The 101,609-nt window shown below is 42.0% G+C and overlaps 2 protein-coding genes across 9 annotated transcripts; one reads left to right on the top strand and one right to left on the bottom strand.

Annotated features, from left to right (window-relative positions):
- Positions 1–22,866: 22,866 nt before the first annotated feature.
- Positions 22,867–72,974, top strand: Stambpl1 (STAM binding protein like 1). Of its 8 annotated transcripts, none has more exons than XM_052187070.1 (11): positions 22,867–22,963; positions 50,858–50,940; positions 56,220–56,437; positions 60,628–60,703; positions 61,932–62,027; positions 64,695–64,860; positions 66,381–66,505; positions 67,437–67,574; positions 71,405–71,517; positions 72,138–72,237; positions 72,645–72,974. In XM_052187070.1, exons 2-11 carry the CDS (start codon positions 50,911–50,913, stop codon positions 72,699–72,701), a joined length of 1,119 nt encoding a protein of 372 aa, XP_052043030.1. In that variant the 5' UTR covers positions 22,867–22,963; positions 50,858–50,910; the 3' UTR covers positions 72,702–72,974. The 8 variants fall into 8 exon arrangements, with proteins under 8 accessions (XP_052043030.1, XP_052042970.1, XP_052043022.1 ...); XM_052187010.1 differs by having other exon boundaries at positions 64,695–65,052; XM_052187062.1 differs by having other exon boundaries at positions 22,916–22,999; positions 64,695–65,052.
- Positions 72,975–74,110: 1,136 nt separating this feature from the next.
- Positions 74,111–88,040, bottom strand: Acta2 (actin alpha 2, smooth muscle). The gene is made up of 9 exons (XM_052187083.1): positions 87,935–88,040; positions 84,928–85,079; positions 84,276–84,404; positions 81,681–81,791; positions 79,219–79,303; positions 78,655–78,816; positions 77,462–77,653; positions 75,950–76,131; positions 74,111–74,397 (listed from the first exon to the last, which is right to left on the bottom strand). The coding sequence occupies exons 2-9, from the start codon at positions 85,054–85,056 to the stop codon at positions 74,254–74,256; spliced, it is 1,134 nt and encodes a 377-aa protein (XP_052043043.1). The 5' UTR covers positions 85,057–85,079; positions 87,935–88,040; the 3' UTR covers positions 74,111–74,253.
- Positions 88,041–101,609: the final 13,569 nt, after the last annotated feature.

The following is a 101,609-nucleotide window of genomic DNA, read 5'->3' as shown; positions in this document are numbered from 1 at the left end:
GTCATCATCTTGTAGGAGAGATTCTTCTGCCTTGCTGTAACTCCTGCCTCTTTGATGTATCCACCAGTGTAATTTTAAAAGCCTTGATTTATTGTTCTCTCTTTGTTCTGTTGCTATACAATGTGATGAAATTTCTTTCACATTAGAAATGTATTTTGAGGAGACCTAAATGTAAGTGACTGAGCCATAGCAACTCACACTGTTCCAGAATAAATCATATCTTTTATACCTTTAAGGAGACAGCTGTTTCTTTCCATGATGAGACATATACATGGAGGTCAGAGGACACCCCTCAGGAGGCGCTGAGAGAGTCTCTCCTATTGTTTCCAGTGTGTCGCTGTATACTCCTTGCTAGATTCCCTGTAGCCTCCGGGTGATGCCCCTGTATCATCGTAGAAATGCTGGACTTACAGATGCTTGCCACTGTATCACACTTGAATTGCTTGTTTTAAGCAGAAGTTTCAGCATTCAACAGAAAAACAAGCAAGCAAACAAACAAACAAAAATCCACTTACTGTTTCTTATACTGGAAAAATGCAAGAACTTTTAATCTCTGTACTCTCCACCACCATCAGCAGCAGCAGCAGTATCCTCGTCATTATACAATGTGCCTAAGAATAACCCTAGAACTTGTAAAATGAAAATCCTCCCACCCACAAATCAGAGGGGCTGCATCAGTCTGAGCTACAACATGGACCCCTGAAACTAGCTAGGACTGTGCAAACTTTAGGGTGGGATAATCTTTATTTTGCTTTCTCAGAGCAAGGCCTGGAAGAATGTAGCACAATGATAATCAATCCTAACAGTTTATCTGGCTTTAAAAGTAGTTTTAGACGCTGGAGTTTAAGATTCTGAAAATTGTTCAAATAAAACAGACAGAACTATACCATGAGTAACAGCCATGACCTTCTTGCCCGATTCTGAGTAGCCAGCCTTGGAGGAGCACTTCTGAGCCACAGCAGCCATCTCCTCTGGATCCAGGCATGAAGCCACACCATCCCTTATGATGCATAATCTGTGAACTCAGAACAGGTAGGTTATGGAGCATAGATTTTGACCTACTAAATTTCCTAGACACTACTGTCTTCTTCTTTAGATTTTATTTAAAATTTTGATTCATGCCTTCTCATTGTGAGTGCTATTGCTCACTTGAGAGAAAAATAGATCTGAAGAAAAAGAAGACCGTTAATGTACTGTGGGACAGAATGCATATGAGATCTCAGAGACTAGCAACCTGGGGATGGCTGGAATTGGAGACTTTAGAACATTTAAGGAGTAGGAGAGAAAGGAGCTAATGGATATTAATGGCTCTTTGGAAAGATAAGTGGGCTGTCAAGACAATAGATGGAATGTTCGTAAAATACGCGCTCTCTCTTTCCTGCCAATAATGCTCCTGTGGAGTTGAAGTTTGGGGTAGATGCCATTTACTGTCTGGAAGCAAATGGATCCCAAAGAACACACACAGCTGTTTCATTTTCCAGAAGCTGTCCCCTTTAGACAGAATAAGGGAGATTTACAAAGTTCTGCATGGCCACACCTTCTGAACCTGAGGACTCTTGAAGTTTTTTAGCTTAGAATAATCTTCATACAAATATGGCATGTTCTGAGTGATGTGTAATCTTTTTCATTTACCTAAATAGATAGAGAATATATCTGTACTTCTAAAAGCATTAGGAGGAAAGACAATTAGGAACAAGTTTCCTGTGTGTCTGGAGAGATAGCTCAGTTGGTAAAGTGCTCACTTAGAAGGCACAAGGACCTGAGTTGGATTCTCTGAATCCACATTAAAATCAAAGCAAACCAAACACTTGGTGAGCTTCAAGCCAATAAGAGACACTGTGTCAAAAATAAAAAATGAAAAAAGGTAGATAACATATTAGCAACAACTTCTTAGGAAATCCTTTGGGACACTTACACACACACAAACACACACACACACACACACACACACACACACACGCATAGCAGGATATCAGGCAGCTCACAAAGTCCCATTGAGCAGGGCAATAGTTATGCTTTACTTGTATTAGCCCCACTCACATTAGCAACAAGCCTATATATGAGGTATTTAACTATCCTTTTGAAAGATGAGGACTTTGAGATACAGAGACAGGACTCAGCTTGCCCAGGGATACACAATAAATAATAACACACACACCCAAAAGCTAGGAATTTTAGTGGCAGGATCTGTGATTTCAACCATCCCAGGATGTGGTCTTATTTATTCTGTCCATTAACATGTACATAATTAACTTATAGACAACTTCCTTGCTGTAAGTAACAACTTTCATTTACTTAGCATACAAGAACCTCCCACCAGGAACACAGACCATACATATGGTTCTATTTTCGATGGGACAATTCCTTAAGATGATAATGAAAACTGATACCATCCATGATGCAGTTTATGAACTTTATCCGCATGGCCCCATTTAGTTCTTTTTTACAGTAGCCCCGGGAGAGGGTTGCTATTATTATCCCCATCTTGCCAAGAAGGAAACAGAGCCTCTGAGAGGTAAAGTTATCTTCTCAAGATAACAGTCAGCACAAGGCTAAACTCAGACCCAAACTCCACTCCACCTCTGTACTTTGTAACTTCCAGCTATAGAAGAGAACACCATCAGTTGCATCTCAGTGAGCTTTATTTATTCCTTGGTGGCAAATAGACTACAATCTGCTGGGACAGCTTCATACTTTCTTGATCGTGTCTCACTATCTTCCCCTAAGCACTGCTAAACCACTAATGCTCCGTATTCACATCCCTGACTTACACCTTGCTTATCTTTAAATATAAGCCAATTGGACCAGCTTTCTGTCCTGTTATAACACAACACTGGCATTACTTTGGCCATCCATTTTGATAAATAAGCAATGCTTAAAATGCTTCTGTTTTGTGACACTATGCTTGGCGAGAAGAGAAAAGCAGTCTACTCACTCCAAATAGGGAACAGATGTCACAATGGACACCACTAAAATCCAAACTCAGTGAATCAATGGCTTATTGGGATTAATTTAAGTGGGTATCCCATTGCTGTGGTAATTACCATAACCAACAACAAATTGGTGGAGGAAAGGGTTTATTTTGTCTTACAACCCCCTGGTCACACTTCACTGAGGGAAGTAAGGGCAAGAATTCAAGGCAGGAACTGAAGCAGATACCATGGAGAAATATCGCTAACTGGCTCCTTTATCATGGCTTGCTTAGGTTGCTTTCTTAAATAACTCAAGGCTACTTGCCATCGTGTGATATTGCCCATAGTGATCTAGGCTTTCCCACAGTAATCATCTATGGAGAAAGCATTGCACAGACATACCCACAGGCCAATCAGACGAAGGCAATTCCTCAATTGAGGTTCCTTCCTCCCAGGAAACTCCAGGGAAGTGTCAAACTGACACCACCACCACCACCCCCAAAAAAACCCATAGTATTTCTTATAGGAATATGGGGAGGGGTTACTTAACAGGAATTGAAGTGACTCAAGACCAAGTGTGAATTCATGAAATCTGGAAACCTGGAGTGTGTCACACACCTGCAGACAACAGGTTTTTTTCCCAGGCACTTGACTGGTCTGGCAGGAAGCTCAGCGATCAGTCTGAGTGGCTTAAATATGCTTCCAAAGGGAATGGGCTACTGAATCTGTTCAGTTTTTGAAATTTCCAGACGCTATTGAGCTATTTCCTGAGCTTAAGATGCTCCCCTGCAGGATGAAAAGTTTCACCTCCTCCCAGAAGCACGGATCTCACCAGTGGGTTGCAACCTTGGGCGGTGGTTGCATATCAGCTACCCTGTATATTAGATATTTACATTACAACTCATAGCAGTAGCAACATTACAGTTATTCAGTAGCAACAAAATAACTTTATGATGCTAGGGTTTCTCGCCAGAAGGAAGGATACCCTGGTGGATTGGAGCCAAGGGATGCCACAAAGTCACAGCACGGAACCATGGAAGGGGGAAAAAAAGACTGTGGGCTGTGAAGCCGCTGCCTTTCTGTAAAGGTGTACAGCGCATGTGCACTGGAGGACGATGCCGACTCGTGGCTATAGTGGAAATATGTCTCAATTTGGCAGTTGGTGATGAAGATGTTGATTGTGGCTGGATTACTGAAGCTGGGCTTGGGGCGTGGAGTTTTCCATCAGTTGGGGGTCGTAGCGTTTGGAGGGCTGAGAACCACTGTCTGCGAACAAGTCTGCTATTTCACCTCCCCCTTAACATCCTGTATCTTAACAATCTTCCTGCCATGGCTTTCCTCTCAGAGGAAATAGCTGCACAGCTGCCTCTCAGCTGCAAAGCTTCCCTGATATCCTCAGACACAAACAGTTGAGTGGGAGGCAACATTTTTGCCAGTAGTCTAAGAAGGCCAGATAAGGTAGAATCTGACATCAGGTCTTCTATATGCTGTCCTGGCCCTTCCAGGAGGATTTTGCTCCGCCCCGCCCCGCCCCGCCCTGCCCCGCCCCGCCCCGCCCCTGGCCCCCATGGGTCCTGATTGCACAGAAGAGACAGAAACTCCGCAGTGGTACCCCTTGTCTACCAGCCAGTGGCAGAGCTCCTGAGGGAGTAGCGAGTCTTGCAGGCACAGCTGCAGGTGACGAGCAAAGGTCAGGTGAGCAATGGACCGAAGTGATGATGTAGGGAAGAGACCTTAGCTCGGTTATTTTAGGAAACGTTAGGTCACTGGATTTCAACGCCCTGATCTGGTTTCCTGTGTGAATTTCAATCTACATCAGCGTTACTTACAGTGAGTTTTGAACTGATAGGCCCATGATCTCACATCTGTTTAAACTGACATCACAATCATGTCTAGACCAGATATTACAGACAAAGCCAAAAAATGTTACAGCGTAACTGAAAATATGAGTCTTCGCCGACTGGTCGGTAATCTTCTTGTCTTTGTCCTTACAAACCTGCTATTCTCAGGCAAGATCTCTGACCAGGCTTTTCCTTTTTCTTGTTATTGTCTTTTGTTGCTTTGTTTGCTGCATTTTGAGATAGGATTTTTCTGTTATATCTCACTGATGAACAGAGCAGGATTCCAACAGCAGGAGGACTCAGCTGTACTTAATGCTTGTGGATTTAAGCTTTTAAAGTACAAGACAGTAGTTTTGCTATATTTGGCGCATACTAACAGTAATAGAACTGAAATTTTTACATTTTTAAAGATATTAAGTAGAAAAACTGGTAACAAGTGTCTCCCTATTCCTATAGTTAGTCTCATTCTATACTTCTGAGGAGATAATAAAACATTGTTTTTCCACTATGCCATGTCCTATGTAAATTTTGAGTAGCATTACCCATGAGCTTTTGAACATGGCTTGAATCTAATCTAATGTTGACCCTTGGTTCATAATTCTGATCGTTAAAGTGACAACAGTTGACTCACAGCAATAAAAGAACCATAATTTGCCAGGAAACTCCACACATCTTCAGAAGCTTGATTCCCCATCGGAGTTCTTCTCAGTGCAAACAGGAGTATAGACATGTAATCACACTGGAAAGTTACTTAGAAACATGCTATTCAAATCTTAGGTAAACCCCAAACACAAATGTTTGCATTATCATGTCCAGAATTATTCAGGCAGTGCTATTTGCTATTGACAAATATTATAACCAATTGCAGAATGAACGTAGTACTTAAGATGAAAATGTATACTGCAGAGCAGTAAGATTGAAAAGTCTATTCTAGCTACAGAAAAACAATATAGACAAGGTGTGCAAACAATCTATAGAGCAAAGAAGCTAGACACAAAACAATATATGCATATAATTCCACACCAAGTAGCATATGCATATAATTCTACTTGTTAACTGAATTAACTTCTCAATGCTAGCTGTCAAATCCAGGGCCTTGGGCATGGCAGGCAAGCTCTCAAACACTGAGCTATACCTTGTTTCCCGGTTTAAAAAGGTTACTCAATTTGAAAGCGATAAACTAATGATGTTGGACTTTGAGTAGTAAATCTGCAGGTCACCGGTAAAGATTAAAAGAAAAATACCTTCTTTTTAAAGGGGTGATTTTTTTTTAAGGGAATGTCTTAGGTGTTGGAAATATCCTCTTTCCTGACTGGATTATGTTTTCCATCATATTCATTCACTTTATGATAATTAATCGAATGTACAATCTGTATACATCTATGGTGTTTATAACACAAATATTCTCTTTCTTCCCTTCTTGCCCTTTTTTAGAACAAGGGGATTTAAACATGCAATCAGATCATGAGTGTTTTCTAGAAGTCACTTCCCTGAGTACTATTTCCCCCTTCCCACTACCACCCACTCACCCTCCTCCCCCTTCCCACTACCACGCACTCACCCTCCTCCCCCTTCCCACTACCACCCACTCACCCTCCTCCCCTTTCCTCTTCCACCCACCCACTCACCCTCCTCCCCTTTCCTCTTCTACCCACCCACTCACCCTCCTCCCCTTTCCTCTTCCACCCACCCACTCATCCTCCTCCCCTTTCCTCTTCTACCCACCCACTCACCCTCCTCCCCTTTCCTCTTCCACCCACCCACTCACCCTCCTCCCCTTTCCTCTTCCACCCACCCACTCACCCTTCTCCCCTTTTCCTCTTCCACCCACCCACTCACCCTCCTCCCCTTTCCTCCTCCACCCACCCACTCACCCTCCTCCCCTTTCCTCTTCCACCCACCCACTCACCCTCCTCCCCTTTCCTCCTCCACCCACCCACTCACCCTCCTCCCCTTTCCTCTTCTACCCACCCACTCACCTGCCTCATACAGAATTCCCTCCGTCAGTTTTGTCTTCCTTTTGCGTCTCCAGGTGGAGATGACTATTTCCACCTAAGGTTATGCAAGGCCTTGGCCACATCAGAGCACGCTTCTTCTCAGCCCTGAGTCATAATGCCATTGAGGCATCCATATTATTTGAGAAATGTAACAGGAAAAACCGGCATCTCTCTTTCAATCAATCATGTAGGAAAAAAACCACAATAATAATTAATAGTTAAGTGTGACTTCCAAGTGGCATGAAAAACTCTACTAAGAGCCTGGAATTGAAAGTCTGTTATTACAGATCTCTTTGACAGTGTCCTTACAATTCATGGTATCCATTTTAGAAATATAAAATGTTTACTAATGCAGTAGAGATTTTACCTGTTGTTTTGGCTGCAATGCTGAAAAATATGAATTTGGAGACTTCCCTCACTCTCAAACTGTCAAAAATAAATAAAAATTAAGAACCAGAGCAAAAGAACCAAAAAGAGAAAAGTTTCCTCAAATTCTTTTCTGACCCCAAAGTAGGCAATGGTGTAGAGGCTGTGCCCATTTCATTCCAGTGTCTACTTTCAGTTTCTAAAAGCAGTAGGCATTTTGTTTTTGTTTGTTTGTTTGTTTTAATGGTTCTAGGCTACTAAGTAGCCAGAGTTAGAAATGCTGGCAGACAATATAATAACACTTGTGGGTCAAAAGACTCTGCCACTCATGAATCTGAGCTTGTGTTCCTTTTCCCATCTTGGCCATAGCTCTCATGGGAGGTGTGTAGATGGACTTGTAGACCCCATCTGTAACACAGGCGGCTGTGTTACAGAGATGTCACAGGCCTACACACCCATCTCTGCCTTCTATCTCTGCATAAATATACTTGAAAGAAATAATCTTAGAACAAAGGCAACAGTGCTCCAGATCAAAAGAAATGAAAAACACCAAGAGAAAATTATTTTCAAAGGCAGGATTCAGTGTTGGAAATACTAATTGCAGTGGCTCAACTTGACAATGGTACAGGTAGTATCTCCCCCAAACCAGTTCTGTAGCACAGGCCCAGCTAGGGAATTTGGGAGCTCTAGCCATCATTTCTATCTCTCGCAGCTATTGATCTTGACTAATACTCTAAAGAACTGGTGACTCTTTACTTAAAAACGCCTATCCCAAACCACTTCCTGTTTTGTCTTCTGTTTTTCTTGGCTCATTTAGCCTCTTAGGCATCAGCTGCCTTCCAGCCCATTAAAGCCAGGTGTAAGACCTGCTGCCTTCAGTCTTAAGAAAGACTGAGTGTATATATCATCCACAGTCTGGACCTGTAGAAAAATGCCCTCATGAACAATTTCTGAAGGTATTAAATCCCTGGACTTTGGGTTTCTAGAACTCTGAGGAGAGTCTGTCATAATCTACATGAAGAAACTCAGCTTCCAAAGGACATAGAGGAGTCTGACCATTTGACGATTCATTTTTCTGCAGCAGCAATGCCTCCTATAAAACCAGTTTTCCGTACCTGAAACATAATTTTTGTTCACTGACTTGCACAAGAATGTACATTAATTGAATAGTTATCTGTACATTAATATTCTCTCTATACCCTTAAACTCACAAAAAATTTATTTGAAGGATTCTCTCTGAAGTTAATATTGGTTTAATAGTAATATTATTTTCACCTCTAAAATATTTCATAACATACTTACCATAGGTTTTTTCTCATTATTTTGCAAGATGACTTTCATATACTGTATCCTGGTAAGTCTAAGATGAGCTAATTTATCTTTCTATGTCTGTATTGCACATTAATGTTACACTTCCGTCTCCCTCAACTATTAGAATAAGGAGTTCTACCACCAGCTTCTAGTTTGAGGCCCAATTAAAAAAAGAGAGAAGGGGACAGGAGACAGATGGCTCGGTGGCTTAGAGCACTTGCTGGTTTTTGCAGAGGTGCTGGATCGATCCTCAGAACCCACACCGAGACTCACAATCTCCTGTAACTCCAGTTCCAGCGACTCTCATGCTCTTTCTGGTTTCTCCAGGCATCAAGTACACATGCACACATGCAGGAGAACTACAACATAAAACAAAGGAATCTTTTTAAAAATGAATGAGTAGAGTACTTTTCAATTTCCATGTGTATGTGGGCTTTCTGTTGTTTATACTGTTACTAAAGACCACTTTTACTCCATAGTGATCTGATAGGAGGCATGGGATTATTTCAATCTTCTTATATTTGTTGAGGTCTGTCTTGTGACCAACTATATGATCTATTTTGGAGAAGGTACCATGAGGTGCTGAGAAAAAGATATATTCTTTTGCTTTGGGATAAAAAGTTCTATATATATCTGTTAACTCCAATTGGTTCAAAGCTTCAATTAGTATCATTGTCTCCCGGTTTAGTTTCTGTTTTCCTGATCGGTCCATTGGTGAAAGTGGAGTATTGAAGTCACCCACAATTATTGTGTTAGGTGCAATGTGTACTTTGAGCTTTAGTAAAGTTTCTTTTATGAATGAGGGCGCCCTTGTATTTGGGGCATAGATGTTCAGGATTGAGAGTTCTTCTTGTTGGATTTTTCCTTTGACCAGCAAGTAGTGACCTTCCATGTCTCTTTTGATGACTTTAGGTTGAAAGTCAATTTTATCTGAAATTAGAATGGCAACTCCGGCTTGTTTCCTGGGACCATTTGCTTGTAGAATTGTCTTCCAGCCTTTTACTCTAAGGTAGTTTTTGTCTTTGACATTGAGGTGTGTTTCCTGTAAGCAGCAAAATGTAGGGTCCTGTTTACGTAACCAGTCTGTTAGTCTCTGTCTTTTTATTGGGGAATTGAGTCCATTGATGTTAAGAGATATCAATGAGTAGTGGTTATTGCTTCCTAACATTTTTGATTTTAATTTTATAAGTGTGTGGTTATCCTCTTTGGGTTTGATGAAAGAAGCTTAATATCCTGCTCTTGCCAGGGTATAGTTTCCCTCATTGTACTGGTGCTTTCCCCCTATTAACCTTTGTAGGGCTGGGTTTGTAGAAAGATATTGTGTAAATTTGGTTTTGTCAAGAAAGTAGAACCCAGAGATCCAAATAACCCCATTAAAAAGTGGGGTACGGAGCTAAACAAAGAATTTTCACATGAAGAACTTCGGAGAGCTGAGAAACACCTTAAGAAATGTTCATCATCATTAATTATTAGGGAAATGCAAATCAAAACAACCCTGAGATTTCGCCTCACACCAGTCAGAATGGCTAAGGTCAAAAATTCAGGAGACAGCAGGTGTTGGCTAGGATGTGGAGAAAGAGGAACATTCCTCCACTGCTGGTGGGATTGCAAGATGGTGCAACCACTTTGGAAATCAGTCTGGCGGTTCCTCAGAAAACTGGGCATGTCACTTCCTGAGGACCCTGTTATACCACTACTGGGCATATATCCAGAGGATTCTTCAGCATGCAATAAGGACACATGCTCCACTATGTTCATAGCAGCCCTATTTGTAATAGCCAGAAGCTGGAAAGAACCTAGATGTCCTTCAACGGAGGAATGGATACAAAAAATGTGGTATATTTATACAATGGAGTACTATTCAGCCATTAGAAACAATGAATTCATGAAATTCTTAGACAAATGGATGGAGCTGGAGAACATCATACTAAGTGAGGTAACCCAGTTTCAAAAGATCAATCATGGTATGCACTCACTGATAAGTGGATATTAGCCTAGAAACTTTGAATACCCAGGACATAATCCACAAATTAAATGATGTCCAAAAAGAATGGAGGAGTGGGCCCTGGTTCTGGAAAGACTCAGTGCAAGAGTATAGGGGAATTCCAGAACAGGGAAGTGGGAAGGGGTGGATGGAAGAATAGGGGAACGGAAGAGGGCTTATGGGACTTGCGGGGAGTGGGGACCCAGAAAAGGGGAAATCATTTGCAATGTAAATAAAAATAAATAAATAAATAAATAAATAAAAATGAATGAAAGGATGTTTGCATGCAGGCACTAACACTACTACTGTTTCTCCATAAAACATGCTGTCTGTAAGACTTTATTTTAAGCAAATGAATAGTACTGGTGTGTTTATTGAAGACTCATTTTATGCGTATGTGTCTGTAAGAAAATGTATAGGTAAGTGCAGTGCTTCCAGAGGACAAATAAAAAAAAGTTGGATCCCTTGGAACTGGAACTATAGGTGGTTGTGACCCAGTTAAGATGGGCACAAAGAACTAAACTCAGGTCCTGGGCCACAGAAGCAAGAACTCTTAACCACAGAACCATTTTTCCAGCCTCAATATTTACCATTTTAACTGGACAATAAAGCAACACTTTTTATCATAGAGAATTTATTGTTTATTGCCATGTGCTGTTTCTTGTTTGCTTGATTTCCTGTTTTATATTTTTAAAGTGTATTTCATTTACATATGATTTAGAGAATGTGGCAGATTCTAGATATAAGGTCCAGGCTGCTGGCTTTGAACTCAATCTTCCTGCTTCAGCCTCAGAGTGCTGGGGTTACAGAATCATGCTGACACATCTAGCTCTTCATTTATACATTGTCTGTTACCTCAATATGTAGCATGTAGCTACTTGTACGCATGTAAATACTTGTGCTGGGTTGGGAACATGACCCAACTGAAAGAATGCATGGTTAGTGTACACAAAACCTTGGGTTCCATTGGAAGTAACAGGTAAGCTAAGCTGGTAGTTCTTGCTTAAAAGCTTAGCGTTTTGGAGGAAAATCAAAAGTTCAAAATCATACCAGCCTTCAAAATGAGTAAGAGGCCAGTCTAGGATGCAGAAGACCCTGGTGTGTGTGTGTGTGTGTGTGTGTTACCTGTAAGTATATCTGCTCATCACCTGCATGCATGATGCCCAAGGAGGCCAGAAGGGGGTTCCAAATTACTTGGACTGGAGATGGGATGTGAACTACCATGTGCAAGCTTGGAATTAAACCTGCATCATCTGCAAGAACAGCTAGTGCTCTTAACTGCCGAACCATTTCTCCAACCCCAAATGAGATCCTGTCTTAAAACAAAAAACCAAAGGACAAAAACTTCAGATGCTAGGAACCCTAAATCAGTGTCCTCCTCCTCCTCCTCTTTCTTCTTCTTCTTCTTCTTCTTCTTCTTCTTCTTCTTCTTCTTCTTCTTCTTCTTCTTCTTCTTCTTCTTCTTCTTCTTCTTCTTCTTCTTCTTCTTCTTCTCTGTCTCTCTCTGTCTCTCTCTCTCTCTCTCTCTCTCTCTCTCTCTCTCATAGTGAACATAGTGAACCATTTCATAAAAAAGTATTATGAAATGGTTATTTTTCATTTTAATACTGGTAATCTATCATCTCTTCCTAAGATGTAGTTTTGAGTTAAGAGGATTTCTTAGGTTTGTATAAGACTGTGTCAAGTAGAGAATATTGGATTATAATAAAATACAAACCATGATTTCTGTGCCCTAATTGGTTGTGGTGAAGGTCAGGCCAGTTATTTAAAGACCAATAAGTTATTAATGAAAAAAGAGTATGGGAGTTTCTACTAGGAAACAGAATAGTCCTTCTGAGTCAAGATGACAATTGTCATCAGAATGCATGGTCCAGGGACAAAGAGGTGGCTCTGGGGATAAATGAGAGATGGTGATTTCCATGCAAGGATAAGTACCTACTTTATATCCATAGAAGCCAGGTTAAAGCCTGATGTGGTAATCAGTAATCCCAGCACACCCATGGTAAGATCAGACATGGAGATAAGAGAACAACTGAATCTCCTAGGCTAGCCAGCTTAGAGTATGCAGCAGAGAACAGCAGGCCCTGCTTCAAACAAATTGAAAGGTGAAGGTTGACACTGACGATCTTCTGACTTCAATCTATATGTCTATATGTACAACACACACACACACACACACACACACACACACACGTACACATAAATGAAAGTTCTTGGAAAGAGCTCCACCTTCAATTGAACTTTCTGCAAAGCTGATTGACTGAGAAGAACTCCAGTGACTGTGGAGGGTTACAGGAGCTTAATTACCATTTATCTTGGATTATCTTCACCCCACCCCTTACTAGTCATGCCTTGCCCTCCTCTGTGTCTGACTTAGCATCCTTGAGACTAACAAGCAAGATCTTTTGGAATACATTAACAAACCACTACTTTGCACCACATGAAGATACTATCAAGACAAGCTGAATGATATTATTAAAGGCCATACGTTTCCTTTACATGGTTTGTTACAGTTTATTACTTAACACATTAAATGCATTGTATCATTGAATCCTCACACAAACCAAAGGGGGAAAAATCACCCTTTTATATTAACTTATTCTTTGACAATTTCATACATGTCTATAATACTGTAATACATTCTAGTCATGCTTTTTTGCACTTTTCATATCTTCCTTCCATTCTCAAGACCTGCCTACCCCCCCACCACCACCACCACATTCCTCCTACTAAGTCTTTGTTGCGCTTAAGTCAGATTCCAGGAGGTACTGGGTATGTTTTTTAGTCCTGAGCCTTAGAGATGTCTGTGTTCTCAGTGTTGCCTCCTCATGCTGACTCTCAATTCCTATTTCCTGCTGGAGGGAAGCATCCTGATACCAATACTTAGACAGCAATATGCACAGACTGTGTTGCCCTAGAGGATTCAGAAATGGTCCTCTTATTTTCAAGAGCACAGGAAGGGACTTCAGAGAACTACCTAGAGACTGGGGCTGTTCTTCAGTGTGAGAATGACCTGCTTATATCTATAGTCGTACCCTGGAGAGCTCCTATGAAACTACCATAAAGCCCTTAAACCTTGTAGCTTCAAGAAGATGCAGTGTCAATGGAAAAGGCCCAAATCATCCTCCCAAACAGTATACACTCAATCATACACTGTCTAAACCTTTGCCTCCTAAAACCCTAAACATCTCAGGTCCTTTGGATGAACTGCAGGGTTATGTCAGGTTAGTTCTCACATTTGGCACAATGGCCACACCTCTTCGTAACCTTACTAGAGATCCTGAAGCTGGACTTTTAGAATGGATCCCTGAGATGTAAGGAGACTTTTAGTCTCTAAAATTAGCCCTAACTTAGACTCCAGCCTTGTTCATTCCAGACTTAACAAAATCTTTCACTCTCTACATTGCAGAATAACAAAATTGATACAGGTGTATTGACTAAATGGCTTGCCTCTAAGTTTCTGTTTCTTGATGTGTAAATATAATGTAATTGTTATGAAAAACAACTGAAATCACTTCTATAAAACATGTAGCACCCTGTCAGAGGACACCAAGGAGAACTTAAGTCTTGGCTGCAAAAGGAGTAGTGTTATCAGTGCTGGACTTGGAAAAAATGGAAGAAAAATAACAAGATGAAATGATGTGTTTCAGATGAACACAGGAGTATCACCGGCAGTCCTGAGAAATTAACATCATGATATAGATTTAGGAGAATATCATCCCAGTGTTAGCAGGTAAAACCCACACAATAAATGAGATCCCAAGGACCATGAGTCAGGTAGATTAAGACATCAAGGATCGAACCTTAAAATGTTTGATTGCGTCTGGCCATTCAAGGACAAGGTCAGGCTAGGGGACTCTTACCTAGAAAAGAGGCAGGGCCCATGGATATAGTCCATTTGGTAGAGTGCTTCCCTAGCTTGTACATTGTTCTGGGTTTGTTTCCTAGCAATACATAAAACTGTGTGTAATGCCATAGACTCCTAATACTAATCTAGCACTAAGGAAGTACAAGAAGGAGGGTCCAGAATCCAAGGTCACCTTCAGTTACATAACAAGTATATATACATATACACTAAATATATAACATAGTAAGTATGCTAAATATATCACATATGTATTTGTAGTAATATCCAATTAAATACTAAAACTGATCCTGGCAGTGGCAGCATTCCTCCCTACCTGTCCCAATATTCTAGGTTCCAATGATACAATGCACACACACACACACACACACACACTTTATATTTTGATATGCCTAAAACAGATCAATGGCCAGGCCACTTCCTAACCTCCACATGGCTAATCCATCTCCCTCCAACACCCCCGAGTTATTACTAAATTCTATAGTCCATCTTTGTTGCCCTGGACCCAGTCGGGCAGCCCTCTTGGGCCACTGTCCTCCGGCTCCTACACGGCAGCTATGCTCTCTGTCCCATTCCTTCCCAGGCATGGTGTCTTTCCTTTCCTTCTAACACTGCAGATTTCCTTCTCCTCCCTCTGCCACCCAGGAATCCTAAAAGTCCTGCCTCTGTCTGCCCTGTGCAGCCACTGGCTGCCAGCAACTTTATTTACCACCCAGAACCCCCTGGGGGCGGGGTTCCTCAGTGTCTTACATGTGGACTTGCAGGTTCTCATGCACCCAATTTTAGGGACCCATATTAATATAATACAAGCTTCCATATATATTAAAATGAGAACCAGGAGCTGGGGAGATACTTGGCTAAGTAGGTAAGGGCAGGCTACCTGGGCATTGAGGATGTGAGTTTGGATCCTTGACACTCACATACAAGCCAGGCATGTAACACCTCTGTAAGGCCTAGAAGTGCTGGGAGGTGGAGACAGTTGGCTCCTCAGAGCTTCTTGGCCAGTCATTTTAGTCATTTGGTGAGCTCTGGGACCAGTGAGAGAGCCTACCTCAAATTATAAGGTGGAGGTCCACAGTAGATCATGTCACACATCAACATTGTCCTCCAGAAGCACATGCCCATACACATAGGCATGCACATATATGTGTACACATATGCATAACAGACATACACATATACACTATACACAAACACGCACACACACACACACACACACACACACACACACTAGAAGAGCCAGGCCAAGTCAGTATAATATTTACTGTAGCTGTTAATCTCCAGCCACCATTATCTTTGCCAATGCTGAGTGTCTGGTTGTCTTAGGTCTCTGCTCTCTTAGATCACACCACCGTGGTCTGAGGTAGATCATACTGCCATGCTGGTGGACTTTACTGTCTGCTGTTTTATTCCAATGCAGGGTCTCTTACTTAACTTGGGGTTCACTATTTTAATTATTTTCCTTAAGATTATGACCTGCAAGCTCCAGCAATCCGATTTTAAGCACACACACACACACACACACACACACACACACACACACACACACCAGTTCTGAGGTACAGGTGACCACAGCTGTACCTGGCTTTTTACATAGGTGCTAGAGACTCAGACTCAAGTCTCTGTGCTCACACAGCAAGCGCTAATATGTACTGAGCCCTCGCCACAGCACACAATTTATATTCTGTGATTGTATTCTTCCCTCCAGTAACTTCTGCTAACAAATTTTAAATGTAGCTAGTATTTTCCCACCTTTTCTGTCTAACATGTTTTCTTTCAAAAGTTAAGATGCTCAAATCCATTGAATTGCTGAAATTCATTTGTTGCAGGATATTGGATCACACTGTGATCAAATTGTATTATTTACTGAAAAGGCCCATTACTAGTTGTAGTACCTTTAACCTCTCTGGCTGGAATATAGACTCACTCTTTAATACACACCTTTAATCTGAAACAATGAAGGTTAAAAATAGTTTGCAGCAGTTTGAAATGTAGTTAGTTTGTAGAATGTTCAAAAATGATTTCTAATTGAGTAGCAGACAAAGTGACAAATCAGAGCAAGATTTGACAGAATAGGATATGCCCAACTCACAGGAGAACAGAGAGGAAAGGGAGGCTACTTAAGAAAAAGAGGTAGGAGGCAGGCAGTTTTCCTGGGACAGTTACAGACACAAGTTGCAGACAGAGAACAAGCTTGACGGACGTGAAGATAAAATAAATGAGCCAGAGAATGAGAAGGAGCCAGAAGATTAGAACAGGGGGTGGTTGTAGACCAATTTAGAGTAATTCAGGGGAAGCTGAGAGAAGCCAGATTGAATCAGCCATTTTGGAGAAGCGTTTGACCCAGAACAGCTGAGTTGAATCATCCAGCCAGAACTCAGAAAGAACTAGAAAGGGTGAGCTTATTTCAGCAGTAAGCTCAGAGACTGAAAACATTCTAGACCTAGATTAGATTGTACGGAGGCAAGAAGCTTCCAGGACTAGGCCTAGGTTAGCAGACAGAAGCAGTAAGTTGATTCTGCTGTTATATTGCTTTATGTTGTTGGCAATGCTATATAACAATAAAGCTGATTTCATTGGAGCAGCCACAGCATTGAGAGAGCTAAAGGACATTTAGCTCTCTGTGAGGAATGAGGAAAAGCCTCTTATCTCTCTTTGGATGAGCTTTTGCTTCTTCTTCACACGTTTTTTGTATATGTAAGTCAGCCTACCTGAAGAGTTTGTATTTGAAAAACAACAACTCAAGCATGGTTAATATGTTAATATCATATGTACCTAAATCCAAGATGTTAATTAAAAATTAGCTGAAGAAAAAGGGTCTGTTGCATATTGAAATGTTTCCTAGAGCAAGCTTTCCTCTTCCTAGACTAAGTTTCAATAGTGAGTAGCTTCAGATTTAATTTCTAAGCTCTCTTCAGCTACAGTTCATGATTTGCAATAGAAAAACCTGAGCTCATGGGAACTCAGTCCAGGACACCTTGTAAATGGCAGTGGGAGAAGAAGGCTCCAGATATTTGTGAGTCTCATCTGGTACATAGGACACAGAATGTCACAGCTATAAAACGGTCTGAGTTTAAAGTAGCAGGGAAAGGACACCCAAGTAAAGCTCACATGTGGAAAAATGTCAAATGTGCCCACAGTTTCCTCTCTGAAAGTTTCTTCCTGTGTTGAGTGGCTCGGGCTAAACTCCCATAGCTATAACTGAAAATGGAAAGTGATTATTTTAGCATAGATCAGTGAATCTCTAAGTTGGTAATCTCAGAATTTCTTTTGATTTTTATTTTTCTTTACAATGCCAGGCTAGGAACAAGCCCAAGCCCTTACATGAACCAGGTCAGTAAACTACCAACAATCTGTAGTCCCAGCCCTGTTTTCTTTGTCTTCCCTGGCCCATCTTGAGAAATGGCTGGATGTTTCTATCTATATCTGCATTCAAGTTGGGTGTACACCCCACACACAGAGCTAGAACTCTCTACTGCAAACTCATGAGAGAACAAGAGTGAAACTGCTAATCACTGCCTTTGTGTCTTCATGAAAATCCTTTTGAGCTTGTTGACTGAAAGAATTCCATGAGCTCCCCAGACCCAGTAGAAAACACAACTGTAAGAACACGTCCTTTCTGGAGGATTCTTGCTACTTCCCAGCTACTGCTGGGTGTTTGGTGCTTGTGTTTCTTCTGAGATTTGACATTAAACATAAGCCAGAGCCAGGAAAGCCTAAATCTACAACCAAGTTCTAGGACTCCAGCCTGTCTGGAGCCAGAAGTAGGGTTGAGCCAAGAGACCATTGCTTTCCTTGCATTCGTCAAACTACTGGAGTAGTACATGGACAGCTTAGTATCCCGGGTGATGCAAATACAGTCCTGCATACTGTGTACTGCCAGTGCCAAGAAATATAATCTCAGAAACAAGGAAATGAGAGACCGAGCCGACTTGTTGGCCTGCAGGTTCTCTAACTAGAGTGCAGAACTCTGTGTTATAACCAGAAACAAGAAGAGACCTTTTAGGTTTGAGTACCAACACTCCCGAGCTGTTCAACATCTCGGGACAGAGCATCTCTGATGTTGTGGCACAAGAAAAATCCGCATCTAGCTGTTTTGCATGCCCAGTGGGACTTATTTGTCATTGGTTGGGAAATACTGAAATGCAGTGTTGCTCAACAAGGTGATTGAAGGTGCAATGCCTTGTTTCTGTAAGTGCCAGCAACTGAGCAGACAAGGGAGTCGCATCCCTTAATTCATGGCTCTTTGTGATGTCATGTATTTGTTTTCCTTCTTTCTTCCTAAATCCCATTTGTTGTTGTTTTTTGTGTGTGTTTTGTTTTTGGTTTTGTTTTTGCTTTTTTGAGACAGGGTTTCTCTATGTAGCTCTGGATGTCCTGGAACTCATTCTGTAGACCAGTCTGGCCTCGACATCAGAAATCCTCCTGCCTCTTCCTCCCAAGTGCTAAAATTAAAGGTGTGTGCCACTACTGCCTAGCAGTGATTCATCTCGTATGAACCAGTTACTAGGACAAGCATAATTTCACCATGCTCTGGATGCCAATTTCATTTACTCTTTACCTATTAAATTCTCCTTCCTAAATAAAAGAAAGTCATGAGCTTTATAGAAAAAGCAAAAATATGATTCAGTATAAAGCAGACAGTAGCTGTCCTAATGGATATCTGGAGGAAATTTTGATCAATTCTCCTTGAGTTTTTCTGCATTTTTACACATTTGATATTATGTGGATAGCAATTTTGTGTCCTTGTTCAATTAATATTGTGTCTTCAGCAGTGTCCTTAAAAGTCACCATAAACATTGTGATTCCCACAGTTGGTCATAAATAGCTCACTAGAAAAGTCCTCCTTCTCATTGCAGAATCCCCCTGGATACATTCCTTCTTAGAAATGGAATTACAGAGGAGAAGAACATGCACGTTTTATAGTTTTGTTAGCATACAGAAAAATTCCTTTCCTGTCAACGGTATCCAAAATGACACCGTGAGACAGGGGAGCTCATCGAAGTCTGTCCTAGCTGAAAAATCCAGAAATGGCTGTCCTCAAATAAGTAGTCCCTGTCGACATGTTGTTTGTTTGTTTTTTATTTTGATTATTTCAATGTACGTAGTAGTAGAGGCTGGATTTTAAGTGGCTACTTTAACTCTGAACTACCTCCCCCAGTCCTCTTTTTGTGGTTTATTGGAAGAAAAGATCTCTTAAACTTGCTCAGACGGGCTTTAAACCTACTATTCCCCAGCCTAACCTTCAGGGAGAGGCCATCCAGTCCCAGATTCCTGAGTAACTGGAGTTATAGGTCTATAGATTCCACACACCACACCTCATTCTCTTCATTTTTTTCTTCAAATTTCCCCTAGATTTCTGGATTTTGTTTAATCTCAAGATTAAATCTTTTAAAATGAAAGGAAATTATACCATAGATTAAAATTTGAAATCTAAGAATAAAATCTCTCAACTCTTATAGTATTTCTTCATAAAGTGCTTAAGTCACCCCCAAATTGTTGCAGACACTGAAACTGTTTCCACATAGCTTAATGGGAAAGGTACTAGAAAGGCCATCACACTGTGCATCAAATGGGCGTGGAAGCTGGCCAGTTGGTATCAGAATAGGTTTCACTACTCCAACAGCCTATTTAGACGTCACTGGCACTGTCTGTGTAGGACAGCATCATTGTCACCTCTGAAGTTACAGTCCCTAGGCACAACAGCCCCTCAAACAGTAATAGAACTATTTCTATACTTCTTTAATAATGAAATCTAGTTTCAAAGACAGATAGAAATCTCTGAGTGGCTGAATTTATCACATGTAGTATTCTGCCTGCCAATGAGCAGGACAGAACATATTGACTCATTTTGACACTTATGAAAAAAATAATTCAACAATTATTAGTTTATTCATGAATGTGTGTGTATGTGTCTTTGTGTGTGTGTGTGTGTGTGTGTGTGTGTGTGTGTGTGCGTCCGGGAGTTAGTTCTTTCTCTCTAACATGTGGAAGGGATAAAACTCAGGTTGTCAAACAGAACAGCAAGCATCTTTACCCTCTGAGCTATGTTGCCCCAAATGCGACTTTTGCTTTGAGATGGGATTTTTCTGTGCGGGCTACACTGACCAAGAACTCTCAAGTCTAGTCAGTTCTCCCAGCTCAGCCTCCAGGTAGATGGAACTACTGTCCTTTGAAGAGAAACTTTGGATGCTAGGTAATAAAATCTGTAATCAGCCGCTCTTATAAACACGTATATGGAATTAAGAATGTGATTATTTCTCACTAGTATCACCAGACTATAGATTGACTAGTACACAAGGAGACTATCCCATCTAGAATATCAAGCTTAGCTTAAATGTCCACCAAATCTTCAATTGTCACTGAAGTGTGTATACATACAGGAATGATGGTCCTAGGACTCAGGGGAACTGCAAAGTCTGACGGAGTCACCTCCTGCTTGACTGTTGTGGGTGGACCATCCTAAAACTTTTTCTGATAAATATTTTTTTAAAAAAATCTGAATTTTGAAGTGCTAGGGACGTTGCTCAAGGTTAAAACTCATCCTTGGCACACTTGAAACTCTGGGTTTGATCCCTCTGACTGCAAATGAATATAGTTTAAAGACTTGAATATCTTTGTTCCTGGTTTTGCTATTTATAAAATAAATAAATAAATAATAAAAAACAGAACAACCGCATTGCCTCTTGAAAAACCAAGACTGCAGACTGCCTTAGGCAATGGAAGCTTATTTTAATACCACAGTAGGATGGTGTCACCTTAGAAAGGACCAAGGGTCAGTGGTTAAGAGCACAGACTACTACTCTTCCAAAGGTCCTGAGTTCAATTCCCAGCAACCACATGGTGGCTCACAACCATATGTAATGAGATCTGATGCCCTCTTCTGGTGTGTCTGAAGAGAGCAATGATGTACACATATGCATAAAATAAATAAATCTAAAAAAAAAAAAAGAAAAAAAAAAGAAAGGAAAAGAAAAAAAGAAAATGGGACCAAGGGCGAATTAAACATCTCAGAAAGTGGCAGTCAGGGTTGCAAGTTTGGTTTCCAAAGGAAAAGCCACCCAAGACAGCCAGTGGGTCTCACCCCACCTGTGGTGCTTTCTTCGACCTGGATCTGTGTTTCCACAGAAGCTCATCAGTAACAGCAGTGTTCTTAAATGTTGGCCAGTTGGCACCATCTGCTCCCTCAAGGAAGCAGCTTTTGAGGTCGTCTTATTTAGAGTTTCAGTCACTGAGATAAAGCAGCAAGACAAAAATCAACTTAGGGAGGAAAGGATTTATTTCATGTCCACAGCATAGTCCATTCTTGCCGGATACCAAGGCAGGAACTCACACAGGATTGGAATCTGGAGGCAGGAAATTATGTGGCGGGGAGGGCACTGCTTACTGACTTGCTCCCCTTGTCACCTAGGATCACCTGTCCATGACTGGCACCACCCACAATGGGCTGGCACCCTCCTACACCAATTAGTAATTAAGAAAACGCCCTATAGGCTTGCCTAAGGCCCCTATCTTGTGAAGGCATTTTCTCAAATCAGTTTCTCTCTTCTCAGATGGCTCTATCTTGTGTCTAGTTTCCATAGAAAACTTGCCAGCACAGACATCAAATCAGAACGGATTCTCCCCCCTCCCTCCATCCTTTCTCCTCCTGCTTCACACTCAGCCACATTTACAGCATGCCTTCTACTGCTTTGCAGCTGAGTAAAACCCACAGATAAATAATTTTGCTCGTCTCTGTCTTATTCATGGAAAACGTATAAGTTGCAGCTTTTATACACGAGACTGTAGTAAATATGGATCCTTGTGCGTACTGTGTCTGGCTCAGGGCGAGGGCCATACTGAAGACCCTGCATATGCTGGTGACACTATAGTCACCGGAGCTATCCCTTTGTATTTTCCTAGTCCAAGAAGGTGGGGAGCGGGAGAGTGTTCCACGGAGGCAGGGCTTAGTCACGGTTAAATCTCAAAATGAGATTCCTACATAAAACCATAACCCTATATCTAAACCATTACATTGGCAAATCCAGTTTCATCACAGCTTGTGTGTTCTGCAGTTTTGGAGTCGCCCAGCCTTTTCCTCAGCTTCTAGGCGAAGCTGATGATTCACTGGGCTGTCCCGGTGGTCCAACTAGGGCAGCGAGCATGCAGGTAGCCCGCAGGTTAAATCACAGGCAACTATTTCCATCTGGCCCAAGGCCATCCGCAGGGACCCGCCACCCTAGACAAGTTCTGCAGCACGTGGGAGGCTGTGGCTACAGAGGGGGCGGAGGCAGAGGCGGAGGCCGCACCCTGGGGCCGGGGAAGGGGGAGGGGAACGGACCATCGCTGTGACAATTTCATTCCCTACAGTGCAGCGGCAGAGAGCACTGCCACGGATTCAGAGGCCATTGGCCGGTGCTTCGGTTTGCAAGGGCGCTGGGGCTGTTCCAGCCAGAAGAGAGAGCCCAAGACACGGAAGACATCAGAGCTCGTCCGACCAAGAGCAAAGAGAACCCAGTGGCCCGGACCAGACCAGCCTGCGAGCGCCTCCCAGCCTGGTGCCACCGTCGCCAAGCGCCGGTGCCTTGCGGAGCAGCCACCGCCACCCGGGCTGCAGAGGCCACACGGATGCCCGAACCACGCGGCCCGCGCGGGGGCAGCCGCCGCAGTCGCCATCCCACACTAGCTCCGGACGTGCACGACTGCTGGTGAGTGGCCGCGCACGTGTGCCCGCTGGCACCGAGGTGCGTGGAGATGACGGGTGGCTTCCTGTCGCCCTGCGGTCCCCGCCCCCACGCGCCCCTCTCCCGCTCCTGGGTTAGCTTCTTCTCGCTGGGGAAGGCGGAGACTGTGGTTCCTGATCTCTGGGCCCTCAGGGCGGTGACCTGGACCCGGCTGCGCGTGCTTTTCTGTTTCAGACTTGGGATGCATCCTTGCAAATGATGTCAGGATTCCGAGAGCCCACCTCACTGGTTTTGCGTGGGGCTCCACGTCTGCTGCGCCGGATGTCAAGGAGGGAGGGGCGAGAAACTGGTAAAGCACCTTCGTACTAGAGGGTGGGGTGGGGGAGGTAGGAGAGGACTTTCCAGATGCCTCGTGAGACATTCTCTTACTGGAATAACTTGAGTGTTCGCTGGAAGCCTCAAGGGAAATGCTCAAAAAGATGTAATGCTGTTAAAACATAATTTTCTCTGAACACTTCGAAACAACTGCTGACAGTCTAGAGGCCAAAGTGCTGTGGTTAATCGAAATGTAAAAGAAAAAAATCACAATGAAGTAGTAATTTGAAAAGCAGAATCTGATTTAGAGAATTGGGGTGTGTGGGGGGGAATCTCTAGGTTGGTGTGACGGGAGGGGCCTGTCTGCCTTCCCAAAATGAGTGTTTGGTCACTAGTAAGCCCTGGTGAGCACTCCGCTTTCCAGACATCCTGCTAGCCACGACAATTAAACGAAGTCTTGAGTTTCAAAAGTGTTTCCAGAAATAAGGTTAATCTGAGCTCTGTCAAGGTCAATACAGACTCGTAAGAGCAGACAGAAATTAACACTTGAATGTTTGACTTCCGGTTTCAATTTGTAAGCAGTATTTGTTTCCAGACCTGCTTCAAAGGGAAGTTGTTTTGTTTTTTTTTCTTATTCCTGGTAGATGCTAATTTGAATTTTATAAATGTACTCTGTAATAAGACTCTCCTGGGCATTTTCTAGATCCACTATAAATTTGTGTTCGTTTTAAACACATTAATGTCTGAGCAGTAGTCTTGAGTCTGTTAGACCAGTGGTTCTCAACCTTCCTAATGCTGTGAGCCTTGTGTTGTTGTGACCCTCCCCCAACCATAAAATTATTTTTGCTGCTACTTCACAATTTTAATTTTGCTATTTGTAATGCAAATATCAGTGTTTTCTAATGGTCTTAGGTGACTCTTATGAAAAGGTCAAAAGGTCATTAGACCTATCAAAGGGTCGCGACCCACAGGTTGAGAATCCCTGGGCAAAGCCACTGTATTCCAAAGCAGGGGTATGGTGTTGGGATCCAGGAAAATTAACTGAATTTAACTTGTCTGTTCCGCTCACAAACAGCAGAGTGTGTGGCTCGTGGAAACCCATTGTTGAGTACACCTCAGCTGTTTCTTGGGAATTTTAAGAAGAATTTTATTTTCTTGTTTGCTTAAGTAAAATATGCATCTATAAAGGCAGATTCGAAGTCCTTCACCTCTTTCTGAGGGGTCCTGTGGCTTTAAGAGAGCAGTTAAGGGGCCTGGTGTTCTGTGAGTATGCTCAGACACAGCATATATGCTAAATGGGGTCTTTGGGGTTGGTTGCTAAAAGGGTTGATAAAAAGTTAAAGAATTGTTATTAATAGCGAAACGCTTTCTCCTTTCAGTTGGTTGAGAAACCCTTAGTTTCAGGATTCTTCTCAGGTCTGCTTTTAAGACCAGAACAATCTAGGGAACAAAATAAGAAAAGACTGATCATCCTCAAATTAACTTTTTAATAGGCAAAGAAATAGGCTTCTTTGGTATATGTGCATCATTACACTGTCCTTATTGGCTCCCTACACCGCCCTTCCCCTCACCCCTGTGCCCCTCATCCCCAGAGTTCCCTTTCTGCCTCAGGCCATGTGGATCACCCTCCTGTCCCGCCTTCCCCTTCCTGTTAAAGAGACAAATAGACCTCTTTCTCCCTCTCAGGTCCCCTTCTCACGTTCATATCCCCTCTGCAACCCACCACCCACCTCTCTCTCTCTCTCTCTCTCTCTCTACACACACACACACACACACACACACACACACACACAAGTATAAACTGCACTCTGTCTTTCTGGGTCTGGCTCATTTCATTTAACACAGTGACCCCTTTTATTTTATCATTATAATTTCATGTTTACAGCTGAATAAAAATAACACTATAGATCCGCTACATTTTCTTTATATAATTATGCGTGGATGGACATCTAGGCTGACAATTTTTATTCAAAATTATGAGAGAAGGTCATGTCGGTGGCCCTGAATCTATGTCAAGTGTTCTCTTAGCCATTGTTAGGGACATTTTTTCATGTATTTATTTAGTGTGTGTGACCCCCCCCAACCATAAAATTGCTTCATTGCTACTTTAAAACTGAAATTTTGCTACTGTTATGACTTGAAATATAAACATTTGATATGCAGGATATCTGATATATGACCCTGGTAAGGGTTGTTTAATCCCAAAAGACTGCTGGTTTAGAACAACATAAACCACCATATTTGTATCTGCTGACATCTCCCAGCTCCCTGAATGTGTAAGCTCTCCTATTGGACTGTGTCCTGTTGAACTATGCCCTATTGGGGGCCATATTCAGAAATCCTGAGCTGACATCACAGAGTTCCATTCTTGAATAATCTGGATGGAACTACATCTGGATGTGGCTTTGTCAGAGATTATTTGCATTTCTAAGCAAATCCACTGAATGGCTAGAACAGTCCTTCCTCTCTTTAGACCCAGTAGAGAGGCCAGTTTAACATTTGGCCAGCTGCTCAGTTTCCAAAGCACGACATCTTTTTATTCTCTTTCTAATTTTTAAATGAAATCCATGTTACTTTTGACTATTGAAGCACTTGGCTTAGAGACATTAATTCAGATGGGTGGCCCTTTCATAACCCTTATTTATGGAAAACAGTCCTTTCATCCAAACACCAGTGCGTCCTATGATTTGTCCGAGGTACTCTTTTGGAATGTTAGTTTATTTTTCTTGTTGCTGCAGTTCTGACTTTCCATTAGTAATCACTAGCAATTCTCTCTGTGATTCTCTCCGGATCTAATTTCAGAATGGAAGTTAGAAAGCTACCAGAATTGACCTAGATAATAATAATGTATCATTTAACAATAATGCAAAAATTATTTTCTATGCTCTTCCCTTTATTTGTTTCTCAGAAGAGGCTTCTCTCATTTGGGATTAAAAAATGAACCACACCCCAAAATAAATATGCAAAAATAAAATTGCTTTTCATAGTTTTGAAGCAACGCTACACTGCTACTCTCTGTGTAAACGAAACATGTTTTTAAAATCATTAGCCCTTTGATATAAGTAGGCTTTTGAGAACTTACATGATTTCTCATGACCCCTGTAAACCAGGTGCTGGCATTTAAACTTATGGGTTAGACAGTGGCAGGTTCCTTGACAGAAATAAGTGGTGGAGGCATGTTTTCATGAGTGCATTTTGGCAACTGCAGGAGTGGTTTTGGAAAAGGAAAGAGGATGTGCTGATTGGTGTTTGGCAGCGACAACCTGGCCCAAGATCCTTGGGACACCAAGATAAAGACAACTTCAGGTGCCAGGATTCCTTAGTGAAGAGGCTTAAAAATAATCAGCAGCCTGGTCCACTTGTTCAGGCATCACCAGTCGATCTTAGCACTTTCTTCAGGCATCACCAGTCGATCTCAGCAACCTTTTCTGCAGAGCCCTCTAATTCTTCAGAACCTTGCAAGGTCTGGGAAGTATTTAACAGTAGATATTAGTTGCTGACCATGATATCTCAAGGATGGTGGATTGGTTCGAAACATGAGTTTATTATGCTATTTATTAGTTATGTCATTGGGCAAGTTATTGACTTCTTTTAGGCTTAGCTTCCTCATCTTTCAATTGGGTGTCTCCCATCTTTCAATTTCTGTCTCCTAAGAGTTGAATTGGAATACAAATGAACGGGGTCTGATACAACTGAGGAGCCATGTGTGCTTGTTATGTTTAGTATTCACAAAGCACCTATTTGCAGTAGACACCTTTGTTGCATATTTAAAAATTAAAGTACAAAGGAGCCAGGTACAGTGTTGAGTGCCATAAGTTAGTTGGTGACAGAGCTGGAATCAAACTGAGACTGTCTGCTTCCAGCCCCTACTTTCTTTCTGCGTGTGTTCCCTGTGCCCCATATTGAATACTGACTTAGAGATACTGTCAAATACAGTGTGTGTGACTTTCATCTTCAGGAGACATCACAGCTCCCAATTCAAACATAGACTCTGAATCTCCCATCTTCAATTGGTACCCAGGTTATTGTACTTTTTTGGAGGACAAATTTTCCTTGATGTTTAGTATGTGATAAATGTTTTCACAAAGCCATTAATGAAAACTTAATGGAATCTACAAGAGTAACCCTAGTAATGGGGGACACAGGGTCTGAAGTAGCCATCTTCTGTAACTAAGCAAGGCCTCAAGTGGAGGGGCTGGACCACTAATCCAGCCACAAAACCTTTGACCTACTGATCATCTGCCTGCAAAGTGTGCTGGAACCAGAGCCCGAACCATCATCATCAGAGAGCAGAGAAACTTCATTCAGCTGCTAATGGAAGCATATGTAGAGACCCACAGGCAAACATCAGGCAGAGCTGAGGGAGTCCTGTGGAGAGGGCAGGAGAAAGGAAGGATTGGAGGAGCCAGAGCAGTCAGGGACACAACATGGTCCACAGAATCAAATGACTGGGACTCTTGTGATCTTGCAGAGATGAGGAAGCCTGTAGGGGTCTGACCTAGTTCCTCTGCATCTATGTTAATGGCTGAGTGACTTAGTGTTCTTCTGGAAATCCCAGTGGGAGTGGGGTCTCTCCCTGACTCTTTTGCTTATTCATGGGACCCCTTTCCTCCTTCTGGGTTGCTTTTTCCAGCCTTAATGTGAGTATGTGCCTGGTCAGTAGCTAGTTATGCTGTTTGGTTGATGTCCCTGGGAGGCCTGCTCTTCTCTGGGAGGTGGGGAGAGAGGCGGTGCTGGGGGAGTCTTAGGTGAGGAGAGGAACCTATAGTAGTTTGGATATAATATATAAGAGAAGAATACAACAATTTCTTAAAGGGAATTATTAAATACACACAGACACACAAACACACACATATATATGTGTACACACACACACACATATGCATGTTGGCCTTGAGTCCATATGGAAATCAGAAAATAACTTTTAGGAGTTGGTTCTCTTTTTCCACCCTCTGAATTTTGGAGATCAAACGTAAGCCAGTAGATGTAGTGGCAAGTACTTTTACCACCTGAGCCCTCTCACTGGTGCTAATTTGTGTTTTTACGTTTGCTTTAAAATGAGTTCCTCTTTACTTTCCTGCACCGAGCAGTTGGCATACACAACACATACCTTCATTCTCAGTGGCCATGCCTGAGATAGAGAGGACACTCTTCCTCAAAAGCATAGCAGGTCCTGAGTCCAGCATGATTGGCTGTCAGTATTCCAAGGACCTCTGTGACATCTACCTCTCTCCATGGTCCAGAGTCTCGGAAGCTTCCATTCTCCAAGCACCATGCAGTGATGAATATATCTCCATTTTTTTTTGTTGTTGGTTTTTTGGGTTTTTTGTTTGTTTGTTTGTTTGTTTGTTTGTTTGTTTGTTTGTTTGTTTTTTGGAGACAGGGTTTCTCTGTATAGCCCTGGCTGTCCTAGAACTCACTCTGTAGACCAGGCTGGCCTCGAACTCAGAAATCTGCCTGCCTCTGCCTCCCAGAGTGCTGGGATTACAGGTGTGCGCCGCTGCCACCACCACCACCACCACCACCGCCTGGCTATATTTCCATTTTTAATTTAGCTCAGGCAGAATGTTCTGGAGAATATGGGCAAAGTAAATTCTAGCTGTTCTTTGGCTTCCTTAAGTAGCTGCATCTAGTTCTCGGAGTCCAGATTTTAATTGTTGGTGGGAGATCCTTGAGGTGGTGAGAAGTGACAGCTCCTTCAGGTCTTCTCTAGGTGGCTCTTGTCTGCCATCACTGACTTACGCACTTTCACAACATTGCATCAAACCTTGTAAATTTTGTTCTTGTAAGTTACTTTGAGAAGTCTTAGCTAATACCCAGTTTTCAGTTTGTTTTTGTTTTAGGGCTGGGTTTGAACTCAGGGACTCATGTATTAAGCACAGACTTGTTTGCCTGAGTTCTACATTTCCAGTCTTGATGTTGTGTCTCGCTAAAGCAGGTGTGAGTTTTTCCTGGTTTTCGATAAATCTCAATAAATGATGGATTATATCATTGAAGACATTTTAAAAATCACCTTTATCCTTTGATTTAGATATTTCTTCATTTAACCAAACTTTCATTCCTTCTTAAACTCTTCAATGTATTGAGTTTTAGCTGTACTACAGATGACAGAACTGGAGATTTGGTGAATCTTGGTGTTTGGGTTTTTAAACATTTGCCATAACTAGTGCTTTAATGGCGTCTCAGTTGAGTGAGAGATTTGGCAAAGGTTCCTATGAGAGGTAACTTTTAATGAGCCACTACCAATCGGTCACTTTGGTGATTTGACTTGGTGATTCATTGAGCTGATTTGGAAACAGAATGTCAGGATGTCTCATTTTGACCCTTTCTGGCTCCATGTGTGCTGACTTCCTGTTTGCATTTGCCTATGTTCACAAAGCAGCCCTGGTGCCAGTCCCCTTTACAACACTGTATCTCACGCTCAAATGGCTGAACAGTAATCAACCAGGCACCTGTAATTAAAATCAAAAGGAAAACTACATTTAGTAATAGGATTATGGTTGAATTGCTCTTATCTACTGAACCCATGATTTCATTTTTTTTCCTGGACAGGATATTGTTCCGTGTCCTACCACTAACATCTTGTCGTTTAACACCACGGCTGTGCATTTCTGTGAAACCTAAAGAACTACACCTTGTTCAGGGGTTCCTGCTTTGGAATAACGGTGGATTGATTCTAGTTCTTTTTTTTTTTTTTCTGTCTGTTTTGTCCTCATAGGGTTGTTTCTAAATTGTCCCATAAAATTTTTCTCTAGCTGTAAAAGATTTAAGCCAGGAGATGGAATGGGATAGGAAAGGCCTGGAAGGGCACTGCTTGTGCGGGCATTCTACACGGGGATACTACTCCCCAAATTGATGCAAGACTCAAGTATGTAAATAAAATTAAAGTTAACTTGGAATCAGGCTGATGCAGAACTTTGCTTTTCCAATTAGCAAAAAAAAGTCAATATGTAATTGTCAAAAGAAATATTCTAATGACACATATAGTCAAGTTTCTTTCATCAAGCATTGAATGACTTAGAAAGGTAAACCACAAATTAGTCCAAACAGTGCCTTCCATCCTGCCTACATAGTTTCTCTGTCAGAAAGTTGGGGTGGACTCTGGAAGCCTCTCTCGAAATTGCAGGTAGATAGTCAGATATACCTAGAGAAATATAACTAAAAACAAAGTCTAATTTTATATCCAGGTACTTAATTCTGTTTTTATTTTTGAGCATGCATTTCTTCTGATCTACAAATACATTTTCATGTAATCACAAACCGGAACAATACTCTGAGGGCTGCCTTCGTGTTCTTAGAATGGAATGATGTGATACCTTTTATGTTCTTGGTGTAATACCTGATTTGGGGGAGGATTATTGTTCTGTTGTTTTGTGCTCAGAACCCCTCAATGTTAGCAGGAGTTTGTAGGGATAATGGCAAGGGTCCGTCTGAATGCCCAGTGTTTGGAGATAAGTTTGATCGAAGAGAGGCTGCAGAAGATGTAGTAAGTACTACAGTCTAATAATGCATGAGAGAGAAGAGGGGCAGACCAAGATGGCCTTCAAGAGTTGGCCAAGGTGCTTGAATCTTCTCTAGTAGACACAACTGCGCCATTTTGAACAAGGGATGGTCTATGTGATGCAAATACATATATTTCTCAGCTTGAGCCATGTAGACTTCATCTAGAAACAGAAAAATCACTTGAGCCAAATATAGGTTTGTCATCATAAAAGGAAATGGGAGCATGGGTAAGGACTCCGGGATCTGAGTTCAGTAGCACTATCTGTAAAGGTCTTGCAGTAGGGTTCTCTCTCCATCTCTATGTTCACAAATGTCCGCAGCCAGGAAATTGCTCTTTCGGCCAACTGGGTGTCATAATGCTTGACGGGTAACACTAACATCTCCCTCCTTGCTCACCTTGCACATAGAGAAATGGACCAGTCAAGGAGTCAAGTCTTAGGTAACCCACTCCTATAGGCTTAGAAAATATATAACTTTTCAGTCATAAACGGATGCACACTTAGAGCAAATGACACAGAAACTGAACTGGAAGTCTCCTATGAACCAATCCTTGAGAAAACATTTAAGAAAAATTCAGCTCTGTACCAGATATTTTAACTCTCAATGACAATACAAGGTAAATACATATGCATCCATAAGACAAGCATGTCTTGCCTCAAGTGCTTTCTTGATGTTCTCACTGGATGCTCAAAGTTGGACAGTTCCATGGTCCAGGATGCAAGCATTTAAGTCTACTTAAGGGCTCCATCTGTCAAATTCTCTTAAATGATTCTCTTCTGATGACAATTTTTATTTCAAAATTTTAATATGTTCAAAACATGCGACTGCTGTGTGTGTGTGTGTGTTTAGGCAAGGTATCTAAAAATTTATTTGTTTTTGAATTAGAACTGCTTGATCAACAGGAACAGATGTTCTTCAGAATCATCACTACTAAGTCTGATCAGTTATGTGAATTTTATCAGCCAAGTAAATGAAATTACCTAGTTTAAATTCAAGACTTTGCTTTGGTGTGTTTTTGTGGTGCCAGATCATGTATTCCTTCTGAACCGCATATATATTTTCACATAAGCACAAACCAGAATACAATCCTCAGAGCGATCTTGGAGTTCTTAGAATGGAATAGTGTGGGGCCTTTTGTGGTCTTATTAAAAACTGATTTGGGGGAGTCTTATTGTTGTTGCATTGTGTTCAGAAACAAACCATCAGTGTTAGCAGGAGTTTGTAGAGATAATGTCAAATATCTTTCTGGCTAAACACTTAACTACCGCCCTGTATTGAAATTCAGTTGATTTTTTAATTTTGTTTTAATTACTAGCAAGATTAAACACTTTTTTTCACATCACACACAACTGTAAATATTTATAGAAAATTTGTTCCTGTTACTTGCTCATCTTTATCCAAGTTTGTCTCTTAACTACTGATTTACAAATGTTTCATCTGATGTAGTGGTGATGAATGATATAGGGGCTGCAACTGATGCAAATATTATTTTACTTTGTTATATTTCACTTGCTGGCATTCAAAGATGCTATTTGAACACTTTAAAAGTACTTCATTCTAGTACAAACTGAAACCAGGAGAGAAATGCCAGAATCATGGGGTATTGGTGGGCGTGGTGTCCCAGCATTGAAGAGCCATTGGCATTTGACAGCTCCTGGGAGAGGGAGGGGCAGCTTTCTCAAAAGAAGGGACTTCACCTGTTAAGTCAACCACACTCAGGGCAGCCCCACCCCTAAGAGTAATAAGTATGGTAACACATACCATGGAGGAGGGGGTAGTGACTTAAAGTTGTGTGGGGAAAGTGACAAGGTGGCTATGGCAGGGCTTTAAATGGTGAATCTGATCAAAGCATATTAGATGAAATTCTCAAAGGATTAATAGAAACATTTTAATATATTAATTTAGATACAAATAAAACATTTCTTTTAAAAATAATTGTAGGTTGCCAAATGATTGTAGAAGTAGCATACAAGATTTCTTCCCTTCCTTTACACGGATTCTCTAAATATTAACAGTTGCAGACGGTATGCTGCTGCTGTCTAATCTTTGACTTGTTTCAAATTTTACTTAAGTCCTTCTTCTGGTAGAGGAACCAGTCCAAGATTGCACACTACACTTAGTTGTCTTATCTCCTCAGGGTCTTCAAATCTTAAATCATTCCTCAGTCTTTCCGGTTTTCATGGTTGTTTTTTTTTTTTTTACGGTTTTTAGGAGCACTTGTGAAGTCTTTTTGGATTTTTGGTTTGTTTTGGGTTGGATTTTTGCTTGGGTTTGGTTTGTTGTTTTCGTGTTTTGTTTTGTTCTGTTCTGTTCTGTTTTGTTTTGTAGATAATCCCTTGATTATGGTTTATTTAGTGTTTATTCAGGTCTGTGTAATTAAGAGTGTACACTGGTAGTGGTCAACGCATCCTGCCTGCAGAAGAGATACTGAAGCCATCACTGGGACCATGGGTAGGAAGGAGACGTGTAGATAGGTTGGGGGTGGGGAGTACATGTGCATTGACTTTGCATGAGGCCTGTCAGTAACTGAAGATGCAGGTATGTGGGGTGAGGTGTGAATGGAGGCTCGGAAAGAGCCAGGGGCTCAGAATGACCTTTGCAGCACTACCTGCAGTGTGTCCCCTCTCATCCATGACACTGAGCCCTCTGGTTTCAGCTACCTGTGACCGAGAAGAGAGAATGTGGGTATAATACAATATTTTGAGTGAGCAATTCAACATTCATGAATCTCTTTTCAATTTTTTTTACAGTTCATTATTTGAGAATTTCATACAATGCATGTTAGTTATATTCACCCCTCCCCAACTCCTCCCAAAGGCACCATACCTTGCTCTACCCTACCTCATTAAATCTTTTATATATTATTATAATTGCTCTATTTTGTCATTAGTTAATATAAATCTTTTATGTGTCTAACTTATAAGTGATACTGTCTTATACATGCCTAGGGGAAAAAGAATGTTTGTAAAATTTTGTGCTATCTGTGGTTTTAGATATCCACTGGGGGGGGGGGGTCTTAAAACATAGTCTTAAGTCTTAAGTCTTATATAAATATAAGTAAGATATTATATTTATAACTATGATATTAAGAATGACAATCCATTTAAGAGCTTTAGGCAAAGAAATGGCAATGTCCAAGTCAGGTATTAACAGGCCACAATGTATGTCATATAAGAGTTAATCAGAGTGAAATGAGGTAGGAGTATATAGAGATAGTATGAAATCTCTTCCAGCAATATGGACAGATAAAGTGGCAGGTATGAATGGCCCTCTTGACCAGACAGAAGATGCAGGCTTGAAAGACATTTTGGAGAGCAAATTAAATCTACAGATGTAGTTGTTAGGTTGGTTGAGAGTTGGGATTGTGGGCTGTGTGATTGGTTGGATATTGGTAAGGACCATTTCCAATTTCCATCTCTGCTGTCACTTATGTTTTTGCATCCTGTTGTAATTGGGTTGATTCTGAATTCTGTGAGTATCCTTCAGAATTCCCCCCAAAACTATATTTCATTTCATTGTCTTTAGTCCAGACTTGGGTGCTACTTCCTTCCATAGTGATACACTTTGTCTCCTGTCTGAGTCACATCTTATCTTCTCCTAACTTTATCCATCACAGCCAGATAAGTTCAAGTTTGTAAATATGTACTAAATGCCTTATTTGGACAGATCACCTTATTACCAGGATTGAGAATTAAACAAAAAGTTAAATATACCTCAGGAAACTCATTGCTTATTTCCCAATTATAATTTGAGGCAAGGAGAAGGATATTTTGCTTAGGAAAACAAAATACAACCTGTATTTTAAGCCTTTCGTTACACTAATCTAGACATGGCCGAGAGCTATTTATCCAAAAGTGTCTAACAATTAAGTTGTCAGAATCTTAAACAAGAGGTAGACATACTTTTATGTTATCTTATAATTGGCGAATTTGAAGATCTACCTTTGTCAACTTTGCCTCTCGGAGTGAATAAAATACCCAAGATTAGGGTAAGGAGTTGGCTCCATTACCATGGAATCTGTGATAAAAGAGAGCCTCAAGATGGGAAGCTAATGGTGGAGAAGAGCTGCTCACTTCTTAGAGGCCAGGAAGAAGAAAGAGGGTACATGGGAAAGAGGAGGGTGAGAGAAAGAGAGTGATAGAGACAGAGACACTGACTCCTGTGTGGGATCCAGTACCCCCATCAAGGGATGGACATACCGACGTCATTTCTTTTCACCAGGATGCACCTCTTAGAGATTCCACAAGATCTCAGAAGTGCTATCCTCTATCTGGGAAGCAGCCCTTAACAAGGGAGACTTTGGCTACCACTGGAGATCTGGTCTATCTCATGGATGTACCAGCTGTCTAATGCTGGCAGCTGAGGGAAGGACTTGATGCTAAAGTACATGCCTAGAAGATGGGAGACTCTGTCCTTATCCTCAGTATATCTCCCACCATGGATAGATTCATTAGACAGCTTAACTTTTTCAAACATGATATAAAAACATAGCAACTTGCATCTGAGAAGTTCTGCTAAACTAATAAGTATGTAAGGAATGACGTCAACAGAAAAGTTAACCCTTTTCAAATACCACGATAATCGTTTCAGACAAAAGTCGTTTTTAGTTGCTAAAATTAGCCAGTAGCAAAATGTGTGCATACTCTTAAAACCACTGCTTACAAAATATGTCCTAATTTCATTGAGAAAGAAAGAAAGAAAGAAAGAAAGAAAGAAAGAAAGAAAGAAAGAAAGAAAGAAAGAAAGAAAGAAAGAAAGAAAGAAAGAAAGAGAAAGAAAGAATGGAAGGAGGGAGGGAGGGGGAAGAAGGAAGGTAGAAAGAAGGAAGGAAGAAAACAAAGAGGGGAAATTTTTACAGCACAGCTTAAATCTTCAAAATTCACTTCTCCAATAATCAGACAAACCAATGCCATGTTTCTGGTCACAGTGATATCACTCCTGCAATTATTTTTTTGCTTAAGAAATGCTAAACTCGCTGGGTGGTGGTGGCGCACACCTTTAATCCCAGCACTTGGGAGGCAAAGGCAGGTGGATTTCTGAGTTTGAGGCCAGCCTGTTCTACAGAGTGAGTTCCAGGACAGCCAGGGATACACAGAGAAACCCTGTCTCGAAACAAACAAACAAACAAACAAACAAACAAACAAAGACAAAAAACAAAAAAAGAAATGCTAAACTCTGCTTACTTCTTTGTGTCAACATTGCAGTAGGTGCCGCAATCTTCTAAGATGCAGCTGTTTAACATCTTTGCCTTTCTGCCATAGCCCTGGCCCCTGGCATATCAGGAGGCAGAAATTTCCCTTAGGTCTTTGTTCCTCATTGTTTCACCCCTTTCTTGTTCAGAGTCAGGGCTTAAGGAGTGAAGACGAATAAATGAAAGGAGAAATAAGTTTATTTGGAACAGCAGACAGCATTGTACGAAAGATAGATGTATCCTTGGCTGATATTGGTGAGAAGTCACAGTTGGACGCCTTCATGGAAATGAAGGGACACAGCTGCAGCTCCAGTTAAATGGCAGCTATGAGAAACCGCTGTATTCTGCAGGATAAAGACACATCCATCAAGTGCAAAGATGGAAAATCCATTTTGGGGATGCAGATTGAGGGCTGAGGAAGAGGAGAGATACCTCTTACTTCATAGAAACCTAAAGAGGTGCCAGCTGAGGGAAGGCTAGGCATATTTTAGATGGTTTTCTATTACTGTCATAGAGAATTTTTACTTGATGCAGTGTCTCAAGTTTTGATGTAAATAAAGATGTCTTGGACTGCTGCATTAAAAAAGAGAGACATTTGAGAGAGATGCCAAGGGCATCTTTCCCAGAAATTCTGACTCATTTGGGACCTAAGGATTTACTTCATTGTTGCCAGCATCTCCCACTTCATTCTTGCTGCTGTGGTCCAGGTGGTCCAGGAACTACACTCAGAAGAACATTACATCAGCATTAAAGAGTTGTTCCCGACAGGGAGGGAGAGATGGCAGCACTAGGAAATGATCACTTTTTAAGCACTCCATTGTCATAAGGACCTCTTGAAGAGTTGTGTATTACTAGAGAGTCCAAAGGGTGTGTGGGTAAACCCTGTGTTAATCCTCCCTACTCCAAACCCTGCCACCCTACAGTTAGAGTCATTAGACAGCCTTTTATAGCATTTCTCCATTGCACTGAAGAACTCATCTACTGTGACACCAAATGTAAATGCAGTTGCTCACAGGAGCAAGATGGACAGTGCAGAGCTCCAAGGCTGGAGAACCTTGGGGAATCAGGAATTTTGTTTGCTTGCCTGCTTTCAAATAGTAATGTCAGACTAACATCATTTGTTGGAGAGCTCTTCTTAGGAAATTTATGAAAATATAATTAATTAATCATGGCTAAGAACTGGTCCTCTAACTCAGAGCTTCAGTCAACCTGGCAAGCAGGAAAATTATGTCATTTAAAAATGGGTCTGTTGAACTAAGTACCTTTGAATATTATGTTTTGCAAAGATATTTGGTATAAAGGGAAGCATATTACAGGATATGGTAAAATGAGTGACTTATGTTTGAAGTGAATAATTTCTGGATTTTTTTTAAAGATTTGTCAACAGGAAAACAAAATTATCATCCTGTATTTATGAATAGAAAAAATGCATTTGAAATCTAAGTATCTTCTTGACACCTAAAATTTATTTACCAAGTATATTTTATATTGCATATTAATTGACTACTCACCATTTTTAAAAAGCTCAGAATTCTACCTATTCAAGATAGCAATGTTGCTTTAATCTGTTTATTGTTTATAAGTTTAGAAAATGTCCATTACATGCCACAACATTTAGAATTTTATCTTAAGAAGTACTGGATAGTTTGAACTGAGCTGGGTCCTTCTAGAATAACTAACTGTGTTTATGTGGCCAGGCACAGACACCGAATCATCCTGCCTAAGGGAAAAGATGTGAATGAATGTTTGTTTTATGTCTTGGGCACAGGGATACTGAGTCATATATTTGTGATGCTAGACTGAAGACCACTTCTACAGTCAATTCTGCCTTTCTCATCTGAGGGCCGGGGATCTGACCCTCCCCTGGGTTTCATTGGGGACTTTCAGAGGTTAAGGAATGACTGGAATCCCTGCAGGGCCATGGCTGAACCGAGGCTCCTTGCTTAGCTTCCTTTCTCTATCTTGGCTCAATTTTATTACCTGTTCTAGAAGCTTTCCTTTTCTCATGCACAGAATGGAGGGAAGGGCTGGGAGGGCTGTGCCGCGTGTTTGTCCAGCATTACCTCAGTCTAAGACAACTTGGAATTTGAACTCAAATGTTCTGGCTGTGGGTTACAAGTCTAGGGCTTAAACTCCTGTGTCTGTCATCTGAGAGGCTATCTTCACCGCAGTCTGAGGTCAAGAGTGTTGATGCACGATTCCATTAGAGAAGGAAGGTCTATACTAACAGTACCTGTTACCGCCATGGCAGCTGTCTTGCTGTCTTGCTGTTGTTTGATGTGATAAAGGAGACAGATAGTACTTTATTACCATCTCCCCTGTAAACTCCGCTGGCTCTTTCCCATGAGACGACAGTGTGTGGTTCTCAACCTGTGGATCACAACCCCCATGGGAGTTGCATGTCAGATATCCTGTAAACTTACATTGCAATTCATAACAGCAGTGAAATTACAGTTATGAAGTATCAGCAGAAATAATTTCATGATTGGAGTTACCACAACATAAGGACCTATATTAAAGGGTTGTGGCATTAGGAAGGTTGAGACTCACTATAATAGAGGGAAAGAAGAGCACACTATGTGTTTAAAATAAAAATGGAATTCATGGGCACATTCAGGCTAGTCTTGTAGCTCATTCATAGATGAATGCTTGCTACAAATCCATACCTAGGTATATTTTGTAATTTTTACATAATTCATTGAGTGGTATGAAATAGGTTAAAAGAGAGGAAGGACTGAAACTAGTACTTTCAGTGAGATATTAGAAGGTTTTTTGAAACCCACAACAGGTTAAAAGAGTCAAGTAAAAAAAGTAGCCTTGCTACTATCAGATATAGAAGTGAAATTGAAATATCAAAAATAATGGTTAAAGCCGGGTGGTGGTGGCACACGCCTTTAACCCCAGCACTTAGGAGGCAGAGGCAGGTAGATTTCTGAGTTCAAGGCCAGCCTAGTCTACAGAGTGGGTTCCAGGACAGCCAGGGCTACAGAGAAACACTGTCTCAAAAAGAAAAAAAAAAAAAAACAAAACAAAACAAAAAAAGGGTTAATGTTTGTGTTTTACATCAGGAGGAGTTAATATATATCAAAACTGTTTCCTTCAGAAATACTCGATCTTAGAAACTTATCATCATCATCACCATTGTCATCATCATCAGTGTTGTGTTAACTCAGTAGTTAAGGACACTTGCTGCTCTTGCAGAGGACCTGGGTTTGGTTTGTGTTTCCAACTGTCTGTAACTCCAGTTCCAGGTTATCTGACGTGCTCTAATGACCGCCACAGGCACTGGGCATGCATGTGGTACACATAACGCACGTGCAGACAAACCTTTATGCACATCAAAATATGTAGATCTATAAAATTCTCCCTAAGAGTGGTGTATTTAATACTCCCTATCGTAGTGCCTCCAGTCTCAATGGCTGGTTACCTTCAGACCTCTCTACATAGACTGTTCATTCAAGACAGCTTTCATAGTCTCTGGTGAGAAGTCTGGTGTGATTCTGATAGGTCTTCCTTTATATGTTACTTGGCCTCTTTCTCTTACTGCCTTTAATATTCTTTCTTTGTTTAGTACATTTGGGGTTTTGATTATTATGTGACGGGATGTATTTCTGTTCTGGTCCAGTCTGTTTGGAGTTCTGTAGGCTTCTTGTATAGTCATGGGCATCTCTCTCTTTAGATTAGGGAAGTTTTCTTCTATAATTTTTTGAAGATATTTGCTGGCCCTTTAAGTTGTAAATCTTCGCTCTCATCTATGCCTATAATCCTTAGGTTTGGCCTTCTCATTGTGTCCTGGATTTCCTGGATGTTTTGGGTTACAAGCTTTTTGCATTTTGCATTTTCTTTGACCTTTGAGTCCATGGTTTCTATGGTATCTTCGGCATCTGAGATTCTTTCTTCTAACTCTTATATTCTGTTGTTGATATTTGCATCTATGGTCCCTGATTTCTTCCCAAGGTTTTCTATCTCCAAAGTTGTCTCCCTTTGTGATTTCTTAGTTGTTTCTACTTCTGTTTTCAGATCCTGGATGTTTTTGCTCAGTTCCTTCACTTGCTTGTTTGTGTTTTCCTGTAATTCTTTGAGAGATTTTTGTGTTTCTTCTTTCATGACTTCTGCCTGTTGATCAAAGTTCTCCTGTATTTTTTTTTAAGTGATTTTTGCATTTCCTCCTTATTGGCTACTATTGTTTGACCCATATTCTCCTGAATTTCTTTAAGTGATTTTTGTGTTGCCCTTGTAAGGACTTCTAGCTGAAGGGGCTTAAAAAGGGGGAGTAAAAGGGGTTAGGGGAGTGTGGCTAGGCAGCGTGGGGGAAGGTGCCCAAAGGGACCACACACACAGGCATAGTATAGAATAGAGTTTATTCAGAGCAGGGGATGGGAGTTAGTGGTAGAAATAGGCAGAGAGAGAGAGAGAGAGAGAGAGAGAGAGAGAGTAGAGAAGTAGAGTGGTGGCAGGCCATGACCATGTGGAGAGGGGGAGGGAGGAGAGCCAGAGAAGTAAGAGAATGTAAGTAAGAGAGGCAGAGAAGTAAGAGAATGTGGGAGAGCAGAGAGCAAAGAGAGGGAGAGGAGGGGCAAGTAGCCCCTCTTATAGTGGGCCAGATCTCCGGGGCGGGGCATAACTGGCTATTGCCAGGTAGGTATGGGGTGGAGCGTAGACAGAACCCCAACACTAGCTTTCTTTAAGAGATTTATTTATGTCCTTCATGTGTTCTTGTAACAGCATCATGACCAGTGATTTTACATCCAAATCTTGCTTTTCTGGTGTGTTGGGGTATCCAGGACTTAGTGGTTATTAATTAGCCCTGAAGCTCTGAATACTGAAGATACAATTAGCATATCAAATGATTCCCATGAAGAAGGAAGAAGAGGGTCCTAATCCTGGAAAGGCTTGATCCAGCATTGTAGGGGAGTACCAGGACAGAGAAAAGGGAGGGGGAAAGATAGGAGAATGGGTGGAGAGAAGAGGACTTATGGGACATATGGGGGGGGGCTGGGAAAGGGGAAAGCTTTTAGAATATAAACAAAGAATATAGAAAATAAATTAAAAAAATCATATCAAAAAAAAAAAAAAAAGACAGACCTGCAGGGAGGAGACAGAACCTGACACCAGGTAGGTGTTCACACACGGGTAGGGTAGTGGTTAACAGGTATAGTTGGGGTGAGGGGGTAAAAAACAAAACAACCTTCAACAGAAATTGCTTCTCATGTTCTCACCTCTTTGCTTCATTCACATCCTTTTATTTCCCCAGAGATTCCTTTTAACTTTGGGAAATGTGTTCTTCAGTAATACTTTTGGAATTTCTAAGTCTTAGCAACTTTAAGGAATTTTAACATTCAATTATTAATTGGCAAATTCGAGTTGTGCATGCCTTTATTTTACGCATAGTTTGGCATAGATAAGATGCCATCTGGGCCATGGCACTTTTCTTCTAAGAACCATAGATGTGTACTTTAAGTAATCAGAGTATTCTGCTCTTAGACTCTTTCAAAATGAAGGGGGGTGCTGCATCTAACTGATATGCCCTCCTAAAACAGGCCTGCAGCTTTAAGAGGTCCTTCTTTGTGAGTCTTCCTTTGAAGGTGTGGGAGTGGCCCTCTCCCTTTATCTAAAGCAGATAAGATCTTTGCAGCTCAAGGCCTAGGAGACAATAATTTCCTTTCTGTGCCTCCAATTAAAGTAAGCTACACCCTGTTCTCCCTGGAAAATGAACTCTAACCCACTGGGGACAAGAAAGGTTGTTGGTTTGCCCAGCAAGAACCGAGGTGTGCAGATGGCATGAGCTGGTCTGTTCTCTCACCTGATAGCACCTTACCTGCTTATCCAGGTCACTGTGGCACAGGGATGCTGCTGGGTAGAGATGTCCCCAGCTCTTTCATAAGTGTAGAGCCTGTCAGGAGAGTGCTGTCTGTGGATTCTTTTACGTATTCTAGAAAACACTGCTTGCTGTTGTGGATGAAAGAGGGTCAGAATTCTGAGTACCTTTTCCTGAAGAAGAGCTAAGCGCTTTTTGCTATTTTTGTTTCTTTATTTGATTTTGATTGGTTGTTTCTTTTCTTTTCTTTTCTTTTCTTTTCTTTTCTTTTCTTTTCTTTTCTTTTCCTTTCCTTTCCTTTCCTTTCCTTTCCTTTTCTTTCTTTCTTTCTTTCTTTCTTTCTTTCTTTCTTTCTTTCTTTCTTTCTTTCTTTCTTTCTTTCTTTCTATTGTATTTTCTAGACAGGGTTTCTTTAGACAAGACAGTCCTGGCTGCCCTGGAACTCACTTTATAGACCAGGCTGACTTTGAACTCACAGAGATCTGCCTGCCTTTGCCTCCCAAGTGCTGGGATTAAAAGCATGAGCCAAAACTGTCCAGCTTAAAAAAAAAATCCACATTTTTAAGACAAAAAAATATAAATTGATTCTGAAGGGGGTAAAAAAGCCTACAAAATTGGTCTAAGTATGTTCTCAGTGGGGCATACTTGTCCAGCATGGGAAACCCTAGATTCTAACATCCCCTGCCCTTCAGAAAGCAGTGGGGAGACCAGGGGAGAGGGGGAGGGCAGAGAAAGAGGGAGAAGGGTAAAAAAACCCTGACACAAAGAAGTGACAAAATACTAGCCAGATATTTTCTTCTGTCCATTCTTGTCATTATTTGCTCCATATTTTAAGAGACTCACACTGTCCCCCAGCCCTTGAGGGCAATTGAGACCTGACAGTGAGTAGGGAATCAAATGGCAAGAGGCTACTGCTTTTATCTGGAAGGACAGTCAGCTGCTCCACTGTCATTTGGAGGAGATTCAAGGATGAGGCCCCTTTTGACACAGACCCTCTGAGTACTTCTTTCCTTCCCTGGGCTGCGGTCAACTGACTGACTCCCTGGGACAGGGCTGGCTTCTTTGTCCTCATTGTGAACGCGAGTACTTCTGGCACCCACATTCCCAAGCCCCTTAGGTCAGGACCAGCTGGAGGCCCGAGGCTCTCTACCCCTCTGTAAAAGGTCAGTTTAAGAGGAAAATAATTACCTTTTTCTAGAGGCTGTGTTAGGGAAGTGGTTAGGGGAAAGGCAGAACCTCCAGAAGGTCTTTCAGGTTAAGTGACTCGTGGTTGTCATTTAGATCTTATCAAATCTGAAGAATGTAGATGGTACTGAAAATGAGGTTAAGGAGCAGGCTGAGACTCACACATTTCTGATGGATGTTGTCAGACAGCTCTATGTGTGAGAGCAGTGCGGCCAGGCCATGTGTGAATGAGGGTGCCAGCCTGGAGGACCACTAAGGACCATTAACAAGATGTTAGAACCAAGTTTACCTCCACCGCGTGTGAGTACCGACTGTTCGCACTGAATGCTTGCTGGCACATGGGACCTTCACTTCAAACAGTTAATGATATTTTCTTCTTGCATGATGTGCAATACTTCTGTATGGCCTCTGATATTCTGCTTCAGTGTATTTCTGATTCTGCAAATTGCACCATTTTATCTGTAGCACTTGAAGTCCTGTCAACCTCTCTTCCCTGTTAGCTGATGAAATGTAAAGAGTTAGAACGGCCCACCTCAAGCTGGCTCTCCTCCTGAGTTAAGGTTACAGGGTTTGCTTCCTGCCAGGAAGTACCAATTGCTTATCCTCTTAGCTCTAAAGTTGTTTGCCTTCTCTCCTGTTGGGCAATAAATAAATAAAAATGGCTTTGATTTCTTTATCAGAACCTTGCTTCCATTTCTCTGATTCCAATCCACAGATAAAACAACTAAATATTGTAAGTACCTAAGTACAGGGCCTTAGGCTTCATGGTCCCGATCTCTGACAGCTGGCTGGCTGGGACTGGGGAGACAGCTTGGTTGGCAGAGTTTGCTACTAAATGTAAAGACATGCATGAGTGTCCCCAACACACAGGAGAAGGCCGAGATGGTGGTGCATGCTTGCTTGCAATTCTAGCAGTAGAGAGCAGAGACACAGTCCCGAGGCTGGCTGGCCAGCTGGCCTTACTAAGTCCATGAGCATCAGGTTCAGTGAAGGACCTTGTCAAAAATTAACTGGACAGCAGAAGAGGACAACCCTACACTGACCTCTGCTTTCTGTACACACACACACACACACACACAACTGAAAATACAATTTTCATCTGAAATCTTCCGAGTATTCAACGGTGACCATTGACTCAAAGGTTAAAGTTTACTGTAAACAACCAAATTAACTATTCGTGACAACCAAAGGTAGCTTTCCAGACTGCAGCTCACTGCAGAACTGAGAGACTGTGTGATATTGATTCTGGAGAAGCCAGTTTTAGGGGAGATAGAGGAAGGGTGGTGAGCAAGCAAACAGGTGCAGAGGCCAGGGAAAGACAGTACTGACAGGCTTGTGTCCTCATATTAGTACGGCCGTAGTCCTCAGTCTTTTCTTTGGCAGATGACGGGCCAGCTCCTAAACAGTCACTCAAAGCACTCAGCAAGAGAGAAATCTGCATCCATCTAAGTTGTATGAGTGTAAGCAAACTAAGGTGCTCTTTTCTTTTCCCTGGCTTGTCAAGGCTCATCCTTCTGACACATCTCACCTTCACGTGACGTCAGCTGGCTAGAGGGGGAGGGGCGGGTGAAGCACTGGCATATGCATCCCTCTGAGACGGAAGTTTCCTCACCATAGGTTAAGGACTCATGGTAAAACTACGTTATCACAAATGTGAGGATGAGAACAGACGTGCTGAGGTAAAACAGGTAAGGCGGGGACATTAGAGAGGAGAAACCGAAGGGCTTGTAGCTCTCCATCAGGTAACCAAGCTGGGCCAGAAAAGAGGAGGGGAGGCCTCTGAGCCAGCGTTAGCAGGCCGGCCACCTGCTTTACAGCACCCTTTCGTGAGGAACGTCAAGAGGAACGTGTTCTGGACACTGCTACATGACACTGATGCCGGCCACATAGATGTGAGAACAAAGGGCACAGACTGTCAACAGCCTGGAACACCTGCAAGGTCAGGTCAAAGGTAATAATACCAGCCAGATCTAACAGCTGCAGACGGTCAAGGTCAGCAGCTGACAAAGCAGAAGTCAGAGATAGATGTGTGTGTGTGTATGTGTGTGTGTGTGTGTGTGTGTGTGTGTGTGAGTGTTTGTGTGATCGCGTGAGTGTGAATATATGTGTGTGTGTAAGTATGTATATGTGAGTGTGTATATGTGTGTGTTTATGTGTGATTGTGTGTGTGTATGTATGTGTGTGAATGTGTTTGTGTGAATGTGTTTGTGGGAGTGTGTATGTGTGGGAGTGTGTATATATGTGTTTGTGTGTGTGAGTGTGAGAATGTGTGAGTGAGTGCGTGTGTGTGTGTGTGTGTGTGTGTGTGTGTGTGTGTGTGTGAGTAGGAGTGTGATGGGCAGCACATGAGTAGAGTGTGACCATCTCCGGACTAGACCGGAACATGGACTGATGTTACCTCTTAATCAGCTAAACCTGTGACAGGTCCCAAGCGCTAACCAATCTCAGTAGAAATCACCTCAGTCTTTGTCCAGTTTCTACAATGAATACTACGGAGCACTCTGGACCAAACAGTTGAACTATTTCCTCTCTCAGGACTCTCCTCTGCCCCAGTCCCTCACCTTTCATTCATTTCTCTTATTAAGAGAATTGCTTCTGCTTTGCTTTCTCCTACAGGTTCCACATCTTCACCCTTCCCCAGCGTGATACCAACATGAACTGTGCTGTCTCTGGTTGACTCTTGGTGACCACTGACTTTCTGCTGTCTTAAGTTCCTGTGTCATGGGAACCCAGGGTCACCTACATTTCCCATCATGCTCAGTCATTGTGATCATTCCTCTTCAGGATCCACACCTTGATCACCACACTCTGTCGTCTATGAGTTGGTGACATGGCCCTAGAGGCGGGAAATGTGGGTCTGAGCAGTACGCTCTGTATCTACTGCAAAAGACACATTCATATCAGAAAGAGAATGGCACTGTGGGATATTTACCAGGCCACTGTACTTGTGGGCCTCAGTTCTGTAAAGCCAGGCGCTGATTGCTGTTTAAATTCTCTCCTTATTTCAAGATTCCAGTAGCATGAATGAAAGGCGACCTTGGCATTGCCGTTCCCTGTGTTAGATTCATGTAGCTTGCTTTATTTTAGGATGCACTGGCAGCATAGGAGGAGGTTTGGTGGATTGTTTTGTTTTTGTTTTATGTTGCTTCTTTGCTTTTTTATCTTATAAAACCAGTGCTTAAACGTTTTGCCCTCTAAAACATTACTAAAGGTACTTATGCAATTTTAAGTGTGTTGTTTACAGTAGTAGATGATAAAACAGACATTAAGAGTATTGAAGTGAAGGTTCTATGCATTACTTTACCCCCTTGGAACTCTCTAAAACACAACTATGAGAGATTGATACTACTACTACTACTACTATTACTACTACTAATAATAATAATAGAGCTTAGAGATGGCTTTATTGATAAAGTGCTTGCCTTGGAAGCTTGTGGACTGGGGTTCGAGCCTCAACGCCCACACAAAAGCTGGTCCAGAAAGGGTGTGTCTATAACCGCAGCCCTGGGAAGGCGGTGTCAACAGAGTCTCTGGGGCTTGCTGACTAGTGAGAGTCAGATTCAATGAAGATCCTGTCTCAAAACCATGCGGTGGAGAAGTGATGGAGGAAGACCCGACCTTGACCTGTGACCTCCACGCTCATTGGCACCTGTGCACATTCCTTCAGACACCCACAAGTGCTTGAAGGGACTCTAGCAAGTCCGAGCATGGCAAGCATGGCTCTGGCAGGCCTTGCCCTCCTCCCTCGTTCCCTCTGCCTTGCTACAAACCATTAGATTACATTCCTAATGCGAGCCACAAAGGTCTATCCACATATTCAGCCACTTCCTCCCCTCTGGGGCTAGCTACCACAGGCCAGGTACCAAACTATTGAAGTCCAACAATAAAAAGCCCCATTTTGACCACTTTAATTGATACGCCCAATTAAATTAATCAACTCATCCTAACACAGAGGCTCCCCTTTTACCTTTATAAACCAATGTTTTTCTTTATTCCATTTCTGTCTCTATCTAGTAGCAACAGTCCTTTGTCCCTCCGGGACAAATATTCCCTTCCCCTCTCCCTTGTTCCTTTTCCCCCTTCTCTCTTGTCCTCTATCTCCTCCTGTCTTTGTCTCATATTCCCTACCCTCTGACCTTCTGTGGCAAATAAATCTCTTTCACACTGGGAGCTTGGTCTTGGGGGTCCTGAGCCAACACCTGTCCCTTCAGTACTCACCCACACGTGTGGGAGACAGCAAACACTAGAGTAATATTGTGAAAATAGTACTAATCTTTAACATCCCATGGAGCGTCTCGGGATACCTCATCTGTACTTTGAGAGCCACTGATCTAGAACTGGGAACTTAAAAAATACAAAAATGCATATCAGAACAAGGCCATCAAGCAATAAACAGTTCAAAAAAGCAATAGGCCGGCCCAACTGTGAACTTCCTTCATCTTATATTTGGATGGAGTTGGTTTCTACCACTGAATTATAAACTTATGTGCGAAAGCTCAAAGTCATTATTTTAGCTGTGTCAAGCTAATTAATGTTGGTATTTAAGATATTTGAACCGAACAGTTTATACAGATAGAAAGTCATTACAAGGATGATTTTGTTCATTTGGTTCCGTAGCTTACTGGTGTGTTCCACCACCCACCCTAACACATATGTTTCTAAATTGGCATATTCATTGCCTTCTATAGAATGTGATGTGCTCACTCCTCTTTAGAGCCAGGCTGCAGGTATGTGACCTGGGCATAACTGATGAACATTTTTATTTGTGTTATCTGTGATATGGAAACTGCAGGCATGTGGAAAACCTTCAGGCAACTGCACATAGTTTCCACGGCAACAATTTGTGGTAGGAGTAGAGGAAGCTGTAGACTCCTTTGTTTGCGCTATTGCAGAGACAGCTGGGTAGTGTTTTTGGTCTACTGAGACTTCTATGAGATTTGAGGTGGTGTTCCTGGAAATGCAGCCTCTGAGCTCGATTTTGCTGGCCTTCCTGGAAATATATGATCTCCCCATTGTTCTTTGAACTCAAGAGTTGGGGTCTTTTGCCTGCAACTAAGAATCCTGCATGATATATTGCCAGGTACAGTAAGTGCTGTTTTTTGGTTTTTTTTTTTTGTTTGTTTGTTTTTTGTTTTTTTTTTTTCCAAAATATATCTCTGGAATCTCCTGTTTGGAAAATCCCTGGGCTGTGTTTTAAGATGCCAGCTCCTCGACTTACAATCTTTGTGGATGAGTTCTACAACTCTGTGTTTTTATTAATTAATAAAAAAGAGCCCTGTGAGTCTCAGGCTGATCCTAACTTGAGATGTAGCTCAGAATGGCCTTGTACAGAAATTCTGACCCTCCCGATTCCACCTCTCCATACATGACTCTTTTACAAAACCAGATGACTGGCCAGTGCTTCTTGTGCCCACGCACCCTCCCTCACCCCTTCACACTGTTCTGGCTCTTTCTTTACCTCTCCCTTTCTGCTCTTCTTTCTGATGCTTGAGACAGGGTCAGGGCCTCACACAGCCTATGTCGCCCTTCAACTCTCTATATAGCTAAACTCAACTGTCTTTGTAGCTGAAACTAACTTTGAACTCCCGAATGCTGCAGACTGTACCTTATTAATGCTGAGGTTACAGACAAGTGTAGCTACATCAGGCAGGGAGTCTCTTCAACTCTGTTTTTGTTTTTTCCCTTTTGGTCTGAGAACTGAGAAGTGCCTGTTCCCCTGAATGTCGCCTGCCTTCTGCATCATTTGTGGTACCAGAGCAATCGGCTCACACTGTGACTGGAGCTCTCCAAAGCGGGTTTTGTTTGCTTTTCCTGGGCATCCTTGTAACTCAGGCATACAGCTCAGCAAGTTACTCCGAGGTTGAATGGGATCAAGAGGGAAAAGCCAGAAGTTAAGAGGCAGAGTCATTCTCTTTGAAGGGTTTCTGTGGGTGGGGATGAAAAATAACGTGGAGAATTCATTGATCGGATTGGATCAATCACAGTGCTACAACTTAAGAGACTGTCACCTTCTACCATTTCCAAAGTGAGGAGATGAGTGTCCAAAGTTCCTAAAGTGGCTGGTAGGGTGTAAAGAACGTGAGCTGGCTAAAGGTAGAAAAGTGAGGACGCTGGTGTTCTTGGTCATGTGGGATGATCAAAGAAAAAGGGCCACTTAAGAACGAGCTAAGGCCTTGCTGGTAGCAGGGAGATCCGGCCTCTGTGGATCAGCATCAAAGTGCTGTGCAAAAGCATATTTATTGATTGTTCACAAACGTTTCTTTTTTCTTTTTTTTCCCAGTGGGGGTGGAGGTGTAAAACAAGCTCTTTATACCAATGCCCCTAATCTAATCTATATGTTTCATGAGGGAAAATGTCACACCCCTGCAGTCCTTACTGTGTACAGTTGGCAGTACTCAATAATGCAAGACACTTCAGGTATGTCAGGACTGTCTTGTGACCAAAGTCATGCAAAGGCTCCAGAAAACAACTCTATAGAGTATAGAAATCCCTGTTTTCAACAGTGTTTTTTTTTTTCAAGATCAGAGGACTTCCGGAAGACAACTATCTCACTCTAATGTTTACTCTAGATATAATAATTCTATTGGATTTTCTGCTACATAAGGAAGGAGAGAAAGGTTGACATTCACTGTTGTACAAAGGAAGGGCTAGCAATTGTTAAGATTTGAACTTGGGCATGTTGGCTTAACACTGTTGAAACCAAGTTTCTTCAGCTCCAAAATAAAGATTCTAATATTCATTTTAATACTTAATAGCATATTGGCTATGGGGTGGAAACTCATTACAGTTCACTCTCTAACCTCTTTAATCCTTGTTACAACCATGACATTGCTACTATGACTTCTCCATGTTTCAGGTACCACAATAATATAACTTACCTGTAGTCACACAGGTGGCTGGTTTTCTATGGCTACCATATAGATTTCCTTACACTTAATGGCTAAAGGCAGCCTATCTTTGTCTCAGGTTTTTGTGGGACATGTATGTGAGCATAGCTTACATAGATTCTCGCCGTGGTATCATAAGGCTGAAATCCAGCTGTTGACCTTGTATGGACAGACTAAGGATCTGTGACTTGAGTGTTGGGTATGGGCTCAGCTGTGGCTGTGGCTGTGACTGTGGCTGCGGCTGCAGCTGCGGCTCCTCTTTGAAGTTCTTGTGGCTTTGGGTAGAATTAGCTTTCTTGCAGCTGCGGAGCTCCTGGCATCTGGATCTCAAAACAAGCTGTTCACAGTCTCACTTCCTCTGGTGAAGACCTCATGTCCGGCTGCCTTTTAATTAAGACCAACTGCTTAAGTGGCTTTAATAGATCTGCAACACATCTTCATCTTTGATACATAATGGAACATAATCGTGGGAGCAATATTCACTTATCATTTTCCATAGGTAGAAGGCCCACTAGAACAGGACAGTCTTGTCCATTCTCAAGGGGATGGGACTCCACAAGTCATGGTTCACAATGACTGGATGCACTGAGCTATTGGGTACATCTGCCAGATGCAGCTTTAAGGCTATTTAAACCCAGTCTGTCTCCAGGTGGAGTCAGTTGCCACAGCATTCTTGCTAACAACAACTATGTTCTTCTTTTTCTGTTTTTGAAGGAAGTAAGCCTGCTTTATATATATAGCCTTGCATAAGATTCTAAATAGACCAGCACACGGCAGCACCATACACTCTTCTCATCAAGTGTTAATTCCCTGCATCCCTCCATCTTTGAAGATCAATTTCAAGCACCCATAACCGCCCACAGTTTTGCATTTTCTAGAGAAAGTCTCCATCGTCCCTTGAGGCATTTGGGCTGTGTATCTTTGACAAAAGGTTCACCTTCATTTGAACTTGGACCTTGGGAACCGAGATTTGTGTTCTCCTAGAGTGACCTTGGCTTTGCTCTGTGTCTTTGAAACAGATGAAGTGACTGAGAAGAAGGAGTGAGCACCTTGCCTTTGCAGACAGAACAGCATGGAGCAGCCGTTGACTGTGAATTCACTGGTAAGTCATGCCAACCCACACTTTGTATGTGGTTGGAAAGCTCCTCAAGAAGAGGGACAGGCTGCAGAACGAAAGACTCACTACTACTTTATGACACAGAGCCTTTGTAGGTTTGTAGCCTTCTGTGTGGCCCTGCCCTTCGAGGAAGTGACTAATAGAGCCATCTTTGCACAATTTAAAAATAGAGTTTTGCTCACAAAGCAGGGAAATGTTAATCCGTGAGGCTAGATTCTAGGAGGGTAAACCCTCTGGAAAAATATTGGAGGGCGTTTCAGAGGGGTCATAACATTTGAGTGCTAAAGTCTCTCTACGCCTCAGTTCCTTAACAGACAAAAGTTGGAGGCTTGCTGTGTGTGGTAACAACTGAGAAAAGTCTTACGTGTTTAGCACTAAGCTCTTGCTTAGACATCCTTCTTATGTGTCTGTTCTTAAAATGTCTGTGCTTCCCACTTTCCCTCTACAGCCTGTCAGAAACGACGGCTTTCCTCCCTGTAGCCAAGAACAGTGTGTTGGAGAGGAAGAATCAGACTTATCCCCCCCCATTAATATATTTATTTATTCACTCTACTTCCTGGTCACAGCCCTCCCCTCTTTCCTCTTCTCCCAGTCACACCCTCACAAATCCCCCAGAGAAGGGGAAGACCCCCTTGGGTACCACCCCACCCAGGGATATCAAGGCCTAACCAGGTAGTTCAGCCAGGGGAAGGGGATCCAATGGCAGGCAACAGAATCAGAAACAGTCCCTGCTTCATTTGTTAGGAAACCCACATGGAGACCAAGCTGCACATGTGCTACAAATGTGTAGGAGCCTAGGTCCCTGTATGTTCTTTGGCTGGTTGTTCAACATCTGTGCCTAGGCCCCACCCTGCCCCACCCACACCCCACCAATGGGCCCAAATTAGCTGACTCTGTAGGTCTACTTGTGGTAGACTCCTTCTGGCTCATGCAATCCGATCCTCACCTCTTCCACACGAGTCTCCAAGCTCCACCTGATATTTGGCCATGAGCAGATGGATATATTTCCATCTGCTGCTGAATGAAACCTCTCAGGAGAAAGATGCTAGGCTCCTGTAACAGGACTTTGGGATCATGTCTACTCGCTTGGTAGTCCAGACAAGTCCCTAAATGTGAATATAGGCATAGTACGTGATCTCTTTGGCCCTTGCTTATGTATGTCCTCAGCCTACCATGGGGACTTGATGAATGAAAGCTGTTCATTTGTTCATATTGTACAGCTCTTATGCAGCCGACCAGACTTCTGTGAGCTCATGAGTGCATCTGTCATGACCAGAAGACACTATTTTGCACTTCTTTGACCTCTGACTCTTATCTCTCCCTGCCTCTTCTTCCATTATGGTCCCTGAACCATGGTGGACAGTCCATAGATGCTTACTCTCTGCACTTTGGCCAGTTGGGAGTTTCTGCATTAACTGCCATCCACTGAACAAATAAACATCTTTGATATGGTCTAAGAGCTGCCCAAATCTTTAGGTATTTAAGGGGGAGATTGATACTCTGCTTAGCAAAATAATAGTCGTAAGTCCTTTGAGCTCCCAGTCATACCAGACCAGTACTAGGTTTGCATTTCCTTGTGGAGCAGACCTTAAAATCAATGAGACAAGTAGTTGGTTACCTCTGTAACACTGATGATACTCTTAAGGTACCCATAGGCATATCTGGCCATATTGGTCATTCTTGTAGCACACAGGGTTCATAGCTGGTAAGTCTGTTGATGACCTTTCTCCATCAGCAGCCTGAATAGTACCTTACCCAGCAAGGAGAAACTTTCTTTCTCCATGTATTATGAACAGAGTATATAGTGTGTTCAGCAACACAGTCTTACTATCAAGTTCCAGTGGGAAATCAAGAGCAGTGGCAGTAGACTTGTGTAGGAGGTCTCCAGGACATCCCTAACAGTGGCAGTAGCCTGTATTAGGCAGGATGTCTCTAGGACACTGCTAATAAACGACTTGAGAGAAAGTATCATACACTTGGCACTGGGCTTTTTATCTGACAATCTCTGCCTCCTGGCAGAAGCATTATTCTTTGGATAACTCTAATTATATTATTTTTATGAAAATCTCTCTCTCCCTCCTCCCATCTCTCCCACCCTCCCTCCAGATATTTAGAAAGTGTATAAAATAAAGGCTTCCATTTGGCCTTTTCGAACTTCTTGCTAATTTTCTCTTCTTACCCTGTTCTCTGTCCCTGTTGCCTCACCCTCCCTCCTTAAATCATTCCCCATTATTCTCCTCCCTTTATACCTCCTGAGCCATACTATCCCCTGCTGCCTTAAGACCCCTTTTTACCCTTCCCACCTATAGCTCCCTTCTTGTTTACTGGCTTCTACATGGACCTCAAGTTTAATACAAAAATCTAAAGATTTGATGCTAGGATCCAAATATGACTGAGAACATTTGTCTCTCTGGGTCTTGGTTATATCACTTGGTTATAATGTTTCCCAATCTCGTCCATTTACCTGAAATTTTCATAATTTATTTTTTTCTGGATGAATAAAATTCTGTTTGTTGTCCAGTTGTTAACTGATGGCACCTGGGCTGTTTCTATGTCCTAGAGTAGCGCAATGAACAAGGATGAGCTGCATCCCTGGAGTAGGAAAGAGAGTATTGGGAATGTGCCAAAAGTGCTGTATCTGGGTCATGGAGTTGATCTGCACCAGTTTGTGACCTACAGTGTGTAAGGCTTCCCTTTTCCCTCAATCTTTGCCAGCATTTGTTTTCTTTTATGTTTTACATCTCAGCCATTCTGACTGGAATACAGTGAAATACCAAAGTAGTTTCTTCTCCTTAGAACTCTCTGCTCAGTTCTAAAGCATACTGATTAATTCAGTTGTTTTATTAATATTTAGCTTATTGAGTTTTTCTATATTGGCAACACTAATCCTCTACCAGATATATAGCTGGCAAATATGTTTCTTTTCTAATGCAATTTTGTTGGCAGCTTCTTAAGTTAACAGACTCCTTTGTAGTAGGGAATTTTTTTTAAATTGCATGAAGTTCCATTTATTGTCTCTTGATCATATTTCCTGGGTAACCAGGATCCTATTCTGAAAGTTTTTACTTAAGTTTATCCCTCTTTCTTCTAGAAGTTTCAGGTCTAGTATTAGGATCTTTGATCCATTTGTAATTGATCTGTTTGCAGGGTAAGAAGAAAGGATCCAGTTTCATTCTTCCTCATGTAAGCAGATAAGCCCTTTCCTGTTAAAGATGCTCTTTTCTCCAGTGTATATTTTTTCCCAATCAAGTTGTCTGTTTCTATGCTGTTTTTGTTACTGTAGCCTTATAGTATAGTTTGGAATCAGGAATGGTGCCTCCCCTGGCGGTGTTCTCTTGTTCTGGATTGTTTGGGCTACCCAGAGTCCTTTTGAGCTTTCATATGACTTTTTAAATTTCTTCTCTCAATATCGGTGAGGTACATCAAATTTTTGATGAAGATTTCATCAAACCTGTTTATGGCTTTTGGATGCATGACTGTTTTCACAGTAAGAATCCTACTGATCCACCTGCATGAGTGTGCTCCCTATTGTCTCTGACTTTCTTGATTTCTTTCTTCAGTGTTTTCGAGTTTTCATTCTGTACATTGATTGATTCCAGGTACTTTAAAGCTGCTGCTGGGAATGGGACTATTTTTCAGGTTTCTGTCCCAGACTGATTGTTGTTGGTATATATATAGGAAGGCTATTAATTTTAAGGTTAATTTTGTACCCTACTACTTTTCTGAAAACTTTTGTTCTCTCTACACCTTTCCTGTGTAGTCCTTGTAGTATCTCGAGTATAAAATCATTTGCAAACAGAGACCTTGATTTCTTCTCTATTTGTATCTCTTATTTCATCCTCTTGTCTTATTGTTCTAGCTAGAACTTCAAGCACCATGCTTTATAGGAGTGGTAGCCCCTGATCTTAGTGGGATTGCTTCACTGTTTATGGTGATTGATGGCTATTGGTTTCTCATACATGCTTTTCTTAAGCTGAGCTCACTTCCCTCCAGCTCTGCTCTCTAAAAGACTTTTGTCATGAAAAGATGTTGGGTTTTTTTTTTTAATGCCTTTGACAAATTCCAACAGAATCTTTCAGAAACGTTTTTATGGGGCATAGGATGTTAATTCAATATGTGTTCACACCTTGCAATAACTGAAGCAGGGCAGTTGTCATTTCCATCTCTCTCCATTAGAAACTTTCACATTTTTATAAATTCTGGACTATTGTACTTTTAGAACTAACTGTATTTTGGTTCTGATTATCAGATGAAGGGAGTGTGTTTTACTTTCGAATGGACTCATTTAGGTAGGAAGGGCATGTTTTGTAATTCTTGACTAAGAGAAAACAGATCAAGAAGTTGTAACAAAGAACATAAATTATTTACTGATGGGCCCTTAATCAATGAAAAAAAATTTTCTGAGTCTTGCATTTCTGAAGCACACTGCCTTCATCTGAATAGTTAGCCAGAGTATGGATGTCCCATGTACTTCCAAGGGTATATATACATGCATACATACACACACACACATACACACACACACACACACACACACACACACACACACATAATGGCTTCATTAATAAAAGCCGAAGATAGCAATAGAAGTGACTTTTCTCCATAATTTATTAGGATTTTCCCAGTTGAGAACTAATTAATGGAGTAATTACTATTAGATGAAAGATTAAGAGACTTATGTTTAAAAAATTAACTTAGAAGGTATTTTTTTCTTGAAAAAGTTTCTCTGGAACTTACCAGTTTTTTGGGTTTTGGTTTGGTTTGGTTTTTGTTTGTTTGTTTTGGGGCATTGCCATTTCTTTTTGATCTGTGACAATGGAGGGAGACTATAGAAACTGCTAATTAAACTAGATATATTATGGGATAGAATCAAATCCTTACAGTAACTTTAATGCAAGCAACTTTCTGAAGAACTTTAGAGCCAATAATGTGAGGCCCACTGAGACACAAATGACCTAGGATGGGTAAGACCCACAGCTTACATGAGGATTAATGATGCTTTACCTGAAACACCTGCATACGTATATAGGAAATGCCACTTAATTCCACTTTTAAACTTATGAAGAGGTCTTGTATCAACAAGGGTGTATATTTTTCTTGGTTGTGTGTCTTTTTGGGTGTGTTTGCATTGGTCATATCAATAATTCTTATTGGAAGGATTTCCCGAGGTATTAGTATTGGGTTTTTGGAAGAGAGAATACATGAATTAAACAGTTATATATATTTAAAAGATTATAATTGGAAATTTAAATGCTGTATTGCAGAAAAAGTTAGCTGCTATGCCTGACCACACAGATGTTTCGCTAAGTCCAGAGGAGCGGGTCCGCGCCCTAAGCAAGCTTGGCTGTAATATCTCCATCAATGAAGACATCACCCCTCGCCGTTACTTCAGGTCTGGAGTGGAGATGGAGAGGATGGCATCTGTGTATTTGGAAGAAGGAAACCTGGAAAATGCCTTTGTTCTTTATAACAAATTTATAACGTAAGTGTTTTAGAGTAGTGCTTCTCAACCTGAGGGTCGCAACCCCCTTGGGGGTCAAATGACCTTTTCATAGGGGTCAAATATCAAATATCCTGCATATTACATATTTGCAGTATGATTCATAACAGTACCAAAATTGCGGCTGTGAAGTTGCAATGAGAGGAATTTTATGGTTGGGGGTCGCCACAATGTAGAAACTGTATTGAAGGGTTGTATCATTAGGAAGGGTGAGAGCCACTGTTTCCATGGTCTTTGGAATGAGAACACTGGAATGGTAATTATGCGATATTTTGATGTGGCAGTTTGCATACCATGAGAGTTTTCATATTCAAACCAGTTTGGCTATTCTGACTCTCAGGAATGATAGGAAGGTCTGGGAGGGGATGAGACTCCCAACAGGCAGAGGAACCTGTCACATTCTTCACAACTATTTCACATTTCATGCCATTTTCTTCCCAGAGGCACATAAGCTTTCTGACAGGAGCCATATTACTCCATTAGAGCAGTGTTTCTCAACCTGGAGTTCACAACCCTGCAGGGAGTTAAATGGCCATTTCACATGGCTTGCCTAAGACCATTTGAAAACACAGATATTTATGTTATGATTTGTAGCAGTAACAAAACATTCCATTATAAAGTAGCAACAAAAATAATTTTATGGTTGGGGGTCACCACGATATGATGAACTATATTAAAGCATCACAATATTGGGAAGGTTGAGAACCAGTGCTCTACAGCATGCAGAGTCTGCCATCAATATTTTAAAAATGAGATTTGAAGGGTTAAGAGTAGGGGAGTGTAGGAAAGACGTGATTACTAGAGTGTATAATAGCCCATTTCATATAGAATTGATCTTCTATTTTGAGAAGGTATTTGTGCAAGAATATTCAAAGGAACTTTCAAAATATTGAGCAAAAGTGACTACACCACACCATTCCCCCCAAATCACATTTCCCCCTCAGACATTTCTTAGTAATGTATCCTAACTTTGAGAGTTTTATCGAGCTAAGTCTCTTACTCTTTTAATTTAAAGCTGCATTAATTTCATTAATTTGTTTGCAACTGAAAATAGTTATGTATGTTTATGATTTTGTTAACATACACATGGTTTCAATGGCTAAATCAAGCTAGTTTATTATATCACCTACTTGCCATGTTTCACAGTGAGAATGTTTAAAAATTCATTGTCTTGTCAACTTTCTAGTGTATAGTTCATTAATTATGAACACCACCCTGCACACCAAATCATTGAACATATTCCTCCTAACTGAAAGTTTGATTCCTTTAATGTTATAAAAAGTGCACTATGTGGGGCGGCTATATTATGCATGCATTTGTTTGCATGAACGCGGGTGCATGCATACCACAGCATACATGTTGAGTTCAGCAAACAACCTCAGGCGGCAGCTCTTGCCTTCTGCTTTGTTGGAAACAAGGCCTCCATTTTTTGGTGTTACTATTTATTCTGTGGCATAGTTCCTCGGGAGACAGGAATGTCGAATCACCCCAGATAAAGAACTGACAACAAACTAAAGTAAGATTACCACTAAACCCCATCTTGGCAAACCAATGAATTTTATTGGGGTCATTTACAGGAGTATAGGAGAACGGTTATATATAGGAGTAAAAATGACCCAAAGACAGCTGTAATACTAAAAGCCCATCCCAGCATTCCAGTTCATGAAACCTGGAAATCTGGGGCACACAGCACAACTTGCTGGCAGCTCAATAGGTTGGAATCTGTCTCTTTCAAGCCATCCAGGTGGTCTAGGCCTCTTCTAGGTAGCTCAGTTTGTCTGCGAATGTTTCTCAGCTGCCCTGACTGCTTACACATGCTTGAGAGAGGAGGGGCCTAATGAATCTGGTCAGTTTTAGGGACTTCCTGAACTCTTCAAATTGTTTACTTCCTAAGTTTAAGGAGCTTCCCCGAAGGATGGTAGGTTTTACCTCCTCTTAGAATACCCTGTGTCTTAGCAAGCTTCCCTCCAAAACAGAAGGGTTTCACTCAGAGGTAATCACTCTACAGCATTGTTTGTTGCTGAAGTATGCTTGTTTCCAGACTTTACAAGAATTCAGGAGATTCAAGCATAGCTCTTCATTTACTGTTAGAGTCATCGTTTCAGTGCCCGCCCCCACCTCCTCCTGCTTTCCTTGTTGGGACAAAAGGTTTCCTTTAGCCCAGACTGAAAAACATCATGTACCTGGGCAAGGATAAAGTTAAATTCCTGGTCCTTCTGCCTCTTCCAAGTCTTGAGGATTGCAAGTGCATGCCAGTATGTGTGGCAAAGCCTTTGGCTTTTAAAAATCTAAATACGTGAAATAAGTGTGTTCTGTATTTTGTTTATTTTATTTATAATTTCAGTAGTTCAGTTGGGGTGGTTATTCTGAAAACATTCAAATGAAAAGAATAAAATATTTAAAAAAGCACTTTTAGTGATTCCACCAAGGATAAAGGAAAAAGAATTTACATATTATTTAATTTCTAAAGTAATAGCTTGAAATATTAACTTGGAAATCTTGAGAATGGGCGACTGCCTTTATCCCACCTGGGAAAAATCAATTGTTAGCAGGAAGTTGAGCAATAAATACGAAACTGAGAATTGTCCACCACAGTTTACGACCAAAATGCTCTGAAAGCTTTAGTTTCTGAAATGTATTTCCCATGGGTCATGCATTTTCAACCTTCAGGTCCAATTTTGTGTAAACTTCTGCACATCTGACACAGGAAGGAAAAAGCCAACTACCCCACCTCTGGGTTAGTGAGTCTTCAGAGTGTTTGAATTCTCTCGTCATATTAGCTGAGTGAGATTTTTTTACTTCACTTACTTTCCCAGGGCCTGAGTGATGTATCAACAAATGAGGCCTTATGGGAGAAAATCTCTGAGAATACCTGAGTTCTGAGGGCCTGTGGTTTTCCTGTTAAGTCTTTGGCAGCTAACTGCTTTCCTTTAGCTTCTGCAAGCCTTAGCTGTCACATGTCAGAAATGGAAGTTATGCTTGTGTTTAAGTGTGACCCATAACCCTGCCATCAGGTAAAATACAATGAATATGTCTGTGTGGTTGAAAGCAACAGAATCCATAGTTGTAAGCTACTGGTATTAGATGATCTATACCCCATCATGATCTATTAAGAAAATGCTAGTCATTCATTTTGTGAATCTATATTGATCACTTATTCTGGACGTGTGCCCGTGCACAGTTGCTATCTTTACTTTCCCTGAGAGCAGTGTACCTGTTTTGCATGTTAAATGGAAGTCATTTTTCCACCACACTCTGGACGACAAAGATTCAGCAGAGGGGAAGAGTGTGGTGGAAAATGACTTCCATTTAACACGTCCACTAGTGATTCCGTTGCTGTATCTCTTAGCTGTGAAGCTTCAGTTATGAGTTTTTATAAAACACACAACAGTGATACTGACTCGTGGGTGGTTGCTTGAGCCTTTTTAGGGATTAAAGGGATTTATACCCATTGTTCCAAAATCTTGCACATAACTAAGACAATGTCCTGGGGTGGGAGGGTTCATGTCCCCAGGACCCAAGAAAGACTAGAGTATGAAGGGAGTAGGCAGTCAGTATGTAGAAATCCTGACCTTAACCCTGTCTTAGTTTGCTTTCTGTTTCTGTGATAAAGGCCATAACCAAAAGTAACTTGAGGAAGAAAAGGTTACTATTTCAGCCGTCCAATCACAGTCCATCATGAAGGGAAGTCAGGGCAAGAATTCAGGGTAGACACCTAGATGCAGAAGTGAAGCCATGGAGGAACCCTACTTACTACTTTATTCCTCATGGCTTGCTCAAATTGCTCTCTTACACAATCTAGGACCACCTGCCTAGGAATAGCACCACCCGTAGTGGACTGGACCTTCCCGCAGGGACCGTTAATCAAGGAAAAGTCTCACAGAGTTGCCTACAGGCCCATCCAAAGGAGGCATTTTCTCAATTGAGCTTGTGCCGAATGGACAAAACACTAGCCAGCACAATTAAATGAAGAACACTTTGTTTAGTGAAAGTACTTGTCTACCCAGAACAATAATCATATCTGCCTTTAGAGAGAGGGTGGGTGTGAAAATCATAGTTAAATAAAAAGTTTTTGAGTGGATTTTTTTTTTTAAAAAAAAGGAATGCTTGTTAGAAAGTCACCGAGTTCTTGCTCTCACAGAATGCTAATGCTCTCTTTTCTCTTTCTCTAGATTATTCGTAGAAAAACTCCCCAGCCATCGAGATTACCAGCAGTGTGCAGTTCCAGAGAAGCAGGATATCATGAAGGTACACTGGACTGCTTTACCGCTGTGGGATCAAATGCCTCTAAGTATCCATTATTGATTCACAGCTTCCTTTCATCCTTGCCCGACCTCTGGAACGTATAACCACAGGAACCCCATTCCAACAAACATTACATTTTGATTTCTCCCTAAGAGGTCTAATGATTATGACTATGCATTCAAGGTGTCTAATTTACATTAGAAAAAAATAACAGCACGAGAGACAGAGAGATAGAGAAACAGAGAATGTGCTCCACCAATCTATGATGTGCAGAAGGAATTACTTTCCAACTCCTCCCAGAGATTGAGAGTCTGGTTGTTTTCCTGAGCTTGCCTGAAGCAGCCTCGTTAGCTGCTTTTGATTACTCTCCACTGGATGGTGTAACTATCTTAAAAATTAGTGGAGATTTTTGAGGGACCCCCAAATTTTTGCTACAGTCACATAGTGTGCTCAGTGTTGCTTCAACTTCTGAATCCTATAGATGACAGTGATCCCATTAAACTCTATTGTTTAGTGACATTGTAACCATCTTCATTTGTGCAAGTTTATACACAGTAACAAAATCACTGAAATATGTGTTTGTTAGAACCTGTCCCTGTTGTTAAGTCCTATGTAACCATTTACTTCCTAGAAAGAAATTTTTGTGGGAGAGTTTAGCTAGAGGTGAGATGCTTGGATCCTCATCCAACTGGATCATTTATCACTGACTTGTATGAGCCAGTCTCACTAGACTTTCACTTCCTTTCCTCTAGAAGGGAGGGCATGATTGGACTCTATCCAGTTTCCTAAGTGTTCAAACCATTAACCAATGAAGAAGTTGTCTGAGATCCCTGCTCCCTCAGCACTTGCTAGAGAGGTGAATTCAGTAGATTTGGCTTAGTACTTGGATTATGAGTTGTTTTAAAAGGTTCCTCAGCTGCTTTTAATATCCAACACCCCTACCCAGCCTATACTCCTTAATATCCCTTGTAACACCAATGTTAAGTGATTTACACATGCAATGTCAAATGCTATTGGTCCTACCTAAAATGCTTATCTAACTATGGGAATAAATAAAGATCATACAAAGGAACACACTTTTCTCCCTCTTCATTCCTAAAAGCTGTATTCTGCAGTCCTAGAATAGATGTATTTTTCTGAGCATCTCAGCTGCGTGTCTTCCTCAGCTGATGCTCTCAAATCGTACACTGAAAAATCTGTCTAATTGGTATGTTTATATGTTTTTTGAAAGAAACTGAAGGAGATTGCATTCCCAAGGACAGACGAATTGAAAACAGACCTGCTAAGGAAATATAACATAGAATACCAAGAGTATTTGCAAAGTAAAGTAAGTTCAGTCGACACGCTTATTTCTTCACTGTTTTCTGTGAAAATGGTTTTGTAAAGATCACTTGTGTATGAGTTTTTGAAACGTATACATTTAAATTAAAAATTAAAGATGCAATGATGTACAACTAATAAAAAATTCATGTGGGTGTGTTCAGATGAAGCCCGTGCTCTAAGGATGTGGTGTTTGAATTTCCTAAAACATCTAATAAAGCAGTACATTAGGAAATAGATTTCCTACGGTGATTTCAATAGAGCTTCCGACCAACTCTTGCCAGGGTAACCTTGAGCCAGATGGCTGATACATTTTTTTTTTTTCAGACAAACAGAAGCTGCAGAAAGTAGACAGAACAAGAGCGTGATTTTTGATGTATATAATCAAGTAGGACTTGGAAATGTGACTCGAGCTCCTGAATAGTACAGACAACATTCCGTCAAGATAGAACAGCTAGCCATGTGCCTGAGGCATAATCAGAGTTCCAGTGGATTTTTATTTCTGAATTTTTATTTCTGAATTGTTATTAAATAGTGAAAGGAGACCAGAGGGCATTGAAAGGAGAGTTTAACTAGTAAATCTTTGGCATTCTCAAATTCAGGATGCAAATCCTTATGTTATATGAGATTACTAGACATGGGTTGCTTTAAATGATGTTTAATAACTCTATTAGTTCTTAATATGACCCAGCCAGCCCCCGTATAATTGAGGCAAAGCCCTATGGATATTTGTTATCAGCTTTAGCACAATTACTGGGGAGAATTAGTCCTAATGTATTTTTCTATATGCTAGGCCGTTCATTGCCCAGGTGCGTTCCCTATGTACATGCAGTTTTGAGTCTCACCCCGGTTATTTCTGCTCCATCAGTCTGGCCTCAGGGGGCATTAAACTCGGCCAAGTGCTCCTGGTCCATCCCATCTGATGGAGACCTCCTGTTCTCTCTGTCTCTCCTCTCCTCGAGGTAACCCCTTAACCAGTAACCGCTGATCTCCAGCCCTGTTACTGAAGCCCCGCCTACCTCTGTTCTCCCCAGTAATTGGCTGTAGCCACTTTTATTTAACCAATAGCTTTCGATCGGGGAACGGATTACACAACAAAGGCCGGATGTTCTGGAGAATTCTCTCATCTAGGGGCAACCAGGTCTTGAGCTACAGAATTTAGCAGCACCAAACCAAGCCCCAACCGATACGCTGCTTTGTCTCTTTGCTTTGGAGGTTTCCAGGTTTACCACCTCTTACTTCATTTTAATCTTTCTTCCTCAACAAAGAGTCCCAGAGCGGGAAGAATTGCTAGCATGAGGTATTTTAACCAATCTGTAGAGAGACTATAGGTGGTACTCCTTTGGTGGGTTGCTCTAGGAGGAGCAGATCAGACAGCTGTGCTGTGTTCTACTTGTGGTAATACCAGTGGCCTCGTATCCTGTGTGGAAATTTCTGGAGTGGAAGAGAGTAGCCAGTCTTAGGGGAGAGGAACAAACCTATCTGTAAGCCCTGTCTGTGGGCAGAACCAGCATCCCATGATGCTTGTTAGAAATGTAGAATACATGTCAAATCGGAATTCCTCAAGCTAACAAGGCTCAGAGTGATTTGTGTGTGTAAAGCGTTGCTGAAAACAGAGTCGTCCGAACTCTCCCCACCTTACAGTGCCTTGCCACGAAGTTTCTTTCGGCATCCGTTGGGGAACTTAACTCCCTTTGATATCCCGCTATTCTAATAATGGCCAGGTATTTGTTTAATACTCTGCCTTGTGATTCTTTTGGGGGGGGGGGTGAGACAGGGTTTTTCTTTATAGCCCTGGCTGTCCTGTAACTCACTCTGTAGATCAGGCTGGCTTCGAACTCAGAAATCCGCCTGCTTCTGCCTCCTAAAGGTGTGTGCCACCACCGCCCTGCTGCGATTCTTAATTTTTAACCTAACATTTAGTTAGTTCTGATAATAGAAATGTGAAATACTTTTGGGAACCATTTCTCTGTGATTCCCTTTCACCATAACGTGCCCTTAGAAGAGGCATTCTATAAACAGATGCAGAAAGACTGTAGGGAGCCCCATGCAAACGGACATCTTAGTATAATGGGCATGCTCCATTTGACCTTTCCTGCACAGCAGCCACAGCCCGGGAGACTGCTGGGTACTCAGGCTGTCACTGGTGTGCCTGAGAACCGCATTACTAAGTTCATATAAGCGCCGCTATTTTGAGTTTTAAAAGCAGTATCTGGCAAGCAGCTACCTGACTGGACAGTGCCATTTAGGGGGTGAGATACGTTGCTCCGAGTGGTCTGAGGGGTCAGGAAGACAGGACACTGGTATTACAGTATGTAGAAGCACCGGGGAATATAGACAGCACGGCTGCTGTGCAGTCCCTGGCGAAATGTGATAAACTGAGAAGCTGTGGTCTTCATCAAATTAGTTTTTACTGTAATGTTTATTTTTTCTCTTTTACTAAGATACCTTTCTGTCTGTCTCACTGTCTCTCTGTCTCTGTCTCTGATTGTATCTCTCTCTCTCTCTCTCTCTCTCTCTCTCTCTCTCTCTCTCTCTCTCTCTCTCTCTCTCTCTCTCTCTCTCTCTCTCTCTGTCGCTCTTTCTCTGCCAGAGGACTGAAACTATCTACTTTCAGTTTGATGTTTTTGTCTCAGAAAACTAACATTTCTTTTTCTCCTGTCAACCATCTTAGAACAAATATAAAGCCGAAATTCTCAAAAAGTTGGAACATCAGAGGCTGATCGAGGCGGAGCGCCAGCGGATAGCTCAGATGCGCCAGCAGCAGCTAGAGTCCGAACAGTTCCTGTTTTTCGAAGATCAGCTCAAGAAACAGGAGCTGGCCCGGGGCCAGATGCGAGGTCAGGACTCCCCAGTGCTGTCTGAGCAGACTGACGGAAGTGGGCTGTCCTGCTTTTCTGCCCACCAGAACAACTCTCTGAGGAATGTATTTGCAGACCATCCTCATAAAAGTGACGGAAGTAATTTTGCTAACTACTCTCCCCCAGTGAACCGGGCCCTAAAGCCAGCAGCCACCCTGAGTGCTGTTCAAAGTGAGTGGCGTAGGATGCAGGTGCATCTGACCTTCTATCTACCTTTAAAATCCAACCCACATACCTTGCCTGATTGGAGAGCGATCATATTTTGAAACTGAGTAGGGATTTTGAGTGAGGAGTCCAAGCATTTATTTTCCTTCATCATTTTACTCAAGACAGGCATACATCTTAAAGGGAAACACTGGAAAGGAAAGAAAAATACTGAAAACTCGCTTGCTGGGACAGTTCAGTGTTTAACATCAGTCTGAGCCAGTAGGATCTCAGTCCCATTGACAGCTAAGCTGTGAAAAGTGGGGCTTTTCCTCCAGCACTTAGTGCTGTGAAGCATGCCATATCGGCTCTATGAAATTTCCCAAATCGAATAGGCAATTCTTTTTCACAGAGGTACCTATTGAAGAAATTTGGTAGGCAGCCATTGAACATGCCACTTTACTAGGCATTGTTTAAAAAGAAAAAAGTGCTTTTGTCTTCTGATCAATCACAGTATGATAGAAGGTAACTGGTGCGATCATAAAAAGAGAAAGCTTTAGAGAATATGGTATTCAGTGGTGTCGGGAAAGAGGGTACCCCAGCGGTCCCATGCCAAGGTATCCCTTCCCCCAAGGGACCAGACACACATAGACATGGTATAGAATAGAATTTATTCAGGGCAGAGGATGGGAGTTAGTGGGGTAGTAGAGGCAGAGTATGGCAGAGAGAGGGAGAAAGTAAAGAAGTAGAGGCAGGCCATGACCATGTGGAGAGAGGGGAGAGGGGAGGAGAGCCCAAGAGGGCCAGAGACTGAGAGAGGTGAGAGTAAGAATAGCAAGAGAGGGAGGAGGGGCTGAACAGCCCTTTTTATGGTGGGCCAGGCCTACCTGGCTGTTGCCAGGCAACGGTGGGGAGGGGCATACCTGGCTGTTGCCAGGTAATTGTGGGGTTGAGCTTAGACAGAATTCTAACAGTAACATGTAGCACACACGATAAGGAGTTTTCCTCCTGTGTCTTCAGATGATGTGTCTACTGTGCCCTGTGGGTTAGTTGGCATATTTGCCATGCACACTGAGAAAATACATATATGTAAGAGTTGTTCCACAGGCCAGGTGTGTAATAGTGCTGACTCTATAAACATTCTTATAAAGTAATTTGTATATGAAATGTAAATGTCGGTTTGACATCCTCCTAATCAATGTTTACTTTCAAGAGGTTTTGTTATTTTTTTTTTAAACTATGGAAAGTGAAATGCCTGGTGGTTTCGGTGTTGAAATCTGCACTTTAGTTGCTCACTGAAATTCGAAAGGACAAGATCTGACTTGTTTTTAGCTTGTTTCTCCTTTCTGTCTTAGATTTAGTGGTTGAAGGACTGAGGTGTGTAGTTTTGTCAAGAGATCTTTGCCATAAGTTTCTGCTGCTGGCTGACTCTAACACAGTGAGAGGAATAGAAACCTGTGGGATCCTCTGTGGAAAACTGGTACGATCTTATTTCATCTCTCAGTAGGATGCTTTCAGTTGTTGATGCACTGGCTTCCCTGTGATAGGAAGAGCCGGATAGATGGGGGAGGGTAAACAATATGAAGGTACTATTAACATCCTTAAACTAGTGATGCTATTCATGGATTTGGCATTCTAGAATAATGAGGCTCTACAATTTCAGAAACACCATAAAACACTATAAACAAACTATTTAGAAAAATGGTAGATTAGAAGGCAAATCGTAAGGACTAGTACTTAACACATTGGAAGGCCCGGAGGCTGGAGACACGATGGTGCTTTGGAAGGGTGGGAAGTTCCCAGACCTGGAGGAGGACAGCTTCTCACAGCCCAGTGACCTAAAATCTCTCTTTACTTCAAGACCCTTTCTTTCCCACACTTACCTTTTCCCCAAGGAGAGCAATATGTTTCTTCTTACTTAATTCTAAAGGCTTTATTATTTTAATTTTAGAAGACACTGGAGATTCTTAGAGGAAAGTCCTAATTCTTTCATAATTACATACAGTTAATAAAAACAAGACATCACCTCCTATAACTCATACAAATACCTTTTAGTAACATCACCCATTTGCAAAATTAGTCTGTCTCTCTAAAGAACACTGGCCTTGCTGTGTGGAGACATTTCCCACTGTAGTCAAGTATGCCGAGACATCATTTGTTAACTGTGCATCCATTGTCCACTGCCAGCCCTGACACTAATTCCCTTGTATTTTCTATGGCAGCAGTGGGATTCAAGACCCAAATAACAGATGTCCAAACTTTCAGTAGAGCCAAGTTTTCTGTTCGTTTTTGAATTGTGAGAGTATGTAGTGAGGGGGCAGTACAAGGGGTGTGGTCTGCTAGCCGATGACATCCTGCTCAGATGTCTCTTCTGTCAGAGGCTTCTTACTTTTTTTTTCTTTGTTTTCTAGACACACAATGAATTCACCATTACCCACGTGGTTGTGCCAAAGCAGTCTGCTGGCCCAGACTATTGCGATGTGGAGAACGTAGAAGAATTGTTCAGTGTTCAGGATCAGCATGGCCTCCTCACGCTGGGATGGATTCATGTATGTTTGGCTCTTTGGGTTTTGGTTTCTTTTTGTAGGGTGTGTTGTTTTCTTCATACAGAAATTTGGGTGAATTTAAATCATTTCTTGGTTCTATATTTTCCCAGACGTAGTACGTATCGTGATATCAAAGCAATTTAGTCAATGCCAAGTTGTGTATTAATCTGTTACATTTGAGTTTGAAAGGGATATTCTATACTTGGTTTTTTTTTAATTTTTTTTCACTCAGAATTAAGAATTAAGATGGATTCAGATAACCCAATGGATTAGATGTAACTTTAGCTAAATTCTTAACTGTGTAATAATCTCCTTTTCTTTGCTGTAGGTCTAAGTTAGATTGTAAATCTATATCTGATGGTACTTCTTTTAAACAATGTTTGTGTGCACCAAAGACAGCCCACACACCACAGTTCCCTGCCCCACAGAGCAGAACTGTATTCATAAAATGGCTGGGGACTTACACAAATGGCTAGGGGGAAAATATTGGGTTCTGACATCTTCCAGACCACTGTAGGCATAAAACTGGGCATATACATCAAGTAGACATGAGTTTACTAAGTGCCAGCTCTGCTAAGAGTTGTTGATCAGAGCATTGGTGAGCTAGGTTAACATTGTGATGGCAACTTCCGCCCTCCCCAAAGTGTCAACCATAATTATGGGGACCCACAACTTCATGGGATGCTCAGTGTTACGTGAAATAACGCAGTGAACTTCCCAACATTTTCCATGGGCTTGGAAAAACTATGACTTGTTATGAATGAAGGTGGTCTATTTCATTTTCATAGTTCAAATTATGGAGGGCATTTTTTTCTTTTTATTTAGTTATACACAGCTCAGTCTGGGGACTGTGCTCATTTATGTATCTGTAGTATCTGAGACTAGATAATTTATAAAGAAAAGAGGTTTCAGTTTTACAGTTGTGGGGACTGGGAAAAGCCTCAGGGCGTTGGCACTAGTGTCCAGTGAGAGCTGCTTTCTGCTTCCAAGACAACAGCCTGTTGCTGTATCCTTGCTTGATGGAAGGCAGAGGATCAAGAGAGCAGTCCCCTCACCTGGAATCCCTTATTCTGGGCCGCTGTTAGTCACCTCCTGAAGGTTGTGGTTCCTACTGCTGTCTGGTGACTAGGTTCCCCTATAGAAAGTCAAAGGGATGCCATCATTCTGATGATCGGAGTGACAAGTCATCTCACTAGCATAGAATGCAGAACAAAGTCCCAGTGCAGTGTGGGTGTCTGCAATAGACCCAGAAGACTGAGCAGGGATTGGATTGCACTTTGTAGAAAAGGGTTGGGTAGGAGCAGTGTGAGCACACACGTGCACATGCATATGCATGCACATGTGCTAAGAGTAATATTGCAATATGATTTAGGAGGGTGGAGGAGACATCACTCTTGCTCCATTTTTGAGTCCCTCCATCCACTTAGTCCTGACTGTTAACTCCTGATTTTCAAGTTTTCTCACTGGTTGTGTGAAGCTAATGAGAGCGTTGATTTGATGTAAGATGTATTTTAAAGCAAAGGAAGCTGTAGCACAGAAGGCCTGGGGAACGGGTTGTTGGTACAAGTACTTGCTATGCAAAAGATGAGGACCTAAGTCAGAACCACAGTACCTATGTAAAAAGCTGGGTGCTGCAGCATGAACCTAGAGACGCTGAGGCTGAGGAGACAGAGACGGGCAGATCGTTGGCAGCCGCCAGCCAGCCAACCCCACCATGTGAGTGAGCTCCAGTTCCAATGGGGGAAACTGACTCCGAAACTAAAGGAGAGCAGTAAAGGAATATACCTGATGCTGACCTTTGGCCTCTATATGCACATATGCACACACATAAATATGCACATGTACCACTGTATCACACAGGCACACAAACACACATATAAATATTCACATGTACCACTATATTACACATGCACAAATGCACATGCATAAATATGTACATGCACCAGTATATTACTCACGCACACTCATACATACACATGCATGCATACACACACATAAATATATACATATACCACTGTATCGTAATACGCGCGCGTGCGCGCGCGTGCGCACACACATGCATGTGCACATATGTGAGCTGTATCAAGGAAATTATAACAAACTAAAAGTGGTAGTTTTAAAAATGACATATGCAGTCGAGTCAGTGTTCTTGATAAACAATTTTCAAATTAGAATTGTAGTTTCCCTAAGATGGACTGTGTCTGTTACATGTGCCTAGTGAGTTTGAGTTGTTGAAGTAACAGACTTGTCAGCATTCCGGATGCCCAGGACTTTAGATTTGAATTGATTTTACTGTATCAAGCTGTTAGAGTTGAATGAAAATACACAAATGTTACATTTCAAAGGCTTAGGGAGTTGTGTTGGGTTTCACAGCACACAGTAACAGCAACCAACCCCAGGGCTGGATCCTCCGTCATCAGGAAGAGAGTCAGAATCGAGATCTGGCAGATGCCTGGATTTGAATTTTGAATATCTTGGCTTGACTGACTCTTGAGACTTCTAGAAGTCACTGGGCTGTTTGTCTCGGTCATCACCTTGTCTATAGACCAGGGTGGAGAGAACGACAGCACAGACCTAGTGAGAACTCTGTCATGATTCATGGGAGGTGACTGTTTCCTGCCTAGTATTTTATTCATTTGTAATTTACCGCTGCTGTCACCACCATCATCATCGTCACCACCATCATCATCACCATCATTTTCCTTTACAGTAGTAGTGCCATGCTCCCATGAGATGTCCTCGTGAGCATAGAAACGGTTTTTAGAGGCAGCAATGAAGGGTTCTGGTGCTTACACAGGTGCATTCCATCTGAAATAAAGTGACAGGCAGAGTAACTTTTCTATTGACAGCTGCTTGCTGCCTCCACAGCACTGTGGTTCCTTAGAACATGGCTTCATTCTGCCATGACACAGAAAGCTCCGTTTACCCAAAGAAGGCATTCTGTGGCAGAGGAGAGGCTGCCACGTCCGCTTGCTCGGTCCTCTATGAAATCTTCGCATTTTGACAAGGAACCTTCTGGGCGTGTGACTCTGTGGCAAGGCAAATGTTTAATCTAGACAGGATTTTGTTCAGATTCTCCTCTGCTTTCTCTTTGTGCATTTTCAGGGGCTAAGCCCGATGTGTCTCAAACTCCTTTAGTAACTTGGAGACCCCCTCCTTCTGTTTATAAGAATACAGAGCCGTAGACAGTCTCCGGAGTGTGCTGTTTAGTTCTAAAGAATAGGAAGGAGTCCAAGATCCGGGCTTTCTGATCTCTGTGGCCAGGTTACTATGTCCCGAGTATAGAGAGCCTTGGATGTGGACTGAGACAGTAAGACCCTTAGCTTGTTAGATTAATGGAGGATCTATTCAAAGCTTCTCACAAGTGGAGATATCTCACGCTTTCCCACAAGGAAAGCACATACACTCCTAGGACCTTTGTCTCTAAGTCAGTCATTCCAAGCCAACAAGAGTGGGGTGGAAAAAGAAGAATTCTGTCAGCTCCCCCCAATTAATTTTGTTATTATTAATAGTTATAAATTATTAATAATATCATTATTGTCATCATTATTATTATTATTAGTGTGGTGTGTGCAGATGCAGCTATCCAGGCGCCATGGCACACATATGCAAGTCAGAGGACACATTCCATGTGTCAGTCCCTTCCCCCACCCTAGGTTTCAGGGATCTAAGCCAGGCCCTTGGGCTTCATGGCCAGCCCTTTTGCCCACTGAGCCATCCTGTCAACCCTCACCAAAACATGTTTTTTATGTATATTTGCTTAGTGAAAATTGCAGAAGTCTTGAGCGACATCCGGCCTTCCCTAACGAGACTGTCTTCTTTCCTGCTTGCAGACCCACCCCACGCAAACGGCGTTCCTGTCCAGTGTGGACCTTCACACCCACTGCTCCTACCAGCTCATGCTGCCGGAAGCTATTGCCATCGTGTGTTCCCCCAAGCATAAAGAGTAAGTGGGGGGACACAGCTCCCCTGACTCCACCGGGCCTCGGGACTGGGCTCTGAGGCACTTGTCTGCAATGTTCTAACTCCCCCTGCTCAACAAGTTCAGCCATTTGCTCTTGTGTTATAGATCTTTTAAGACAGGAATGGCTTTTCCTTGTCTGGAAGGCTTCAGTTTACAAAGTAATTATAATTGTAAGAATCAGACAGACACTTACTGAGGTCAGTCTACCTGACCACTGTTATCCCAGCCTCTTCTTCCTTCATCTCGGATTGACGAGAAGAAAACACAAGATGATAGTTTCTATGATGTGTGATCGTAGTGCCTGCACTGCCACATGCCTGGTGGTTGACATAAAGAAAACTAACATTATTACAGGAATTAGAACCGTCTGCTCCGGTGGAGGACACATGTACGGCCTCTCAGATGAGGTCTCGACTGTTCAGCTACCTCTACCTTCGGGGTCCTCTAGGTCCTTGAAGATCAGTGTTTCTAAAGTTGGTTGTGAAAGTCGTCGGGGAGTTCCTAGTGTGTGTCTTCTTCCTCTTTCCTGTTTGAGGAAGGTGCGTGTTTATGTCTTCCCCGATGGTCCTTAACTTTGTGCGTATTTTCTGTCTCTTACTCAGCACCGGAATTTTCAGGCTCACCAACGCTGGCATGCTTGAGGTTTCTACTTGTAAAAAGAAGGGCTTCCATCCTCACACCAAGGACCCCAAGCTTTTCAGTGTGAGTAGACATCATGAATGATCGGTTGTTGTATATCATCATCATCATCATCATCGATTATCATTATCATTGAGACAGGGTCTTTCTGTGTAGCCTTGGAACTCACCCTACAAACCATACTGCCCTCAAACCCAGAGAGATCCACATGCCTCTGCCTCCTAAGAGCTATGATTAAATGTGTGCCCCACCAGGCCTGGATCAAGAGCAGTGATTATCTCCATGATGGTCAGTGTGAATGGGCAGCACAAATTATTCTCATAGATGTTTATGTTATGTCTATCCTAACCAAATTCAGCAAGAATGATACAATTCAGGGATTAAAGTGAAGTCATCTATATTCTTTCCCTGAAAGAAAACCACACAGTAAACGTTATTATGTAACACTGTTTTTTTTTTCTCTTTTCTAGATATGCAGCCATGTGTTAGTAAAAGACATAAAGACAACTGTGTTGGATCTGAGGTGACATGCTTCCAGTACAAGACCATCTCTGTACCAGACGCCTGCCATGGATACGTGTGGCTGCCGAATTTCTTACGATGTTTTCAGAAGTGACTGATATTTTATATTTATATATTTTAGACCAAAACTTTGATATTTATTGTTCTTGCACATTTCGAAGTTTCCTTTTTTGGGTTGCCGTGTCTCAAAAGAGGCCACAAGTTGTTCAGTCTATATCTATTAATTATTAATATACCCAAATGATGTCATCAGAAATAAATTGTGCTGCAAATAGTAAGATGTCTGGTTGTCTCGTTTTATTCAGATTCACTTATTTTATTATTTTATATGTTTGACTGTTTTGCCTGCATGTCTATATGTGTATCACCTGCATGCCTGGTGCCAGCAAAGGTCAGAAGAGGGATTTGGATCCCCTGGGACCTGAGTCCCAGCCAGTTGTAAGCCACCATGTGGATAGGAGGAATTGAGGTCAGGTCTTCTGCAAGAGCAACACGTGTACTTAGCCACAGAGCTGACACTCCAACCCCAATGTCTGGTATTAAAAAATCCAAATGAAAAAACAAACAAACCTTTGTAGTTCTCAATCTGATAGGCAAAGGAGCCGTTAAAGTGGTTAGCTCCCCATGGAAGTCACTACATTTTGGGGGCACCCTTGGCTTCCTCATCTGATGACTGGTGATAACACTGTCTGCACACAGTAGTGATGACGTGTGTGAATCTTGTATATGCTGTGTGGTGTCACCAGTCCTTGGAGAGTTCTGCCGTTTCCCCCTCCGTTTACTGTAAATACATCTACTGTGGTTTTCTTTTCTCAGATATTGTCCAAAGAAAGAGGAAGCAAGGATCCAGGTGTGTAGTGAGACTTTTAAAGCAGTTTCTTAGGTTTTAAAAAAGTGTGTTCTTTTTAAAAACAAACTAAAAAAAAAAATTACACTTTCTTAAATATGCCAAGTTTGATGAATGTTAAATAATACTCAAGGCTTGATGCAAATTAAAAGTCACACATGCATGTCCATGCATATGTGTATGCCTTAATACAAAAGGTGTAATTTTAATAAAACCATATTGTTTGCCCAATTTTAAATACATGTAGACTTGTTTTTACCTTGCTGGTTACCTATATGTATAAAGTAAATAGTCACTCAAACTGTGAAGTCAGTGTATATTTTATTGGTACTAATATATATTATTATATGTAATCTATACATGTCCTATGCACTCTCAAATGCACCCTGTTTACATTATTTAAGTGGGCCTTCCTCTGTTGAAATGATATATATGTGTGTGTTGTCTAGAAATGTATTGTTCTAATTGTGTCACATCCTTTCCTGACCTCTAAAGAGAGCCACCCTATAATAAATGATTCTTTCCTAACCAATAACTGAATCCATGTAGACAGGCCAGGGCTAGAAGTTAAGGGGGTAGCACATGTCTGATTTATTAAAAAACACGAGTAACACATCAAAGCTTTGGATAGGAATGATTTGAAAAGGAACTGAAGGCGCTGATCCACAAAACATTCACAGTTGTGTGCTAGAGACAGAGCAGGGGGTGACTTAGAAGCATTTGCGGTGGACGATGGAGGGGCCAGCTTCGTCGTATTCCTGTTTGCTGATCCACATCTGCTGGAAGGTGGAGAGAGACGCCAGGATGGAGCCGCCGATCCAGACAGAGTACTTGCGTTCTGGAGGGGCGATGATCTGTCAGGGTAAGAGAGGGAGAACATTAGTGCCTGGCAGAAGTGCCTTATGCTGGTCCTTCCTGGAAAACAAGGATATTCTTCTCAGTGAGGGGATGGGTTTGAAGAAGCTGGAGTATTTCCCAAGTGAGCTCATCGTTTTTTCTGTTTTTTTCCTCATTTAATCTATGCCAAGCCATCCCTAATTCCTTTATCCCTTCATTGGACAAACTCACACTGGCCCCAGAGCCTATGGGACCCCTTTGTAAACACCCTGACAGAATCTCTAATCCCAGAGCTTAGCCTAGGAGCTAGCTCAGCAGGAGTTGCACTTTCTATAGAAGTCCTAGTGTGTGCAGAGATGATTGCTCCTGAACTGACTGTGCAAGTAATCTTCCACCTGATTAAACTGGACACCGCTTTCTGAAATCTTGACCATAAACCCCACCCAACCCAGAGGGCTCGGAGTATTCCCTGTCGTGACTGGCCTTATTCAGAGTGCAGACCTTACATACCTGATATGCTCAGTTTCTGTTTTGTTTTGATTTTGTTTTGGACAAGTGAATGGCTTAGGCAGACTGCAGTGTATCAGGCAAGGGTTTTTTTCTGTTGCAACAACTCAAACATAGAGCTGAGCCACAGCAAATCCCACTCTGGTCTTAGAGTCTTGAGTAGCAGAGGATGCTCTAGTGAATGAAGTGCCTGGGCAGTTAGGGGGACTGGGGGGGATGGGGGAGGGTTACTTTCTGTCTATCTGCAAGCTCTGGTTCAACATTTAATCTTTCTCAGTCACCAAGTTCTCATGGGGTTGGCCCTGTGCCAAGGGTTTTGCAGGTTCTGGCTTCCTTGATTCCTATAATTCTGAAGGGCAGGTATCCAGTGATGCCCGGGTTGCAGACAAAGATACTGGCTCAGGGGACTGTCGGTGATGCTCACTAGTGGCTGTGTCGATACCATACCAGGCTTAATTTCAAAACGGTCCCTCAGGAGTTTTGCTTTGAAGCTACACATTTTTGTTTTCCCGTGGTGAGGGGGTTTGGTGATAATTTTAGATTTCCAGAACATTGCACAAATAGTGCAGAGACTTCCCGACCTCACCCAGACTCATTTCATTAGCTGAATGTATCATCTTGGTGTCCCCAGCTTTTACTGAGTGTCTGTGTTCTCTAACCAAACTGAACCCCTGAGTTTCACATTCATTTCCACTTCAGAAGTAAAGTTTGGAGAATTGAGACTTGCCTAAGTCCTGCTAGATGCAGCGTGTCTCTTCTCAAAACCCAAATAAGTAGGGTTGGCAGCATGCTCAGCTAGGGATGGAGGGAGGGGGATTTTAGCTCTTCTGACATGCATTAAAAGAACACAGGCTCTCCAGGAAACAGTGGCTCACTCTCTCCATACAGACCTCAGGACAGGACTCCTCCAGGCCTGGTTTAAGTGTTTTAAGTCTAACCCACTGACGCCTTGGCCTCATTCCCAGAGAACAGAGAGCTTGTTAAACTGCCTCAAATGCTCATGGCTGCTCTAGAAATTCCCCCTTCTGCTGCTTCCTGAGTCAGAGGGTCTTAGGATGCTACCTTGATCTTCATGGTGCTGGGAGCCAGGGCTGTGATCTCCTTCTGCATCCTATCAGCAATGCCTGGATACATGGTGGTGCCCCCTGAGAGGACGTTGTTAGCATAGAGATCCTTCCTGATGTCAATATCACACTTCATGATGCTGTTATAGGTGGTTTCATGGATGCCCGCTGATTCCATCCCTGGAAAAGAGACACACGTCATGATCCGTGGATGCTGGGTAAAACTCAGGCTGAACGTGGAAAATCTTGTCCCAACTAAGTGATCTTCTCTTGTGTGAGGCTGGCAGTCATCGAGAACTAGAAACTGCCATTTGAGAGACCAAAGGGCCTTTTTACACTTCATAAAATCCTCCTGCCTCTTGTCTAAAGGAGGAGGTTCAGCTGCAGCACTTCCAGGGGTGAGATTGCAACATGGTAACACCAGTGTCTAGATAGACATTCCGGTATAATTCGCTTGAGTAAGGAGCAGGCCTTCAGATGCCGGGGAAGAGGCAGGGCCAGAGCAGTGGACCAGAGCTCTCTCATCTCTCTGCAGCTGTTACTTTGTATCCCCAACAGCCAAGATTGAATGGTGCAACTGTCAGCGAAGTGTCTCTCCTACTTGGATAAATTTATTTTGTTTATTTTCAGTTTCGGTTTTTGTTTTAAACTCAGGTTCCCCTATGTATCTTTGCCTGGGCTGGAACTTGCTATATAGAACAAACTGGCCTCAAACTCAAAGATATTTGCCTGCCTGTGCTTCCCTAGTACTGGGATTAAAGGCATGTAGTACCATGCCCAGCTGCCAAAGATGCTTTTTTAATGCAATCTTTGTACAGACTATTTTTTTTAAGGGATAGGGGCGAGGGGCTGAGTTTCTTGTTGACTTCTGACTCAGGCTTTTTAAAATAAACCGCTAGATGGCCCCCTCAGCCTTCTTAGCATTGTGATGTCGGTTTAACAGCAATGCCACCAGCTAATTATTAATTGCTGGCAGTTGAATGCTTGTTTTGGACAGGCACTGTGCTGAGGGCACTACACAACTCTGCTATAAACCTTCCAACTATCCTAGTATGAAGAACCTGGATCTCGGAAAGGTTTAGTGATGCTCTCAAGATCGTGAAAATAGAACAAAGTTTCAAGCCCAGGCTCCCAGACTGCAAAAAGGATGCCTCTGCAGACCCTGCTGACGCTGCCATGGCAATGTTCTCTTTTCCTTCCCCCTCAGCAACTCCAAACTCCCAGCACTCAGATCATCTTCCCCAAACACTCCAGCACTCCACTGTATCCTAAAGGTAGATAACGTTTAACCTTTGCATTATGTGCCAAGAATGCATCTGTCTTGACTCTAAGAGTCAACTAAGTTTTCCATGGCTCCCTGTGTCTTCTCATTTTGAAAAATGTGACACCGTCCCTGCTTTAGAACTGCCTCTGTTTCTGAATCCCTGGTTCATTTCCACCTGCTAATGGGCACTGATAGCAGAGGCTTGTCTGGGTACAGAACAGGGAGACCCCACTGTCCATTGCCTACCAATGAAAGATGGCTGGAAGAGGGTCTCTGGGCAGCGGAAGCGTTCGTTCCCGATGGTGATCACCTGCCCGTCAGGCAGTTCATAGCTCTTCTCCAGGGAAGAAGAGGAGGCAGCAGTGGCCATCTCATTTTCAAAGTCCAGAGCGACATAGCACAGCTTCTCCTTGATGTCACGGACAATCTCACGCTCAGCTGTCAAACACATTACAAACGTGGCACACATTAGGGTTGATACAGGTGCAAAACTCTGCCTGTCCTATGTCACTTTTCTGCTGAACCAGCTCCTCAGAAGACTCAAAGTTTTCAAAATGCCTGAAGGATCTTTGCTGCCCTGCCCAGATAGATCCAGCTTGATCATTGACACTTTTTTTTTGTTTTTGTTTTTGTTTTTTTGTTTGTTTGTTTGTTTGTTTTTTACTTTTCAAAATGAAGCAGATGCTACAGCTCCAGATCCAGTGATATGGAAGGAGAGAGATGGGAAAGGTGCCAACTACACCTCTCTCTATCTTACAATTTCTCTTCTATTTTGTAAATGAAGAAATCAAATATTATCCAAGTAGTTATGTGGATGTAACCGGGTGATAGAGGGCTTGGCTAGCTAATACAAAACCCTGGATCTGATCTCTAGCAGCATAAACAAAAATGATTTTCCACTCTGACCTTCCGCCTACACTGATGTCCACAGCTACTCTCAAAGAAACTGTAATAACTTTATCATCACAAAGCAAGAAAAGCTAAGCTTTCTCTGTGTATTGGAGTTGGGCTTTACTGTTGCCTAAATCTCCAACACACCAACTCTTTTTTATTTATTTTTATTTTTAAATTTTAGCTTATTATTATTATTTGTATGTGCATGCATGTGTGTTCATCTGGGTGTGCATATGAGTGTGTGCATGTGTGTGTGTGTTTGTGTTTGTGTGCGCGTGTGTGTGTGTGTGTGTGTTTATATGTGTTTGCAGATGTGTATGTGCACATTTCAGGTGCACGTGCGTGGACATCAGAAGACAACTCTCGGCTGTCAGTTCTTTCCTTTCGCTGTGGGCTCAGGAATTGACCTCATATTGTAAGGCTGGCGTAGCCAATGGTTGTATCAGCTAAGCCTCCTCTCATGGCTACAGCACTCCTTCAACTAAGTTACAGAGAGCAGCATAGTGTCTTCCATCCTCTTCCCTCCACTACCCCCGGTGCCTCACCAGTAGTCACGAAGGAATAGCCCCTCTCAGTCAGGATCTTCATGAGGTAGTCGGTGAGATCTCGGCCAGCCAAGTCCAGACGCATGATGGCGTGAGGCAGGGCATAGCCCTCGTAGATAGGCACGTTGTGAGTCACACCATCTCCAGAGTCCAGCACAATGCCTGGGGGATGAGTTAAGCATGCTGTAAGTCACCGCAGCAGCTGGTACACAGTTAACTTTCCGTTCTCTCACACTGGGACTGAGAGGAACAGTGATTCCTAAGAGCCTTATATCAAAGAAAGAAAGAATGTATTCTACGGGATAGGTAAGAGGTAGAGGGAGACAGAAAGAAGAGGGAGAACCCATTAAAAATGTATTGCTGGAGAAGGACAGAAGTGAGGTGAGGTCAGGGCTGGTTTTGAAAAGGTGAGGGCTTTCTTTTTTCTTTTTCTTTCAGACAGCGGCCATCTCTGTGTGCTTCAATTCACTTGTCAATCGTCACAACCCACAGGTTGTAACCATCAGATCTCACACTTTCTGATGGATTCATTGGATCAAGGCTTCCTTTCCCCTGGCTACCTACCAGTTGTACGTCCAGAGGCGTAGAGGGACAGCACAGCCTGAATAGCCACATACATGGCAGGGACATTGAAGGTCTCAAACATGATCTGCAAGAGAATCCAAAAGGTTAGGTAAAGGTACTGCCAGTCTTACATAATAGAACACTTAAGAGCACACGCACACACACACACACACACACACACACACACACTATCTGATTCAGACCCTGCAAGGGAAAAAAAAAAAAAAAGGCCAAGGCAGCTCTGGTCACATGACAAAGAAAGGTGAAGGTGCTGGCAATAGTCAACCATCACTCTGGTAATGTGATGGGAGGGGGAGGAGCCAGTGGACCCTGTAGGTGAAAACTGTAGTGAATTCTGTTGTATCTAGTTCAGGACCAAGACTAGCTAGGTCCTAGTCTTGGTCCTGAACTAAATAGGACAGTATTCACTACGGTGCTCATTTTTTCTTTATTTCTCAGATGTAAAGGGAGAAGGGTTTTTGGCCTAAGCTCTTAGAGAGTGTCTAAGAGGTATCAACTATATCAAAGACAAAAGAAAAGATAAAATCCAAGGGTTGTCAAGAAACAACCAATGCTGAGATTTTTGGAAATAACCCTGGTTGAATGATCTATCTATGGTTCCGTTTGATCTTTTCCATGGTTTTATGCAGTTTGGGGTCAGTGCTAGCCCTGAAACCAGACTCTACCCCACAGCTGTAGTGGGAGATGCTATCTATGATCCTGGCAGATAAGACATATATTATGGAGTAGAGGGCTACTTATAAATGTCACTTCATTAGCCCATGGAATTCAGGGACAAGATTAAAACTGGAGCTCCCTAGATCCCTCTTATATCAGAAGATGTCCCCAGCCTGCATTTTAATAACTCTCTAGTTTACAAACCAGAAGGAATGTATGATATTTGCTAAAAAAAAAAATCCATAGTTCTCAGTCATTTCTCCACCTTCACACAATTTCCAAGATGCTAATCACTACCCAGAACAGCTGCTATGCTGGAGAGCATGCCAAATGCTCTTCCAAGGAGGGGGCCCTGGGCTGTGTGCATTCACTATTCCTCAAGGGGAAAGTTCGTGGGTCAACTCTAGGCATTGCCACTCCTAACTAGTGGCTTTGGGAGAATCACTTTGTGCATCTGGGCCTTAACTTCATCACTGAGTTAGTTGGGATGATAGTTCCTGCTTTCAATCACGAGGAGTTAGAGTGCACTTGCAACACCCTGTGTGTGAGCAGGGCCTGTGTGGAACTGACGTTAGATGCTATCATTTACTGCTTCATCCGTATCAGAACTCAGTGTAGCTGGTTCACTGGACATTCCCTTGCTGTATGGTCTTGGGATTCACATAGATAATAGTGACGGTGGCTGCTCCTCCTTGTTGAATATTTACTATACCGTGCTCCATGATACATATCATTTTGGCATCATTAGCCTACACATCTATCCTTGAACAATAATAATATTGATATTCCCAACAAAGAAGCTAGGGCCCTAAGGAAAGTAGTGGCTTTCGGTAACTGATAAGTAACAGATTCAGTTCTGACTATATTATCCTGCATTTTGAATGACTTATGAGAAGTTTTTAACCCCAATCTTTTTTTTTTAAACAATTAATTTTTTTATTCGATATAATTTATTTACATTTCAAATGATTTCCCCTTTTCTAGCCCCCCCCCCACTCCCCGAAAGTCCCGTAAGCCCCCTTCTCTTCCCCTGTCCTCCCTCCCACCCCTTCCCAGTTCCCCGTTCTGGTTTTGCCAAATACTGTTTCACTGAGTCTTTCGAGAACCAGGGACCACTCCTGCTTTCTTCTTGTATCTCATTTGATGTGTGGATTATGTTTTGGGTATTCCAGTTTTCTAGGTTAATAACCACTTATTAGTGAGTGCATACCATGATTCACCTTTTGAGTCTGGGTTACCTCACTTAGTATGATGTTCTCTAGCTCCATCCATTTGCCTAAGAATTTCATGAATTCATTGTTTCTAATGGCTGAATAGTACTCCATTGTGTAGATATACCACATTTTTTGTATCCACTCTTCTGTTGAGGGATACCTGGGCTCTTTCCAGCATCTGGCAATTATAAATAGGGCTGCTATGAACATAGTAGAGCATGTATCCTTATTACATGGTGGGGAATCCTCTGGGTATATGCCCAGGAGTGGTATAGCAGGATCTTCTGGAAGTGAGGTGCCCAGTTTTCGGAGGAACCGCCAGACTGCTTTCCAGAGTGTTAACCCCAATCTTAATTAAACCTTTACACTTTTTTTTTCTTGCCCTTTGGGACAAAATGATGTAGTTTTTGTGCACTGGGTGGGAGCACTGTCTGGATCGCTGGGCTTTGGGGTTTCCAGGACAGTCTGTTGGCAAACTGCCAGTTCAGACCTGACGTCTGCCTGTTGTGCTGCAATGTTGTCCTGCTTGCCCCAAATTCAGCAGGGTTAGATCCTGGCGCAAATATTTACCTGGGTCATCTTCTCCCGGTTGGCCTTGGGGTTCAGCGGCGCCTCTGTCAGCAAGGTCGGATGCTCTTCAGGGGCCACTCGAAGCTCGTTATAGAAGGAGTGGTGCCAGATCTAGAGAACAGGATAGAGAGGAACATGGCAATAAGCCCTTGTGGGGCACGGAAGGTCCTGGAAAGGGGCCGGGATGTGCAGGACAAAACTAGAACCAGACGAAATACACAAGACCTCATCTGTACAGATGCAGGAGCCCAGAGAATGTGAACACCATACACAAGACTGTATGTGTATCTGCTGAGGGATTCAGCAGCTGTGTGGTGGGATGGTGCAGTGGTCAAGGACATAGGGTCTGTAGTCAACTTCCTGTTCCTCAGCAGGAATGTCAAAGTTTCTGTTACAACTTCCTGTTGTGAGCTAGCACGTTCACAGTTTTTGTTTGTTTGTTTGTTTGTTTGTTTTTGTCTCTAGTCTCCCCTGTTGATAACAGAAGGAGAGAATAACTAGTATATATGTTACAGGTTCTTTGTGTGAATTACAGAAAATGATACTAGAGTGAGTCCTTAGCCCAGTGTCTGGGCTAGAATAGACACTTCCACTCATTGGGCACATCTTCTTCCCGCATGGCTTCACCTTAGTTCATTCATGGGAAGCTGAATTAGTGTAATGCATAAAAGGACAAATGACCATACCTGTAAATGAATGAGGCGTGCCTGAAAACCTACTTGCCATCTTTAATGATTCTAGATGCTTCTAGAGAGTGCTCTTGGCTGTTTGTGTTGATGTGGGGGTGGGTGGGAGATGGGTGTATGCAGCTGGGGAGAAGGCCCCCCTAAAGCCCATATCCACCTGTGTGTACTGTATGAATGCATTTTGGACAAAAGTGTGTTGGCTTTATAGCTGTGCAACCTCTTTAATCCCTGAATGTCAGAAAGAACCCATTGTGACGAAAGGGGCTTAAATAATTCCCCTTTTACAGAAGAGCCAGAAGGGCTGCTGTCCACCAGCCTCAGGAATATGAGACTCACCAGAAGTAAATAAAGATCGCTAATGACAGTTTACAAACTAACCAAAGTAAAACCAACTGCAACGGCTTTGTCCAGTTTCCAGTTTCTCGGTTTTGTTTTTGTGGTTTCCAGCAAACAAAGAGAACACCTGCCAATCCTGTCACTTGAGGGGGTGGGGGGGAAGAGGGGGTGGGGGAAGGGTTAGATGAAGAAAGAGAAGAACTGAGCAGTTGGGAAAACCATCTTCATAATTCCTCATCACAGTAAAGATGAGTGAGCAACTCATCCTTAACCTCTTCATCTTATTCCGTCCAAAAAACGATAAACACCCTACTCTGTAAAAAAATATAGGAAAACAGAGAGTGCTCACTAACCCTAGTCAGCCATCTACACTGTGGCTACCCCGAAACAAGCTTTAAAACCCCACTCCCTCCTTCGTTACTTTTCTTCAGAGTATGCTTTGAATTTAAATGCTAGAAGGTAGGAACCTCTGTCTCTCTGTCTCTGTCTGTCTGTCTCTCTCTCTCTCTCTCTCTCTCTCTCTCTCTCTCTCTCTCTCTCTCTCCTCTCTCCATTTCTGGGATCATCCATGAAGGGATGCCATGGGCTCCATGGAGAGCCCCTCCCCCCACAGTGACCCCCCTTCCCCCCCTTCCCCCATGTTGCTGCCCTCTCCAGGATGAAAACTACAGCTACACCAAGCCCACAGTCAGGCTGAGTAAAGGCAAGGGTGGGCAGCCCTTGCACAGGGAGAAATGTTTAAGCTTAATCACCAATACATTTTAGTAGTGGTATGTGTTGGTTTTATTTTTAAATGATGCATGCTACTGTGTGTGTGTGTGTGTGTGTGTGTGTGTATGTGTGAGTGTGTGTGTTTGGGAAGATACAAAAAGCTAATAGGCAGATAAATAAAAACCAGATGTTGCAGTTATGTCCCATTGCATTAAAAAAAGTGTCAGCTTCTAATTGGTCCTTTGCTTTCTTTTCCTGTCACTAGTGTTTCTAAAATGCCTAAAAATAAGCTTCATAATCCTTGGGTTTGACTCTTTTTTTCCACTGGCTCTTCCACAGTGCTCTGGGAATAAAGGTCTTACTGTGGCAGAGAAAGAGAATTTAAGAGTTTTCATTTAAAACCTTAGTCACAATTGTACTTCAGAATGTTCAAAGTCATTTGGGAATTTATCAATTACACAGTGGTCTCTTTTCAATGGTGACCATTAAGAAAACTGCTTATGGGAAATCAATAAGAATAATAGTAATAAACCCTCAAGAATGGGCTGGCTAAGGCTTTCCCAGATTTCTACCTCTGGACAGCTTGTGCCCTGGGGATGCCTGTCCTCAGAGGTCAGTCCCGTGGGTTTGAGAGAGAATCTGTCCCGCAGTAACAAAGGGCTTCTCTCACCTACGGAACTGTCTCCCAACAATCAGTTTATAAATACCAATCAGCGAAGGATTTATTTTAAAAAAGAAATAAGTCAAGATTTTTTTTCCCATAACAATCCAAGTTAAATATTAACAAATAGTGAGGCACTTGAGCAAAGATAGCCAGCTGCGTTTGCAGCCGTGCCGCTGCTCCGATTCCCCAGGATGGTACCTTTTCCATGTCGTCCCAGTTGGTGATGATGCCATGTTCTATCGGATACTTCAGGGTCAGGATCCCTCTCTTGCTCTGTGCTTCGTCCCCGACGTAACTGTCTTTTTGTCCCATTCCCACCATCACTCCCTAAAACGGTTCAACATACCACCAGTCAGCGCTTTCCCAAACCGTGGGAATTGATGACTTCTGTAACAGCTGGCAAGTTACATTTAATAACAGTGATGCCTTTCATCTAATACCAAACTCTCTGAGGCTGAGTAGCCAACCAAGGCTTTCTTTGTCTTAGTTTCTTCCCCCCAAATGGTAATGGTGTACATAGAGACAGATTATAATAACCACAGCCGCTGCTGGTACTCTAATGAGAAAAATGATCATAATGGCTGTGACCATGTAATCTTTCTGCCTGATACGTGAAATTGGCATTTATTCCTCAGTATTAATTTTCACCAGTGTGATGTGTGTGTATGAACACACCCAAGCACGTGAGCACCTGGTACCACTAGGTTATATCCTAGACTATCAAAGATTTTTCACAAAGTTTTGTAAACTCTGGGTAGAAAGCAATGCACAATTGTTGGATATGTGTAAACAGGGAAGGATCTAGCCTACAGTCCAGTCCTCTCTGTGTTTAAGGTGAATTCTGGCTCACCTGATGTCTGGGACGTCCCACGATAGATGGGAAAACAGCCCTGGGCGCATCATCACCAGCGAAGCCGGCCTTACAGAGCCCAGAGCCATTGTCGCACACCAGAGCTGTGCTGTCTTCCTCTTCACACATAGCTGGAGAAGCTTCTCGGGGCTCTGCAGAGATAGATAGGAAGAAACGTGTGCGGTGCAGGCATTTGACTAGAGCCTACCATCACTCCCACCCACAGACAGGGTCCTTGGTCCCGTTGTGTTACTTTAGCTGGAGGCTCTCCCCAGATCTCAGCTAACAGTCTTTATCTTGAAATGCTTTCACTAGGCTGCAAAGCCTTTGGTGAGCTGAAACCCTGACTTCCAGGTTAACACCACAGGCCCTCAGCACGAAGAGCAGGAGTGTCATAGGCTCTTATAATACTCGCGAGCTAGAGAGAGAATTAGGGTGTGAATAGACCGCAGAGCACAGATGAGAGGTCCGGAGTAGAGAACAGAGTTCTATAGGGACAGGTTGATTAGCACATGTTAAATAACTGTTCAGGGTTTTTTTTTTTTTTTTCCTGTCTATACAGAACAAAATTCACTTTTTTTTCCAAAATGAACATTCTCCCCCAAAAAGGTAGATTTTTGAAAAATGAGCAGCATGTGAGAATTTGAAAATGTTAAAATATATGCTCATTTTAAGTGTTTAAAAGAGAAATGTTTGTCTCTAAAAACTTGTGGACCAGGGAGGCATTAAACATGAATCAAGGCTGAGTGTGGTGACGCACACCTGTGATTCTAGCACTTGGGAAGGCTGGGGCAGGAGGATGACAAGGTTAAGGCTTGCAAGAGCTAGTCTAATATAGAAACTTGGGTTGAAATTTTCAAATAGGGTGTTTGAAATGTTAGGAGTTACAACATTTCTTTATTAATTAAAGTCACTAAATTAATTTAGTCTATTCAGAATTAATTTAAGCTGAAAATCCAATAGGATACTGGCAGCTATTCTTGCTTAAGACTGATAAGTTATGGAAGGAAACATAATATGGCTTTAATAAAATGTGACTAGTTCCTCCCACCCCCAAAGTTTATTTATTCACTCCAAAATATTTACTGGGGTTCTTTTGAAGTGGCAAGCATTGGGTTTTGTAGATTTTTTTTCTTCCCTGAGTTCTGGTGTATCTTCTTCTAAACTTGATTAACCGAGCATATATTCCTTTGGGTTTTAAACAACATTTTAAATAATTGTCATTTAAGCTTGGATTTTTGACAGCTTCAGAGGACATCCAGAGTGTTGTACAAGCATTGTGAGTGGATATCATCATGTAACTAGTATCCTTACCCAGAGATTCTGTTTGGGATCTTGGTTTCCTTTCAATCCTAGCCCCAAGATCAGAGTGAAATCTTCCATGTGTAGGTTCCCCTCACAAGAATGGAAAAAAATGGGATTCTTTGGCAGTTTGCTCTTTTCTCTCTCCACTATGCCTTTCCTTTCAGACACTGAATTATATTTAGCTTCCTTTCCAGTGGATGATAAGGACTCAGAAGGAAGTTTCAAGCCACAAGGAGGCACAGAAACCAGGTGACCAGCAGAGGCAGAAATTAGCAAAGGACCAGGGGAAGGTCTGTGCTTACACTAAGCCTGCTTCCCACACTTAGCATCAGGGCTGCAAATGGGATAAGCCACTTGGAATTAGGATGCCCTCTGAAAATGCGGGAGGATAAACCACACAAACTATTTGTTGGGCAGAATGACTTAAGGTTGTGCTTTAGTATATTCAGAAAAATAAGCTACCTGGTTAAAAAGAATGCAGGGGGAAAATACTGTTAAATTCAGTAAAGACGTATTTCTATTTCACCAAAAATATCAAAAATATTAAGAAAATTTGTCTTAATAAGCTCTGAAAGGAGCATTGTCAGTGGAGAAGAAGTCTGTGTGTTTCCAGAGGAAGCTGCAGCTGGGGTTTGCAACTCTTATCTAACCTGAATGGGCAGCTCAGTTTGAAGCAGAGAGCATTTCCTAATTAGGTAAAACCCACTGCGCTCCAGCGTCCCCTTTTGGAATTGCACCCAGACCCTGGAGTTTGGTGCAACACAGTGGAGCTCATCTTGTGCCAAAAAGGAATTGTTAGAGGGAGGGGAGGGGAGGAAGAAAGGACAGTACCCTTTTCCCAGCTTGTGAGTCTCAAAACGCAAACCATATTTAGTCATGAATCACAAAACAGGAAGAAAATCTTATCGAGAAAACTCCATTCCCTGCTGAAGCTACCCAGCCTTCTGACTTACAACCTGGGGCGGCAAGACTGGCTCCACAGAGACTCAGCTTAAGGGGCCGAGGGACACTTAAGGCAGAGAAATGTAAATCAGATCTCCCGTGACTGATACACTTCTGTCTTTTCTTTACAGAAAGTAGAAAAGCCATGCTATGCTGCAAATGACCAAGGACATAGGTCTGAATTGTAAGGGCACCAGTACACTCACAAGATACACATTTTCAACCCTTGGTTAGAGCCCCGGAAACCCAAAAGCAATGCATCTCTTCAGCCAACATCAGAGAGCAGGCAGCTACCCCAGGTCCCTCCTGACATCCTCTTCCAGTTACCTCCGCTGCACTAAATACAGTCAGATGTAAAGTCCTCATACTAAATCAGAACCACAGATAAGTCCAAAAGTTTTCAATGCCTAAGTAGAAACAAACATATAATTTACCATATACTGCTAGACTCCACCCCTACAGCAGGCTGCGGGATCAGAGCAGTCGATTCAGTGTAAACAGATTTTACACATGACACGCATGGACAAACTTTAATTTCCTCCCCATCTCTTTTTACCAGTAAATCAAGCTTTATTTGAGCCCTATTTGGATGTAAAATCATGCAAGCTAAAAAGCTACAGTCATTTTAACACTATAAATCTTTATTCAAAAATTCAAAACGCGTGACTCATTCAGATTCCCACAGACCATGTCTGGTTACATTGGATGATAACAGAGCCTGGGGAAACTCTAAGTCTCCTCCTGGGCTGGGGCTACTTACCCTGAAGGCAGCGGCAACTGGCTGGGCTTCTCCACTCTGGGTGGGTGGTGTCCCGGGAGGCTGAACACTGAAGGGTTATATAGCCCCCTGGTCTGATCCCCTCCCACTAGCTTCCCAAACAAGGAGCAAAGACGGGCTGATGCTGGCCGTTCACTCTAACACAACCATATAGGGACCTCAGCACAAAACTCTCTAATCTGGGTGGCCAGAGGCCTGGGTCTCTTCCACGGCATTCCTCTGCTCTGCTCCCGAAACAGGAGGCAGCTCAGCTGCTTATGGGGATAAACATCCTAAGCCCTCAGAACAACTGCTCAAATGCCCAGACACTGGGCTAGTGTCCTGGGGCAGACGCAGGCATGGCTTGCACATTCCTCAGAAGATGCCAGCCCCTGTCAGACTAGCCTTTGGGGCCATCAGCTGAGGGCTTGGATGAGGACTGTCCTGTCTCTGACTAGCTGGGATTTTAAAGCAACACTGTTGCAAAGGTAGCCTAGAACAAAGGATGCTTCAGTCACCAAGAATATGCAGAGGAGTGATCATTTTGTGGAAGCTACATTTTTCTTATAGGTTGAGTCTTTGTGTAATGTTAATGAAACCAGAAACTGAAACATATAGTCAGGATTAACAGGTTTATGTTGCCCAAAGAGGAATTTAGAAGTCAGAGTCACTGTAACTGCTTTAACCCTTAGGTACATTCCACAGGTTGCTGGTTTATCCCTGACCCTTGGCAGCATGATTAAGGACCATCCTTTGGCCACAGAGATGACCTGTCACCCTGCCAAAATAAAATGTAAAAGAAATTTGAAATGTTGAAATGAAGCCTGCTCATCCTCCTCCATGTCTATGAGCCCATGGGATGGAAACAGAGATCAAGTGACCCTGTCGTTCTCAGACACATCAGCTCTTTGTCTTCGATGGACAGTCAATGACTTTCCATTTCTGTACTTTCCTCCTGCCAGCCAAGGTTCTGATTCAATTCACGATGGAGATATTTTTGATGGATTCCGTGAGTGCTTCTGAACTGTTCACATGCTAGGGAAAGCCCAGGGTGGATGGCGGCAGCTGTCCACTCATGTTACCATGTCTCATGCCCTTGATTTATGGCGTCTACCTGCATCTGTGCATAGTTGTCTTTGAGAAATTACACTGTTGACTCTTAGAAGAATCTAATAGTTGCTAAATAATGAGGGGATTTCTTTGTGTTGCTCAAGAGTCTGTTCTGTATCTGGTTCCTATCAACTAAGAAGTACATTGTCTGATTGCTCAAATACAGACTGCATAGTATAAGACAGAGTGGGACATTTATGATTAATCCAATGGGATTTATCATAGGCATCATGTAAAGCAAAATTCCATGTGTTGCTTTAGTTTTGTTTTTTTTTTTTTTTTTTTTTTTTACTTTAGTCCCTCGCATGGAATATCTGTGTTGATGTCTTGTCTCATGAGTGTTGGAGTGTTGTCTTGGTCACTTCATGAGCTGGCAATTCCTTTAAAAAACAAGAAAAGAGCTTTAATAATCTTATAACCTTTTTTTAATTTATAGTGGTTGTATTTGTCAGTAATCAGAATATGAATACATAAATAAAGTTTAGGTTTTGTTTTAATTTAAAAAAAGCAATTTGAGGAAACCTAGCAGAATTTGCTCAATTTTTTCTGAGCAAGTAATTAATGGTGTGTGAGGTTGAGATTTTATATCCAACTCAAGTCTCTTCTGGGAGAGAAAGCACCACTGGATGAGTGTGTATACGCACACAAGCAGAGTTCCAGCAAGTGCTTAGATAACTTAGAGTTGGCAGCCATGAATGCAAGGAGTTATGGACTGATTAGAGAGAGTACATCTGGTCACTTGGTTGCAGTTCAGGAAAAGTATAAAAGAAATCCAATCTATAAGCATCCGTTCAAGAGTCATCTCCGATTGTATTGCTCCATAGACATCACAAGATATGTTGGTAATGTGATTTAGTGGTGATTTATAGTACAGCCCTTGAGAACTGGAGATCACTTTAGTCCTTACTGGGACCCAGTCCAGAGCTGACTTAGCATGGTATCGCTGAGTTAGCACTGGTAGCCACGGGAATGCTCAGAATCAGCAACGTCTGATGCAGGAGCCACTAGACACAGGCAACTATTGACCACTCAAATGTGTAGAGTTGACATTTCTATTTCATTTCATCTTCTCTTTGGTATGTATGTGGGGTGCGCATGCATTTGTGTATGCATATTTACCTGTGCAGGGGCACATGCTTGTGCCTCTATATGTAGGTCTGTGAAAGCCAGAGGGTGATAGTGTTTATATTCCTTGATTGTCTCCATATGATCTATTACACAGTATCTCTAGGTTGAACCCAGTGCCTGCTGGTGAATTCAGCTCACCTAGCTAGCCATCAGCTCCAGGTATTGCATATCTGCAAGTTTTTTATGTGGATTTTGGGGATCAGAATTCTAGTCCTGATACTTGTACAGAATACATTGTACCCATTGAGACTTCCCCCTGAACCTCATTTCATTTCATTTATATTAAATATCAGTTTGGATAGACTACCATATTAGAATTCACAGGTATCATAAGTTTTAAACACAATTACAACTAAATTACCCAAAAGGCCTTAATGAATTCCAGTGTTCAGGCTACTACTGAATCAGTTAAAAGACACTATTGACCCCAGAGCCCATATTATAATTCATTGCCCAGGATGAGAATTTTCACAGTAACCAAAATACCTCTGAGCAAAGCCTATGGCTTGTCTGTATTAGAATCTGCTAGAACCCTTTACCCCAATAACCCCCTAAATCATAACTTAAACATTTTAGTTGAGAATACTTTTTTGATTTACAGGAATAAAATAAAAAAGATAGAGTTCCTCTCTGCCCTATACCCAGTCTCTGGTATGATTGATATCTTTCAGCACTGTTAGACGTTTATCCCAATTGATGAACTAATATTGACACATTATTATTAACTGAAGACCATCCTTTATTAGCATTTCCTTGATTCACACCTGTGATGGTTAGTTGTTTTGGTTGTTGGTTAGTTGTTGGTTTTGGTTTGTTGGTGTTGTTTTCTGTCAACTTGACCGAGGCAAGGGTTATCTAAGAAAAGGGAACCTCAACTGAGAAAATGCCTCCAATAGATCTGCCTGAAGGCAAGCTTGTAGGTCACCTTCTTAATTAATGACTACTGTGGGAGGACCCAGCCTACTGTGGGCTGTACCATCACTGGGCATGTAGTTCTGGGTTGTATATAAAAGGCAGACTGCTCAAGTCATGGGGAGCAAGCCAGTAAGCAGCAGTCCTCTGTGGCCTTCAGTTCCTGCCTCCAGATTCCTGCTTTGAGTTCATGCTCTGACTTCCCATCATAATAGACTCTCTGTTTGTGAAGGGAAATGACCTTTTCCTTCACTGATTATTGTCTCCTTTTCTTCAGAAGTCCATGCCCTGTATCACTTTACACTTAGTCCTAACGTCTGAAGATCCTTCAGATGCTGCAGTCCAAGAGACTATTTTAAAAGACCTTGATAGCTCTGAGGACTAGTAAGATGCTCTGTAACATATCCCTCAATTGAGATTTGTATGATGTTTTTAATTTACCCTGATTAAATTGGGGTTATGTTTGAGAAAGAAAGCTAGGTAGCATGTCCTTCTTGCTTCCTATCAGGACAACTTAGTACTACTGATTGTTGATATGTGTGGCTGAAAAAGTGGATGGGTGTTTTTCCTGACTTCTGATGATATTAGATAATAGTCAGTTATTTAGTCTAGAAATCAAATTATGGATCCTCTGGATACCAAACAGTGAATAAAAGTAGAATTGTTGATACTTTCACCAGTGTGTGCTTTGAAATTGGAACCCTAGTATATCCAAGGAGAAAGAAAGCATACTAAGAAGAGAGGGACAAAGAAAGACAGAGACAGAGAGACAGAGAAACAGAGAGACAGAGATAATTTTGCACCTTGGAGGAAATGCGAAAGAAGAGCAAGTATCATCTGAATAAAAGGGTATGTAACAGAGGAAGGATCCAAGAACATCCACAAATAAAAGGCTGCAGGCAGAGCAACCCCAAGTCCATGAGTAGTCCACATTACATTAGAGCCACCATGATGATTCACCACAGGTACCCTACCCTTAGCGTTGAGCACAATTTCAGTAGATCAGCTTTAAACGTTAGATATCTAGGGCTGACAGGGTTGGAGAACACTTCTTCTAAACCATACTTGGTCACAATGAGTGATGGGCACAAGAGCTAGACATGTGTCTGTACGATTTAGGGGAGTGATGGTTAATGAAAAGAAGAGGGCTGGCTGGTTCACAGAAGAACAGTCCATCACCAGTGATATCCAAAGGATGCACATTGAATGCTACAGAAAATAAGCAACCTACTCACACTATGAAATGTAGAAAAAGACACTACTCCTAAGTCAAGGAGAGAGAACAAGTATAGGCAAGACAAGCTGAAGAAGAAAGCTATCACCGTGAGTCCTGCTTGACCAACTGCTGAGAGTTTATGGCTCAAAGGGTACCCCTGTGTCATGACAAAATGATATCCACTGTTTCTGGAGTTATCCTTCCAAAAGGAAAGTGTTATTATTTTTTTTAAGTATTTTTAGTGTGTGTTTGTATGTGGTATACATGTGCTTCAAAACCACAAGAAGATATCGGATCCCCTGGTGCTAGAATTACAGGTGGGATGCTGGGACCCAAATTTAGGTCTTCAGAAGACCAGCCTTCGTCGCTATTCAGCGATGTCTCTATTCAGTGATGCCTCTGGTCTTTCAGCCAGCTTTTACTGTCATTAAAATGCCAGATCAGAGGTTAAGGAAAATGAAATTTGGAGCAAAGGCTTGGTAATACACTAAAGGCTATGTCTCTAATAATTCACAGAAGAGGAAAACTTGCGTTTGTTTGGTGTCTGGCACATCCCCAAGGACAGTGTTTACTGTGAGTTCTATGATGAGTGAGAGTTTCTTTACCTTTGGGAATAAGAATTTAAAGAGCCACTGGGGCTTACTTGGAGGGTTATGATTAGTACCTGAGAGTTTTAATGTTTTACAGCAAATGGCTTTAGATGGCCAAGTTACTTTTGCCTCTAGACATCCTGGGAGGTGAAACTATTCAATCATCTTTGACATGTTGTCTTTTGGACTCATGGACTAAGACAATAGCATCTTTGTTAATATCGTTTCTTCAGGGCTGGCAAATCACCATATTTAGCAAAACACCATTTTCATCAAAGGCCAGTAAAGAAGGTGACTGGGAACACATGGATATTAACATATTGAGTCAAAAAGGAAGCTAGTTCTAGAGCAGTCAGCCGGATGGCCCCATGCAGTTTGTGAAGAACCAGGATGTGCATCACAGCCTTAGCATTTGTGCAAGTTTGTTTTTGTTTTCTTTTAGCTGTTTTTTTTTTCTTGCCTTACTCACCTATCCCTCCCATGTCCCTCTGCCCATACCTCTCTATTTTTCTTTCTGAGACCTGTCTGGTGCGTTTCGAGGTATGGGTTAGCCTTAAATTCATAGTGAGTCTCTGGTCTTAGCCTCCAATTGCAGGATTGTCAATGTCAGCTCTCACTCTTTGCTTTTACAGATTTCCTTCCTGCCCCCATTTTCCCTTTTCTGCCTATCCATGTTTTATTACAATGTCATAATTTATAATTGCCTTCTAGCTCACCCTAAAAGTCCCATTTTAACCCTTTAACTTAACTCCTTATTTCTGTTTCTCATTATATACTGAACACATCCTATCTTTGTATATGATATGCACACATAATTTTGCATTGTACAACAGAAAAAGAATCATTTCTCTATTTTTCTGAGAGATGGTCTCAGACCTTTGCAACCTAATAGAGTTGGATAACAGAAATGTAAGTGGAAATTTATTAAGATACACTTCATATCCGGATAAAAAACACCCAAGGAATGAGCACTCTAAATCAAGAAGTGGTTTGGATCCTACCTATATAACAGTGTTTGGAGATTTGAAGACATAGGAGAATGTTCTTGAGTCCATAGGGATGTCAAATTTTAGAAAAGTAAAAATTCATCAAAACTAAAAGGCAGATGAATGAAAGTAGTAAATTGTTTCATAAATACTTCTTCAAGCAGGTCTGAGTACTTCTTCAAGCGAGTCTGAGATTCTCTCTAGAAATCAACCTTTGCCTTTCTTGTTACTGAAATGTGGCTCTTACATGTGTCCTCACCATCAGACAAAATAGGAAACAGACAACTTAAAGGGGCACAGATTTCCTTTGGCAGTTTCAGAGGTGTCAGTTCACCATGGCAATGTGGGAAGGGTGGGGCTTAGCAGTTACATTACAGAAGTCAGGAAGCAGAGAAGCTCAAAGAGTTGGGGCCAGAGACAGCCCAGAGCACATGCCCCAATGTCCTGCTTCCTTCAACTAGACTCCACGTCCACTTTCGTAGCTTCAACCAATGTCCCCATGATTGTAGAGACACAGTCAACCCAATTACCTTCCACCAATGTCTATCTTTTCTACACATTTTAATCATTTTAATCACTCTTAATCATTTGGAGAGAGCCAGTGTGTTGGTTAATCCCTTGGGCCAGCCTGCTCAGGAATGCAGTTACACAACTTCCTGTTTTCCACAGTTTTCAAAGAGCTACAGTGAGAATCTCATGCACTTATTTCCAGAAATCTTCTAAGTCATTTTAAGAAAAGAGAAGATAAGATGTGTAAGGTAAGAGGAGTTCTCTGGTTCTGGTCTTTCTTTAGCAATTCCATGTTTATCACAGCTTGAAAGTGTGGCCCTGTTTACCATAAATAAGGTGTGACAAGTGTCTGCCCAGGATCTTAGCTCAGGAATTGAAGCACATTGGATACATCAGTATTGTCCAACCACCAAAAGTTCATGCACAGAACAGAGACTGGATTACATATGTTCTAGAATATCAGGTCATTAGGCAAAGCAGACAAGGTTGGCTCCCAGGCCTCTTTTGCACTTTTACAAAGCATAGCCTTCCCAGGATTGCTAAGTGTCAGAAAAACTCCTTCCTTAAGAATCAGAAAGACTCATTGGGCAATACATTCATAATTGCCACTGATTTGGCATTAATTAACTACAGTAGCTCATTTGGGGAATAGGCCCTCCAAAAAGTAACTTGTTTATTAAATATAATTCCCTGACTATTCTTCCCATCCCAGTCTTTGGAAATAGAGTGAGCAAAGTTTCTTTAAAATATGGCCTAAACTTCCAGAACCTTAGTCAACAAATCACTGTGCTATGAAATATGACATATAGTCCTAGGCCTCCCCTGAGCCAACTCTCTGATGTGGAGTGCACAGGTCTGTGTTAAAACAAGAGCCCCCCAAACCCCAAAGACATAGGACAGGAGGGGAGCATGACATCAAGTCCTCAAAATTGTACAAACATAATGATAACATCAGTATTATTATAACTGTGGAGTATTTTGTCTCTTGTCACCTGGCTCCTGGATCCATTCAGGCTTAGGATTAGCTGTTGTGTTGTTGAGTCCTGTGAAAAGAGGCAGACACTGAGGTTTCCACCAGAGGACCTTGATGCTTTAATTGAAGGGATTCCAGAAGTACAAAGTGGCCTTACCAATGCAGAGATGCCTTCGAGCCAAGGGCATTCTGGGAGTTTATGCCCCTTCGAGCCTCAGACATGCTTTATGCCCTCAGAAAAGAGAGTGAACAGAAAAAACCCTGGGAGATATCTTTGGATGCTTCGAGAATGTTAGAAGCTGCAACTTGGAATGTGAGATATTCTCTTCCTTTGCCTACAACTTTGAGACCCTATAGGGTAATTTCATACTGCAAAATTTTCACTGCTTAGAAAAAAACTGATTGGAATTTGAGATAACTAGAGCCGGACAAGATTTTTATTATCTGTGGCGGGGTGGGGGGTGGGGTGGGGGTGGGGGGGGGGGAAGGTATCATGAAATGGAGCCTGGAGTGTGGCGCATGGAATTAGGTTAGAATCAAGCACCATTGTTTCATCAAGTTCTTTCAAACCTCCTGGCAAAGTACCTCCTCAGCTCTATTATGTCAATGTAATGGCATAGCACCGTCTTTTAAAGATGCCCATGTGCAGCAACAGAAGAATGATGGAGTGTCGGATTCTGGTGATGATATTAGGATCCTTGGTATTGTTCCATTCTTGCATGCATTTTATGACAGTCCACATTATGAACCCAAAACTGATAACTCTAGCACGCCTGGCAGCAACCTTCTATTAGCAGCAAGACAGCACAACAGCTGTTATTTCTTAAACTGCCATAGGTGGAGCATGGGCATATATACCATGACATTTTGCTTTATGATTTTCTTTTCCACCAGGCCAGAAGCAGTACTGGCTCTCTCTCTCTCTCTCTCTCTCTCTCTCTCTCTCTCTCTCTCTCTCTCACACACACACACACACACACACACACACACACACACAAATCCAGTTCAGTCACCACTAAATTCAAAACAGGAGGGTGGGGTTGTTCTCTCTGGAGATGCTCGTTGGAATAAACACAATCTATTATTAATTTTTTTAACCAATTAATGAAACCTCTATTAACATTCTTAACGTAGACTCAGCTATTACTGAAACCTAATTTGTAAACCTAAATCTGGGCAAATGACTATATGTAGTGCAAAGAAACACCATCATTGCCCACCGAGAATGCAAACTGAAGACTTAATTAATACCCATCCCTCAGATAGGAGTCCGGGTGAGAAGTTGACTCTGGATATCCTAATCAGAAAGCATGCAGCTATGGTCTGGCTGCTTGCCTGCAAAGATGATCCTCTGCTGGCCCTGGACTGCCTTTCTTATGCATCCTAGCTCTTGGCCTTCATATTCTGGATGGTATTTCTGGGGTTCCCACATCTAGGGTGATGCTTTTTCTGGTCAGGGTCTTCATGAAAATCTGCATTTTGGTCTGTTAAAAAAAAGCAATGAAATCATAAAATTCCAAGCATGATTAAACTAGACAGAAAAGCCTCTTGCTGCTCACAAATCTAAATCTTTATATGAATAACATCTCAGAAGAGTGTCAGTATCATAGCCATTTTGTAAGGTTATATATTTTATCTAGAATTCAAACAATATTATTCAGATAAAAATGTTCTTGTCATAGCACCTATCAAAAATTGGGAGTTTTTTTGTGAGCTAAAGGTATGTCTTGATTGTAACTTTTTTTTCAGAAGTAAACTATTTAATTCAGAAATAACTGTAATAATTATCTGTATTTAACTTGCATTTTTGGTAACTAATATGTATTTAAGTCCTTGAAATTAGGCAAAGCTGCTCTCATTTAACCAGAATATTTGACCAATCAGAATATGGGTGATGTTTTAAAGGGGTCCTAGCCGTGCATTTAACTCATGTTCTTACCTTATAGCAAAGGTATATCTTAAGAATATTCTTTTCAAGGACAAGATCTTGACAAATCACCATGCAGCTTTTGTTCACCTTGGGTCTAAAAACTCAGGAGGAACGACTGAAAACTGTTTGTTTTCCTGAATCCATGACAACAGGACCTTAGTCCAAAACTGAGCCGTGAATGTTGGTAATGTGGGCACTGCAGGAGCCTGGAAGAATGTGGGGCCCGGTTTGCATGTTGCACACTTATTTGTCAGTGGCATACTTTTTTGGTAGAGAGGAACAGAAAACCCTGGCTTCCTCCGAGAATTGAATGCCTCCTCCCAAAGCAGTCCAAATACCGCTGAGAACCTTGACCTTATAAGGGAAGGCAGCTTTTGAGTCACAGGCCTTTGCTGTTCCTTTCTCACTGGCTGGTCTGGAATGAGCCTCTGCTAAAAATGTTCCAGGCAGCTATTGACCTAGACATTTCTCTCTTCTTTTCTAGTAACTTATATGTGTGTGCTGAAAGAATTCTACACATTCTTTCGACCTCACTCACCCCTCTGAGTGCCTTCTTGGAACGTAGATGTAGGTGGAGGGTCTCCTAGAGTGGGATGCTCTTGTCAGAACTCTGTGAGTCTAGTGCTTTCGGTGTCAGGTAGTCTAGCTTCATTCCACCACCCCCTCCATTCTACATAGCATTCGGGACAAGAACCTTTATAAATAAGGTATTTATTTGATGAGTCAAAAACCTTAAATGATGTGAGTAGAGATTTCTTTCCCTATGGTTAGCCTCGGCTCTTCTATTGCCTAGCTTGTGTTAATTTCTCAAAAAAAATGAGTATTAATAGTCCACATATAACCTTCTTTGAAAGAAATGAGTATTTATTTCCACTAACTCCTATGTCTTGAGGACCCAAATCTTTGCTTGTAAGACCCAGCAGTTCCTTAGCCTTTGACGTCTCTTTTGGAAAGAGGCTACAGATCTGAGAAAAAGCATGATTGCCATGCATTTCACAATGAAGAATTTTGGAGCTTTGGTCTCTGGTGATCTGTTTTCGCTAGGTTTTAAAATATTTTATTTTATTTGTGTGTGTGTGTGTTTGTATACATACATATATATGTATATATGTGAGTTTTATATGTGTATACATAATATATAAGTATGTATGAATATATGTGGTGGTGTATATGTACATGTATATATGTATGTGTAGGTGTGTATGTATGTATATATGTGTATGCATGTGTATATGTAGATCCATATATGTGTATATGTGCATATGTATATATGTGTGTACGTGTGTAGGTATGTGTATCTATATGTATGTATATGAGGGCATGGTGTGTATGTATATGTACATGTGGGTACATGCATATGTATATATGTGAGTGTGTGAGTGTGTGAGTGTGAGTGTGTGTGTGTGTGTGTGTGTGTTTGTGTGGTGTGTGTGTGTGTCTACTTTCTGAAGCCAGAAAAGGAGAATCAGATCTGGAGTTGGAGTTACAGGAGGTTGTGAGCTACCTAATGTGAGTGATAGGAATCGACTTTAGGTACTCCAAAGAGCACTCTTGCCTTCAAACTGACTCTCCAACTCCTAGAATTTTATCTTTAAAAGCATGTTGATATTTACAGTACCATCATTTTAATTTCCAAATCTCTAGATGATCAGTGCATGTACTGGCTGGTTTTGGGTGTCTACTTGACACAGTCTGGAGTTATCACAGAGAAAAAAGCTTCAGGTAAGAAAGTGCCTCCATGAGATTCAGCTATAAGACGTTTTCTCAATTAGTGATCAAGAAGGGAGGGCCCCTAGTGGGTGGTGCCATCTCTGGGCTGGTAGTCTTGCATTCTACAAGAGAGCAAGCTGAGCAAGCCAGGGGAAGCAAGCCAGTAAGTAACAACCCTCCATGGCCTCTGCATCAGCTTCTGCTTCCTGTTCTGCTTGAGTTCCAGTCCTGACTTCCTTTAGTGATGAACAGCAATGTGGAAGTGTAAGCTCAATAAACCCTTTCCTCCCCAACTTGCTTCTTGGTCATGATGTATGTGCAGGAATAGAAACCCTGACTAAGACAATCAATTTTCAAGGAGGAAATGCCTTCTTGTTCACCTTTCCCCCCAGATAATATCTTTTCACTTTTACTTGTTGAGACATAGTCTCATTATGTCATTGAGGCTGGCCTCAAATGGCTGGTCTCAAGGATGTCCTCCTGCCTCAACTCCCAGTGTATACCACTATACCCAACTTAGGTCTTTTTATAGAACTTGAGTAGCGTACTGCCTTTCCTCTATATATACTATAGACGGTAACAGCAGGTCTATGCATGGTGATTCTATTAATATACGCCTTCCTACATGGCCCGTATCAAGGACTTTAACAGATACTTCTCCATTGGATCCCAGTCCCTATTATAGTATTGACATAGGAAATCCTCAGTAAATATTACATGGATGTTTTACTTGGGCATTTAGGATGAGCAAGTGAGTAAATGAATGTTTATAATTATTTGCCAAACAGGTTGCTTTTGGAAAAGTTGCTGATGTTAGCTTCATATACAACTGTACTGATATTAGAAGGAAATATGAATTTACAAGTTTCTAGAATAGAATACTTTTCAACATACAGGCACTCTATACATCCCATGCTTAATGCTGAAATTCAGGATATGATGCTTAGAAATAACTCAATTTTATGTTCCTACAGCAAAGTACCCACCTATTCATTCCTTACTACAGGGCAAAGTCCTTGCTATGTCTGTATGGCTTTGTCTCTCCAAAGAAATCTCTCCCCAAAATCAGCTTCCTCTTCTGCCCCCAGGAAATACCTGGGAAATCTGACCAAGATAACTTAACTTTTCCTTTTCCCCCCCTTTTTATATTCAATATATTCTTTATTTACATTTCAAATGATTTCCCCTTTTCTGGCTCCCCACTCCCCGAAAGTCCCATAAGCCCTCTTCCCTCCCCCTGTTCCCTCATCTACCCCTTCCCAATTCCCTGTTCTGGTGTTTCACTATACTGCTGCACTGAGTCTTTCCAGAACCAGGGGCCACTCCTCCATTCTTCTTGGACATCATTTAATATGTGGATTATGTCTTGGGTATTCAAAGTTTCTAGGCTAATATCACTTATCAGTGAGTGCATACCATGATTGATCTTTTGAGATTGGGGTACCTCACTTAGTATGATATTCTCCAGTTCCATCCATTTGTCTAAGAGTTTCATGAATTCATTGTTTCTAATGGCTGAATAGTACTTCATTGTGTAAATATACCACATTTTTTGTATCCATTCCTCCGTTGAGGAACATCTGGGTTCTTTTCAGCTTCTGGCTACTACAAATAGGACTGCTATGAACATAGTGGCGCATGTGTCCTTATTGCATGCTGGGGAATCCTCTGGGTATATGCCCAGGAGTGGTATAGCAGGGTCCTCTGGAAGTGTCATGCCCAGATTTCTGAGGAACTGCCAGACTGATTTCTAAAGTGGTTGCACCATCTTGCAATCCCACCAGCAGTGGAGGAGTGTTCCTCTTTCTCCACATCCTCGACAATACCTGCCTGACACACTGAAACTAATAGAAAAGAAACTGGGGCAGACCCTGGAGGACATGGGCACAGGGGGAAAGTTCCTGAACAGAACACCAATAGCTTACACTCTAAGATCAAGAATTGACAAATGGGACCTCATAAAACTACAAAGTTTTTGTAAGGCAAAGGACACTGTCAAAAGGACAAAACAGCAACCAACAGATTGGGAAAGGATCTTCACCAACCCTAAATCCGACAGAGGGCTAATAGCTAATATATACAAAGAACTCAAGAAGGTAGACCCCAGAGAATCAAATAACACTATTAAAAAGTGGGGGTACAGAGCTAAACAAAGAATTTTCACATGAAGAACTTCGGATGGCTGAGAAGCACCTTAAGAAATGTTCTACATCATTAATCATTAGGGAAATGCAAATCAAAACAGCCCTGAAATTTCACCTCACACCAGTCAGAATGGCTAAGGTCAAAAACTCAAGATAACTTTTCTTAACTTTTCCTTTTATTGACTCTCTATGAGAGCAGCGAATGCTCAGCCTTCTGACTTCCAGGTCCATTTGCATCTGAGCCTGCTGATGTGAACACACAGCACTTGAGAGCACCTGTTAAGTGCTGAGACCATCCAAGGATTCCTTGTCTAGTTAGAAGAATTCATATCAGTGCTAGGGAATGGGAAAGGCCAGAATATCAACACCGCATTGGGAAGCTCCAGAAATTAATCAGCATAGCGCTGGGATCCCCAGCTTGGTATTTATGCCTCTAAAATCTGGCAAAGGGATACATCTTAGTTATTGC

The sequence above is a fragment of the Apodemus sylvaticus genome, chromosome 1, assembly GCF_947179515.1.
Source record: "Apodemus sylvaticus chromosome 1, mApoSyl1.1, whole genome shotgun sequence".
Classification (NCBI taxonomy): Eukaryota; Metazoa; Chordata; class Mammalia; order Rodentia; family Muridae; genus Apodemus; species Apodemus sylvaticus.
The sequence above is the reverse complement of the archived record's forward strand: the minus strand, read 5'-3'. Positions and strand labels throughout refer to the sequence as shown.

What these genes read in the sequence shown, in the direction of transcription:
- Stambpl1 (XM_052187010.1), top strand. Translation starts at nt 50,911, where the DNA reads ATGGAGCAGCCGTTGACTGTGAATTCACTG. An exon ending in CTTTATAACAAATTTATAAC is followed by an intron (nt 56,438 to 60,627) that starts GTAAGTGTTTTA and finishes CTCTTTCTCTAG; the next exon opens with ATTATTCGTAGAAAAACTCC. An exon ending in AGAAGCAGGATATCATGAAG is followed by an intron (nt 60,704 to 61,931) that starts GTACACTGGACT and finishes GTTTTTTGAAAG; the next exon opens with AAACTGAAGGAGATTGCATT.
- Acta2 (XM_052187083.1), bottom strand. Translation starts at nt 85,056, where the DNA reads ATGTGTGAAGAGGAAGACAGCACAGCTCTGGTGTGCGACAATGGCTCT. An exon ending in ACTGGGACGACATGGAAAAG is followed by an intron (nt 81,792 to 84,275) that starts GTACCATCCTGG and finishes CCTGTTCTCTAG; the next exon opens with ATCTGGCACCACTCCTTCTA. An exon ending in CGCCTCTGGACGTACAACTG is followed by an intron (nt 78,817 to 79,218) that starts GTAGGTAGCCAG and finishes CTCATCCCCCAG; the next exon opens with GCATTGTGCTGGACTCTGGA.